The sequence below is a fragment of the Ornithorhynchus anatinus genome, chromosome 17, assembly GCF_004115215.2.
Source record: "Ornithorhynchus anatinus isolate Pmale09 chromosome 17, mOrnAna1.pri.v4, whole genome shotgun sequence".
NCBI lineage: Eukaryota > Metazoa > Chordata > Mammalia > Monotremata > Ornithorhynchidae > Ornithorhynchus > Ornithorhynchus anatinus.
Window position 1 is genome coordinate 16,322,334 of NC_041744.1, and position 107,228 is coordinate 16,429,561.

At 46.7% G+C, this 107,228-nt stretch overlaps 3 protein-coding genes and 1 long non-coding RNA gene across 5 annotated transcripts; all 4 read left to right on the forward strand.

Moving 5' to 3' along the window:
• Positions 1-5,315: 5,315 nt before the first annotated feature.
• On the forward strand, positions 5,316-15,242 carry LOC114817919. Its single transcript, XR_005660988.1, has 4 exons — positions 5,316-5,426; positions 9,604-9,795; positions 12,320-12,426; positions 13,796-15,242. It is a non-coding gene; the product is annotated as an uncharacterized LOC114817919 (long non-coding RNA).
• A 7,191-nt stretch (positions 15,243-22,433) lies between these two features.
• Positions 22,434-36,783, forward strand: LOC103165624 (C-type lectin domain family 12 member B-like). The gene is made up of 6 exons (XM_029081708.1): positions 22,434-22,921; positions 29,527-29,625; positions 30,620-30,796; positions 32,182-32,330; positions 33,584-33,690; positions 35,017-36,783. Exons 1-6 carry the CDS (start codon positions 22,831-22,833, stop codon positions 35,156-35,158), a joined length of 765 nt encoding a protein of 254 aa, XP_028937541.1. The 5' UTR covers positions 22,434-22,830; the 3' UTR covers positions 35,159-36,783.
• A 2,381-nt stretch (positions 36,784-39,164) lies between these two features.
• Positions 39,165-65,934, forward strand: LOC103165307 (C-type lectin domain family 1 member B-like). 2 transcript variants are annotated; one of them, XM_039914582.1, is made up of 7 exons: positions 39,167-39,245; positions 53,045-53,182; positions 53,754-53,858; positions 58,534-58,671; positions 60,139-60,290; positions 61,163-61,269; positions 64,143-65,933. In XM_039914582.1, the coding sequence occupies exons 2-7, from the start codon at positions 53,110-53,112 to the stop codon at positions 64,288-64,290; spliced, it is 723 nt and encodes a 240-aa protein (XP_039770516.1). In that variant the 5' UTR covers positions 39,167-39,245; positions 53,045-53,109; the 3' UTR covers positions 64,291-65,933. The 2 variants fall into 2 exon arrangements, with proteins under 2 accessions (XP_039770517.1, XP_039770516.1); XM_039914583.1 differs by lacking the exon at positions 58,534-58,671 and having other exon boundaries at positions 39,165-39,245; positions 64,143-65,934.
• A 5,958-nt stretch (positions 65,935-71,892) lies between these two features.
• LOC114817972 (C-type lectin domain family 12 member B-like) lies at positions 71,893-94,650 on the forward strand. Its single transcript, XM_029082810.2, has 6 exons — positions 71,893-72,059; positions 84,184-84,291; positions 85,411-85,524; positions 87,805-87,956; positions 91,416-91,516; positions 94,042-94,650. Exons 1-6 carry the CDS (start codon positions 71,945-71,947, stop codon positions 94,187-94,189), a joined length of 738 nt encoding a protein of 245 aa, XP_028938643.1. The 5' UTR covers positions 71,893-71,944; the 3' UTR covers positions 94,190-94,650.
• Positions 94,651-107,228: the final 12,578 nt, after the last annotated feature.

Consider the following 107,228-nt stretch of genomic DNA (forward strand, 5'->3'; position numbering starts at 1 on the left):
ATCAGTGTGGTAAGGTAATAATAATAGTAATAATGATGGTATTTGTTAAGTGCTTACTATATGCCAAGCACTGTTGTAAGCACGGGGGTAGATACAAGGTAATCAGGTTGTCCCACGTGGGGCTCACAGTCTTCATCCACATTTTACAGATGAGGTAACTGAAGCCCAGAGAACTTAAGTTACTTGCCCAAAGTCACACATCTGACAGATGGCAGAGCAGGGATTAGAACTCACCACCCCCGACTCCAGAGCCCATGCTCTTTCCACTAAGCCTTGCTTGCTTCTCAAGTAGGAGCAAGAGACTTGATGAAGTGCCTTAAACCTGATAGTACGGAGTTTCAGTTTGTTTAGCCTGTGGTTGAACAACCACTGGAGGGACTTGAGGGGTGGGGAGTCATATGTAGTCTGCTTTTTGGCAAAATAATCCAGGCAGCAGGGTTGACTGAAGAGGGAAGATGCAAGAGGTAGGGCGATACAAGCTGAGGAACAAAGTAGCTGGCGGAGTGTGGAGGCCAGGGGAGGATGGGCTGTGAGGGAGCGTGAGGGGGTGGGGATTCAGAGAGCTGCAGAGGGAGGCCTAGGACGGAGGTGATGGAGTGGGACAGCTGGAGGAGATGGAGAAAATTTTCAATGCCTCAGGATACTATGTTGGGGTCAGGATCTGGGGATGGTGAACTCACTCACTGACATAACAAAGAATTTTCTTTCAGGACTGAAATATTCCCTAGGAGGAATTATAGAGACAGGAAATGTGCTTTTACCTAAAGAGATCACTTTCTTCTGGATCATTGCCATACAAGTCTCCCTATATGTGAAAAGGCAGCTGGTCCTGTGAAGATGGAGCTGGAGATTGAAGCATCCAACATGAAGCTGGGGGCAGGCTGAACTGGAGAGAAATGTAGGGCCAGGAAGTCTCTGTGGGTTCCCGAAGGCCCAGATGCAGGACAGAGATGGTGGTGATGGGGGCCTCTCTGGTTCTTTCTTCTCAAAGATCAAACTGTCACTGTTAAGATACACACCCCTGCCCCGCAACTGGCGATTCCCTGCCATTCTCCCATAGCCCCTCATTTCTCCTTGACCCAGGTCTCACCTTCTAGCCTTCCTGCCCACTCCATTCCCAGGTCCTTTTCCATCGGCTGGCTTTACCAACCCTGCCCACCACACACACACAAGCAAATACAAAAAAACACACAAACTTCCTGATGGTCCAGGCTTTTCACCTTCTTAGGACACATTCCTGGAAAGTCACTTGCCCACTCCTTAAGACCCTTCCCTGAGGGAAGATTATTTTCTATAGGACACCAATCACCTATGCGCTCCATCAGCTGTAATGCCAGTGATCGTGAAAGAAGGAATCAGTCAAGGGGAAAGGAGCTAGGAAAGATATTTACAAATTATGACATGAAGTGAGATGTAGACCCTGTAAGGTCCCCAGAAAACAAAACATTATGGGAAATACTGTTCCTCAGAGAGTGGAGTTTCCTCAGACTGAACTACCAAGGAAGGACTGCGGATGGCGAGACCACAGAGCATCTGCTAGAGGAATTGAAGCAGGACTTCTGGGGATTGGGAAGCCAAGGGAATGGATAAAAGAATGACCACAACATAATGGATAATGTGATTCTCTCAAGATCTGACCTGAGGTTCCAATATGCAACTGCTGCTGCTGTTGAAATCTCTGTAACTAGCAAGTCCTGGTTGTCGGTTCATGACCAGGGTGATGTGGCAAGAGCACGGGCTTGGGAGTCAGAGGACATGGGTTCTAATCCCAGGTCTGCCACTTGTCTGCTGTGTGACCCTGGGCAAGTCACTTCACTTCCCAGGGCCTCAGTTATCTCATCTGTAACATGGGAATTAAGACTGTGAACACCACGTGGGACAACTTTATTACCTTGTATCCACCCCAGCGCTTAGAATGGTGCTTGGCATATAAGTAGCGTGGCTCAGTGGAAAGAGCACGGACTTGGGAGTCAGAGGTCATGAGTTCGAATCCCAGCTCTGGCAGTTGTCAGCTGTGTGACTATGGGCAAGTCACTTCACTTCTCTGTGCCTCAGTTACCTCATCTGTAAAATGGGGACTAACTGTGAGCCTCACATGGGACAACCTGATTACCCTGTATCTACCCCAGCCCTTAGAACAGTGCTCAGCACATAGTAAGTGCTTAACAAATACCAACATTATTATTATTATTATTAAATGCTTAACAAATACCATTATTATTATTATAGGTCAAAACCGACAGGATTTAGTTAATAATGTTAGTATTATTAAGTGCTTACTATGTGCAGAGCACTGTTCTAAGCACTGGGGTAGATACAGGGTCATCAGGTTGTCCCACATGAGGCTCACAGTTAATCCCCATTTTACAGATGAGGTAACTGAGGCACCGAGAAGTGAAGTGACTTGCCCACATTCACACAGCTGCCAAGTGGCAGAGCTGGGTTTCGAACCCATGACCTCTTACTCCAAAGCCCGGGCTCTTTCCACTAAGCCACGCTGCTTCTCTAAGTTATGGATTGAATATGTGTGAGGAGAGAGGAATCAAGGATAACCCCAAGGTTACGGGCTTGCGAGACAGGAAGGGTGGTGGTGATGGGAAAGACAGGGGAAGGTCAGGGTTTGGGTGGGAAGATAAAGAGTTCTGTTTTTCACATGTTAAGTTTGAGATGACAGTGAGAGAAACAAGCAGAGATGTCTGGAAGGCAAGAGGAAATGAGAGACTGCAGAGAGTTTTCAGTGGATCTGTCAGTGATGGGGGAGATGTAGCTCGGGTGCTAGAGGAGGGAATTTCTGGCACTGAGTGCAAGTAACCTCCACAGCCCTTACCCAAGCACTCTCCTAGAGCTTTCCCTCATCACAGGACTGGGACTCAGGAGACCTGAGTTTTAATTCTCACTCCACCATTCATTCATTCATTCAATAGTATTTATTGAGCGCTTACTATGTGCAGAGCACTGTACTAAGCGCTTGGAATGTACAAATTGGTAACAGATAGAGACAGTCCCTGCCCTTTGACGGGCTTACAGTCTAATCGGGGGAGACGGACAGACAAGAACAATAGCAATAAATAGAATCGAGGGGATGAACATCTCATTAAAACAACAGCAAATAAATAGAATCTAGGCGATGTACATTTCACTAACAAAATAAATATATACAGTTGAGCAGATGAGTACAGTGCTGAGGGGATGGGAAGGGAGAGGGGGAGGAGCAGAGGGAAATGGGGGAAAAGAGGGTTTAGCTGCGGAGAGGTGAAGGGGGACGGTAGAAGGAGTAGTGGGAGAAGGGGAGCTCAGTCTGGGAAGGCCTCTTGGAGGAGGTGCGCTGCAAGTAGGGTTTTGAAGAGGGGAAGAGAATTAGTTTGGCGGAGGTGAGGAGGGAGGGCATTCCAGGACCTCGGGAGGGTGTGGCCCAAGGGTTGATGGCGGGATAGGCATGAATGGGGGACAGTGAGGAGGTGGGCGGCAGAGGAGCGGAGCGTGTGGGGTGGGCAGTGGAAAGAGAGAAGGGAGGAGGGGTAGGAGGGGTCAAGGTGATGGAGAGCCTTGAAGCCTAGAGAAATAAGTTTATGTTTTGCGCAGAGGTTGATAGGCAACCACTGGAGGTTTTTAAGAAGGGGAGTGACATGCCCAGAGTGTTTCTGCAGGGAGATGAGCCGGGCAGCGGAGTGAAGAATAGACTGGAGCGGGGCGAGAGAGGAGGAAGGGAGATCAGAGAGAAGGCTGACACAGTAGTCTAGCCGGGATATTACGAGAGCCCGTAACAGTAAGGCAGCCGTTTGGGTGGAGAGGAAAGGGCGGATCTTGGTGATATTATAAGGTGAGACCGGCAGGTTTTGGTAACAGATCAGATGTGTGGGCTGAACGAGAGAGCCGAGTCAGAGATGGCACGGAGGTTGAGGGCTTGAGAGACGGGAAGGATGGTCGTACCATCCATGGTGATAGGGAAGTCAGGGAGAGGACCGGGCTTGGGAGGGAAGATGAGGGGCTCAGTTTTGGTCATGTTGAGTTTTAGGTGGTGGGCAGACATCCAGGTGGAGACGTCCTGGAGGCAGGAGGAGATGCGAGCCTGAAGGGAGGGGGAGAGGACGGGGCAGAGATGTAGATCTGTGTGTCGTCTGCGTAGAGATGATAGTTGAAGCTGTGAGAGAGGATGAGTTCATCGAGGGAGTGAGTGTAGATGGAAAACAGAAGAGGGCCAAGAACTGACCCTTGAGGAACTCCAACAGTTAGAGGATGGGAGGGGGAGGAACCTGCGAAGGAGACCGAGAATGACGGACCAGAGAGATAAGAGGAGAACCAGGAGAGGACGGAGTCCGTGAAGCCAAGGTGAGATAAGGTGTGGAGGAGAAGGGGATGGTCGACAGTGTCAAAGGTCGTTTCATTGACCGCAACATACCTTAGCCCTCTAACTGCACTTAACACCTCCCATTGCCCTTTGGGGACTATCAGCTGCCGGCCCCTTCTCCAGACCTCATAAAACCCAGATATTTTGAGGAAGTGAGAGAAAGGGGAAATGTCACAATTTGACCTTGTTGCTCCTTACTAACCAATGGTCTGCTCGGACTGGCAAGTATCATGATGCAAGACTCTTATCTTATATAATAGCTAGTTGACTCGATCTCTTCTATTTTTCTATCAAAACATGACAGGGAAGATCTCTCAGACGCACCCTGATCTCAGCAGAGAACTGAGCAGAGCAGCCACCATGCAGGACGAGGACAGGTACAACGTGCTAAACATCCCACGGAGACCCTTCTCCCAGGGACCTGCACCCACAGACAAAGGTATCTAATCCACCCCACCCCACCCCACCACCCCCTGGGCTATGCTCTTGGAAGGGGTTTAAAGCTCACGGTTCTAGTGATTGAAACCAAGGGACTGGGTTGGCAGCAGAAAGCTTCAAATTATCATGCCGCGTGGGAGTCTCCAAGAAAAGTGGCCCAGTCCAATGCCCCCAGATGCCTCCAGACACTGGTCTGCTGTCCTTATCCAGGGCAATTTTGCCCACTCTAATGAGACAGCTCCAGAAAGAATTCAATGTTATCCTGGATACTTCCTGCTCCCCTGTTTGGATTGGGTGGGAAGCAACCCACAGTGTCAAGGGCATTGGATATGGGCATTAGGACATTAAGATACTTGAACAGAACTGAGAAATGACACACGTGATTCTAGAGAGAAAAAGTCTAGGAGGAAAAGGGCAAAGGAGAAGGGTTTGTCTGTGTTTCGGGCTGCTGCTCTTGACAACTTGGCTGCATCTTGGATGCTCCACTGAAAATCTCCACTGAGCCAAGAGGACACATCCTTTTTCTTCCCAGCATCCTCAAGTTCCTCTGCTCACTCCCACATATGGCGCCTGCTGTCTCTGTTGGTGCTCATTCTTTGCCTCCTGAAGCTGATCGGATTAGCGTTGTTCGGGATCAGATGTAAGTACCCACTCTGACGCTGGCACTCTGCGGGGACAAGCATCTCTCTGGCTCCCGATGCCCGGGGTTCCAGAGTTCACCCTTCCTCTGGTGACCTCAGTCATCAGAGAGCACATGGGCAGCTTCTCTGCTCAGGGAAAAGCCCCCCCAAAAAGGTGTCCCCTCCTCTCACTGCACAGACGAGAACATCAACTGGGGCAGAGATTCAATCATATATGGTTAACGGTCTTAACGCTTAACGGTCTTAACGCTTAACGGTCTTTTTCTGCCTGTGGCCTCCTCCCAAAACTCTTCCAGTGTCTTGGACGGTTGCCACCTGCTTCCACCAGTTGAATCAGACATGGTCATGTTGTCCAATCTCCTGGCTTTGGGCAGGACCTCAGTGAACCTTCCTAGTCATCGGGGAAAGTTTCTCATATGGTGCCTGGATTTCCATCCTTCCGCATGCTCATCCTTTGATCAATGCCTCAGGTGCTATTTCTTCCTTCCCAGAGAGAATCCTGACTCCTGTTTTCATTCTTTCATTTCATCCTTGGCTTCCTCAGCCTCTCCCTCTTCTCTGATCTCTCCCTACTTTCTATAAACATGTCTGGGCATCTCCAGTTCTGGAGACACTCACTCGACCCCACAGTCCAATCTCTTCCCTTGCTGTGTCCATTGTAATTCCAGCAAAAAGCTTCTTCAGGTCCATGTGATCTGGCTTTGACCCTCTCTTGATCCTTTGATTACCGTTGTAACCTACAACCTCTCCTGGTCTGATCCACTGGCCTCTTCTTTGTTCTCTCTCTTCTAAATCTCAAAAACCTTGTCCCTGTCACCCACTTTATCTACCAAATATCACTTTGTTGGATAGGATCCCACCTATGTTGTTGACCATGTTTACTGTTCCTTCTTTTCTTCCCCTTCCTAAGAGTTGCTTATTTCCTTCTGGCTTCAGATATATATTCTCAGCCCTAATGATTGTGGTCTTTGTTCAGCACTTGCCATGTATCAAACACTGTGCTGTACTAACAACTAGGATGGGTTCAAGGTCAGATACAGTCCCTATCCTAGATGAAGCTTACAGTGCACCCAGTAAGGAGAATAGGTCTTGGATCCCCATTTCACAGATGAGGAAACTGAGGCAGAGGAGTATATGTCCTGAGGTCTCCCACCTGGTAGGAGGCAGAGTTGGGATTAGAAGCCAGCTCCTTTTTAGACATTCTAAGGTTCCATTTGCTACTAAGGTTTTAATTCTCACCTATATGCAAATAAATTTGGAATTATCAGACCATATGGTCGAGGGACAGTTTCAGAATCGCTACTTTCAGCACAGCTCCACCACCCTGCGGTTGGAAGCGTTTGTGATTGGGGGCTAGGCACCATGTCAAGCAATGCATAAACGTATTCCTCCGGAGGGGAAGTTCAATTCACCATGTAGAATAAATTGTGCCTGGATCAGTGTTTCATACCCTGGTCTCTCCCTCTTGCCATTATAGTCCTCAGACCTGTTCCCACGTGACGGGTGACATGCCCAGAGAAATGAAGTGACTTGCTCAAGATCACATAGGAGACACTCTCCCAAGCACTTAGTAGAGTGCTCTGCACACAGTAAACACTCAATAAATGCAATCGATTTTTTTTTGATGAAATCTTCCACAGACTCTCACCAATTTAATAGATCTAAACTTCTCGCTCCTTGTATTCTTCGTGACTTTGGTGTCCTACTGCTATTTTCAAGTGAAAAGAGAAAAGCAATGTCATTATCTTTCATTCAATAGTATTTATTTATTCATTCAATAGTATTTATTGAGCACTTACTATGAGCACTTAGCACTGTACTAAGCGCTTGGAATGAACAAGTCGGCAACAGAATGAACAAGTCGGCAACAGACTTGTTATCTTGACAGGCATTGGCATGCACCAACGTGTAACATAGCTGTGGCACTCTCAGTACTCTGAGGGTAGGGATAGCTAGAGAAGCAGCATGGCTTAGTGGCAAGAGGCTGGGCTTGGGAGTCAGAGGTCTTGGGTTCTATTCCCGCCTCCACCACTTGTCAGCTGTGTGACTTTGGGCAAGTCACTTAACTCCTCTGGGCCTCCTCTGGGTCTCAGTTACCTCATCTGTAAAATGGGGATTAAGACTGTGAGCCCCACGTAGGGCAACTTGATTAACCTGTATCTACCCAATGCTTAGAACAGTGCATGGCACTTAGTAAGCCCTTATCAATAACCACAATTATTATTATTATCATAGGTACCAACTCTCTTGTACTGTCCCAAGAACTTAGCATAGTGCTCTGCACACAGTAATTACTCCAGAAATATCATGTTTAGATGAACTGTATTCACTGGCTCTCATTCCTACTTGAATGTAATTCATTCATTCAGTCATAGTTATCGAGCCTTACTGTGTGCAGAGCACTGTACTAAGTGCTTAGAAAGTACAATTCGGCAACAGATAGAGACACTTGCTACTCAACAATGGGCTCACAGTCTAGAAGGGAGAGAATGTAATGAGAACTCCATATCATGGCTTCTTAGAACCTCAACATCCAGGGCCATCTATCCTTAATTCAATAATAAACTGCTCTCCTTCAGTCTGTTGCCCTACAGTCTGACCTATGTCCTCAACTTCAGTGGAGAAAATGGACCATAACCCTCACACAATTCCAGGGATCCTCACCCTCGTAGCCTTCTCTGACTAATGTCAGCTGCTTTCACGCAAATTCCCTCCTGCTCCCTCTGACCATTTTGTTAGTATCTCTGTGCATGTTTAGCCAGATAGCCTGACACTCAAATAAATCAGAGGAGAACAGGCGGAAAAAGAATGTACTGTTCTTAAGTATGACAGGGATTATGGTCACCAATGACGTCAGAGGACAAGGAAGTGCTGAAGAAGCTATTAGGGATAAGTAGAGCTTGCTCAGGGCCATCTACCTGGAGGTCATTAGACCTCAGAAGGGCTTTTAATAAAGGGAGAGCTGTTTTCTGCTGGCTATTTGGAGTGCCCAACTTAGGCAGGAAGGTATGGATGAATGGTTGACGGTAAGAGGAACAACAGTCCATTTTAGTGAGTAGGTTTACTGGACAGGATCAAATTACGTGAGCTGGGAGGGAGTAAGAGAAGAGAGGGGATCAATGGATGCGACAGAGTTGCCAGAGTGCTTTAAATCTGATGGTTTGGAGGGTTTGCTCGATGAGAAGAGGAAGGAGTAACCACTGCCGGTTTGGGGGAAGTGGGGAGAGGAGAGCAAAAGGACAAGCAGAAAAGTGATTGAGGCAACAGAATGAACGGAGGGGAGAGACAGAGGCACCAAAGTCAGTGAGGGTGTTGATACAGGAGTCAAGTAACGTGACATAAACAATGAACTATATGCTTGAGTGGCTAGTCTAAAAGTCATCACCCTACTCTTGAGAAATTGACAATCTAACAGGCAAAAAAGGCAGTCATAAAGCGTTTACAGGCAGGGGGAGCAACTCCTAAGGAAAACATGTGGATAATAGAAATGAAAGAACAAGTAAGTTCCCAAAGATTGTAAATCAAAAGAAAATGAAGAGCCAACAGTGCCATTTGCCTCCGGGGGAGGTTTAAATGCCCTGCGGAATTCATCCTTTTGAAGGTGAATTTTCCACAGAGATTTGACGGTGGGGAGGGCAGTGGTATGGCAGATTTGAAGGAGGTGGAGTATTGCAGATGGAGAGATTGAGAACCGTTCCACACTAATTCATGCTTTGAGGGTGGTGGTGGAGTCTCCTTCTAGAGGAGTCTCTTTCTCCAGCGTCTGTTAAAGGCAGCTCGTGGAGGGCATGGTTCTTGCCTCCATTAACTGTATTGCAAGCTTCCTGGGCTCTACACAAAGGAAGGTTTACTGTACAGGATCGAATTACGTGAGCTGGGAGGGAGTAAGAGAAGATAGGGGATAAATGGCTGGGAAAGAGTTGCCAGAGTACTTTAAATCTGATGGTGTGGAGTGTTTGCTTGATGAGAGAGATAGAGAATCAAGCCTATTAAACAGCAGTGATTAATTGATGGGTTAGTGAGGGATGGATCTGGGTGCCCTGGTCTGAAGTCAGGCTTGTGGCTGCTCTGAGGTCTCACGGTCTTGAGAGGATGGGGCTACGTGATTCCATTTGGGCTGAGACCCTGCTAGCATGAGAAGGAGGGAAACTGATCATCCATCTCTGCGAACTACAGTTTTCCAAGCACAGAGTCAAGAAAATGGAGAAGCAACATCGCCCAACGACAAGCCAGGCAACCCACATGCAGATAGGAGTTGGAGCTGTTCCAAACAGCTGGAACATCTCTCGTCCCAGAACTCCAACCTGTCTGCTGCTTTGCGGGAAATGTCTACAAAACTTTGCCAAGGAATCACCAGGAACCAGCCAGGTAACCACATCCATGAGTTCCATTGTCAGCTCAGGCCCCTGCCTGGATTTCATTGACACAGGAATATAGAATTTAGTATGCAGGGACCAGCAAGGAGACAGTGGTGACTCTGAAATGAAATAATGGAGGATGCTATGGGCCAAGACCCTAACTTTATCAGGAAACAATTCCTCAGAGGCCTGAACTGAGGGGAGACTCAGTGAGCAGAATGTTCTCCTCTGTGTCTCCCATGCCCTGCAATGCAATCCATCTGGGGTCGTCACAGTGTAGGACCGAAAGGCAAGGCAGGTCTAGTCCCCAGCTCTGTTCCGTGGTTTTGGGGAGTCTTTAGGTGCCCCAGGGCTCACTCCCACTGCAGGATGCCAGTGGAAAAATCCATGCCCCCAATAGGCAAGCTGGAAAGGGCCTGGTCTTCTCCACCTACCTCCACCCACTAAGAAAACTGAGCTACACATTCCCAGGGAGACAGGGATGAGATTGTTGCTGTAAATTCCAGGGAAATTGTACTGAGCCGCTGTGAGTTTGCTCTTTGGGCTTGTTCCCCAGAACAATGGGAGGGGTGTGGGGCAGGGAGGGGAAAGAATGAGGAGGGGAAAGAATGAGGAGGGCAGTTCTGTGAGACCAGATCTGTGATCAACTACACATATCATATCTTCCCCAGGGCATAGTACAGTATGAGGCACAAAGTTTCTCCCCCTCTAGACTGTGAGCTTGTTATGGTCTGGGAATATGACCATTTATTCTGACACTGTATTCTCCCAAGCGCTTAGTACAGTGCTCTGCACACAGTAAGTCCTCAACAAATACAATTGAATGAACGACTGAAAGTAAGCACTTTACACCTATCACAATAACTTTTCGTGAGGTAATGACTGGTTAATTGAGTGACTGATTCACAGGAAGTGAGTGTGGGATTTGTTCTGAGATGGGGGACCATGTGCATCTCTGTTAAATGTCTCAGCATCTAGGAAGGACTGGAGGGATGGAAGAATGAGGAAACAGAGGCAGCAAGGCTCCCTGGGCTCCCCAACATGAGTTTGAGGGATAGCGGAGGTCAGAGAGGAGTGTTAAGGGGACTCCACACTTGTACAGGCCCGACATTGCACTGTGACCTCAATCCCCAATTCCAGATGTACTCGATGATTTTGTAGAGTACAACTACGAGCCCTATCCGGAGAGGTGGATTTGCGCCAGGGACAACTGCTATTACTTATCGATGGTTACAAAAAAGTGGGGTGAGAGCAGGAAGTCTTGTGAAGCTCTAAACTCCACCCTGGTGAAGATCGACAACAAGGAAGAGTTGGTGAGGGACATGTGTGTGTGTGTGTTGATGGGGTTGGGGGGAGTGGGTCTGTCTCCCTGTTCAGAGATGTTTCTCCTCCCTCATGCACTGGGGACAGAGCCAGTCACCCATGCCCTGACTGTAGCCCTGAGGCACCCCAATAATGAGCTCTTGCTCCCTCCTGCAGGGCCAAGTGTCCTGGGGTAAAGCCCCTGGTGTGATGGTCCCAGTCTGTTCATTCCTCTTAGTCTCAAGGGGAAAGAGAGAGAGACAGAGAAAGAGAAACTCCCCATAGGTCTTGGCCATCTCAGAGGATCCCAGTGCCCCCGCAGCACTGGAAGTGAGACACTTCCTACTTGCAAATGTGCCCCCTGCAAAGGGGAGCAGGCAGAGAGTCAGTGTCCCCACAGACAGAGCATAAATGTCAGGGGCAGCAGGTTCTTGGTCAGGGAGAGGGACTGTGGAGGAGGACACAAGCCATTGGATAATAGAATGACCAATTTGGGAAGATGATAAGGATGGCCGGGAGAGACTGGGGAGGTTTCTGGATGGGGGGAAGGAAGATTCTTCTGCTGCACAGGAGACCTGCCCAGAGCTCAGAGATGCTCCGTGAAAGGGGGGATGAGAAGAGGGAAGGGTGATGATGATGGTGATCATTTAGGTAGGGCACTGAGGGGTGCCCATCTGGGGAAGCCAGTATCATTAGGGGGTCAGAAGACTCTTGGTCCAGGTGCCCTGGGTAGAGAGTCTCATAGGTGGCACACGAAGAGCTCAGCCCTGACTCCCACTGAAGGGTGTTGGCAGTTCCAGTGTTTCTCTTGCCATCACACATCACCACTGGTCAGAAAAACCTTAGCCTCACCCAGTCTACAGCCATCCACACAGCAGCCCGACCTGTGCCATCCTCTGAGACGGGACAGTGGAAGAGAGTGGGAGTAGAAGTAGGGTCAGGGTAAGGGGTTGGAGATGGAGGGAAGCATTTATAGCACCTCCCTCTCCGTTTCTCAGCCTACTCCCCCAGGGAGCCCCCACCCAAAATGCCCCAGCCACAGCCCATGATCATATCTCTGACGTGAGGCAGGCTGAATGTGAAATTGGTCCCTGGCCTTTAGGATGTTTCGAGCATCGGTCACTTTTCTAATGATTCCCACTTTATGTCCAGGGGACTTTATGTCCGAGACTCCCTTCTGAAACACCAGGGTCTTCTGGCAGACGTAACCCATGGTGTCTCTCTTCCTGCAGGACTTTGTATCATCCAACCTACAATTTTGCCACTGGGTGGGTTTATTGCGAAAAAAAGACAGCAACCAGTGGAAGTGGGTGGATGGCTCAACTCTCTCTCCTGAACTGTGAGTATCTCTCTCTGTGGAGACGTTCTGGGGGATTTTGTTGAAATCTGTCCTGTGGAGTGCCGGAAATTGGCATGATTTCCTAGGGCAAAGGAAACAAACTGTGCCCTGCAGCTGGGGAGGAGCCGGCAGCATTGAGGCCTAGTGAGAAGTAGCTGGGCCTAGTGAGTCACCATGGCCTAGTGGATAGAGCACTGGTCTTGGAGTCAGAAGGACCTAGGGTCTATCTTCTTCCACTAGTCTGCTGAGTGACCCTGGGCAAGCCACTTAAATTCTCTGAGCCTCAGTTTACCTCATATATATACATGGGGATGAAGATTGAACCACATGTGGCCTATCGGCTGGGTCTGAAGTGATAACTTGGGAAGTAGCATGGCTTAGTGGAAAGAGCATGGGCTTTGGAGTCAGAGGTCATGGGTTCTAATCCCGGCTCTGCCACTTGTCAGCTGTGTGACTTTAGGCAAATCACTTCACTTCTCTGTGCCTCAATTACCTCATCTGTGAAATGGGGATTAAGACTGTGAGCCCCAAGTGGGACAACCTGATTACTTTGTGTCTACCTCAGCACTTAGTGCATGGCACATAGTCAGTGCTTAACAAATACTATCATTATTATTATTATTATCTGCCCTTGTGCTTACTACAATTCCTGGCACATAATAAGCACTCAACAAGTAGCATAAAAAAGTAGTAGCACTGACTTTGATCAGTATCTGAATCTGTAAAAATGGCAATGATGAGACACGCCTCTTCCTTCTTCCCAGGGAAAGAGTGAAGGCAAAATTCTAACGTTCTTGAGGAAAGAGAGTGTGGTTATCAGCCACTGCATTGCATTCACTCAGATGCATACTACAATGTTCTGCACACAGTATATGTTCAATAAATACCACTGTTTGGCTTAATCGTGAGATAACTGAGGAGAGAGCACATGGGGAAGGAAAGTAGAAGGTGAACTCCACATCGGCATCAGGGAAGGGGCTGGAGCTGCATCTGGGGGGCCTCTCCTAATAGACTGTGCAGAAATTAGCGGGTCCTGGGATGGCCAGTTCTGCCCTTGTATCACAGTGGGTGGGTGGGGTCAGAGGCTCCAGGGTCTGCTCCGCCAGTCCGGCTCTTGGGGAGAAGAGGGAGAGATGGGCTGAGGAATGGACTAGCTGGGGGAGTGTGGGGCCATGGAGGTGGGGGTGTGTTGAGGGAGAGTCGGGGAATGGGAGTTCAAAGGAACAGGCTGCAGAGGGAAGTTCAGGAAGGAGGGGACAGGGGTGAGACTGTTGGATGAGAACGAAGAAAATCTTCACCATTCTAGGCCCCGGGGTCAGCATCTGGGAATAGTGGACTCACTGACCTCACACGGAATTTTCACTTTCAGGAAATTATTTTTCTCACCTGATGAGACTGAAGGCAGGATGTGTGCTTATAACTTGGGAAATCTCATTTGTTCAACATTTTGCAAGAATACTTATCACTTCATCTGTGAGAAGGCAGCTAGTCTGGTGAGACCGGAGCTGCAAATTTAGGCATCGAATAAGAAACCGAGGAGAGGCTGAGATGAGAGTACTGAAGACTTGGAAGATCTCTCTGGACACCTGAGGGCCAGGCTGCAGGGCAGAGGCTGTGTTGCTGGGGGCCTTGCTGGTTTTGTACTCTCCCAAGCTGAATTGTCACTTCTAAGACCCCTCCTGATTGGTGGGTCCAGGCCAGGCCCCTGTAGACCCCAACTTCTCCCTATTCCAGGTCTCATCTTTCAGCTTTATTGCCTAATACACACATAGGGACTTGTTCAACTCCAGACTTTTCGCTCCCTGCCTAACACCCACACAAACACACACACACGCACAGAGGCAAATACTGAAAACCACCCAGGCACATAAACATCCTGATCGTCTAGGCTTCTTCTCATCTTTTTAGACATGTTCTCAGTAAGTCACCTTTCCACTCCTTAGGACCCTGCCCAGAAGGAAGGCTATTTTCTAAAAAATGTCAATGACTCTCCTGTTGATATCAGTTGGAACCCAGCCAATTGCAGGGAAAAGAATGAGTCAAGGAGGGAGGAGCTAGAAAATTGCAGACCACAGGACATCTGCTAGGGAAAGTGGAGCAGAGCTTCCTGAGATTGGGAAGCCAAGGAAATAGATAAAAGAATGACTGCATGATGATGAATAATGCAGTTTTCTCAAGATCTGATTTAAGGACTCCAGTATGCAGTCTCTATAACTAGCAAGTTCTGGTTGTCAATTCATGAGCAAAATGAGTTCCAAAGTCACTGCTATTAGAGGAATGAGTGGCTTTGGATGGACTGGACTTCACAGAGAAGAGGCTCGGCATTCATTCTTCGGCCCTAAATCCAGATGTCAGACCTTCAGGGGGCAGGACTAGTTGTGGAAGCTTCCCATGTCTTTGCGGGAACCAGATTTAAAGGATGTTAGATGAGAGCAAGAAGCCCCTGGGCTCCAGTGGGGGTCATCAGAGGGAGCGCCACGTCACCCCCAGGAATGGGCTCTGTTAAAATTCTGGTCAATTGGAGTGCAGTGGAGCTGGGAGGAATCCCTCAAAAAGTGATCAGTACATCACATACACCAAAGCCCATTCCAATAACAGACACACACAAGCACACACTGTTCATGAAGATAAGAAGTAATCCCAGTCTTCAGGTTAACCTGACTTGCAGTGGACTAAACTGGTAATCAGTGAGTCTCACAGTGACAGTGGGATCTCATTCACCAGTCACTGGAGACTAGGCTAGATCACAGGGCAACAGAAATAATTCTGCATGCTAAGGAAAGGACTCTGACATCCATGCACCTCACTCAGTGTGAATGCAGTAAATAAAAATAATATTAATGTTAATAAAAATTTTAAAAGATTATGCTGTGTTCAGGAGCTGGCGACTGTGCTGCTTTTCTAGGGAGAAGGAGGGAAATATGGAAACGGTCCATTGACGGGGCCAGTGGAGATCACGCAGTCACTTGCAGTGACCCGGCAGTGGAATGATGGGGAGGAGAGGTTTCAGTGGATCTACCACTGGTGGGGGAGATCGAGCTTGGGAGCTGGAGGAGAGATTTCCCGACACTGAGTGTAGCCTGGGAAAACGCTGTCTCCACAGCCCTTACCTCAGCACTCTCCTAGATCCCTCCCTCTTCATAGGACTTCTCTGTGTTTCTCTCTCTTAAAGTGTCAAAGGGGAATTAAATCTCTGCTCTCCATCCCACTAAACTGTGTCCCATAGGGGACAGGTACTAGATCAGACCTAATTATTCTGTATCTACCTTGGTCTTAGAACGATGTTTAGCACATAATAAATTCTTAATAACTCCATGTTCAAAATGATCATAATAAGCATCATCATTAGGACCTTTACAACACACCATTAATTTTTAGAAGTAACATAGGTGAGGCACACTGAGTATCCAGATGGAGGAGATCATGGCTCCCAACTGTCTTGCACCCTCCAGAGGGCTTAGTACAGTGCTCTGCAACATAATTACTCCAGAAATATCACCGATACATGGAGTAGGTTGACTGGTTTCAATTGTTACTTGAATGCAATGAGAACTCCTCATCATGGGTTTGTAGACTTTCAACATCCGGGGGATCTATCCTCCCCTCAATAAACTGCTCTCCTTCAATTGGTTCATCGACAGTCTGACCTCCCCTGCAGTGGAGAAAGCGGGCCTTGAACCTCACATGATTCCAGCGTTTCTCACCCTTCTCTAATGCCAGCTTATGTCACTATGTTAGTATCTCTGTGCATGTTTAGCCAGAGAGCCTGACACTTGAATACTTCAGAGGGGAGTGGGCGGTAGTAGAATGTATGGAGATCTGTTCTTAAGTATGACAGGGGTTGTGATCACCTGTGGCCTCCGACGGCATGGAAATGCTGAAGAAGCAATTAGGGGTAAGAAGTGGGAAGAACTAGAGCTTGCTCTGGACCATCTTCTTGGAGGTCTTTAGACCTCAGAAGGGCTTTAAACATGGGGAGAGCTGCTTTCTGTTGGATACTAGGAGTTACAAACTGAGTCAGGAGGATGTGGGTGAGAGGTTGATGGTGAGAGAAATGACCTGCTCCCTTTACTCTACTCCCCTTCCCTGCCCCTCAGCACTGTGTATATATGTATTTATTTATTATTATAATTCTATTTATTTTTATTTATGAAGTGCATATGCTATTTATTTGCATTGATGCCCGTTTACTTGTTTTGATATCAGTCTCCCCCTTTCTAGACTGTGAGCCCATTGTGGGCAGGAAGTGTCTCTATTTGCTGCTTGATTGTACTTCCCAAGTGCTCTGAACCCAGTAAGTAAGGGTTCAGTAAATACGATTGGATGAATGGATGAATGACCATTAGTCCTAATGAGTAGGTTTAATAGAGAGGAATGAATTACGTGAGCTGGGAGGGAGTAGGAGAAGAGAGAGGATAAAGGAATGGCAAAGAGTTGACAGAGTGCTTTAAATCTGGTAATGAGAAATGTCTGCTAGATGAGGAGAGGAAGGAGTATCCATTGCCAGTGTTGGAGAAGCTGGGAGAGTTGAGGAAAAGGACACTTTAAAAAAATGATTGAGGCAACAGAATGAAGTGCGAACTGCCGACGATGGGAGAAAGTGGAGGCAGGGAAGTCAGTGAGGGTGCTGATGCGGGAGTCAAGGACTGGGACATTAGCAGTGAACTATGTATTTGAGAGCGTCCACTAAAAGTTAAAGTGATGACCCCACTCTCGAGAAACTGATATTCAAATAGGCTAAAAAGGCAGACATAAAAAGCGTACATGCGGGGGGGGGGACAATTGCTAATGATAAAGGATGTGGGTAATTGAGATGAATGAACAAGTAAGTTTCCGGCATATGTAAATCAATCAGGCCTGAAGAGGCAACAATCTGTTGGCAAAGCACCAGAGGAAGTGGAAATGGACTGGGGAGTTCATCCTGATGGAGATGAATTTTCTGGAAGGATTTGAAGGTGGTGAGGGCAGTGGTCTGGCAGAACTGAAGGAGCAGGAGTGTTGAGATGGAGATGGAGAGATTGAGAGCTGTTCCATACTAATACATGCTTTGGGCCGGGGGTGTGGAGGAGTCTCTTTCTCTTGGGTTTGTTAAAGGCAGCTTCTTGAGGGCAGGGGTCTTGTCTCTATTAACTGTATAGCACGCTTCCCGGGGATTGCACTCAGTGCAAGCTCAGTAAAGAGCAGAGATTGATTGATGGGTCAGTGAGGGATGGATTTCAGTGCTCTGTTCTGGAATCAGGCTTGTGGGTGCTTTGAGGTACCCTGGTCTTGCCGGGGTGGGATTGCACAATTCAGTTTGAGCTGAGGCCGCTTTAGCACGTGAAAGAGGGAAACTGATCATCTGTCTCTGTGAACTGCAGTTTTCCCGGCACAGAGTCAGGAAAATGGAGAAACACCATTGGCCAGTGACAAGCTAGGAGACCTACATCCAGACACTGGCGGGAACTGTTCCAAACAACAGGAATTTCTCTGGTCCCAAAACTCTAACCTGTCAGCTGACCTGTGGGAAATGGCCACAATACTCCTTCTGTCACTGAGGTCCATGCTCAATCTTTTGGGCCATGCTGCCTCTCATTTGATTGATTGATGAGGGGATGGACAATGGCCAGATAAGACAATTTTTCAGGCCAGGTTGGGAGGAGCTTCTGAGAAGGAAAAGGGGAAGTGAGAGTGAATGGAGGCAGCTATGGGGCAGAAGACACCTGGGCAAGGACCATGGACTTGAAAGACAGCAAAAAAACAGCTCAGAACTTCCAGAGGGAAGTGAGAATAAGTAAGGTTTTTTGTCTTACGCTGTCGAGTCACCTCCTACTCATAGTGACGCCATGTACACATCTGTCCCAGACCACCCCACTTTCATCTGCAATTGTTCTGGTAATGTAGCCACAGAGTGTTCATGGTTAAAAACATGGAAGTGGTTTACCTTTGCCCTCTTCCGCGCAGGAAACTTGAGTCTCCACCCTCGAGTCTCTCCCACGCCGCTGCTGCCCTGCACAGATGAGTTTTGATTCGTAGCACATTGCCTTCCACTTGACAGCCACCGCCCCAATTAGGAATGGAATGGATATGCCCCTTCTTGACCCTCCCTCCCATAGTCGAGACTGGTAGAGTACTGGTGGAAACTCTCCAGGGGCGACCCTGAAAGGTAAGTAAGGTTAGAGGCTCAGAATCATTTAATCATTTGGATTTACTGAGCATTTGTTGTGTGTAGAGCACGTGTGAGAGTATACTAGAATTAGTAGACAAAATCCCTGTCCTCAAAGGGCTAACAATTCTGTTCAGTGCAGCTGGTTTAGGTTCACCAGGGTTGTTGGCCTACTGATTGAGTGTTTGAGTGATTGATTGAGCTGAGTCAATCAATCACTCTTATTTATTCCACACTCATCCTGAACAGAGCTCTAAACATTTGGGATAATACACTAAAGACAGAAGACATGATCCCTGTCCTCAGAGACCTTTATAATCTAATGGGGGAGACAGGTACTAAAATAGATTACAGGTGAGGAGAAGCCACAGATGTTAAAGTTCATTCATTAATTGAATCATATTTATTGAGTGCTTACTATATGCAGAGCACTCTACTAAGCGCTTAGGAAGTACAATTTGGCAACAGATAGAGACAATCCCTACCCAACAACGGGCTCACAGTCTAGAAGGGGCAGATAGATGACACAAAACAAAACAAGTAGACAGGCATCAGTACGATCAAAATAGATCAATAGAACTATAGATAAATGCACATCATTAATAAAATAGAGCAATAAATATGTACAAATATATACATGTGCTGTAGGGAGGGGAAGGGGGTAGAACAGAGGGAGAATGAGGAGGGGAGGAGGAGCAGAGGGGAAGGGAGGGCTCAGTCTGGGAAGGCCTCCTGGAGGAGGTGAGCTCTCAGTAGAGCTTTGAAGAGGGGAAGAGAGTTAGTTTGGCAGATGTGAGGGGGGAGGGCATTCCAGGTCAGAGGTAGGTCGTGGGCTGGGGATCGACGGCGGGACAGGCGGGAACGAGGCACAGTGAGGAGGTTAGTGGCAGAGGAGCGGAGCATGCAGGCTGGGTTGTAGAAGGAGAGAAGGGAGGTGAGGTAGGAGGGGGTAAGGTGATGGAGAGCTTAGAAGCCAGATCTATACATAAATGCTTTGGTGGTGGGGAGAGAGTACATAAGTCCTTACATGACACAGAAATGCTGAAATGGCAATAGGCAGGAAAATTGGGTAGGGTAGTGAGGGATTTATCAGGGAAGACTTTGTGGAGGAGATGTAATTTCAGAAAGATTTTGCAAGTGGGGAGAACATTGGTGGGCCAGAGGTGAATGGGGAGGGAGGACAGTCCATATTTTTCTGAAGTGAAGTTTAGTACATTGCACCCCAGCTAAGTGGTTGCCTAAAATAGCGTGGGGGAAAGACACAGTCCCAGAGGCCTGTGGGGTGGGGTTGTTCTGCCTTCATTTCCTCTACCTCCTCTCCTCCAATCAGCCACTTCCTCTGAGGAAGCTGGAGCCACAATCAGGACTCCTTCCCCAAACCTGTGGTAAAGTTGTTCAACTCTATAAGGGATTTTAATAAATTCATACCGAGGGACAGTGGGAAAGAGAATTAAGGGTATGTTTTCTTTAATTCTAATCTCTCTGTTCACTTCCATAGGCACCTCTTACTCTAAAAATTTCCAAGTGATTTTCATCGGAAAGCATATGCAAGCTAGGTTTTAGAGTGCTGAATTGTTTTGATGGAAAGCATGTTTCCCATGCATCTTCCTATATACGTGTGTGCGCGTTTGTTTGCATGAGACAGAGAAAGAGAGATGGGGGGAGAGAGGCATTGGGAATAGAAAATGCAGAGAGAAACAATAAATAGAGGAAACTGGCCTATGAAGCAACGGACCACCTAAACACAAAATTCAATGAAGACAGAATATTGAGAGTGAGGACAAAGGAGGGACTCCAGAAGGCAGGACTAGAATGGATATCTTAGTCAGGAAGAAGAGCAATTTAATGGAAGCCAAACTATGCAAATACAGGAAGGGCAGCAGAAGAGAAAATGTTGCCAACGTGTAAGTTTGGAGAAATGGAAGAGGCAGAAACATTTAAAGCATTAAATGAGTTGAGGTGAAAGATTAACCAAGGTGGGTAAAGAGAATGCAGAAATCCATGCTGGGGAAGCAGCATGGCCTAGTGAATAGAACACTGGGCTAGGAGTCTGGAGGACCTGGGTTCTAATCCCAGATCTGCCACCTGTCTGCTGTGTGACCTTGGACAAATCACTTCACCTATATGTGCCTCAGTTACCTTATCTGTAAAATGGGGATTAAGACTGCGAGCTCCATTTGGAACATGGACTGTGTCCAACCTGATTACCTTGCATCTACCTTACGCTTAGAACAGTGCCTGGCCTATAGTAAGCACTTAACAGATACCATAAAAATGCTATTAAAACCACAGTTTATGTCGCAATTACTTAGACTATGGAATTTTTTTCTTTAAGCTCTTCCCTTACTCAACTTCCTACTCTCTTGGGTCACTCATATCAGAGTTCACCTCCCTTTCCCTTGTTTCAAACATGAAACTTAATATCTTCGATACTAACATACATCTATTACTGCTCCTGCTACAATCCCTATTACCATTTCTATTATTAACACTGTTCCTATTATTAATAACGATCATAATAATAATGGTATTTGTTAAGTCCTTACTGTGTGCCAAACACTGTTCTAAGTGCTGGGGTAGACGCAAAGTTATCAGGTTGTCCCACGTGGGGCTCACAGTCTTAATCCCCATTTTCCAGGTGAGGTAACTGAGGCCCAGAGAAGTTAAGTGACTTGCCCAAAGTCACACAGCTGACAAGTGGCAGAGCCGGGATTAGAACCCACAACCTCTGACTCCCAAGGCCGTGCTCTTTCCACTAAGCCATCCTGTCTACTACTCCTACTAGTATTCTTTCCTTATGTCTATCACCAATCCACCCGTCATTTCATTTCTTAGATTTAATGGCCCTTGAGACTCAGAAAGATGTTTCAATTCCCATCCGGTTACTCTTTCCTAGTGAAGTTAATAAATACATATATAGGTGTCCTTCATATTGGAAGAAGACCCCACTGGAGGTGAAGTTCACCTTTGAGTCTATGTGTGGCCAAAAAGGCCAATTCCAGATCCACAAAAAGGTTTCATTACGCTTACGTTTCAAGCTCCTGTTGCTGTTTGCTCTTTTGCCTCTTTCCTTGTCTTTCCACAAGCAGCTTTTGCTCAGAAAGCCACTCTACACTGGCTTCTTGATAAACATGTGCCATGCTGGTCTGTATTCAGCCACTGATTCCCATTTTTCAGTGGGATGCAGCACTGTTTGTGGTTTCGTTTTACTTTATCCTTAAAGATGAGTGGATGAATATGGTTTCGTTATTGATTCTGTATCGAGCAGCGGGGCTTCAGTGGGGGCGGAGATGAAGGTCGAAGGGAAGGGAAGAGATGAGGAAGAGACATAGAGAAGAAAGAAGGGGGAAGAGAGACAATGAGAGACAGACACATACACAGACACACTCACGTACACTTACATTCTCACACAACTGCACAATTGATTTTCCTTTAGTGCAGACAAGAGGAGGAGAAGCAGCAGCGAGGCAGAGGGGGGAAACCGGGCTCCAGGGCCTAAAATGTTGCTGGGATTGTTTCTGGGACCATTATTGCTGTTATACCCCTCCCCCAGGTTTCTGGTCCGAGGGCACCAGAGGCATCATCCGCCCCTTCCAGCCAGAGTCAGGCCCTGGCTGCCCAAAGGCAGAGAGAATTGCTCTTTCAAGCGCAGCTTCCATTCCCTGCTTCCCTGCTGTGGCCATCAGCTAACCCCTGGGCTGCCCAGACCTCACTGGGTGCTGCAGACTTTGAGGAAGTGACTGGTGCATTTCTGAGCTTTGGGCTAGAGGAACCTGAACCAACCACAGGCAGCTGGTCGAGTTTGGGTGTGAGTCATGATCAACGGGGTCTACTGGGGTCCCCTGGGTCTAGAAACAGAGTAAACAGAGCAGGGAGAGTTTCAGAGTCACTTATGTTCCAGCTCACTTCTCCAGACTCTCTAGGATCAGGCCGGTCTCCCTGAGGACTCGGATCAGGTGGCCTGAGGAGAAGGAGAAGAAGAGGGGAAAGCAGAAGAAGAGAAGGAGCACTGAACCACCTCAGACGGGGAACTGAGGAAAGAGAAATTAGAGAGACAAAGGCAATCACAGGTCTCGTATCACAGGGACGCATTCTCTCCTGGACCAGTCTCGGCACGAGGGTGTTGCTGTCTTCACCGATGCTCGACAGACTAGAATAGCAAAATAAGGCTGTACGAGCTTCCCACTAGATCTTTCTCAGCAACGGTTCTGCTCACCCTCTCAGGCACAGGCTGAGGGTGTGTCTTCCCCTGTCCAGGGATGGCCAACGAAGTGACCTACGCCGACCTAAAGTTTCGGGATTCCCCCGTGGCCCAGAGGATCCAGGAGTTTGACAACATCCAAGAAATAGGTATTGGCTCTCCCAGGGTGGGGGAGGGCTCAGGGATGGGGATCATGAGTTAAAAGGAGAGAAGAGAGGGAGCTCCCCCTCAGCCTGTAGAGCTGTGGACTGGGGATCTGAGGTTGGGTCCTTGCCTCTCTTTCGAGCTCCTCCTCTCCCCAGGGGAAGCTGTGTCCTTCTCAGAAAGGGACATCAGTCTATCAGTGGGATTTATTGAGCATTTGCTGTAGAGCACTGTATTAAGCGCTCGGGAAAGTATAATACAATAGAGTTGATAATTACGACCCCTGCCCACAAGGAAGGGCAGAGAAGCAGCGAGGCTTAGTGGAAAGAGCACAGGCTTGGGAGTCAGAGAAGGTGGGTTCTAATCCCGGCTCTGCCACTTGCCTGCTTGGTGGCCTTGGGCAAGTTGCTTAACTTCTCTATGCCTCAGTTACTTCATCTGTAAAGTGGGGATTAAGACTGCAAGTCCAGCATGGGACAATCTGATTAGCTTGTATCTACCCCAGAGCTTAGAACAGTGCTTGGCACATAGTAAGCGCTTAGCAAGTACCATAATTATTATTATCATTATTTAAGGAGCTTACTGTCTTCATGGGGGGGAGCAGACATTAAAATAAACTATATATAGGGGAAAAAGTAGAGGACAAGGAAATGCACTCAAGTATAGTGAAGCAGGGTGAGCATCAAAGTTTTAAAGGGGTACACAGCCAAGGGCATAGGTGAAGCAGAGGGGAAAGGGGTGGGGGAGATGAGAGCTTAGCCAGGGAAGTCCTCTTGAAAGAGATGCTATCTTAGAAGAATTTTGAAGCTGGGGAGAGTGGTGGACTGTCAAACGTGGGAAGACCTGGGTGGACATGATGGAGGGTTGGTCTAGAAGGTTCCTGAACCTCAGAAAATGTTGACGAGGTAGGTGTGGATGTGTGGGTCCCATGTTGTGTCCCTCCTGAAGCTCCACACTGTTCTAGGCTCTGGGATAGATCCAAGTCAATTAGGTTGGAAACAGCTCCTGTCCCTCATGAGGCTCACAGTCTAAATGGAAGGGAGAAGAGGAGAACTGAGGCAGAGAAAAGGTAAGTGATTTGCCCAAGGTTACAGAGCAAACAAGGGTCAGGGCAGGGTGCCTTTACTCAGAGAATCAGGGCAGGTGCTTTTCCCCAGAGACTCGGTTCAGGGTGCCTTTTCCTCAGAAAGTCAAAGCAGGGTGCCTTTTCTCAGACAGATGGTCCATTTTCTTCTCTTGGCTACATGAGGTGACACCAGGATAGAAAAAAGCACCGCGTACTAACTGTTCCTAAGATTGGCATTAGTTCCAACAGCACTGCAAGCCTTCTGTGAGTGAAGCACACTAAAAAGAGTGTCTACTGCCTTCAAAGTACTGTACTGGACACCTGATCAGTGAGAGCACTGTAGTTGACTGTCTTTGACAGTGAGCCCCTTGTGGGTCAGGGTCTGAATCCAACCTAACAATTTTTTATCTACCCAAGCACTTAGAGCAGACTTGACACATAGTAAATGCTTATTAATAATAATACTAATAATAAACAGGTTGAAGGTCATACTATGAAGTAGGATTCCTGAAGGTAAGAATAACGTCTTTTAAGTCTTTTAGACTCTCACAAGCACTTGATATCAACCAATCAAAAGTATTTAAAGAACACTTTATGTCTACATGACTGTGATAAGCATTTTTCATAGTATCTGTTAAGCACTTACTCTGTGTTAAACACTGTTCTAAGCTCTGGGATAGATACAAGTCAATTAGGTTGGAAACAGCTCCCGTCCTACATGAGGCTCACAGTCTAAACGGGAGAGAGAAGAGGAGAAGTGAGGCAGAGAAAAGATATATGATTTGCCCAAGGTTACAGAGCAAACTGGCACAGCTAAGATGAGGCCCGAGATCCTCTGACTCGGGCCCATGATCTTTCTACTAGGCTATACTGTTTCTCCTTAGGAGAGTGCAGTGAAAAAGAAAGTAGGTCCCTGTATGTAGGAGCTTATAGTAAAGAGGGGGAGGCAGACACTGAAATAAATTACACCTAGGGGAAATAATTTCAGATGGGGGAAATTCTCTAAGCTTAGTTTCTCTGCATAGGGTAAGTGAGCAATAAATAGTATTGACTGAAGACGAGATGGAATCCCTGCCCCAGAACATACAAAGTAATAAGGAGCCGGTCAGTGGGAACCGATGAAAGGAATCGAGAGAAACTAAAGAAGAGAATGGGGGTGAAAGAATCAAGTGGTACGGCATTCAGAGATTCTGCAGCTGACAGCCATCGTCTCTGTGAAAACAAATCAGGTCTAAAAATAATCCTCATCAACTAGTAATAACTTCTCTTTAAAAAGTCTCCTCCGTCACCTCCTTTCCTTCTTTATCACCTCTTCTCTATTTTGGTCACAGACTCCTGAGTTGATGTCAGCTGCAGTTTTGATCCTAGAATGGCCAAGCGTGATCCGGAGAGTTTGTGAATTTACTAAGAGGAAGTTGAGGATTGATCATAGAGAAGAGAGGATAAAAATGAATACAATTTCCAAGTTCTTGTCTCTTAAAATAATAATGGCAGTGAATACAACAAATAATAATGATGATGATATTACCTTGCCATAGGACAGCACTTTTATTTTTCTGAAGAACTTCCCCATCAATCGGTTCATTTTACACTCACGACATCAGCATCAGGTAAAGATAGGAAGAGGTAGGAATTGTTATCCCTGTTTTACCGGTAAGAAAACGGAGGCCCAGAGAGGTTAGGATTCACCTAGCTTGCCAAAATCAGTGCCACAAATGAAGAAGAGAAGCAGTGTGGCCTAGTGGAAAGAGCACAGGCCTGGAGGTCAGAGGTCTTGGGTTTTAATGCTAACTCTGCCACTTTTTTATATTTACATTAACATCCATCTCCTCTTCTAAACTGTAATCTTGTGGGTGGGGAGAATGTCCACTAACTCTGTAGTATTGCACTATCCCAAGTGCTTACTATGCTGTTCTGCACATATTAAGCGCTCGATGAAACCACTGATTGATTGACTGATTGCAGTGTAATCTTGGGCAAGGCCTTTTCACTTCTCTGTGCCTCTGTTGCCTCAGCTGTAAAATGGAGATTAAGACTGTGAGCCCTATGTAGGACATGGACTCGGTCCAGCCTGATTAGCTGGTAATAATAATAATGATGTTGGTATTTATTAAGTGTTATGTGCCAAGCACTGTTTTAAGCGCTGTGGTAGATGCAAGGTCATCAGGTTGTACCACGTGGGGTTCACAGTCGTAATCCCCCTTTTGCAGATTAGGTAACTGAGGCCCAGAGAAGTAAAGCAATTTGCCCAAAGTCACACAGCTGACAGTGGAGCCAAGATTAGAACCCATGACTTCTGACTCCCAAGCCCATGCTCTTTCCACTAAGCCACACTCCCTAATGCTTTTTACAGTGCCTGGAACAAAGTGAACACTTAATACCAATATCTTTGCAAAAAGAACCTCATTAAAAAATATTAGGTGTGTCTGTGTGTGTGTATGTGAGCATGCACAATTGTCTGTGTTTGCTATAGGTTCAATTTTTCTTAGGATTTTGGAATTCCTGGGTAAATTGGTTCTTCTTTGGCAGGATGAAAGATGAGGTTTTATGTGAGATATATGTCTATTTGGATGGGGTTTAGCCCACAGTTCTGATTTATGCTGACTGTAATAGAGAGAGGGTTTGACAGACCACCTTCAATGGCGATCTTACCACAAGTGAGCATGGCTCAGTGGAAAGAGACCGGGCTTGGGAGTCAGAGGTCATGGGTTAGAATCCCCACTCTGCCACTTGTCAGCTGTGTGACCATGGGCAGGTCACTTAACTTCTCTGTGCCTCAGTTACCTCATCTGTAAAATGGAGATTAAGACTGTGAACCTCATGTGGGACAACCTGATTACCCTGTATCTACCCCAACGCTTAGAACAGTGCTCTGCACATAGTAAATGCTTAACAAATACCAACATTATTAAGTGAGGCAGTTTAAGGATTTCCAAGAACTAGTCAAAGCTGTCAAATCTATCTGGGAGTGGTCAGAGCAAGCTCTGTGTTGATGCTATCGTATGCTTTTGCAAGGTTATTCAAACAGTACAGAAATCTTGGCCTTGCTTTCTGTACTTTTGTTTCTGTGGTTCTGCAAGTATCATATCTGTTTTTGTGTTTGGGCCTGGATAATTAAATTGGTGCTACTAATAATAACCATAACAATAATGATAATAATCATTTTAATGGAACTTACTAAGCACTTACTATGTGTCAAGCACTGTAATAAGTGCTTGGGTAAATACAAGATAATCAAGTCAGTCACGGTCCCAGACCCAAATGGGGCTGACAGGCTAAGAGGGAGAAAAGGTACCTAATGCCCATTTTTCAGATGAAGAAACTGAGGCACAGAGAAATTAAGGGATTTGCCTATGATCACACAGTAATAATAGTGATAATTATGGTATTTGTTAAGCGCTTACTATGTACCAAGCACAGTAGACACATGGTGGAACTGATTCAAAGGATCCGTAACTTCCTGAAGATTGTAGTTGGATTGGTGGTTTTGAATTCCTCTGGTATTTTATTAGTGTTCCACATTTATCATCTTCAAGAAGAAATGTGAAAGAGCTGACTCTGGACTCTATCACTTACTCTGCCAATCTCCATTGCTGGCAAATTCCTTACTTAGTTAATCTCAGGAATGGACACTAAATATGATCATGAGCAGAATCCCAGTGGAATAGGTTGTTTTCCTCTAAGGAAATGCGAAGGGAGAGGAGAATTCTCTTATTTTCTTCCTTCTCCTTGATACCAGATTGTCTCAATATTTCAACATTGGAGAGATTTCTCTTTTGACAGTAAACAAAAGATTTAAAATGAGACAACACAGGTTTTGCAAGTGGCAGGGATAGGGAACTCCTGTTGTTGAAGATGAGGGAGATTTCTATGGGTGACTTGTCCTCATGTTTCTCACCACTGACCTCTTGCTCATGCCCTCCCTTTTGTGTGGAAATCCTTTTCCATTTCACATCCGGCTGACTCCTGCTCTCCCGATCTTGAAAGCCCTTCTGAACTCATACCTGTTTCAGGAGGACTTTGCTGATTAATCTCATCTCCCCATCCTCTTTCTCCCCCTACTGTCAATTCAGGACAACTTCTGTTTCCTCTGAGCACTGCGGTTACTTAACGAGCAGGGATGGTGTTTTCCAGTTCTGTCGTATTGTATTTTTCCAAGCATTTAATACAGTGTTCACAATAAATACCACTTTACTTGGACGATTAGCACTTATGAGCCAATTAAACGCTATTACTTGCCTTTACCTGTAATTGATTTTAGTGATAGTCTCCCCGGGGTAGATTGTAAGCTCCAAGAAGGCAGGAATTACATCTATCAACTCTCTTGTCCTAGCCCAAGTGCTTAATAGAGTGCTCTGCACATAATAAGTAACATCGATTGATTGACTGTAGATTGTAAACTCATTGTGGACAGACAATTCATCTGTTATACTGTACTCTCCTAAGTGCTCAGTATAGCACGCTACGCACAGGAAGTGCTCAATAAATAGGATTGATTGATTGTTGGGGGGAAGGAATGATGACCAGCAGTTTGAGACAGAAGTAGGTTCTAGCCAACAAAATGAGGGAGGAAAGTAGGCATAGTTGGAGGATGTCCGCTATGGGAAATATAGAAATGAGGGAAAGAGAGAGGCAGAAGTTTGGGGGGGTCACATTATTAACACTCAGTCATCCATCCATCCATTCAGTCGTATTTATTGAGTGCTTACTGGATGTGGAGCACCTTACTAAGCACTTGGGATACAACAATACAACAATAAACAGACACATTCCTGCCCACAAGTTTACAGGCCCAGGTTAGATGACTCAGTCTTCACTCTGGTGAGGTGGAAAGAAGGACTCTTTGCGACAAGCTCTCCTTTTGAATTTGTCCCCTGAGATGGGAGGGAGATGATATAAACAGGAATCAATAAATGAATGGTATTTGTTGAGTGCTTACTATGCGCAGAGCACTGTACTAAGCATTTGGGAGAGGGAATTCCACCGTGAATTAATTCAATTGTATTTACTGAGCACTTACTGGGTGCAGAACACTGTACTAAGCACTTGGGTGAGTACGACGCAACAATAAACAAACTCATTCACCGCCCACAAAGAGCTTATGGTCTAGAGGGGGAAACAGACATTAACATACATACATAAATTACAGTTATGTATGAAAGTACACTGGGGCTGGGACAGGGGATGAATAAAGGAAGCAAGTCAGGCTGAAGCGGAAGAGGGAGGGCTTAGTCAGGGAAAGTCTCTAGGAAGAGATGTATCTCGAATCAGGATTTGAAGGTGGGTAGACTCACTGTCTGTTGGATATTAAGAGGGAGGGCAATCCAGATCAGAGGCAGGACGTGGATGAAAAGTTGGCAACGATATAAATGAGATGGAGGTACAGTGAGAAAGATAACATTAGAGGAGCTAAGAGTGTGGGTTGAGATGTAGTAGGAGAGTAGCAGAGTTAGCAGTCACATTCGCTTCCCATAACAAGCTCTCACTGTAGAGGGAGCCCCAGGATGCATGTATCCACCCTCTGTCCATGTTGGTTCTCCACAGAGCACCCTGCCCCGTCTCCTGCATGGCGCTGGTCTGCGCTGGGTCTGCTCACCCTCTGCGTGCTGCTGCTGCTTGGACTGGCCTCCTTGGGGATCCTGTGTAAGTACCCACAGGGGTCACTGGGAGGGGCTAGCGGGGAGGCTCATGATTTTAAGGTTTTCTCGGTTGGATTGGCACCATCCCCTCGGGCTTGTGGTGGGACCTATCTTGCCCCGGGGAAGCAGATCCAGAATTGCTGAATCCAGATCCTTGGGAACGAAGCAATCGTCCAAAACCCAATCAGAATTTCCTGGAGACTCCAAACTTGGGAGACTAGCTTTATTACCAAGACAACTCGTTACCAGCCTTGAGTTGACTGGGAGGCCTAGGGGCTTGAGAAGGAGAAGACAGAGAAGCTATATAAACAACATGGCTCAGTGGAAAGAGCCTGGACTTGGGAGTCAGAGGGCATGGGTTCTAATCCCGGCTCCACCACTTGTCAGCTGTGTGACTTTGGGCAAGTCACTTAACTTCTCTGGGCCTCAGTCACCTCATCTGGAAAATGGGGATGAAGACTGTGAGCCCCATGTGGGACAACCTGATCACCTTGTATCCTCCAGCGCTTAGAACAGTGCTTTGCACATAGTAAGTGCTTAACAAATAGCATCATCATTATTATTATTATAAGAGAAGGGAAGGACCCTAATTGAGACCATTACCGGAATGTAAGGTCCTCACCTCATGAAGGAAGGAATCATTAACTCCTGACCTCTACCTCTCCCTTCCCCTTAACTCCTTCAGTAGGGCTCAGCCCCTGGGATATTAATTAGTCAAAAATCAGATATAATAACTGTTCAAAAGACCTGCATTGCTCAGAAGAGGAGCCCTGTAACTGGGGCACGGCTGCTGTTGGACCCAGACCCTGTGGGGGTTTATAAGAGAAAAGTTGGGACTCTGATTGGGACTCAGGAGACTGGGGCTCTGGAGGCCTGCCTGGTCCAAAGCCCCACCTAGAAGCCACGGGCCACTGATTTTCAGTCTGCAGCTTCCCCAGTGGCCTCCCCGGAACTGTCGGTGGGCGATGCGGTGACTCCGCCTTTTCTGTGGACTGGAGTTTTCCAGGCAAAGAAGAATATAGAGCAGTTGACTGGGGTGGAGAAAAACCTGTCGCTTCAGCTGGACATCAGTGCAAATATCTCTAAGGAGAAGGACTTGATCCAGTCCAATCATTCATTTGCCCTGAAGAAGGTGGCCACCAAACTCTGCAGAGAACTGACCAGTATCAAGCAAGGTAACCAGACTTGTGAGTTCCTCTGTCTGTTCAGACATTCTCCACGCCAGTCTGCACCTCCTTGGGTTTTTCACTGGTCACAGTTATTCCCCTTCCCTGGTAATACAGCCACCTCTCTGGAGGATCATGATAGCTTTTGGTTACCCTGACGCCCAAGTGGAGATTATAGAGGTTATGGAAGGACACAGACGCATTGAATTGAAAATGCAGGGACCAGCAAGGAAATGAAGGTGATTCCTAAAGTACTGAGGGACACCATGGTCCAGTCCTTAACTCCATCAAGAAACAGTTCCTTGAAGGCTTGAGTTGATTGATGAGAGACTCAGAGAGAAGAGGGATGTGCTCCGTGTCTCCGAGGCCATGCTCCACAGTCCACGTAAGGCTTTCACGATGCACAGTGGAAAGCACGTGGACCTAGGAGTCAGAAGGGCCTGAGTTCTAATCTCAGCTCCCCTACTTGTCTGCTGTGTGACTTTGGGCAAGTCACGAAACTTCTCTATGCCTCAGTTCCCTCATCTGTAAAATGGGGATTAAGATGGTGCGCTGGTAATGAGTGGCTCAGGGACTGATCAGCTCGTCTTGACCCCAGTTCTTAATATTGTGCTTGGCGCATAGTAAGTGCTTAATAAATACCATTAAAAAGAAAAAGAAGAATTGAGGGGCTGGGTCCAGTCCCCTGCTCTGATCTGCAGTTTCAGGGAGTCTGTAGCTGCCCCAGGGCTTACTCCCATTACAGGGCACCAGAGGAAAAAACCATGCCACCAGTCAGCAGGCAGAAAGGGCCCCAGTGTCTCCTCCATCTCCCCACACTCGGCGAGAAAACCAAACTAAACAATCCTGGGGAAACAGGGATGAGCAAGTCTTCAGGAAGGTTATACTGAGCTGCTGGGGGTTTATTCTTAGCTTGCTCCCCTGGACACTGGGAGGGGCATTGGGCAGGGAAGGGAATGAGAGAACGAGGAGGGCAGATCTCCCATAGACCCGGATCCCACTGTGAGACAGGGACTGTGTTCAATCTGCACATGTCGTATCTGCCCCAGTGCTTAATACAGTGTGTGACACAAAGTGAGACCTACGTATCACAATAACTTTTCTGGGCATTAATGATTGGTTGATTGAGTGATTGATTGACAGCAAGTGAGTGTGTGATTTTCTATGAGATGGAGGACAAATGTGCATCTCTGAATTGACTCAGTCTAGGAAGGACTGGAGGGAGGGAAGAATGGGGAAACAGAGGCAGCAAGGACCTCTGGGCTCCCCATCAGAGGTGTGAGGGATAGTGGAGGCCAGAGAGGAGCGTTAGGGGACTCCACACTTGTATAGGCCCCACACTGAACTGTGACCTCGATCCCCAGCTCCAGACAGCCTTAGTAATCTTGTTTCAGACCACGCCTGCAAGCCCTGTCCAGAGAATTGGCACTGGCACAGGGACAGCTGCTACTGGAAAACTTCTGTACTCAACTTGGATGAGAGCAGGAAGGTATGTGCTGAAAGAAACTCCAGCCTAGTGAAGATCGAAAACAAGGAAGAATTGGTGAGAACATATGTGGGCGTGTTCTGGTGGGAGCGGGGAGATGGGATGTCTATCTCCCTGTCCAGAGCCAGTTCTCCTCTCTCATACTCTGGGAATGGATGAGAGGCCAGGGGTGGATCCCCGGGCCCGGAATGCAGGTGAGAGACACCCAACACTGGATTCCAGCTCCCTTCTGCAGGGCCAGCAAGTGTCTTGGAGTGAAGTCCCTGGTGTGATGGACCTGGGGCCTGTTCACTCCTCTTTGTCTGGGGAGGAAAGATGCAGGGGAATGTGTGTGTGTCGGAGGGTGGGGGGAAGAGAGAGAGAGAGAATGGGAGACTCCCAGAAGCTTCGGCCCATCCCAGAGGATCCCAGCACCCCCTGTAGCACTGGGCATGAGATCCTGCCTGTGAATGTTTCCCCTGCAAAGACGGAACAGACAGAAAGTGAGTGTCCCCACAGACTGAGTGGAAACAGTCAGGGGCAGCCAGGTTCTTGGCCAGGAAGAGGGAATTTGGAGGTGAACACAAGCTGGGGGATAATGGAACGGCCGGATGGGGAAGAGGATGAAAAAGACAGTAGTCGGGGACTGGAGAGGTTTCTGAAAGGGCGGAAGGAAGACTCTTCTTCTGCACAGGAGACCTGCCCAGAGCTTGGGAGATGCTCGGTGAACAGGGGCTTGGAGATAATGATGATGGTGATGAAGATTATTCAGGGAGGGAGCTGAGTGGTGTCCAGAAGTGGGGGTCAGAAGACTCTTGGTTCAAATGCCCAGGAAAGGGAGTGACGCACAGAGCACTCAGCCCTGGCTCCCACTTAGGTGTGTTGGTCAGTGCCAGTTTTTCTCCCGCCTCTCCAAATCACCCCTGGTCAGAAGAACCTCAGGCTCGACCAGTCTACCGCTATCTCACAGTGTGGTCCCACCGGTACCGTGCTCCTCTGTGGGAGAATGGGAGAGTCCGGTGGTGGAATTGGGACCAAGATAGGGGGATGGAGATGGAGAGAAACATGTTTAGCACTTCCCCAGTGCTCTGTCTGATCCCCCAGGAAGCCCCCACTCAAAATGCCCCAGCCACAGTTCATGATCACGACTATGACTTGAGCTAGGCTGAACTTGAAATTGACCCCTGGCCCCTGGGAGGTTTCAAACATCTATCACCTTCCTGATGATTCTTGCGCCGGGTCCAGGGTCGGGGCAGTCTCTGCCTGAGACTCCCAGAAGGGAGTCAGCAGTGTCTGCTGACAGGCATAACCCATAGTGTCTCTTGCTGCAGGTCTATGTAGCATCCAAGCTAAAAGCATACCACTGGTTGGGTTTAACCCGAAACATAAGCAGCGACCAGTGGGTGTGGGAAGACGGCTCAACTCTCTCTCCTGATCTGTGAGTATCTCGCTCTGTGGAAATGTGCCGGGGTGCTTTTGTTGAATTCTGCCCTGTGGAGCAGCTGGAAACCATGAGGGTTTCCTAGGGCAAAGAAAACAAGCTGTTTCCTGCAACTGGGAAGGAGCTGGAAGTAGTGAGACCTACTGAGAAGTAGCTTGGCCCAGTGAGATGCACCATGACCTAGTGGATAGACCACCGGCCTGGGAGTCAGGAGGACTTGGGTTCTAATTCAGATTCTGCCACTAGTCTGCTGCATGATCCTGGACAAGCCACTTCAGTGCACTGTGCTTCGGCTACCTCATCTGTAAAATTGGGGATTAAGGCTGTGAACCCCACGTGTGCCATGGATTGGTCCAGCCTGATTCGCTTGTATCTACCCAAGTGCTACTGCATTAAAAAAAAAAGTAGATGCCCTGAATTTGACCTGTGTCCCAATCTGTAAAATGGCAATAATGAGACTTGCCCCTGCCTTCCTCCCAGGGATAGAGAAAAGACAAAACCTTAAGGTCCTTGAGGAAAGACATGGTGTTTACCAGCATCTACATTGCACTCAGGTGCTTATCACAGTGGTTTGCACACAACAGATGTTCAGTGAATATTGGTTTAGTAACTGAGATAACTGAGGAGAGAGTTCTTAGGGAAGGAAAATAGATGAATTCCACCTTGGCACTAGGGAAGGGGCTGGTCCTGGGGCCCCTCAGCTGTGTGGCAGGAATTGCAGGTCCTGGGACGGCCAGTTCTGACCTCAGAACACAGTGGGTGAAAGGAATCAAGTGTATTCCCCTTCTCCTCCTCCAGCTCCACCCCCCAGGGAGCAGAGGAAGAGACAGGCTGAGGAACAGAGTAGTTAATAGTAATGATAATGTTGGTATTTGTTAAGCACTTATTATGTGCACAGCACTGTTCTAAGCGCTGGGGGAGATACAGGGTAATCAGGTTGTCCCACGAGGGGCTCACAGCCTTCATCCCCATTTTACAGATGAGGGAACTGAGGCACAGAGAAGTTAAGTGACTTGCCCAAGGTTACACAGCTGACAAATGGCAGAGCCGGGAGTCGAACCCAGAACCTCTGACTCCGAAGCCCAGGCTCTTTCCACTGAGCCACGCTGGGGTGTGTGGGGGCCATGGAGAGGATGGGCTATGCGGGAGAGTCAGGGAATAGAGGTTTAGAGGAGAAAACTTCAGAGGGAGGTCCGGGATGGAGGAGATTGGGGTGAGTCAGTCGAAGGAGAAAGAAAATCTTCACTATCTCAGGAGACAGCGCTGGGGTCAGTATCTGGAGGTGGTGAACTCACTGACGTAACGTGGAATTTTCTCTTTCAGTATTGAAATATTCCCAGAGAGGAATCAAAGAAACTGGAAGTGTGCTTTTGCCTATCTTCATAAATTTCTTCTGGATAATTGTAATGGAAATCATCCCTCTATCTGTGAAAAGGCAGCTGGTCCTGTGAAGATGAGCTGGTGAATTATGCAGTGCTTATGAAACCGGAGGCAAGCTGAGCTGGACCCAGAAGATCTCTGTGGGCATCTGAGGGCCAGGATGCAGAACAGAGAAGGTGGTGCTGGGAGTCTTGCTGGCTTTGTCCTCTCTCAGCCAGAACTTTCACTGTTAAGACACTTCCTGATTGGTGGTTCCTTGCCTTTTTTTTCCAAAACATCTCATTTCTCCGTGTCCCAGGTTTCACCTTCCAAACCTTCCTGCCCACTCCACTTGTGAGGCCTTATCCAACTGCTGGATTTCTCCTCCCTCCCGACATACACACACCATGCACACACTCAGGCAAATACAAAAAAAAAACCCCACACAAACACACAAGCATTCTGATGGTCCAGTCTTCTCACCTTCTTAGGGCACATTCCCGGAAAGTCACCTGTCTATTCCTTAGGACCCTTCCCTGAGGGAAGCCTATATTCCATCCGTGGGACACCATTTACTCTCACTTTCCATCAGCTGTAATAACTAATTGCAAAGGAAAGATTTAGTCAAGGAGACAAGAGGTATTTAATTTAATCATTATGACAGGAAGTGAGATGCAGACATAAACATGGTTCCCAAAAAGGACAGAACTGTAAGAAATACCATTTATCTGAGGGTGGAGTTTCCTCAGCCTGACCTAGCAAGGAAGGACTATCGATGGTGGGATCACAGGGCATCTGCCAAGGGAAGTGGAGCAGGGTTTCAGAGGATTGGTAAAGATGATGGATAACATGATTTTCTCCAAATCTGATTTAAGGTTCTAGTATGCAATTGCTGCTACTGTTGAAATCCCTGTAACTAGCAAGTTCTGGTCATCAGTTCATGACCAAAGTGAGTTCCAAAGTCATTGCTATTAGAGGAATGTGCTACTTTGAATGGACTGGCCATCCAAGAGAGAAGGCTTAACCTTTGCCATTTGACCCCAGATCCAGCTTCCAGACCTTGGGGGAGCAGGACTAGTTGTGGAAGCCCAATTGCTTCCCAAACCGTTGGAGGGACCAGATTTAAAGTATGTTGGATGGGGGCAGGAAGCCCCCGGACAACTGTGGGGGTTGTCAGTGGGAGCCACAAGCCCCCCACCCCCAGAAACAGCTCTGATAAAGTACTGGCCAATTGGAGAGCTCTACTCTAGCTGAGAAGAAGCTCTCCAAAAGAGATCGGTACGTCATGAACGTCAAAACCCACTCCAACTCACACACACATACACACACACACACACACTCTTCATGAAGGAAAGAAGAAGAAATCCCCCTCTTCAGGTTCTAGTTAACTAGCAACGTGTTGACTTGCAATGGACTACATTGCCCATAGGTGGGTCTGATACTGAGTAGACAATGGGATCCCATTGACCAGTCATTGGGGGTCCCAGTGGGGCCAGAAACTGACCCTGGGTTCCCATCTCATCGTCCAATCTCTGCCTAGAACCGATGGTCACCACTCAGCCCAACTACCTTGTTGCTGTCCCAGAGTAAAACAAATCAGAAGCACGGGAGGGGCACAAACCTGAAGTCTAGGGTAGATCATAGTTCAACAGAAATAATCCTGCCCGCTATGGAAGTAACTCTGACAATGGTGCACCTTAGTGTAAATAAAAATTTCTGATGTGTCCAGGAGCTGGCGACTGTGCTGTTGGTGTGGGGAGGAGGAGGGAAATATGGAAACTCCTTACATAAACTCTTCACCATTGGCTTTAAAGCAGTCCATTACCTCGCCCCCTCCTACCTCACCATGCTTCTCTCCTTCTACAACCCAGCCCACATACTTAGCTCCTCCGTTGCTAACTTTCTCACTGTGCCCCTATCACACATTTCTCGCTGCTGACCCCTGGCCCACGTCCTACCTCTGGCCTGGAACGCCCTCCCTCCTCAAATCTGCCAGGCAATTAGTCTCCTCCCCTTCAAAGCCTCATTGAAGGAGTATCTCTTCCAAGAGGCCTTCCCAGAGTAAAACTCACTTTTTCTCATCTCCCACTCCCTTCTACGTTGCCCTAACTTGCTCCCTTTGCTCTTCCTCTCCCAGCCCCACAGCACTTATCTAGATATTTGTAATTTTATTCATTTGTATTGATGTCTGTCTCCCCCGACTAGACTGTGAGCTAGTTGTGGGTAAGGATTGTCATTCTTTATTGTTTTTTGTACTTTCCCTAGCACTTAGTACAGGGCTTTACACACAGTAAGCGCTTAATAAATACAACTGAATGCACGAATGAACGATAGAGGGAAAAAAAATTCCCTGCCACAAGGAGTTTAACAATCAACCTGAGGAATTTGTATTCTGACTAGCTGGTCAGTGAATGTCTCCCAGGTTTTTACACACTTGAATGGAAGTACCCACTATAAAGGAATTCTCCATTGCAAAACATTATTTTTATTCATTGTAAAACATACATTTTTATATTTGAGTGGAAATTGTCATTTGAGAGAATGTCAGTGTTCTGTTGTTATGCCTGTCCCGCCTCCCTTACAAATTTGGTAGCCCTGGTTCTTGCTCCATAAATAGAAATACACTTTGGGAGTGTAAATTATGATTTTTTTTAAGCTTTATTTTGTGCCATGCTTCATCAGTTTGGACATCTCCTGAATTTTTTTTGGCTTAATTTTAGTTTGCTCATGCAAAGTGCATACAGTTGTCTTTTTTTGGCTCTCTGTGAAAGTGATGTCCCCTGATAATTTCCATTTCTCGAAGCAAATATTTAAAATGGAATGATGTTTCTTTTTTTGCCTGTGAATGTCATAAAATGATTACATTAATGAAGAGTATAAATTAATGCAACAGCAGCAGCTGGTGATCTTGGTAAGTGAGTCTTATCTAGCCTGCCTCGTGAAATACAAATCAATTTAAGGAGCAGTGGTGATAGTATTTATCAAGCACTTGCTGGGTTCAGAGCACTGTTCTAGGCACTGGGAAAGAGTACCCGGGTGGGAATTGGACACAGACCTTTTCCCTTGAGGGGTTCACAGTCTATGAACATGCAAGACAAGAGGGAGCATGCCAAGGGTGAGGAGATCCAATCTCCAATAAACCAAGTCTCTGTTTGCATCATCACTAAAGGAGAGATAATAATGCTGGTATTTGTTAAGCGCTTACTATGTGCAGACCACTGTTCTAAGTGCTGGGGTAGATACAGGGTATATATGGGTTCAGTGTGGAGTGAAGATGGTCCCACTCCAGTCCATACTTCACTCTGCTGCCCTGATCATTTTTCTACAGAAACATTCTGGAAATGTCAACCTGCTCCTCAAAAAACTCCAGTGGTTGCCCATCCAACTTCACATCAAACAAAAATTTCTCACCACTGACTTTATAGCAGTCCAACACCTTGCCCCCCGCTACCTCACCTCACTACTCTCCTTCTGCAACCCAGCCAACACACTTCGCTCCTCTAATGCTAGCCTTCTCAGTGTGCCTCAGTCTCACTTATCTCGCCACTGACCCCTCACCTATGTCCTGTATCTGGCCTGGAATGCCCTCCCTCCTCAAATCTGACAATAACTCTCCCCCGCTTCAAAGCCTCATTGAAGACACATCTCTTACAGGAGGCCTACCCTGATTAAGCCACGCCTTTCCTCTTCTCCCACTCCTTTCTGCATCATCCTGCCTTGCTCCTGTTTTTTTTCCCCCCATCCCAGCCCCATTCTAGCCTGTAAGTTCATTGTGGGCAGGAAATGTATCTGTTTATTGTTATTCTGTACTCTCCCAAGTGCTTAGTAGGGTGTCCTGCACACACTAATTCCTCAGTAAATACAACTGAATGAATGAATGAACAAAATCAATCAAGAAAGGATGTTTCCTTTGCAGGAGAAGCTTTTGAGAGGATTATGATACTTAAAGAAATACTGAAAACTGGGAAAAACACAGAAAACCCCTTAGCACCACCCCCGGCCCCAAGATGATTTGTTTATGAAGTAATGTTGATCCCACAGTGACCTTTTCAGTTGATTTTGTCCAGGGGTCAGTTTCACTAGCAGTGACGCCTTCTTTCAGAGAAGCAGAGTAGCCTAGAGCAGCACGGCTTAAGTACAAACAGCCCAGGCTTGGGATACAGGAAGAAGACACCTCAACGCTCTCCTGACCTGTGAGTATATATGTCCTGAGATATGTCATGGGGGGTTAACCTGAGTTCTGCTTTGTGGAGCACCTAGAATTTCTCAGGATTTCAGTGGACAAAGGGAGGCAAGCCGGGTGCCCTGCAGCTGGGGAGGAGCTGGAAGCAGAACTGTTCTGAGTTTTATCTGCTGTTCCCATCCCCCAGAGAAACTGAATCATCCACCAACTGTCATCAGGAAAATGCTCTATCGGCTCTCCTCGCTGACTTCTTGACTTCTCTGTCTTCCCTCTCCAGTCTATATATAACCATGCTGCCTGGATTCTTTTTCACAAAAATCATAGCCTACATGTCTCCCCGCTCTTCAAAAGCCTCCAATGGTGCCCCAACTACATTGGAATCAAAGAGGAACTTAATACTATCAACTGTGAAGCACTCCATATTTTCTGTCCCTCCTGCCTTTCCTCACTGATTTCCTACTACAACCCAGCCAGTACACTTCACTACTCTACTGCCCACTTACTATATCTTGATATCAACTCTTTCCTCACCTCTTCTCTCTAGCCTGGAACCGCCTTCTCTTTCATACCCTACAAAATACTACTCTTTCTGTCTTCAAAGCCATCCTGAAATCATATCTTCTCTTAAGAGAACATATCTGACTAAGCCCTCATTTCCCCTTCTCTCCGCTCTCTCTCCTCTCTCGCAATGCTCTTTAATCTGTATCCATTTGCTACTCAACACAAATCTAATAGAATGGATTTACATACACACCTTTTTACCTTTTCCATAATTGAAATTTATTTCAATATCAGTCTCTCCCACTATGCTGTAAGCTTCCTGTGGGCAGGGACCATGTCTACCAAGACTATTGTACTGAACCCCCCAAACACTTAGTACAGTGTGCTGTACCCCGGAAATGCTCAATAAATACCACTGATTGGTTGACTGACTGATCGATGAACTTAGGCCACGATGGTCCAGTGGAAAAATAGACTGTTTTAGAAGAAGAGTTTCAGGGTCTGAATCTGAGAAATGGTAATAACAGCCCCTTCCTTCCTTCTAGGGATGTAATGAGGACAAAATTCTTGTCAAGAGCTTATCGCAGGGGAATCGTCTCCCCTTTAGTTTCAGGCGCTCGACCTACGAGCCATTCTTGGGCAATTTGCCTCACCCTTAGTTTCAGGCGCTCAATGTGCGAGCCCTTCCCTGGCAATTTGTCTCCCCCTAATGTCAGGCGCTCAGTGAAAAGTTCAAAAGTGAAACCAAGCCACCACTGCGTACGGCGGAAAACTTTATTCCGAACTTAACCTACTAAAAACAGGAGTAGACGTGTACACCGGCCCCCCGACCCCCCCCCCCCACACACATACAGAATAGCTACCTATCTAACTTCCCCAAGCCCATGCACTGAAGGAGTCAAGGAGTCTGGCCAACCGCAGCACGTCCTCACGGTTCAAGTCTTAGGGCTCTCGCCATGGCCGCAGTACGTGTTTCAGAGCATGGCTTAGTTGTTTTTTTTTTGCCGCGGTCATACAGTATGTGTCTTGACTTGGGTGGTTTCGCTGCGACCTGAGGAACCAGTTCTTTCCCACATTTATCCGTTGTTTTCATGTGTGTTGGGGAGACTGCAGTGGGAAATGCTCAGGATTTTTTGCTGTTTTTCTGCTCATTACTAGCTTAAGCTGGGGAGAAGGTGACTCTCCCTCCGCCCCTGCCCAACACACTTACTTTTACCCCATCCGGCAACCTTTCTCCTGCCCAGAAGAACAATTTACCTGAAACTCCACTGCACAACAATTCTGTTTTTTCTCAGACTCTCCTCTTTATTTCAGGCCTTCCTCAAACTTCTTGGAAAAATAATTCATTTTCTCCTAAGCAATTCAAGTTCTCCTCAGACTTCTCAGCAAGATAATTCAGTTTCTCTTCCAATTCCTCCTTTGCCCTTGTGGCTCACAGGGTCATAGAATAGTCTCTTGGGAAAAGGTTTCTGTGTTACAACATGGAGTCACACTTGCTCACCACAATTTTAAGATCCTTGAAGGCAGATTTTTTTTAATTTAATTTTTTTTTTTTTTTTTACAAACAACTGCACTGTATTCTCCCAGATGCTCACTGAAGTAGATGTTCAATAAATACCATTGATTGATTGACAAGGTGAGACTCCTGAGGGGAGACCATTTGGGATGAGAAAGTAGAATATCAATTGCAAATTAGCACCAAGGAAGGGGATGTGCCTGGGGACCCTTGGCTAACAGACTGTGGCAGAAAGTGGCAGGTACCGGGATGGCCAATTCTGACCTTGTAACACAGAGGGTGGGAGGGATCAGATGTCTTCATCTAATTTTCCCTTAGCCCGAAATCTCCAGGGCAGTAGAAGAGAAAGTTTGAGGAACAGAGTGGCTGGGGGAGGGGAGGGTCAGGGAGAGGGTGGGCTGTGAGGGAGAGTGGGGGGATGTGGGTTCAGAGGAGCAGGCTGCAGAGAGGGCCTCAAGAAAGAGGGGGTGGAGTGAGGCTCTCAGTGGAGATGGAGAAAATTTTCACCAACCCAGGAGACCTGGGGATGGTGAACTCACTCACTGATGGAACAGGAAATTTTCTCTTGCAGGATTGAAACATTGCCAGGGAAGTCTAATTCATTTAGGAAGTGTGTTTATACCTATCATAAAGCATTTCATCTGGGTTATTGCAGTAGTAGTTATCCTTATATGTGTTAGAAGGTAGCTGATCCTGTGAAGATAGAGCTGGCGATTTACGCATTGAATACAAAACCAGGGGCAGGCTGAGCTGGTGACCAAATAAGGCCTAGAAGATCTTCTGATGGTCCAGGCTTCTTACCGTCTTAGGACACGTTCCTGGAAAGTCATCTGTCTACTCCTTAGGATCCTTCCCTGAGGGAAGACTATTTTCTAGAGGAAACCAATCACTCAGGCTCTCCATCAGCTGTAATACAGCTAATTGCAAAGTAAGGAATTAGTCAAGGAGAGTAGGAGCTAGACAAGGTATTTAATCATTATGGCAAGAAGTGAGAGGCAGACCTTATTTGGCTTCCAGAAAGCAAAGAAGTGTGGGAAATGCTGTTCGTTGGAGGGTGGAGTTTCTTCAGGCTGAACTACCAAGGAAGAATTGTGGATGGTATGACCACTGGGAATCTGTTAGGGGAAATGGATTAGGGCTTCAGGGGACTGGGAAGCCAAAGGCTTAGGAGAAAGAAGAACTGCAAGATGATGGATAATGTAGGTTTCCCAGGATCTGATTTATGGTTCCGTTATACAATTTCTGCGGCTATTAAAATCTCTGTAACTAGCAGATGCTTGTTGTCGGTTTAAGACCAGAGCCTGAATGAGTTCCAAAGTCATTAATACTAGAGGAACAGTCTTTTTGGGTGGATTGGACATCACAAAGAGGAAGCCTGGCATTTGCCCTCATACCTCAAATCCAGGTGCCAGAACTTTAGGGAGCAGGACTACTTGTGGAAGACCAGTTGCTTCCCAAATCGTTGGAGGGATGAGATTCAAAGGACACTGCATGGGGGCAGGAAGCCCCTGGGGATCAGTGGGGTTCAGCGTGGGGAGTGCCAAGTCCCCCACAGCTATGACTCTGATAAATTACTGGCCAATTGGAGCCCAGTGCTCCAGTAAGGAGGAATCCCTCAAAAAGTGATCAGTACATCACAAGCACCAAAATCCACTCCCATTAACACTCCCCCAAACACACACACACACTTCATGGAGGAAAGAAATAGGAAGAGAAGCCACTCTTCAGATTATAGTTCAACAGGCCAGTGTTGACTTGCAATGTACTAGATTGGAAATCCATGAAATGGGATCCCATTGACCAGTCACTGGAGCTCCCGAAGGGTCCAGAATCTGATCTGGGGTCCCATCCTATTGTCCATTCTTCACCCAGTCCTGGGGTCACTGCTCACCTCAGTGACCTTGTGGCTTCTCAGAAGCACGAGAGCGACATGACCCTAAAATCTAGAAGTCGAGTCCCAAGAGGCCCACTCTTTACCCGGGGTTATATTAGAAGGTTTGTGTCTTGGGGCCACCGAGAAAACGATCATCACAACTTAGAAACTAGGTACCTTAATATACTGCATGCAATCAACAGAAAATCAAAGATTCAGCTAAAGCAAAAAGGCAACTGTACCCCACTTAACCTAGGCATGGAGTTTTCCTACTGCGATGTGATCAATCTCGTCCATTGTTCAAGTCCTTAGCAAGCCAGCCTGGCCTAGGTGTCCCTGGCCTATGAGGTCCCTGGAGTCTGGGCTCTCCCAGCCTTCCCTTTTGAGGACAGTGAGCAGCCACATAAGTCTCATTTTCCCCTCCTCTTATATTATTCTCATGGACCATAACATCAAGCTTCTTCCAGGTATGCCCTAATGTATTACTACCAAATAGTTTGCTCAGTTTTAGCATTTTGGAATGACAGTGCATTTTCCTTTCTGGCTTAATTGCTAAGTTGGGGGCCACTCCACCTTGGCAGGATGTGATAAGCAGATGGCTGGGGGTTGTGATTGTTGAGAGAATTAGTGTAGGAAGTAGATGTTAAATGAGTTGGTATAAAGAAGGGCGTCCAGGGGTTGAGTTAACGTTAAGGCCGGGGTCTTTAGCTTAGCAGATTTCCCTTCACCACTCCACCTGACCACAGCAGCAACATGGCCCTGGCTCACTTCCAGTATTCAGGTTGTGAGTAGCGTGGTGGGGGCTACAAACCTGACATCCCTTAGAGGCAAATTACAGAGTATTGGGTGAATCAATAGTCCTAAAATTACAAGGAATGAAGCAATAAGTATTATCTTTGGTGTTTGCTTGGAGCTTATCTGTCTCTCTCTGACTGTGATCACAGGAAGCGATACACTAAACGACAATGTTTAACTTTTTTTATGCAAGATGCACCTGAATTTATCACTAAGCTAGGTGATTGTCAACAGAGATAATCCTGTGTGCTAGGGAAATGACTATGACATTTGTGCACCTCAGTGTGAATATAGTAAAATAGAAAAATAATAACGATAATGAAATTAAATCAATTAAAATTTTCTTTCAGGTCCAGGAGCTGGTGATTGTGCTGTTTGTGTGGGGAGGAGGAGGGAAACGTGGAAATAGTCCATTGGTGGGGGCCAGTGGAGATTTTGTAGTCACTGGCAGTGATTCAGGAGTGGAATGATGGGGAGGGGAGGTTTCACTGGGTCTGTCACTGGTGGAAGAAATGGAGCTTGGGAGTTGGAGGAAGGAATTCCTGGCACTGAGTGTATCCTGGGAAAAGGTCATCTGTCTCCACGACCTTTACCTGAGTACTCCCTTAGATCCTTCCCTCTTCATTCCCCTCTAGGTAACTGGATAGAACATAGACCTGGAACTCAGGAGACCTGAGTTTTAATTCTGACTTCACCACTTGCCTGCTCTGTTAGACTGGGCAAGTCATTCGACTTCTCTGTGCTTCTCTCTCTCAGTCTGTCCAGTGGGAATTAAATCCCTGCTTTCCATCCCACTAGATCCCATGGGGGACAGACACTATAACTGATCTAATCATTCTCTATCTACTTTGGATTTAGGATGGCATTTAGCACAAGGCAAAAGTTTAACAAATACCACAATGTACAAAATGATTATAATTGTTATCATTATTATCACGGGCTTTAAGACACTCTATTAATTATTTTTATTGAGCTACAAGAGCCCAGCTCCCACTCTCTAGTTTTCCATGCTTAATTACTGACTGTTCCTCAGCTTCGAAAATTCCATCTCTGACATTAGCAGTGTCTGGGTGGTTGCCGCCCGGCTCCACCAGTTGAATCAGGAAAGGTCATGTTGTCCATCCTCCTGGCTCTGAGCAGGTCCTCACTGAACCATTATACTCATCAGGGAAACTTTCCCATGTGGTGGCCAGATTTCAGTCCTTCTGCATGCTCACCCTTTGACCTATTCCTCAGGCGTTATCTCTTACTTCCCAGTGAAAATCCCTTCTCCTCTCTTCATTCCTTGGCTTCCATAGCCTCTCCCTCTTCTCAAACCCTTTCCCACTTTCTGTAAATCTGTCTGGACATCCTCCGTTCTGGAGATGTTCTCTCTTAACCCCACAGTCCAATCTCATCCCTTGCAGTCTCCATTGCAATTTCAGCAAAAACTTTCTGAGTTTCATATGATCTGGCTTTGACCCTCTCCTGATCCTCTAATTGCTGCTTTAACCTACAACCGTCTTCTGACCTATTCAACTGGCCCCTTATTTGTTCTCTCTCTTCTAAATCTCAAAAACCTTGTCTCTGTCAACTACTTCATCTACCTAAATATCACTTTGTTGGGTAGGATCCCACCTGTGTTGACGACCACTCCAATCTTCCCTTTCCTACCTGTTGATTTTTTTTCTCTGGCTTCAGGCACATAGTCTCAGCCCAAATGACTGTGGTATTTGTTAAGCACGTACTATTTAGCAAGCACTGTACTGTCCTAACCACTGTAGGAAGTTCAAGGTCAGACACAGCCCCTAACCCACATGGGCTCAAACTGCAAACAGTAAGGAGAACAGATACTGACTCGCCATTTTACATATGAAGAAGTTGAGGCACAGAGGAGCATCTGGCCCAACGTCTTCCAGCAGATAGGTGACTAAGTTGGGAATAGGAGTCAGCTGTCCTTCATACAAGTCCAAGACTCCATTTGCTCCTAGGGTTTTAGCTCTCATCTACAAGCAAATGAATTTGGGGTTAAAGTCTCCTCAGCCTCTCATCTATTTAACAGGCCTAAATTTCCTGCCCTTTGAATTCTTTGCCACTTTAGTGTTCTATGACCATTTAAAATGGAACAGAGAAAATCAGTGTCATCATCCAGGAGGGCACTGGCATGCACCAATATTCAACAGAGATTTCAGAGGAACGAGTAACATAGCTCTGGCACACTGAGTACCCCGAAGGCAGGGATCGTGGCTACTGTCTTGTACCCCCCCAAGGACTTAGTACTGTGCTCTGCACAGAGTAATTCCTCCAGAAATATCACGTTTAGATGGACTACATTCACTGGCTTCAGTTGTTACTTGAATGTAATGAGAAATCCTCATCATGGTTTTTAGTCTTTCCATATGCAGGAGGATCTACTCTCCTGTCACTTAGCTGCTCTTTTTCAGTCCATTCATTCATTGTCTGACCCAAGACCTCCAGTGCAATGTAGAAAGTGGGCCATAACCCTCACACAATTCTGATGGTCCCCATGGACGCAGTCTTCTGTGACAAATGCCAGCTTCCATCATTCAAAAATCCCTCCAACTCCCAGAGGTCCTTTTGTTCGTATTGCTGTGCGTGTTTGGCAGGGCAGTCTGACACTCGAATGAATGAGAGAGGAATGGGAGGTAATAGAATGTACAGTGATTTATTCTTCAGTATAGGGATCCCAGTATGACAGGGATTATGGTCAACTGTGTCTTCAGATGGCATGGAAGTGCTGAAGAAGTGATTAGCGATAAGAAACGGGAAGAACTAGAGATGGTTCGGGACCATCTTCTTAGAGGTCATTACATCTCAGAAGAGCTCTGAACATGGGAAGAGCTGTTTTTGATTGGATATTAGGGTTCCCGGTGGAGGCAGTAGGGTATGGATGAGGAGTCAATGGTGTGAAAAATGACCATCCATCCTAGAGAGTAGGTTTACTGGATCGGAACGAATTATGTGAGCTGGGTGGAAGTAGGGGAAGAGAAAGGATGAATGATCAGTACAGAATTAACTGAGAGCTTTAAATCTGATGGTGTGAACTGTTTGCTTTAAGAAGAGAGGAAGGAGCAACCACTGCAGGTTTTTGGGAAATGGAAAGAAGTGAGGAACAGGACACTTTAGAAAAATGATTGAGGCAAAGGAATGAAGTGTGGACTGCAGAGGGGAGAGACTGGAGGCAGAGAAGTAAGTGAGGGTGCTGATGTGGGAGTCAATTATTGATACAAGAGCAATGAGCTATGTGCTTGAGAAAATACACTATAAGTTAAAGTCAGAACCTCAATCTCGAGTTTGTTGTAGAAGACTCCAGGAAGGTTATACTGAGCCGCTGTGGGTTTGTTCTGGGCTATCTCTGGCGGGATGATGGGAGGGGCATGGGTCAGGGAGGGGAGAGAGAGAATGAGGAGGGCAGATAGACTTAGACTGGGAGCCCTATGTGAGACAGGGGTTGTGCTCAATCTGCACATATATCTTCCCCAGGGCATAGTACAATGTCTGGCACAAAGTAAGCACTTAAGACACAGCACAGTGATTTTTCATGAGATAATGATTGGCTGATTGAGTGAGTGACTAAAAGGAAGTGAGTGAGCGGTTTGCTATGAGATGGAGGATAGATAGATTTCTGTGAAATGGCTTAGAATCTAGGAAAGAGGGGGGAGGGAAGAATGAGGAAACAGAGGCAGCAGGGTACCCTGAGCTCCCCAACACAGGTGTGACAGACAACATAGGTCACTGAGGAGAGTTAGAAGAACTCCACACTTGTTTAAGTCTCACACTGAGCTGTGACCGTGATCCCCATCTCCAGGCAGACTGGGCGATCTTGTATCAGAGCTTACCTGCAGGCCCTTTCTGGAGAGGTGGTATTTGCACAGGGACAGCTGTTACGGGATTTCAAAGGATAAAAAAAACCTGGGCTGAGAGCAGGGATTTCTGTGCCACTCAAACCTCCAACCTGCTGAAGATCGACAACAAGAAATAGTGAGTGAGGCTGTGTGTGTGTGTGTGTTATTTAGTTGGGGAGTATCAGTCTCCCTTTCCAGAACCATTTCTAGTCTCTCACACTCTGGGGGCAAATCAGAGATCAAAAGTGGGTGAGGACACTGTATGTGTGTGTGTGTGTGTGTGTGTGTGTTGTCGGGAAGGGTGTGTCTCCCTTTCCAGAGTCATTTTTTCTTGTTCACACTTCGGTGATGGAGTAGTGATGAAGAGTGGGTAAGGACACTCTGTGTGTGTGTGTCTGTGCTGCTGAGGTTGGAGGAGAGGTGGTTTTTGTCTCCCTGTCCAGAGCTATTTCTCCTTTCTCACGCTCCGGGGACGGACTAGAGATCAAGAGTGGTTGAGGACACTGTGTATGGGTGTATACTGCTGGAGAGGGAGGAAAGGGGCTGTCTGTCCAGAGCCATTTCTCCTTTCTCATGCTTTGGGGATGGAGCAGAGGCCACGAATGGGAGAGGAGAGGTTTGTGTGGGTGTGAGGGCAGGGCAGTGTCTGTCTCCCTGTTCAGAGACTTTCTCCTCCCTCACGCTCTGGGGATGGAGCAGAGACCAGCACTGGCCATCCATGCCATGGAGAGACACCCAATGCTGGGCTTCCATTCACTCCTGCAGGGCCGCCAATGTTGTGGGGCAAAGCCCCTGGTGCAACAGGCCTGGAACCCGTTCACTTTCCTTGGGCTGTTGAGGAGTGGTGGGGGCAAAAGAGGGTGAGAGACAGAGAGAAAGAGAGAGACAGACAGAGAAAGACTCCATGCCGCTTCAGCCCAGAGGACTCCGGTGCCCTTGGGAAATACTATTTATCGGAGAGTTTCCTCAGGCTAAACTACCAAGGAAGGACTGTGGATGGCGAGACCACAGGGCATTTGCTAGGGGAAGGGGAGCAGAGTTTCAGGGGATTGGGGAGCCCAGGGTTTAGATAAAAGAATGACTGCAAGATCATGGAAAATGTGGTTTTCTCAAGATCTCATTTAAGGTTCCAGTATGCAATTGCTGCTGCTGTTGAAATCTATGCAATCTAGTAAGTGCTTGTTGTTGATTCATGACCAAAGTGAGTTCCAAAGTCATAGCTCATATATATATATGAATAAATATATATGAATAAAAATAAATAAATTGTATTTATTAAGTGCTTATTATGTGCAAAGCACTGTTCTAAGCGCTGGGAGGATACAAGGCTATCAGGTCATCCCACGTGGGGCTCACAGCTTTTAACCCACATTTTACAGATGAGGTAACTGAGGCACAGAAAAGTTAAGTGACTTGCCCATAATCACACAGCTGACAAGCATTGGAGCTGGAATTTGAACCCATGACCTCTGACTCCCAAGTCTGGGCTTTTCCACTGAGCCATGCTGCTTCTTTCTGTTAGTGGAAGGAGTGTGCTACTTTGGGTAGACTGGACATCACAGAGAGGAGGTTTGGCATCTGTCCTTTAGCCCCAAATCTATCTATGAGACATTCAGGGATCAGGAAAAGCCCAGTTGCTTCCCAAGCCTTTGTAGGGAACAGATTTAAAGGTTGTTGGACAGAAGCAAGAAGGCCCCGGGGGACCTGTGGGTATCATCAGGGGAGAACTCCAGGTGCCCCCTCCCGCCAGCAACAACGCTGATAAAGTTCTGGCCAATCGGAGTCTGCTGCTCCAACTGGGAGGAATCCCTCAAAATGTGATTGGTACATCGCAAACACCAAAAACCTCTTCCACTAACAAACTCTTCGTGAAGGAAAGAACTAAAAAGAAATTCCACTCTTCAGGTCCTAGTTAACCAACACAATGTCCACTTGTGATTGACTACATTGACACTCTGACACTGAGCAGACAATGGGATCCCATTGACCAGGCACTGGGGGTCCTAGTGGGACCTGAATCTACCTTGGGTCCCGTCCCATTGTCAATTCTCTGCCAATCCTGGTGGTCACTTCCCAGCTCAACAATAGTGGTGTCACCAACTGCGCATCAGAAGCAAGGGAGCGACACTACTGTGAAATCTAGGCTAGGTCAGAGGCCAACAGAGGCAATCCTGCATCCTTGGGAAATGACTATGACATTGGTGCACCTTAGGGTGAATACAAATTTCTGGTGTGACTGTGCTGTTTGTGTGGGGAGGAGGAGAGAAATGTGGAACCGGCCCACTGGTGGGGGCCAGTGGAGATCATAGAACCACTGGCAGTGAGTCAGGAGTAGAAAGATGGAGAGAAGTGATCAGTCAATTGTATTTCTAAAAACTTACTAATATATTAAATGCTTGGGAGAATAGAAAATAAAAATATAGCAGGCACATTTCCCGCCACAATGAGCTTACAGATTAGAGGGGGAGGTGGATTTTCATTCAAATAAATTAAATTACAGCAATGTAAAAATCATGCTGTGGAGCTGGAAGGGGGGATGAATACAGGGAGCAAGTCAAGGTGTTACAGGAGGAAGTGGGGGAAGAGAAAGGGGGAATGAATACAGGGAGAAAGTCAAGGTGTACAGGAGGAAGTGGGGGAAGAGGTAAGAAGGGCTTTGTCGGGGAAGGCCTTTTGTAGAAATGCCTTGAAAAAGCCTTTGAAATTGCAGCGGGTAATTGTGTGTCAGATATCAAGAGGGAGGGCGTTCCAGGTGTGAGGCAGGATGTAGGCAATAACTCAGAGATAGAGGAGATCGAGGTACAGTGAGAAAGTTGGCATTAGAGGAGTGAAGTTTGTGTGCTGGGTTGTTGTAGGAGAGTAGCAAAGTGAGAAAGGAGTGGTGAAGCAGTTTGAAGGAAAAGCCGATGGTAAGGAGCTGCTGTCTGATGCGGAGGTGGATGGGCAACTACTGGACGTTCTTGGGGAGAGGGGAAACATGGCCTGAACTTTCTGTAGAACAGTGCAGGGTGAAGTATGGATTGGAGTGGGGAGAGATAGGCAGCAGAAAGGTCAGCAAAGAGATGGATGTGTAATCAAGATGGAATAGGATAACCGCTTGGATTAACCTGGTAGCAGTTAGATGGAGAGGAAAAGGGTGGATTTTAGTGGTGCTGTAAGGATCGAAACAACAGGATTTAGTTATGGATCGAATATGTGGGTTGAATGAGAAGGAGTCAGGGACAACCATAAAGTTATGGGCTTGTGAGACAGGAAGGGTGGTAGTGATGGGAAAGTCAAAGGAAGGACAGGGTTTGAGTGTGAAGATCAAGATTTCTGGTTTTCAGATGTTACGTTTGAGGTGAGAGTGGGACATCCAAGCAGGGATGTCTGAAAGGCAAGAGGAAATGCGAGACTGCAGAGAAGTTTCAGTGGATCTGTCACTGATAAGGGAGATGGTGTTTGGAAGCTGGAGGAGGGAATTTCTGGCACTGAGTGTAGCCTGGGAAAAGGCTCCACGGCTCTTACCTGAGCACTCTCCTAGATGCTTCCCTCTTCATAGGACTCAGGAGACTTGAGTTTTAATTCTCACTCCACCATTTGTCTGTTCTGTAACTGTTCTGTTACACCGGTCAAGTCCCTCAAAGTTTCTGTGTTTCTCACTTCTAATCTGTCAAAGGGGAATTAAATCCCTGCTCTCCATCTCACTAGACCATGTGTCCCATGGGGGTCAGTTGCCATACCTGATCCAATTATCCTCCATCTTATTTGGTTGGTTGCTACAGGCTCTTGTTATATCCCGGCTAGACTACTGTCTCAGCCTTCTCTCTGATCTCCCTTCCTCCTCTCTTGCCTCGCTCCAGTCTATTCTTCACTCCGCTGCCCGGCTCATCTTCCTGCAGAAACGATCTGGGCATTTCACTCCCCTTCTTAAACACCTCCAGTGGTTGCCTATCAACCTCCGCTCCAAACAAAAACTCTTCACTCTAGGCTTCAAGGCTCTACATCACCTTGCCCCTTCCTACCTCTCCTCCCTTCTCTCTTTCTACTGCCCACCCCGCACACTCCACTCCTCTGCCGCCCACCTCCTCACCGTCCCTCGGTCTCTCCTATCCCGCCGATGACCCCTGGGCCACGTCCTCCCACGGTCCCGGAATGCCCTCCCTCCTCACTTCTGCCAAACTAATTCTCTTCCCCTCTTCAAAACCCTACTTAAAACTCACTTCCTCCAAGAGGCCTTCCCAGACTGAGCTCCCTTTCTCCCTCTACTCCCTCTACCACCTCCCCTTCACCTCTCCGCAGTTTAACCCTCTTTTCCCCCCATTTCCCTCTGCTCCTCCCCCTCTCCCTTCCCATCCCCTCAGCACTGCACCCGTCTGCTCAACTGTATATATTTTCATTACCCTATTTATTTTGTTAATGAAATGTACATCGCCTTGATTCTATTTAGTTGCCATTGTTTTTATGAGATGTTCTTCCCCTTGACTCTATTTATTGCCATTGTTCTTGTCTGTCTGTCTCCCCCGATTAGATTGTAAGCCTGTCAAACGGCAGGGACTATCTGTTGCCGACTTGTTCATTCCAAGCGCTTAGTACAGTGCACTGCACATAGTAAGTGCTCAATAAATACTATTGAATGAATGAATGAATTTGGTTTTAGGAGGGTGTTTAGCAAATAGTAAATGCTTAACAAATACCTGTGTTCAAAATGATCATCATTATCTTCATTATTGAGATATTTATGACACTCCATTAGGGGTTTTAAGAAACTCCATTAATTATTTCCCTCTTTTCTATTACCCTAGGACAGATGAGCTCCCACACTCCTAGTCTTTCCAAGATCATCTTTAAGTATTCCTCATTCCGGACAAACCCATCTCTGACCTTCAACTCATGACCTTATTCCTGCCTGGCACTCCTTTCCCTTTCAAATATGCCAGCCCATTGCTCTACCCATCTTCAAAGGCCTTCTGAATTTCCACTTCCTCCTCCAGGAAATCTTCCCCAATTACTTTTTCTTCTTCTTTTGTCAAGTCATTCCAATGATCATTTCACCATCCATATCCCACCTTAGCCTTCCCACTGCACTTTCCACCTCCCATTGCCTTTTGGTGCCTTTCGGCTGCCTCCAGAGCTGAAAACCCAGATATTTTGAGGAAGTGAGGGAAAGGGGAAATGTCACAACTTGATCTTGTTACAGATCCTTTCTAACCAATGGTCTCCTCAGATTGGAAAGTATGATGCAAGACTCTTATCTTATATAATAGCTAGTTGACTATTTCTTCCATTTCTCTATCAAGGCACAACAGGGAAGGTCCCTCCGACCCACCCTGACCTCGGCGGGGAACTGAGCAGAGCAGCTGCTATGCAGAACACAGAGGGGGACACCAAACCAAACATCCCAAGGAGACCTTCCTCCAAGGGATTTGGGAACAAAGGTATCTAATTCCCCCCACCCCAGCCCTTGGGCTATGCTTTTGGAATGGGAGCAGAGCTCATGGCTCAAGCAGTCGCATAGAGAAACCAGGAGATGGGTGGAGAAACCAGGCAGACAGACTTCCATTGAGCACTAAGTCAGTGCATCCAAAAGGTTCAGGTGACTGTGCTGTTTGGGAGCCTCCAGGAAAGGTGGCCCAGTCTGATAGCCTCACTTACCCCCCAGGGGCTGGTCAGCTATTGCTGTCCGGAGCAATTTTGCCCACTCCAACGAGAAAGCTCTGGGATGAATCCACTGTACTCTTGGATTGTCCCTGCTCCCACATTTGGATTGGGTAGGAAGCAACCCACAGTGACAGGGGCATCGGATCTGGGCATTAAGACATAAAGATGTTTGAACAGACCTGCGAAATGACACGAATGGTCTCAGAGAGGAAAAGCCATGGAGGAAGAAGTCAGAGGAGAAAGGTTTGTCTGTGTTTAGGGCTTGTTCTCTTGACAACTTGACTGTCCCTGGGATGAACCTCCCACTACCTTCACTGATCCATGACGACATATCCTTTCTCTTCCCAGTATTCTCAGATGTTCCTGTTCACTCGGTGTGGCGTCTGCTGTCTCTGCTGCTGCTCATTCTTTGCCTCATACAGCTTATCGGATTGGTGGGATTCGGGATCAGGTGTAAGTACCTACCCTGACGCTGGGACAAGCAACTCTCTGTCTCCCGATGTCTGGGGTTCCTGAGTTCACCCTTCCCCTGGGGGTCTCAGTCATTAGACAGCAGGTGGGCAGCTTTTTTCCTCAGAGAAAAGGCCCCCAGAAGAGGTTCTCTCAGACCATTACCTCTTACTGTTCAGGTGGGAATGTGGACTGGGGCAGGGATGCAATCACATGGGGAGTGAGGGCTGGGAAAATGGGATTTACATTTCTTTCTTGGCAGTTCAGTGGGGTGTCTGGTGGTGGAAGGTATCAGAAGGACCCCAGTGGTCCCTTCCATTGCTGATCAGCCTTTTCCAGCTGTCGGCCTCTTCCTGAAACCCTTCCAGTATACTGAATGACAGATGTGCAACATGAGCTAGATGATTGTCGCTTGTTTCTGCCAGTTGAAACAGGCAAGGTGATGTCCATCTACCTGGCTTTGGGCAGGACCTCACTGAACCATTCTACATATCAGGGAAACTTTCCCAAATGGTGCCTGGATTTCCATCCTTCTGCATACTCCTCCTTTGCCCCAGGGCCCATATCCTTTATCTTCCTTCCCAATGAGAATCCCTGTTCCTCTCTTCATTCCTTGACTTTCTCATCCTCTCCCTCTTCTCTAACACATTTCCATCTTCTGTAAACCTGACTGGGCATCTCTTGTGCTGTCTCCATTGCAATTCCAGCAACAACTTCCTCAGTTTCTTGGGATGTGGTTTTGGACTCTCCCCTGATTGCTACTCTAAATAATAATCTTCTCCTGTCCTAAATCCACTGGCCCCTTATTTTTTCTCTCTCTCTTAAATCTCAAACTAAAGCTCAAAAGCTCAAACTAAATCTCAAATTAAAGCTCAAAAGGGAGCTCCCTTTTCCTCAGCTCCCCCCACCTTCCGCGTCATCTCGACTCACTCCCTTTGCCCTTTTCCCCGCCCCACAGTACATATATATATATATATATATAATAATTATAATATATAATATATAATAATATATAATATATAATAATTATATAATAATAATAGAATAAATAATTCTATTTATTTATATTGATGTCTCTACTTGTTTTGATGTGTATATATCTATAATTCTATTCATTTACATTGATGCCCATTTACTTGTTTCGATGTCTGTCTCACCCCTTCTAGACTGAAAGCCCGGTGTGATCAGGGATTGACTCTATTGCTGAATTGTACTTTCCAAGCATTCAGTACAGTGCTCTGCACACAGTAAGCACTCAAAAAATACCACTGAATGAATTTACTAAATCTACCCCATTATCACTTTGTTGTGTAGGATTCTGCCTATGTTGACCACCTCTACTATTCTTTTCTTCCCATTACTCCCAGTTGTCTCTTTCTAATAATAATAATGTTAATAATAATGTTGGTATTTGTTAAGCGCTTACTATGTGCCGAGCACTGGGGTAGACATTGGGGAATCAGGTTGTCCCACGTGGGGCTCACAGTCTTAATCCCCATTTTACAGATGAAGGAACTGAGGCACAGAGAAGTTAAGTGACTTGCCCACAGTCACACAGCCGACAAGTGGCAGAGCTGGGATTCGAACTCATGAGCCCTGACTCCAAAGCCCGTGCTCTTTCCACTGAACCACACTGCTTCTGATGTTATTTGTTAAGCGCTTACTATGTGCCAAGCACTGTTCTAAATGCTGAGCTGACATCAGCCACATATTCTCAGCCATAATGATTGTGGTAATTTGTTAAATCACCTACTTGGTACCAAACACTGTACATACTAATCACTGGGGCAGGTTCAATTTTAGGCACAGTCCCTATCCACATAGTTCCAAGTAGCAAGGAGAACAGATACTGAATCCCCATTTACAGATGAGAAAATCGAGGCACAGAGGAGCGTGTGACCCAAACTCACCCAGCAGGTAGGTGGTAGAGTTGGGATTAGAAACCAGCTCTCCTTCATACATTCTAAGGTTCCATTTGCTTCTAGAATGGTTTTCCTCTCTACAAGCAAGAAAATGGGGGATTATTGGACCATGCTGTTAGGGGTGGGACAGTGCCAGAAGTCATGGTTTCCAGCGCAGTTCCACCACCATGCGACCCAGAGGGGATGCAGGGGGTCAGGTTAAGTTGGGTATGGATGGTGAGAGCCAGGGGTGGAATGGCCCAAAGGCCACTGGGACACTCATCATCTCAAGGTCAAATGCTGTCTCCTGACTGCCTGATCCCACAAAACGAAACTCCAAAGTGTGGGCGGGACACTGCCCACACAACCGAAACTGCCAGATAGACATTCCAGGCCAACATAGAAACCAACCAAATAAGGCATTGCTGGGGGGGAGAGGCACAGGGACAGAGATGAAGAACAGACAAGCAGAAACCTGAAGCCCAAATGGTCTGGAAGCACAGGGGATAAATACCTGTAGCGTTCATAGTCCTGGGCAGTAGGTCGAGACTCTCGGCAGCTGGCTGCTGGTCACCTCCGCCAGGAACGTGGGGTGCCCGCTTTGTCCGCACCAAGTGAGGAGCCGTGGGACAGGTGAGTGTCCCACTAAAATGCTCATGGGGCTAACAGCTGGGGCACTTTGCCACAAGAGTGTAATGCATAAGTGGATTCCTCCAGAAAGGAAAGTGTCTGTGGGTTGAAGGAAGGTGCTCTGTTACATGTAACACATTAGTGGATTCTCCCCTAGAGGGAAGTTCGATTTGCCGAGTAAGAATAACTAAAATAAGCTTATTCCTCCCAGAAGGGAAGTTCAGTTAGTCATGTAGAATAAACTCTTCTTGGCTCAGCCTCTCTCACAACCAGTCTCTCCATCTCACCATACAGATCCTCAAACTCATTCCTGCCCAATGGGTGACAGGCGCAGAAAAGTGAAGTGACTTGCCCGAGGTCACGCAGCAAGTTCTCCCCCAAGTGCTTACTGCAGTACACTGCACACAGTAAAGGTTCAATAAATACCATGATCCTGTTGTATCCTCTTCCAACCACTTAGGACAGTGACCTGAACATAGTAAGTGCCCATTATATATGATTGATTATTAAGGCCTCCAGAGATTCTCAATTTAACAGGCCTAAATATCCTCTTCTTCGAATCTTTGCCACTTTGGTGCTTGATGGCTTTTAACGGTGAAGAGAGAAAACTGGTGTCATCATAACTGGCCCTGGTATGCATCAGTGTGCAGAAAAGATGGCAGAGGAAGGAGTAACATAGCTGTGGCACACTGAGTACCCCAAAGGCAGGGATCATGGCAACCAACTGACTTGTGCTCTCCCGAGCACTTAATACGGTGCTCCCCATACAATAATTACTCCAGAAATATCACATTTAAATGGAGCAGATTATCTGGCTTCAATTATTACTTGAATGTAACGAGAATTCCTCATCATGGGGTTGTAGACCCTCGACATCCAGGGGGATCTATCTTCCCTTCAATTAACTGCTCTCCTTAAGTCTATTCATCTACAGTCTAACCTATGACCTTTACTACAGTGGAAAAATGGACCATAACCCTCGCGCAATTCCGGCGGTCCTCACAGATGCCGCCTTCTCTAATGCCAGCTTGTCACTCAAAATCCCTCTAGCACCCACTGGTCCTTTTGGTAGTATCCCTGTGCATGTTTAGCCGGACAGCCTGACACTCAAATAATTCAGAGGAGAACGGGTGGTAATGGAAAGTGTGAAGATCTGTTCTTAAATATGACAGAGATTGTGGTCACCTGTGGCCTCAGATGGCATGGAAGTGCTGAAGAAGCAATTAGGGATAAGGAGTGGGAAGATCTAAGACTTGCTCAGGACCCTCTTCTTGGAGGTCACTAGAACTCAGAAGGGCTTTGAACATGGAGACAGCTGTTTTCTGTTGGATATTAGGAATTCTGAACTGGGGCAGGTGGGTGTAGGGGAAAGGTTGATGGTGAGAGAAATGACAGTCAGTCCTTACGAGTAGGTTTACTGGAGAGGGACAAACTACATGAGCTGGGAGGGAGTAGGAGAAGAGAGGGGATGAATGACTGGCAAGGAGTTGATGACTGCTTTGAATCTGAAGGTGTGGAGTGTTAGCTTGATGATGAGAGGAAGGAGTAACCACTGCAGGGTTGAGAGAAGTGAAGAGAGGTGAGCAAAAGTTTGCTTTAGCAAAATGATTAATGAGTGATGAGAAGACTCATCAGACTGCGGATGTTGGAGTCAAATACTGGGACATGAGCAGTGAACTAAGTGCTTGACAGTGTATGCTAAAACAAAGTCATAACTTTACTCTTGAAAAATTAATCTAACAGGTGAAAAAGGCAGACATAAAAAGTAATGCACATAGTAGGTGGGAGCAATTCCTAATCAGAAGGATGTGGGTAATTGAAACAAATGAACAAGTAAGTTTCCAGTGTATGTCAACCAATAGGAACCACAGAGGCAAAATCGCCAGTTGGTAAAGTTGGAGAGGTGGTGGAAACGACTTGGGGAATTCATCCTGGTAAAGGTGAATTTTCAGGAGGGATTTGAAGGTGGTGAGGGCAGTGGTCTGGCAGATCAGGAGGAAGAGGAGTTTTGAATTGGAGACGGAGAGATTGAGAGCTGCTCCACACTAATTCATGCTTTGAGGAGGGTGGTGGAGGAGTCTCTTTCCCTGGGGTCTGTTAAAGGCAGCTTGATGATGGGGGTCATATCTCTATTAACTGTTTTACAGACTCCTTCCTATTTCGAGGCATCTGCAGGAGCTGTTTCAAACAGAAAGAATTTCTCTTGTCCCAAAACTCCAAACTGTCGGCTGACCTGAGGGAAGTAACCACAAAATTCTGCCGAAAACTGATGGAGAATAAGACAGGTAATCATATCTGTGAGCTCCTCTGTCAGCTCAGACCCCTGCCTGGATCTCACTGACAGAGGAACATAGAGTTAAAGATTTAGGGACCAGCAAGGGAATAGAGGTGAGTCAGAAATTAAAGAATGAAGGATGCCACAGTCGAGACCCCTAACTACATCAGGAAAATGTTCCTCGGAGGCCTGCGGTGAAGGGACATTCCAAGGGCAGAGCACTCTCCTCAGTGTCTCCTGGGTCCTGCTCCACAATCCATCTGGGGCCGCCACAGTGCAGGGCCAAGGGGCGGTGCATTTCCAGTCCCCTGCTCTGTCCCGCAGTTTCAGGGAGTCCGAATGTGCCCCAGGGCTCACTCCTACTGCAGGGCACCAGAAAAGCAAGCTGTGCTCCCAGTCAACAGGCCGGAAAGGACCCCGAAGAAACAGCGTGGCTTAGTGGCAACAACCTGGGCTTGTGAGTCAGAGGTCATGGGTTTGAATCCCGCATCTGCCGCCTGTCAGCTGTGTGACTATGGGCAAGTCACTTAACTTCTCTGTGCCTCAATTACCTCATCTGTAAAATGGGGCCACCTGGGACAACCTGAATATCTTGTATGTACTTCAGCGCTTAGAACAGTGCTTGAAACATAGTAAGCTCTTAACAAATACCAACATTATTTGAGAAGCAGCGTGGCTTAGTGGCAAGAGCCCGGGCTTGGGAGTAGGAGGTCGTGGATTCTAATTCTGGCTCCGCCACTGGTCAGCTGGGTGACTTTGGGAAAGTCACTTCGCTTCTCTGGGATTCAGTTCTCTCATCTATAAGACTGTGAGCCCCACAGGGGTCAACCTGATGACCTTGTATCTACCCCAGTGCTCAGAACAGTGCTTGACACATAGTAAGCGCTTAACAAATACCATAATTATCATTATCTGCCTCCCTGAACCCTCAGAGGAAACTGAACACATTCCCACGGAGAAAGGGATGAGCTTGTTGAAGAAGAGTCCAGGGAGATTATACTGAGCCGCTGTGGGTTTGCTATGGGTTTGCACTCCTAGATAATAGGAGGGGCCTGGGGCAGGGAGGGGAAAGAGAGAACAAGGAGGGAAGTTCTCCCTTAGTCAGGGAGCCTTATGTGAGAGAGGGACTGTGTTCAATCTGAACATTTCATATCTTTCCCAAGGCTTAGTACAGTGTGTGGCACAAAGTAGGTACTAAATACATAGCATAGTAACTTTTCTTTGAGATAATTAGTTGATTGGGTGATTGACTGACAGCAAGTTACTGTGCAGTTTGCTATGAGATGGAGGATCCAGAAAGGGTTGGAGGCAGGGAAGAACGAAGAAACAGAGGCAGCGAAGGGGTCCCAAACACAGGTGTGAAGTGTGACAGTGGAGATCAGAGGGGAACACTGGGGGGCCCTGCCCTTTTTCAGGCTCAACTCTGAGCAGTGACCTTGATCCCCAGCTCCAGACAGACATGGTAATCTTGTTTCAGATCACCCCTGCAAGCCCTGTCCAGAGCACTGGTATTGGCATGGGAACAACTGCTATAAGATAATGATGGAAAACCTAACCTGGAGTGAGAGCAGAGAGGCCTGTGCTTTCCAAAACTCCAGCCTGGTGAAAATCGACAACAAGGAAGAGTGGGTGAGGAAGTGTGTGTGTGTTTGTGTGTTTATATGAGTGTTTGTGGGGGGGGGGGTTGTTGGGAAGTGTCTATACTCTGTCCAGAGCCATTTCTCCTCTCTCACATTCTGGGGATGGGGTGGGTGAGGACACCATGTGTCTGTGTTGCAAGGGTGGGAAGAGAGGGAGGTGTCTGCCTCTCTGTCCAGAGCCATTTCTCCTTTCTTATGCTCTGGGGACAAAGCAGAGATAAAAAAATGGATGAGGACGTGTTTGTGCGTGGTTGTGTTGGCCGGGGCAGGGGAAGGGGGTGGTCTGTCCCCCTGTTGAGAGCCCTTTCTCTTCCCTCAAGCTCTGGGAACAGAACGGAGACCAGTGCTGGTCGCCCAGGCCCTGGCTGTGGATGAGACACACACAGAGCTCTCAGCTTTGGCTCCCTCTGAGGGCTGTCAAACAGTTGGCAGTGTTTCACCTGACACTCATCACTGGTCAGAAAAGCCTCAGCTGCAACCAGTCTATGGCCATCCACACAGAGGCCCTAGCCCTGCCGCCCTCCGTGATGGGAGAATGGAGAGGGCGGAGGTGGAAGTGGGGCCAGGACGAGAGGATGGAGATGGAGGGAAGAATTTACCGCACCCCCTCATTTCTCAGCCAGCTCCCCCAAGGAGCCTCCACCCAAAATGCCCCAGCCCCAGTTTATTCTCACCTTTCTGACCCGAAGCAGGCTAACATGAAATTGGCCCCTGGGCCCTGGGAAGTTTCGAGCATCAATCACCTCCCTGGTGATTCCTGTGCTGTGTCCAGCAGCCCTGGACACAGCTGTGCCCGACACTCCCAGGAGGGAGTCACTGAGGTCTGCTGGCAAACATAACCCTCGGTATCTCTTCCTGCAGTACTTTGTAACAGCCAAGATAGAACGTTACCACTGGGTGGGTTTATCCCGAAACGCAAGAGACCTCCCATTGAAGTGGGAAGATGGCTCAGAAGTCAATTCTGAAGTGTGAGTATGTGTCTCTGTGGGTTTTTGTTGAATTCTGCCCTGTGAAGCCCTCAGAAGCTGGAAGAGTTTTGTAGGGCAAAGGAAGCAAGCTGTGCCCTGCAGCTGGGGAGGAGGAGGAAGGAGACTCTAGTGACAAACAGCTTGGCCTAGGGAGATGCACCAAGGACCAGTGGATAGACCACCGGCCTGGCAGTCAGAAAGTCCTAGGTTCTAACCCTGCTTCTGTCACTAGCCTGCTGTGTGACCCCAGGCAAGCCACTTATCTTCTCTTTGCCTCAGTTACCTCATCTGTAAAATGGGGATTAAGACTGTGAACCCCAGGTAGGACATGGATTCAGTCTGACGTGATCATTTCGTATCTACCCCAGAGTTTACTATATTGCCTGGAACATAGTAAGCACTTAACAAGTACCATTGATAGAAAAAGTAGATACTCATTTGATCCAGTGTCCCAATCAGGAAAATGGCAATAGTAAGACATGACCCTGCCTTCTTCCCAGGCATAGAGTGAGGACAAAATTCTAAGGTCCTTGAGGAAAGAGAGGGTATTTACCAGCAACTACATTGTCCTCACTCAGATGCTTAGTACTGTGCTCTGCACACTGTAGATGTTCAATAAATACCTTTAGTAATAAAAATAATGGTGTTGGTTTAGCATTATTCAATAGTATTTATCGAGCACTTACTAAGTGCAGAGCACTGTACTAAGCACTTGGAATGTTCATACAGCAACAGACAGAGACAATCCCTGCCCAATGACGGGCTCACTGTCTAATCGGGGGAGACAGACAGCAGAGCAAAACAGAACAAAACAAAAACAAGACATTATCACGGGGCTGTACACCTCATTAACAAAATAAATAGGGTAATAAATAATGTATACAAATGAGCACAGTGCTGAGAGGAGGGGAAGGGGGAAGGAGGAGGAGCAGAGGGTGGAGGGGGAGCAGAGGGAAAGGAGGGCCTCAATCTGGGAAGGCCTCTTGGAGGAGGTAAGTTCTAAGTAGGGCTTTGAAGAGGGGAAGAAAGTTAGTTTGGTGGAGGTGAGGAGGGAGGGCATTCCAGGACAGCAGGAGGACGTGGGCCAGGGGTCGATGGCGGGATAGGAGAGAACGGGGGATGGTGAGGAGGTGAGCGGCAGAGAAGTGGAGCGTGCGGGGTGGGTAGTAGAAAGAGAGAAGGGAGGAGAGGTAGGAGAGGGCAAGGTGATGGAGAGCTCTGAAGCCAAGGGTGAGGAGTTTTTGTTTTGTGCGGAGGTTGATAGGCAACCACTGGAGGTTTTTGAGGAGGGGAGTGACATGCCCAGAGCATTTCCGCAGGAAGATGAGCCGGGCAGTGGAATGAAGAATAGACTGGAGTGGAGAGAGACAGGAGGAAGGGAGATCTGAGAGAAGGCTGGCACAATAAGCCAGCTGGGATATTATGAGAGCTTGTACCAGCACGATAGCCATTTGGATCGAGAGGAAAGGGCAGATCTTGGCGATATTGTAAAGCCAGATTGGAGGGGGTCCAGGAGAGAATGGGAGTTAAGGAATTCTAAGCAGTGATTGTAGACGACTCGTTGTAGGATTTTGGAAAAGAAGGGTAGTAGGGAGATAGGGCGATAACTGGAAGGGGAAGTGGGGTCGAGAGAGGGTTTTTGTAGGATGGGGGAGATGTGGGCATGTTTGAAGGCAGAAGGGAAGGAGCCTTTGGAGATTGACTGGTTAAAAATAGAAGTTAAGGAGGGGAGGAGGATAGGGGCGATGTTTTTTAAAAGGTGAGCGGGAATGGGGTCCGAGGCGCAGGTGGAGGGGGTGGCACTTGCGAGGAGGGAGGAGATCTCCTCTGAGGATACTGGAAGGAAGGATGGAGAAGTAGAGGAGAGGGTTGGTGGGGAAGGGGGGGGGGGGTGACTTTGGGGAGCTCAGACCTGATTGTGTTGATTTTTGTGATGAAGTAGGTGGCCAGGTCATTGGGGGTGAGAGATGGGGGAGGGGGAGAAACAGGGGGCCTAAGGAGAGAGTTAAAGGTCCGGAACAATTGGCGGGGGTGACGGGCATGGGTGTCGATGAGGGAGGAGAAGAAGTTTTGCCTGGAGGAGGAGAGGGCAGAGTTAAGGCAGGAAAGGATGTGTGGGGTGAGAGAGCTGAGTCGAGGATGACACCAAGGTTGCGGGCCTGTGAGACACCAAGCACTGTTCTAAGCACTGGGGTAGATAGAAGGTAATCAAGTTGGGCAGAGTCTCTGTCCTACATGGGACTCACACTCTCAATCTCCATTTTACAGATGAGGTGACTGTGGCACAGAGAAGTTGAATGATTTGCCCAAGGTCACAGAGCAGACAAGTGGCGGAGTTAGGATTAGAACCCACAATTACCAAGCCTGTGTTCTTGCCACTAGGCAGTGCTGCGTCTCATTGTTTGCTTGAGTGAGATAAATGAGGAACGAGCCCTTGGGGAGGGAAAACAGAAGGCGAATTCTACATCGGCATCAGGGAAGGCTGGGCCTGGGGCCCCTCTGCAGATAGTCTGTGGCCGAAATTAGCAGGTCTTGCGATGGTCAGTTCTGACCTTGCAAGCTCATGGATTGAGGGGTCATGGAGATCCTCTATTGCTCCTACAGACCGGGGCCCATGGAGCAGAGGGAGAGAAAGGCTGAGGAACAGAGTAGCTGGGGGAGTGTGGGCATCGAGGAGAGGGTGGGCTGTGAGGGAGAATGGGGGAGGGAGGATGGAGGTTCGGAGGAGCAGGCTGCAGAGGGGGTGCCAAGAATGAGGGGTCAAGGGTCAGGCCAGAGGAGACGGAGAAAATCTTCACCATCCCAGGCCCTGGGGTCAGTATCTGGGAATGGTGAACTCACTCATTGACATAACACGGAATTTTCTCTTTCAGGCTTTTGTTGCTCTCAGACGGTAAGACTGAAGGCAAGCTATGCGCTGTTGTATATAGAAACGACTTAAATCTGGATATCTGCAAAAAGATGTATCCCTTTATCTGTGAAAGAGCAGCTGATCCTGTGAAGAAGGAACTGTTGACTTAATGCATCGAATATAGATGTGGAGGCAGTCTGAGCTGAAGAGCAATGACGGCCCAGATCATCTCTGTGGGAGCCCAAGGGCCACGATGCAGGACAGACACAGGGGGGGCTGGAGGCCTCGGTGGCTGTGTCCTCTACCAGTCTGAACTGTCACTGCTAAGATCCCTCCTGATTGGTGGTTCCCTGCCATTTTCCCGTAGCACCTCATTTCTCCCTGTTCCAGGTCTCGCCTTTCAGCCTTCCTGCCCGCTCCATTTCCAGGGCCTTGTCCATCTTCTGGGTTTTCCCTCCCCGGCTGACACACACACACACACACACTCCTCCACACACAAACACACAAGCAAATTCAAAAAAATACCAAAACACATAGCTTCCTTCTCACACCCTAGTACCGCTTTTGCACCATTCCACCTCCTCATCCCTTTCTTTCCCTTCTTTTGAAGCTCATATCATTCGCCTCTACCAGCCAATCCGGAGTCTAGTAATGGTCATCTCCCATCCCTCAGGCCCCATCTCCAATTTCCTTCAACATTTTGATCTTGTTCTCACATTCCTTCTCTTTCCCTATCCTTACATTGTTCCATGATCTCCCTAAAATCTCCCCTGCCTCTCCCCAGCCCTTCTTCCTTCCCCTCCATTCTCCAACTCTCCCATCTGTATATGGGAAATGGGGGGATGGGGGGCAGCTCACCTCTGACCCAGAGCACAAACCTGAGGAGGGGGAGGGTAGCATCTCTTTCTCCCTCTCTAGACTGTAAACTCATTTCAAGAAGAGACTGTGACTGTTTATTGTTGTATTCTACTCACCCAAATGCTTAGTACATAGTAAGGGTTCAATAAATATGACTGAAGGAATGGAAGGGAGTTGGAAGGATGGGCCACACCAGGGTGTTGGACTCAAATGGATCCATTTTCTGATGAAAATGATGATGATGGGCCAAGTCCTGTATCAAATACTGGGGTCGATAAAATATAAGCTCACTGGACGCAGTCCCCGTCCCACTTGGGACTGACAGCCTAAGGCCCGGAGTTCATTAGTACAGACCCCAAGCCACTCCTCCCCCATCTCCCATATGCCAGCGATGCCGGTGGTGTTGGGGACTGGGTTGGAGCAGCTGTATTTCATCTGAAGGTAAGCGAGACTGGTTATGTGAACAGAACTGAGCTCGTTGTCTGGGTCCTCCAGCAGATGGCCCCTCTCTGCCAAGGGACCAACCATACCCAAGTTGCTTGGCCTGCTTACATTTTATCCCCTGCAGTTGGCGTGACCACCCTCCAGAGGGCAAAGCAATCTTGGTTACTCCCATCTCCACCCACGCAATCTACCTCAACAGCCTTCAAGTGTTACATGTACTTGGCATGATCATCCCAATGAGTTTCTCACCTCCTAAAACTCCTCACCTTTGCCCTTGAGAATGTTCAGTGGGCACGGTGAGGGCACATGTCAGATAGCAGGTGGTCACATCTCCGCAGTGTTCCTTGTCCATTGCCAGTTGGCACCAGCCCATCTCTCAGTTTTGTCTCCAGGTGTCCCTAGTACGTTTTGCCCAATCCCATCATCATCATCATCATAATGGTATTTGTTAAGTGCTTACTATGGGTCAAGCACTGTTCTAAGCGCTGGGTTGGATACAAGATAATCAGCCTGGATATAACCCCTGTCCCACATGGGACTCACAGTCTTCATCCCCACTTTACAGAGGGGGGAATAGAGGCATAGAGAAAAGAAGTAAAGTGACGTGAAGGCCCAAGGACACACAACAGATAAATAGAGGAGCTGGGATTAGAACCCAGGTCCTTCTGACTCCCAGACCCAGTTTCTATCCACTGAGACATGTTGCTTCGCCAAAACGCCTATGCCCCTGTAGACTGTAGCTTCTCTGGGGGCAGGGATTATGTTTACCAACTATATGGTATTATAATTTCCCAAACACTTAGTACCATGCTCTGTCCACAGTAAGTGCCCAATAAATACCTACAGTTGATCATTGTGGTATGTCTCATGTTTTCAGTGCCTGGTTCTGCTTTTTGTTGTTGTTGTTTTCATTTTCATTGGTATTTGTTAAGTGCTTACTATGTACCAGGCTTTGTACTAAGCACTGTAGTAGACAGAAGATAAACAGGTTGAACACAGTCCCTGCCCCTCATAAGGCTCACAGTCTAATTACATATTTTACAAATGAGCTGAAGCACAGAGAAGTTAAATCCAAGGTTACACAACACATGACTGGTGGAGCAGGGAGTAGCACCCCCAGGTCCTCTGATTCCCAAATTTGGAATCAGATTTTCCATTAGGCTACACAGCTTCTCCAGGAAAGATGAAATCCATCAGTACAAAACCATATCAAGGACAGTTTAGAGTCCATTAAATCTCGTGGCAAAGGAGACTTGTAGGAGATAAGGGCATTCAGAAACCAGTCACAAACACAGCTTCCCAAACTTGTAAAATATTTAGATGCTGCAGGGTTCTGCCATTTAAATTTCCCCTACCCCTCCTCACTGCCCCAAATACACAGGGCACACCAGGAGTCTTCCTTCCACCAGTCTTCCCCTCTAAGACCACAAACTCATTCTGGGCAGGGAACATCTCTGCTGATTCTGTTGTATTGTACTCTCCTGAGCACTTAGTACAGCACTCTGCATGTAGCAAGTGCTCAATAAATACCGCAGATTGATTGATTTGAAGAAAGCAGGGGGTTGGGGGACAAGTGAAAGAGGCTCCGTCTATCCACCTGCATCAATTTATCCGGACTTTCGATGCAAGATTAGTGTGATTGAAAGAACAGTACGTGGAGATTATGAATGAGTTGCTAATTAGAGTTCCTGGCCATTGGTATCAATTGGGTTTAAGTAAAAATTGCCCTCCTTTTGAGTGATCCTCCCTTTGGCAAGCCTGTGAAACCCTATTTCCCAATGTGATTTCAACACTAAATCTGCTGTTTCATGGAAATCGTCAGCTTCAAGCTTAATCATCGCTGGTCTGAAAAACTCTTTCAAAATCTATTTGCTGATGCTGTTGATTATTCTCAAGGCCTCAGTACTAAGCTTCTGTCTTGAGGAATAATAAGAATAATAATAATTGTGGTACTGTGTTAAGCACTGAATTTAGCACTAGATAGAAACAAGATAATCAGGTTGAACACAGTACCTTCCCACATGGGGCTCATGGTCCAAGAAAAATACAACTGTTTTCCAAACTCGTGTCAGAAACTCGTAGTTAATTTTGCAGAGATAAGGTTTCAGTGGCACAGTGAGGCTACTCCCGTAGTCCTGTAGCTATTCTTATTCTAGTACATGGCCCGATCAGATTGTACTATTACAGGAATAATTCAAACAGGGCCGTTTCTTGTAATCTGTAGCACCCTATCAGGATGAGTAATTGTCAGCTGTTAAATTTTCTTGCTATCTGTGACTGACAGAAGATTGTAATCCTCTTGAGTGGAGGGAATCATGTCGACCAATTCGTACATTACTCTTCCAAGTGCTCTGCTCACTCTAAGTGCTCAATAAATAAAACTGAGCAGAGAAATGGAGGTGAGGTGTGGTTATCAGCCAGTATCATTCTATATTTTAGTTTATCCCACCTGGCTTCCGTCCCCTTCACTCCAGAGAAGCCACCCACTCAAAGGTCACCAATGATATCCTTTCTTGACAAATCAAATGACCTTTATCCATCCTAATCCTCCTCGACCCCTCAGCGGCTTTCGACACGGGTGACCACCTCCTTCTCCTGGAAACATTATCCAACCTCAGCTTCACTGACACTGTCCTCTCCTGGTTCTCCTACTATCTCTCTGGTCTCTTACTCGCAGTCTCTCTTGCGGTTGCCTCCTCTGCCTCCCACCCCCTAACTGTGGGTGTCTCTCAAGGTTTAGTCCTGGGTCCCTTGCTATTCTCCATCTATACCCACTCCCTTGGAAGACTCATTCACTCACATGGCTTCTACCACCCTTGAGGATGATCCCCAAATCTCCATCTCCAGTCCTGATCTCTCTCCCTCTCTGCAATCTCCCATTTCCTCCTGCCTTCAAGACATCTTTCCTCGGGTGTCTTTCCATCACTTTAAACTTAATACGGCTAAGGCAGAACTTACCTTCCCACCTGTCCTCCCTCTGACTCCTCTCTCTCATTCAACCCACATATTCACCACATCTCCAAATCCTGTCGGTTCCATCGCTCAAATCAGACCTTTGCTCTCCAAACAAACCATTACCACATTAATCCAATTATTCTTCCTATCCCATTTTGATTACTGGGTATCAGCCTCCTTGCTGACCTCCCTGCCTCTTGCCTCTCCCTACTCCAGTCCATATTTCATTCTGCTAGCCAGATCTACACAAAAATTCAGGCTATGTTACCCTTCTTCTCAAGAACCTCTGGTGGTTGGCTCACCCACGTCCGCATCAAACAGAAACTCCTGATCCTAGGATTTAAAGCAATCAATCACCTTGCCCCCTCCGACTTCATCTAGCTACTCTCCTACTACAATCCAGCCCACACACTTTGCTCCATTAAAGTCGACCATTTCATTGTACCTCGAACTCGTCCATCTAGCATTATACTGATATTATTAGGGGCATTATAGTGCCGTGACACATACTAAGTGCCTAACAAACCCCACAATTATCATTATTCTGACTCCCCCAAGCACTTAGAAAAGTGCTCTGCTCATAGAAAGTGCTTAATAAATTCCACTGATTATTACGAATAGTAGTATTTGTAATTACTGGTCACATTAATGCTAATAGCTTTAATCGCAGAATTATCAGTACTAGTATTTTTAGTGTCTTTTTGTAGTAGGAATTGTTACTGTTACTTGCATTAGTATTGTATTTACAAACCGCTGTGTGTCAAGCGCTTTTCGACCCACTGGGGTAGATACAAGTTAATCAGGTAGGACACAATTCATGGGTCTTAATCCCCATTTTACATATGAGGTAACTGAGGCACAGAGAAGGTAGGTGACTTGCCCAAGGTCACACAACAGACAAGCATCTGCTGTGGTCCAACACTTACTGGAATACACTTATTGCAGGATTAGACACTGGTCCTACGACAAAAGACTAAAGAGATCAGAGGCATTTATGTTACAGAAGAGAAGGTTAAGGATGACTCAATGATTGTCTTGAGGGTGATATTTCTTAAGTGCTTCCTGTGTGTCAAGCATTGTACTAAGAGCTGGGACAGGCATAAGATAATCAGGTTGTACACAGTCCCCATCCTTCCTGTATTTTTAGAGCACAGTTCTGGGAGTCAGAAGACCTGAGTTCTAATTCCGGCTCCTCCATGAGTCTGCTGTGTGACCTTGGGTAAATCAGTTAACTTCTCTGGGCCTTGGTTACCTCATTCTGGGGATTCAGACTTTGAGCTCCATGTAGGACATGCTCGGTGTCCAACCTGATTAGCTTCTATCTACCCCAGAGCTTACTACAGTACCTGGCACATAGTAAGCACTTAACAAATAACATTAAAATAATAAAATAATCATGGTACTTAAGTGCTAAGTGGCAAGCACTTCATTAGACACAAGTTAAGCAGATTGGACTTAGTCCCTGTCCCATACGAGGCTCAAAGTTTAAGTAGGAGGAAGTAGTATTTGATTCCAATTTTATAGATGAGGTACCTGAGACCCAGATAATAATAATAACAATTATGGTATTTGTTACTACTATGTGCCAAGCAGTTTTCTAAACACTGGGGTAGATTCAACGAAATAAGATTGTCCCATGTGGGGCTAACAGTCTTAATCCTCATTTTACAGATAAGGTAACTGAGGCACGGAGAAGTGAAGTGACTTGCCCAAGGTCACTCAGCAGACAAGTGACAGAGCCAGGATTAGAACCCACGACCTCTGATTCCCAAGCCCGGGCCCTTGCCATTAGGCCATACACAAGTGACATACCCAAGGTCACTCAGACATGTGGCAGAGTCAGGATTAGAACCCAGATCCTCTACCAAGCCCGTGCTCTTTCTAATAGGCTGCACTTCTTCTCTGCAACCCTTCCTCCCTGCCCCACCCGCTTTCACACACTGAATGTTTGTTTCTAACAAGCCCATGCTCTCTTTGGGGGATCTTCCTCTCGTTGGGGTTCATTCATTCATTCATATTTCTTGAGCGCTTACTATGTGCAGAGCACTGTACTAGGACTTCAAGGTTCAAGACCTGGGCCTCGGTTTTAGTCACAGAGTTGATGCCACACAGTGCCTGGCTCTCCCCAAGAGCATATTCACTAAATCCTGATGGTCCCACCTTCACAACATCTCTAAAATTCACCTTTTCCTCTCCATCCAAATTGCTTTCACCTTAATACAGTCATTCATCCTATCCTGCCTGGACGACTGCATCAGCCTCCTTGCTGATCTCCCGGCCTCGTGCATCTCCCCACTCCACTTTGCTGCCCAGATCTTTTTTATACAAAAACATTCAGGCCATGTTTCCCCTCACTCCTCAAAAACCTCAAGTGTTTGCCCATCCACCTTCATATCAAACAAAACTCCTCACCAGTGGCTTTAAAGCACTCCATCACTTTACTTCCACCTACCTCACCTTGCTTCTCTTCTACTATAACCCAGCCTACACACTTGATTCCTCCGATGCTAACCTTCTCACTGTGCCTTCATCTTGCCTATCTGGCAGCCTACCCCTCGCCCACATCCTGCCTCTGGCCCGGACCGCCCTCCCTCTTCAAATCTGACACAGGATGACTCTCCCCCACTTCAAAGCCTTATTGAAGGCACATCTCCACCAGGAGACCTTCCCTGATCAAGCCCGCTCTTTCCTCTTCTCCAACTCCCTCCTACATTACCCTGACTTGCTCCCTTTGTTCTTCCCTCTTCCCAATCCCAAAGCACTTATGTACATATCTGTAATTTATTTCTTTATATTCATGTCTGTATCACCCCTCTAGACTGTAAACTCGTCGTGGCCAGGGAATGTGAGAAGCCGAGGGGCTCTGTGAGAAGAGCCTGGGCTTGGGAGTCATAGTTCATTGGTTCTAATCCTGGCTCCACCATTTATCAGCTGTGTGGCCTTGGGCAAGTTACTTCACTTCTCTGTGCCTTAGTTATCACGTCTGTAAAGTGGGGATTAAGAATGTGAGCCCCACAGGGGACAACCTGATTGCCTTGTATCTACTCCAGTGCTTAGAACAGTGCTTGGCAAATATTAAGCGCTTAAGAAATACAATTATTATTATTATTATAATTATTGCTGTTGATGTACTCTCCCAAGTGCTTAGTATAGTGCTCTGCACACAGTAAGCGCTCAATAAATAAGACTGAATGAATGAATTTATTAGGCACCCTTTGTTTGGGGAAAAAAGTGTCATGGGTGAGAGTTGGGCAGTCTCCTTCCCTCGATCTCCTGGACTAGCTCTCTGTTCTCCTCTCCTACAATCCCTTCCTGAACTGCTGTGCTCTTTCACCCCCATTCTCCGGCTTTGTAGCCTCAACGCTCATGGAATCAGATGGTCCACTGTGAACAGAGTTGCTTAATCTGTCTCCAAGAAATAGGGAAGATGAGGGATGGAACATACTGGCAATGACGAGGAAGTTACTAAGAGCTCAAGAGGACATTCTCTCCATCTCGCACTCGGCGTTTCCACTGCCTCCTGAACCGTTCTGCAGGCGAGCGTAGCTGAGCAGTGATCTTCATGTCATGTCCCACCTTCTCTCACCCAAGATGAAGGAGGAAGTGACATACACAGAACTGAGCTTCCATAAGACAGATGATGTGGAGAAGGTACTGCAGATGGATTTGACTGAAAAACCAGGTACAGAATTCAGCATATTGCTAGCAGAGGTGGTTTTGAGAGTTTCAAAGGGGGCTTGGGCAAAGAGAGTAGAAAAACACTTTCTGGAGTTTAGAAATCTGCACACACAAGGCTGATTTCTCCAAGGAAGCCTTCTGATATGATGCAATTGCTCTCATAACCAATATTCCCATTATAGTTATTATTATTGTTAGTATTATTATCACTGTTATGCTTATTACATGCCAAGAACTTGTATTAAGCACTGGGTTAGATACAGTCCAATCCAGTCAAACACTTTCACCCTCCCACATGGAGCTCATAGTTTTAAGAGGAAAGAAGAACAGGCATTTAATCACCATTTTGCAGGTGAGAAAACAGGCACAGAGACAGTGACTTGCCCAAGTTCAGTTTCACTTTCCACTGGCACGGTATCAAATAAGAGGAAATAGTGTGCCATTTACCTTGAAGAGATGTCCGTGAGCAACGGAGTTGGTGAAAGTGGGAGAGACTCACTTCAGAACACTGAGTTTGATAACATTCCCTAAAAATTAATCCAAAGGGTCTGCAATTGTTGTTCTCCATTTTAATAGCTCTTTCAGCGTCACTGGGGCATTTTTGGAAAAAGGTTAAATTCATTCATTCAGTAGTATTTATTGAGAGCCTACTATGTGCAGAGCACTGTACTAAACGCTTGGAATGTACAAATCGGCAACACATAGAGATAGTCCCTGCCCTTTGACGGGCTTACAGTCTAACTGGGGGAGACAGACAGACAAAAGCAATAGCAATAAATAGAATCAAGGGGATGAACATCTTACTGAAACAATAGCAATAAATAGAATCAAGGTGATGTACATTGCATTAACAAAATAAATAGGGTAATGAAAATATACACAATTGAGTGAACGAGCACAGTGCTGGTGGGGGGGTGGAGGAGCAGAGGGAAAGGGGGCGAAAAGAGGGCTTAGCTGAGGGGAGGTGAAGGGGGGGTAGAGGGGCAGCAGAGGGAGCAGAGGGAAAAGGGGAAGCTCAGTCTGGGAAGGCCTCTTGGAGGAGGTGAGCTCTCAGTAGGGTTTTGAAGAGGGGAAGAGAATTAGTTTGGCGGTGGTGAGGAGGGAGGGCATACCAGGACAGCGGGAGGACGAGGCCCAGGGGTCGACGGTGGAATAGGCGAGAACGGAGGACGGTGAGGAAGTGGGCAGCAGAGGAGTGGAGAGTATGGCATGGGCAGTGCAAAGAGAGAAGGGAGGAGAGGTAGGAGGGGCCAAGGTGATGGAGAGTCTTGAAGCCTTGAGTGAGAACAAGATATATTAAATAAGATGGTATATTTCCCTTTAACTTCAGTTTAGGGCCTGGGGGAGGAGCTCTAAATCTCCTCACACTGCAATTTCTTCTACACTGGGATGAAGTTAGGGCCTTTCCATATTTGCTAAATTCTTTATCCTCAGATTGTAGCCAATATTTTACTGCAATGTGTGTTTTTGTGTGTATATATGTGCTGGGAGGAGGAGGAATGGGGGGGAAAGCCAAAAAACATGGCTTCTGGGACCATCAGTGGTGAAGGTTTGACTGGAAGAATTAATCAGTCAATTAAACAGTGGTATTTATTGAGCACTTACTATGTGCAGAACACCGTACTAAGTGCCTGGGGCAGCACAATAAAACAGAATTAGTAGACAAGTTTACAGTCTAGTGGGGGAGACAGACTTTAATATGAATAAATAATTCATAATAAATAAATGATATGCACAAAAGTGTTGCGGGGTTGAGGGTGGGATGAATATCAAATGTCTAAAGGTCATAGATGCAAGTGCATAGATGATGAGGCAGAAGGGAAAGTAAGCCAGGGAAAAGAAACCTTAATTGCAGAAGACTTCTTGGAGGAGATGTGACCTTAATAATGCTTTGAAGATGGAATGTGGTTGGGTGTATGTGGAGGGGGAGGAAGCTCCAGGCTAGGGGGAGGATGTGTAAAAGGGGTTGACATCGAGATTGATGAGATTGGGACACAGTGAGTAAGCTGGTCCTAGAAGAATGGAGTGTGCGGGCTGGACTGGAGTAGGAGATTGGTGAGGTGAGGTAGGATGGAGTAAGCAAATTGAGTGCTTTAAAGCCAAGGACTTTGATATGGAGGCAAATGGTCAGCTACTTGAGGTTCTTGAGAAGAGGGGAGACATAGCCAGAATGTTTTTGTTGAAAAATGATCCATGCAGCAGAGTGAAGTATGGACTGGAGTAGGGAGAGATGGGAGGCAGGGAGGTCGGCAAGGAGGCGGACGTAGTAGTCAAGGCAGGATGGATAAATGCTTGAATCAGCATGTGATAGTTTGGATAGAGAGGAAAGAGAGGATTTTAGCAATGTTGAGAAGATAGAACCGGCAGGATTTGGTGACAGATGTGGGTGGAAGAAGCCACCTGGAGCATCTTGTATTGTGGACAGGCTCAGCAGCAATCCTGAAAATAGCTGGTGAGGGGGAAGATCCAGGTTTCATAGCAAAAGTTATAAATTGGGGATTAATTTCTATAGCAAAACTGCATGCATTACTTTTACCCAAATTACCCAGAATTTTGTAGGCAATTCTGCAGGAGCAGTAGCTACATGTACTTTCTATTGTAAAAAAATTCATATAGCCATAAAAATACAGAGAAAGGTATAGTACTTAGAGCAATATGCATTGAGTTATAGGTGCTAAGTCTTCCTTGAGTACCATGGGCTGAAATGGATGCACATCTGATGGATATAGTCTGCTAGATTTTAAGCTCAGAGGGTAGGGATCATCTCTATTACTCTACTGCATTCTCTGGACAGGCTCACTGTAATCTACTCCAAAAGCAGACATAATTCATCTTGGGAAACTTCAGTTCCAGGGCAGGCTGGGAAGCTGAAACCTGAAGAAAAGTGATCGGACCGTGTAGGATTAACAAGCCAAATAAAAGCAGTTTCCTTCTTCTGCTCAGGGAATGTGTCAGGAAGCAGCTAGTAACCATTTCCCAATAAGACATTAGGGATGCACTCAATGTCTGAAAGACGGCATCTTGGATTCTTGGGCCAGGCCACAGCTACCATGAGTGATCAAGCACTGGATTGATCTTCCAAATCACATAACTGGGGGTACTAATGCTCTATAGGGTATTGGCAAACTATCAAGAAGGCTAGAAAAGGGAGCTTCTAGAAAATCAAGGAACCATCAAGGCTCTCAATACTAACACTAGTGCCGTCCTTTGGAAACCAGGCATTCCAGCTACAAGCGATAACAAGTGAGAAGCAGTGTGGTTCAGAGGACAGAGCACTGACCTGGTTGTCAGAAGAACCTGGGTTCCGATTCCAGCTGACACCTGTCTGTGTGACCTTGGGCAAATCACTTAACTTATCCGTGCCTCCGTTACGTCATCTGTAAAATGAGACCCTTACGTAGAACAGAAACTCTGTCTAACCTGATTCATTTGTGTTTACCCCAGTGCTTAGTTTCTGGCACTTGGTCTTAACAAATGCCATTAAAAGAACGTGAGCACTTTTAGGGACACTATATACTAAGCAGTCACCAAGACTGTGGGTACATTCATTCATTCAATAGTATTTATTGAGCGCTTACTATGTGCAGAGCATTGTACAATTCGGCAACAGATAGAGACAATCCCTGCCCAATGACGGGCTTACAGCCAAGAGTCAACATAAGACTGGTTTGATGAAAGCAACTCAGGTTAAAAGTTATTTGCAGCAAAACAGGAAGTGAATCAACATATTGCTGCTCCTAAGAACCACCACAAAACACATGTCTGCCAAAACCTACAAAAGGATATTCAGATCAATTTAGGGAATATGAGTAACCGGTGTTGAAAGAATGCCTGGGTTATGGTCACTTGCTGTACCCACATCCTCCTTCACCCTCTACAGTTTGGTTTGTATCCACTTCACTCCACTGAGACAGCTCTCCAAGAACTCATATGGCTTCCTCCATGGCAAATGGACCATTCTATCTTAATTGTCCCTGACCTCTGGCCATGCTCTCCTCCTGGAACCAAAATAGAATCTTTGTTTTGTTGACAGTTCTCTCCTGATTTTCCTGGTACCTCTTTAGCTGCTCTTTTTGCTGGTGCCTCAGAGCTCCTTTATAGTCCCCTTCTTATCTCACTTTTCCCTCACTCCTTTGGAAAGTCAAGGCTTCACCTCAACCCTCTGTGAAAATTACTCAGATCTATCTACCTGATCCCGACAACTCTCCCCATGTCAACAACTTCAGGTTTCCCCTTGTTTGCAAGATACCTTGTTAGCATGTCAAACTCAGTGTGTCAAAAACTGAACTCATCTTCCCTTCCAAATACTCTCTTCCATCTTACTTTCCCCAGTCAGCACTGCCATCCTCCCTAATTCCAAACTCTGTAAACTTGGTGTTACACTAGGTTCCTCATTCTTTCCAACACATAGTCCATATTTTGGAAAACCCTATTTTCTCCCCCAACCCCACTCCCAGAAGCTATTCCTTCCTTTTTTTTTCAAAATGGTATTTAAGTGCTTACTATGTGCTAGGAACCATGCTAAGCACTGGGGTAGATACCAGCTAATCAGGTTGAACGCAATACCTGTCCCACAGGTGGCTCACCGTCTTAACTGCCATTTTACAGATGAGGTAAATGAGTCTCAGAGAGGTTAAGTGCTGTGCCCAAGGTCACAGAGAAGAAAGCGGAGGAGCTCCAATTAGAACCCAGGTTCTTGACTCTCTCAGGCCCATGTTCTATCCACTATCTAAGAGTTCACTACCCTTTGGCCAATCACTTGTCCTACCCCTTTTTATCTAGAGAATCAGTTATCACTTGTCTTGTCTCCAGCATTTCCTCCTCCTGTCAACACTTTGCTCTGCTGCCTGCATCGTTTTTTTAAGATGATTCTCTGCACATCTCTCCACTCCTTAAACCCCAGTGATTACTCATTCATCTTTATATTCAGTGGAAACTCCAGGCCACCGATTGCTACTCTATTCCATTCTTTTCCTTCTCCTTCCTTGCCTCACTGTACCTTGTTTTTGACTCTTTCCTCCTGCCTGAGGCTTCCTCCCTCCTCAAATCTGTCTAAAACACAGCTCTCCTGGGCTTCTGAGTCCTTCTGAAATCCCACCTTCTCCAAGAGGTTTTCCCAGCTAGATTTTCTTCTCTTTTTTTTATGGTATCTGTAAAATCCTTATGATGTGCCCAGGACTGTACTAAGCACTGGGGCAGATTAAAACTAATCATATTGTCAGATTGGACATAGTTCCTGCCCCACATAGGGTTCACGTTCTGAATCCCCATTTTACAGGTAAGGTAACTGAGGCACAGAGAATAATAATAATAGTAATACGGTTGGTTCTTGTTTAGCGCTTACTATGTGCCAAGCATTGTTCTAAGCCCTGGATTAACCCAATTACCTAGATACAAGGTAATTGGGTTGTCCCACGTGGGGTTCACGGTCTTAATCTCTACTTTACAGATGAGGTAACTGAGGCAGAGAAGTGAAGTCATTTGCCCAAGATCACACAGCAGACAAGTGACAGGGGTGGGATTGGTCCTTCTGACTCCCAGGCCCATACTTTGCCAGGCCATGCTGCTTATCTCTAAGTCATATGCTATTATCTCAGCATTTGTGCCACCTTAACACTTTTGCTCTCAACTTCTTACCATATAATAATGTTGGTACTTATTAAGCGCTTACTATGTGCAGAGCACTGTTCTAAGCACTGGGGTAGATACAGGGTAATCAGTTAATCACCATTTTACAGATCAGGTTACTGAGGCACAGAGAAGTTAATTGACTTGCCCACAGTCACACAGCTGACAAGTGGCAGAGTTGGGAGTCAAACCCATGACCTCTGAATCCGAAGCCCAGGCTCTTTCCACTGAGCCACGCTGCTTCCAAATAAAAATGTTATTTTACATAATCTACTACACAAAGGATCCCTCCAATTTTTAAATAATTATGCCTGTCTTCCCTGCAGACCACACCTTCTACCTCTATTGTAATCTCCTTACCCTTAGCTCCATGGCCTACATACATCAGGCACTATGTAAATACTGTAAAAATCTATCCTATGCTGCCCTGCTCAAAGATATAAGAGGAGATTAGCAAGCTGGCCACAGAACAGTTCTGATCCTAGTGGAAACTCTTGGAGTACAAGAGAGTAAGAACACTTCAGAAGGGCTAGAGATTATGGCTCAAAAACTGATAGACTCTGGTTCTAGAAGAACAGGCAGATACAAGAGGATGCACAAATAATGAGGAGTCACTGTGCAGACTGCACTGTGATCCACAAGTAAAACTGAAAAAATGGAAGCGATACTAGTCCACAATTGGGAAATCCTATACAAAACCAAAAGATTCTATTGACAAAACAGAACTCAAAAAGAGTGATTACATTTTGCTAGCTAGGCAATATATTAATATGATTGTAATTAAACTATTAGTATATATTAACATAGTAAGTACTTAATGCCACAATTATTGTTATTTCATTGTCTAAAGATGCACAGAAATAGGTAGAATATAATTGAAAAAAGGTCAACATGCCTTTCAAAACAAGGCAAGGCAGAGTGTGGTGGCAATGGGGCTTCAAGCTTAATAATAATCACCATTATCATTATTTTATTTATTTCTTGCTTACTATATGTCAAACATTGTAGTAGGGTAGATAAAATATCATCAGGACCCATTTGGGGGTCAAAGTCTAAGTAGAAGAGAGTCAGAGGACCTGGATTTTAGTCCATTTGACTGCTGTATGACCTTGGGCAAGTCACTTAACTTTTGGTGCCTCAGTCACCTCATCAGAAAATTGGGGAATAAAACTGAGTCCTATGTGGAACATGGACTGTGCCCAACCTGATTAGATTTTATCTACCCCAACACTTTATACAGTCCGTGACGCACTTAAATACCAGTGCTTAAATACCAGTTTTAGTAAAAACCGAGGTATTGAATCCCCATCTTGCAGATGAGGGAACTGAAGCACAGAGAAATAAAATGACTGGCCCAAGGTTGCAGACAAATAAATGGAGGAGTTGGGATTAGAACCAGGTTCTCTGACTACCAGATCAATGCTCTTTTCACTAGGCCATGCTATTCCTTATTAAGTTGACATGAAGTAGGAAGTGCTGGTACAGTGGTGCAGTGTCCAACCTCCTGTTTGGTGGGGAGATATGGCCTAGCAGAACAAGCCTATGGCTACAACCAGGAGTCCCAGCTTCTAGTTCCAGCTTTCCTACTGGCCTGTGATGTACCTGGGCCAGTCACTTAACCTTGCCTAGCCTCAGTTTCTTCTGTAAAAATGAGGGTACGATGTTCAGCTCTCCCTGCTTCTTAGATTGTAAGCCCCATGTGGGACAGGGCTTGGATCCAGTTTGATTCTCTGATATCTACTCCAGTATGAAGCTCAGGGCTTAAAGGACATCGTCATCTAGAAGACACACTCATCTCCCAGAATGTTTTCATCAGTCTCATCTATGAACCCCACTCAACATCAAAAGACAGGTCAAGATTGCCAACCTCGAGGTCTTAAACTTCAGCTGGATCATCAACTCTGAGGGATGTTCCTGAACCACAGCACTGCTGATTGTGACATGCGAAGAGAGTGGATGATAGCAGGATACTGGGGGGAGAGGCCGTGACCTGTAAGAGTCCCTCCCACACTGCCTTCCCCACCTTGAGGGGGATGACCAAAGGTCACATCTGGGGGATTCGTATGCCTTTTTATGGTATTTGTAAGTACCTATTATGTGCCAGGTATCATTCTAAGAGATGGGGCAGATACACAAGTAATCAGTTGGTACACAGTCCATGTTCCATAAGGGGCTCACAGTTCTAATCCCCATTTTGCAGAGGGGGTAACTGAGGCACAGAGAAGTTAAGTGATTTGTCCAAGGTCCCACAGTGCCCAAGTGGTGGAACCAGGAGCTAGGATTAGAAGCCAAGTCCTTTTGAGTGCCGGGGTTTAGTCAGAGGAGGCCTCTCGAAGGAGATGTGCTTTCAGTACGGCTTTGAAGGTTGTGGGGAGGTGGGGCAAGAGTAATTGTCTGTTGGATATGAGAAGGAAGAGTGTGAAGTGAGGCAGGAATTGAGTGAGAGGTTGGTGGTGAGATAGATGGGATCGAGGTTCAGAGAGAAAGTTGGTATTAGAGGAGTACAGTGCTCTGCATGTAGTACTCAATAAATGCTATTGAATGAGTGAAGTGTGCATGCTGGGTTGCAGTAGGAGAGTAGTGAGGTGACATGGGAGGTGGCCTAGCGATTGACTCCTTTAAAGTCAATGGTGAGGAGTTTCTGTCTGATGCAGAGCTGGATGGATAATCCCTGCAGTTTTTTGAGGAGTGGGGAAACATGGACTGAATGGTTTTTGCAGAAAATGATCTGGGCAGCAGAGTGAAGTATGGACTGGAATCCACAGACTTCGCCTAAGTCAAGATTAAGCAATTTAACAACAAAAAGATTTAGGCAATAGAGGTATTCCTGTCCCTGACCCAGCCACTACTCCTTGCCATTACTGAGACCTGGCTTTCCTCTGGTGACACAGTTTCCTCTGCTGCTGTCTCTACAGGGGGCCTATTCTTCTCCTTCTTTCCCAGACTCACTGGGAATGAGAATGATATTTGTTAAGTGCTTACTATGTGCCAGGAGGTATTAGCTTCCTTCTCGCTAACCCAGTGCTGCTTTCACACCATTCTACTTCCTCCATCCCTCTCTTTCCCTTTCTCTGAAGCCCATATCATCCTCCTCTACCACCCATTCCAGATACTAGTAATGGGCATCTACCTCCCCCCCCAGACCCTGCCTCCAAATTTTTGAACGATTTTGATCCCTATCTCATGTTCCTTCGCTCTCCATCCCTACAGTGATTCTTGGGAACTTCGATACCTACGTAGATGTTCCTGACGACACTTCCGCTATCCACTTTCTGTCACTCCTCCACTCCACTGACCTCCTGCTCTATTCCAGCTTGCCCACTCACCAACTTGGACACACACTTGATCTCATCATCATGAGTCACTGTACAATCTCTACTTTCACCAATTTTGAAATTCCTCTTTCTGACCACAACCTCACCTGCCTTCTCTCCATCACAACTCCACCCCGTAAATCTGCATTGTTCCCCCACAGAGATAGCCAATCTTTTGATCCCATCCAATCTTCTCAAGTCATCATCCCTATTAATTCTCCATACTCCAGCTATTTTCCCTTGATGACCAAATTGACACCCTCAAAACTACCCTCTCTACTCAACTAGTTTGATTCCTTATCCCTTCATCAATCTCGGGCCACTAACCCACAGCCCTTTATCATTTCCAGAGTCTGCTTCCTTCACTCCTGCGCATCAGCTGCAGAGCGCTGCTGATGGAAATCCAGATATCAAGCCAATCTCATCCACCTTAAGTTAATGTGTGCTTTAATTCTGCTCTGTTCTCTGCCCGAGAAAAATTATTTCTCCATCCTTGACACCCATATCCACTTTCCTGGCAAGTTGTTCCAGACATTTAACTCTCTCCTCAAACCAGGTGCTCCCCTGCCTCCCTCGTCCCTTACCCCTAATGATCTGGCCACCCACTTTATGATGAAAATTGAAACCATCAGACATACCCTCCCTAAAATCGCCCATGCTCCTCTCCAGTCCCTCCCTCCTCCTGCCCCTTCAACTCTCACCACCAGTTTTTCTCAAGAGATCTCCTGCCTTCTCTCAAAATGCTCTCCCTCTACCTGCTCATGTGATCCTTTCATTTTGCACCTTATCAGAGCAATGTCCACTCTCTTCTTTCCTTCCTGACTGTGATCTTCAACTGTTTGCTCTCCACTGGCTTTTTCCCCACAGTTTTCAAACATGCTCATGTTTCACATCTCAGAAAAAATCCTCCCTACCAGCCTCCCTCCAGTTATCTCTCCTCTCCCTCCTACCATTCCTCTTTGGAGCCCGAGAGGGTATTGCCTTCACCTCCTGTCTCATATTCCTCTCCTCAACCCCCTCCAATCTGGTTTTTGCCCCCATCACAGAAACCACTCTCTCAAAGATCACAAATGATCTCCTTCTTGCTAAATCTAACAGCCTCTATTCCATCCTAATCTTCCTCAACCTCTCAGCTGCTTTTAACACTGCCTGCCACCCTCTTCTCCTGGAAACGTTATCCAACCTTGGCCTCAGTGACATTATCCTTCCCTGGTTTTCCTCCTATCTCTCTGGACACTCATTCTCAATCTCTTTTATGGGCTACCCCTCTGCCTCCTACCCATTAAATATGGGAATCCCACAAGACTCAGTTCTGGGTCCCCTTCTATCCACCATCTACAACTACTTCCTTGGAGAACTCATTCGATCCCATAGCATCTCTATGGGGATGATTCACAAATCTTTATCACCAGCCCTGATCTCTCTCTCAACTGTCTCACATTTCCTCCTGCCTTCAAAACATCTTTATGTGAATGTTCCGAAGAGACCTCAAACATGTCCTAAACAGAACTTCTATCTTCCCACTCAAATCCTGTTCTCCCCTCTTATTTTCCCATCCCTGTAGCTGCCTACAACTATTCGCAATCTACAGCTATCCACAATCCTTTCTGTCTCACAAGCCTGTAACCTCAGCATTATCCACGACTCATCTAATTCAACACGCATATTCAATCGATAAATCCTTTCAGTTCAAGCTTCATAACACTGTTAAAATCTGCTCTTTAATCTCCATCCAAACTGTTACCAATCAATCCAAGCACTTAACCTATCCCACCTTGATTTTTGTATCAACCTCCTTGCTGACCTCCATGCCTCCTGTCTCTCCTCACTCCAGTCCATATTTCATTCTGCTGCCCAGATCATTTTTCTACAAAAACATTCATTCCATGTTTCCCTACTTCTCAAGAATCTTCACCGGTTGCCCATCCACCTCCATATCGAACAGAAACTCCTTACCATCAGCTCTCAAAGGTTCAAACAACTTTCCCTCTCCTTCCTTACCTCCCTGCTTTCCTACTACAACCCTGCCTGCCCACTACATTTCTCTAATGGCAACCTGCTCACTGTACCTCAATCTCATCTATTTCAGTTCTGACCTCTTACCCCATCCTGCCTCTGGCCTGGAATGCCCTCCCTCTTCATATCCAACACTCATTCTCCCCAACTTCAAAACCTTATTGAAGACACAACTTCTCCAAGAGTCTTTCCCTAAGATAAGGAGTTCTGTTTTGGACATGTTAAGTTTGTGTTGTCAGTGGGACATCCAACTGAAGATGTCCTGAGCCACCTTGCACTAGGCTTTTTCCCTTTATTCACAACTCCCTTAGTTCCACAGCATTTACGTACATATCTGTAATTACACTTAGCACTTAGGAGATTACAATACAACAGAGTTGGTAGATACAGCTCCTGTCCACAATGAGCTCACAGTCTAGAGGGGGAGACAGACACTAATATAAATGAATTACAGATATGTACCTAAGTGCTGTGGGACTGAGAAAGAGGTGAATAAAGGGAGTTAATCAGGGTGAATGCAGAAGGCAGTGGGAAAAGAGGGAATGTGGGCTTAGGAAAAACCTCCTGGAGGAGATGTGCCTTTGAAGGAAAACTTTGAAGGAGGGAGAGTAATTGTTGGATTTGAGGAGGGAGGATGTTACAGGCCAGAGCCAAGACATAGGTGAGGGGTGGGAGGTGAGATAGGCAAGATCAAGACACAGTGAGAAGGTTAGCATTAGATAAGAGAAGTATAAAGACTGGGTCGTAGTAGGAGAGTAGCGAGGTGAGGTAGGAGGGGATGGAGTGCTTTAAAGGCAAGGGTGAAGAGTTTTTGTTTGATGCAGAAGTGGATGGGCAACGGCTGAAGTTTTTTGAGAAGCAGGGTGATGTGTCCTGAAGGTTTTTGTAGAAATGATCTGGGCAGCAGAGTGAAGTATGGACCGGAGTGGGGAGAGACAGGAGGCAGGGAGATCACCAAAGGGGTTTAATGGGATTCAGCTGATCAGTTGTCCCTCTCCACTGCTGCCCCATAACCAGCTCACTGCCACAACTCGAAAACAGTTCAAGGGACTCCTGAGGAAATTGGCCAATCTTTAGATGTTTTGCTGTTTGGACGGGTGGAGTCGAGCTGGGCGGGTTGGACATGGAAAATACTGCTCATTCGGAGTTCTGCCTTTCGGTTCTCCACAGAACAACCTGCTCCCCGGTCTTTGAGGAGTCGTGTTCCCCTGGGTCAGCTGCCAATGTGTCTGCTGCTGCTGCTGCTGCTGAGCGGATTGATAGTCCTGGGGATCCTTTGTAAGTTCTTGGACTGACTGTGGTTCTTTTTTTCTGCCAAGGGATGGTGGGGCTCAAGTAGGTGGAAACCTCGAGATTGTTTATTGTGTTTATTGCCCCATCCCATGACATTTAAGACTTCTGCTACCAGATGGGGTGGGAAGGACTTGGCTCCAACGAGCCAGTCCTGTCCCCTGAAGTCTATTTGCCAAAAGCAAGCATTTCCTCTTAGCTATGCACCTGCAGCAGCACTCTGTCTGAAGCCCACGCATCCACGGCACTACAAGTCATGAACAGACAGCCTGGGTGCCATAGGACCTGGATTCTAATCCTGGCTCTGCCACTGGCCTGCTGAATGACCTTGGGCAAGTCACTTAAATTCTCCATGCCTCAGTTTTCTCATCTCTAAAATTGGGTTTCAATAGATCCTTTCCTTCCTATATAGAGTGTGAGTCCAGTGAGGGACAGGAATTGTGCCTGATATGATTGTCTTGTATTATCTTTAGTGCTTAGTACAGTGCTTGGCACATAGGTAGTAATTAACAAATATCATCATTATAACTATTACTTATTTAAAGATTTAATTCAGTTGAGTTTTAAATCAAATCTGGGATTTAAACAGTTCTCTCTGAAGTAAATCTTTTCCTAAGGAGTAACTCCCTTCAGGATCCTTGCCCTTCCCTGTGTTTTTTCTGGGGTCCACCCTTTCAACTGGACTCTGGGTCAGTTTCCCTTGCTGATCATAGCCCTCTCAGGACCTTGCAGCTTCAAATTCGTTATCTAGTCCCAAGGTCTCCATCACAACCCTTTGAACACTCCCCCCAGACTGAATCAAAATAATGGGGTATGGGGGAGAACCCCTCCTTTTCTCAAAAACTTCCCCGCAATTAGCCATGATCCAATTGATATCACCAGATAAGTGACTGCAGCCATATGTAGATGAGCTTTCTCTTTGGAAGGCTACCAGGGGAGCAATTTCCTGCTCCAGAAACTTCTGAGCTTCCCCCCTACTCCATCTCTAGGAATGGGGTAAGCCTTTCTCTCCCACTGGGCTTGTGAGATCACAAGGATGGCCAACAAAAGTGGCATGAAGGAGGGCTTTGAAGGACAAATGTGATTGATTCTGATGCCAAACTCAAGTTTCCCAGGAGCAGGCTGAGAGGAAAAGCCTCCACTCGAGGAACACAAATCTCACCCAGAGTCTTCAGCGCATGACCACCGAGTTATGTCGCCAACTTGTCGCCGGAAACAAAGGTAAATCTATTCCTGAACCTGAACTCTGAGCATCCGTCTGGGGCACAGTCCCAGGATCAGGTGACCTGCCTCCTCAAGCCCTGCTTGCCCCTCCAGGGTTGGGCTTAAACCAGGGTGATTTCTGTCCTGTGTGGGGTGATCCACTGCAAGAGAGTCCATAGTTCCAGCTCTGAATTCTCAGGGATTATTAGGAGAACTACATCATGGAAACCACCCCTTAGGTCAACTGAATGACCAAGTGAGGCAGGTTCTGGGACCATGAATGGCAGTGTCAGGAGCCAATCAGGCTGTGAGTGACTCAAATTCTTCCAAATTCTTCCTTCCTTCCCTGGGGCAGGGGAAGATATATAACTTCCATAGGCAGGACTGGATTAAAGGCAGGGGCTCTCAGAGCTTCAGACCAGGGTCTCGGGTTTTCAAAGGCCTCGGCCAACCCCATAAAATGGCGATCCTCTTGACTAAGGCATGGCTTTTGTTACACATGCGTTATGTGACAGGAACTGTACTAAGCGCTGGAGCAGATATAATGTAATCGGGACAGACACAGTCCATGTCCCACATGGGGGTTACAAACAAGGTAATTGAGGCACAGAGAAGTTAGGCAACTCGTCCAAAATCCCACAACAGGCAATTGCTGGAGTTGGGATTAGAACCCAGGTCCTTCTGATTTCCAGAACCATGCTTTATCACTCAGCCACTCTGCTTCCCTGCCGATATAATCACTGACCGTACCAATACATTCACTGCTTGGGGCACAATGAAAATAGTGTTCTTAAAAGGGCCAGTACAAGTCAGGCTGTGCCAGTGTGCCTGGCTTTTACAGGGGATGCTGCCCTTCATTAGTAGGCAGTAAGGAAGCATGAGAGAGGAGCCTGCATTTCTCCAGGATTTCAACCCAGGTGGATCCTAAATGTCTTTAAGGTCCTGGCAGCCTCAGCCTCCTCTCCTCAGTCTATTCCTGTTGCAGCCTTTGGGGGAGAGGAGGAGTAATGAGTAACACAAAAGGGGACAAATCATCACCTTCCCCCTTAGCTCTTCAACTCTGGGTACCCAGGAGGAATCTTGTTGGTTTTTTAAGTTGGGAGAGATGACTCAGATGATGGGGAATGCAGCTGTGGGAAAAAACAAGTCATAGGGTCAGGTGAGCAGAGGGAGTGGGGAAAGAGAGGCGCATCAAGGAATACTACTTGGTAATAGTCGGGGTCCTAAAATAATGATCATGATAATTCTTATTTAATGATAATAATATTGTTATTTGTTAAGTGCTTCCTATGAGCCAAACACTGTACAGATTACTGGGGAAAATACAAGGTAGGTAATCAGGCCCCACACGGGGCTCACAGTCTTAAATACCAGAAAGTACTCCCTTCCCACCCTCCTCCTTCCCATTTCCCATAAAGACAAAAGGCCTCCTGCCCCCAGCTGCAGAAGCCACACACGGCTTTCCTTTTCTCTTATCAATTTCTTATTTATTCATATTACTGTCTGCTTCCTACTGTAGACTGTAGCTTGTTCATTCATTCACTTGTATTTATTGAGCCCTTATTGTATGCAGAGCACCGTCCTAAGCACTTGGGAAAGTACAATATAACAATAAAGAGCGTCAATCTCTGCCCACAATGAGTTCACAGTCTATGGAGGGGAAGTAGCCAATTTAGGGGAGCCCCCGACTGGTGTGGAAGACACATAGGGGTCAGAGGGATGCACGATCTGGTTCTTCCCTCCCATTAGCATCTCCCTTCCTCCCCACCGCCACCCCGCAATCCAACTCCTGCATACAAACCCAGGGAAGCTTCTCCAACTTTGGGTGGGAGCTCAGACGACTCTGGCCTGGGCCTCCCCGGCCATGGACCTTCACAGGGGCCTGAGTCATGCTCACCACAAGTAGCCAGGGTCCAGAAAAGTGAACCAAGTGTGTGATGGTCCTGGTCCACCCCCTCCCCGGCTGCAGCCGCAGCCCTGCTGGCCCTCCCGGTGTCCTGGTCCAGATTGTGTCCGCTAATTCCACTGTTTTGCGCTCTCCCAAATGTTAATTACAGTGCTATACACATAATATGTGCTCAATTAATATGATTGATGGATCTCTGTCACCACTGGGTTGTTGTGCTACTGTGACATCAAGGGTCACTCAAAAGAGGGACCCCACTAGCTCGTTCAGCTCCTCCCCCAAATTTCAGCAACGTGGATCTGGGTGAATAGGTAGACCCATGGGGCGGGACAACTGGCTTAGTCTCTCCTGGCCTCTCCCTTATAGATATTTCACTGTATTTCTTTTCACAGAATCAAACTGTTTCCCCTGTCAAAAGAGATGGCAATGGTTTGGAGCCAGCTGTTATAGAAAATTTGAGAAGTGGGTTACCTGGTCAGAAGGAAAGAAGCTTTGTCACAGTAAGAACTCCACGCTGGTGAAGATAGACAGCCAGGAAGAGCTGGTAAAGGATCAAATAATTTCTCCTTCCTATTACGGTGCCTATATTTTACTTCTATTTTCCTTCTCCAGATACTTAGTATAGTGCTCAGTACATGGTTGGACTTGATAAATGCCAAAAATTGACACGAATTGTCCCAGGGATTGGACAGAGAGAAACAGAGGAATGTCAATTTGGGGCCTGGCCAGATTGTCGCAAGGGAACGGTGACCTTCAGCTACCAGGCTGGCCCCCATCTTGGGATCTAGGAGGAGAGAGGATGGATGGGAGGGAAGGAAAGGGGAAAGGAGAAACCAAGGACCTTATGATTTTTCCTAAATTTCAAGTATCTTCATGTGATTTTTCCATTATTTGAACTGTCTCCTTGGGAGCTACCCCATGGAGTAGTGCTCTTAAAGCAAATATCCTCAAAATATTGAAAATAAGCCTCCTCTGCCCGGAAAAATTATTGTTCCATTCTTATTGACACCCATGCCCATCACCCTAACCAGTTGTTCCAGATGTTTAACTCTTTCCTCAAACTCTCTATCTCCTCACCTCCCCCATCCCTTGTCCCCGTGACCAGGCCACTTACTCTATTGAGAAAATTGGCCCTATTAGGGGAGATCTCCCTAAAAGCTCTCCTGCTCTCCCCAAATCCCTCCCCCCAGTCCCTTCTTCAATTCTTTCATCTTTCTGAGCTCGGAAAGCCCCTACTCCATCCTAATCCTCCTCAACCTCTCAGCTACTTTCAAAAAACTCTCCAACACTCCCTTCTCCTGGAAACATGATCCAACCTCGGCTTCACTAACGCTGTCCTCTTCTGTCTCTCCTCCCAGCTCTTGGGCCACTTATAACAATAATATTAATAATAATGTTATTTGTCAAACAATGTTCTAAGCACTGCAGTAGATACAAACTAATCTGGTTGGACACAATCCCTGTCATTAATTTATTCAATCATATTTATTGCGTACCTACTGTGTGCAGAGCACTATACTAAGCGCTTCCCACATGAGGCTTACAGTCTTAATCCCTATTTTGCAGATTAGGTAACTGAAGCACAGAGAAGTGAAGTGATCCGTCCGAGGTATACAAGTGACAGAGCCAGGACTGGAACCCAGGTCCTTCTGATTCCCAGGCCCAAGCTCTCTTCTTAGTCTGTTTCTCGAGCTCTACCTCTGCCTTCTACTGCTTAACTCTGTGTGTTCCTCAAGGTTCAGTTCTGGTTCCCCTTCTATTCTCCACCTACACCCGCTCCCTTGGAGCTCCATTCTCTCACATGGCTTTAAATATCACCTCAGTGTGGAAGATACCCAAATCTCCATCTCCATCCATGAATCCCTCTCCTTTTCTGCAGTTTCCCATCTTCCTCGGGCCTTCGAGCCATTTCTACTTGAATGTCCTCCCATCAACTCAAGCCTAGCGTCACTAAAACAGAACTTACCTTCACACCTAAACCCTGTTCTCCCCCAACTTTCCCATCACTGCAGACAGCACCATCATTCTTCATCTTTCACAAGCCCATGACATTGGTATTATCCTCTCTCTCATTTAACCCACATATTCAATTCATCATTAAATCCTGTCGGTCCTACCTTCACAACATCACTAAAATCCACTGTTTTCTCTCTATTCAAACTCCTGCCACATTAATCCACTCACTTATCCTATCCCATCTTGATGACTGGTTCAGACTCCTTGCTGACCTCCCACTATCCTTTTTCTCTCCACTCTGGTCAGTACATCGTTCTGTTGCCTGGATCATTTTTCTGCAGAAACGTTCAAGATAATAATAATAATGTTGGTATTTGTTAAGCGCTTACTATGTGCAGAGCACTGTTCTAAGCACTGAGGTAGACATAGGGGAATCAGGTTGTCCCATGTGGGGCTCACAGCCTTAATCCCCATTTTACAGATGAGGTAACTGAGGCACAGAGAAGTTAAGTGACTTGGCCACAGTCACACAGCTGACAAGTGGCAGACCTGGGATTCGAACTCATGACCTCTGACTCCAAAGCCCGTGCTTTTTCCACTGAGCCATGCTGCTTCTCACTGAGACACTCTATGTCACCCCAGTCCTCAAAAGACTCCATGGGTTGCCCATCCACCTCTCTCACCAAACAGAAGCTCCTCACTTGGCTCAGTGGAAAGAGCCCGGGCTTGGAAGTCAGAAGTCGTGGGTTCCAATCCTGGCTCCGCTATTTATCAGCTGGGTGACTTTGGGCAAGTCATTTCACTTCTCTGTAACTCAGTCAACTCATCTGTAAAATGGGAATGAAGACTGAGAGCCCCACGTGGTACAACCTGATTACCTTGTATCTACCCCAGCGCTTAGAAAAGTGCTTGGCACATAGTAAGCGCTTAACAAATACTATCATTATTATTTAAAACACTCAATCACCTTGCCCCCTCCCACCTTCACTACTCACACATTTCACTCTTCTACTGCTAACCTTCTTCTTCTACCTCGATCTCATCTATCTACCTCTGACCTTTCATCTACGTCCAGTCTCTGGCCTGGAACGCACTCCCTCCTCAAATCTGACAGACAATTACTGTCCCCCACTTCAAAGCTTCATTGAAGATCCATCTCTTCCATAAGGACTTCCATGACTAAGGCCTCCTTTCCTCTTCTCCCACTCCCTTCTTCCCTGACTTGCTCCCTTTATTCATCCCCCTCCCAGGCCCACAGCATTTATGTACATATCTGTAATTCATTTGTACTGTCTCCCCCTCTAGAATGTAAGCTCTTTGCAGGCAGGGAATGTGTCCATTGTATTGTACAATCCCAAGCATTTAATACAGTGCACATAATAAGCACTCAGTAAATAAGATTGATTGATTGGCTAGTCGGTCCCTCCTCCCCATCTCCCTCCCCCCCATTGGTCTGCAGAGGTGGGCAGAGTGGAGAGGCCTGGATCAGGACAGTGTTGTAGGAGTCTTTCTGTCTCCTACTATACACCCAGATGCCCTCCAGAGGGGGCACAGCTGGGATGCTTGTCATTTCCAGGGGAATATTCGCTAGCCTCAGTCCAAGAGCAGGTCATTGGTCAAGGGAGGGTCTGGAGGAAGGGGGTGGTGAGATGGTAGACAGGAAAGCTCATCGGGGCGGAGAATGTGTCTACCAACTTGGTTGTATTGTACTCTCCCAACCACTTAGTACATTGCTCCACACACAGAAAATGCTCAATAAATAGCATGGATTGATTCAGTGTGGGGTTGTGGTAAGGGGATATTGCCGGTGGGTGAGACAGCTGTGGGAAAACTCCAGGGGAAAGGGTGGGGCCCAGATAGGCTCCTGATCCCACAAATTATGAATGGCTGATGTAGTTGGGAGACAGCGGGGTCCCCAGCTCCCGGTGCCCGACTGAGACCCAGGGTGATCGGCCACCCAAGAAGGCAGCTGGGCCTGGGTGGGGAGGCAGGAAGGTTTCGTGGAATGGTTTTAGAGGAGAAAGGTAATCCTTTATATTCCCTGCAGAACTTCATATCACAATATAACCATGTGTGGCTGGGAATGTCATTCAACACGTCCAGAAGGAGCTGGCTGTGGGAGGATGGCTCAGCTCTCCGCGATGGCCTGTGAGTCCCTGGTTCTTTGGAAAGCCTTGGTACCCTGGGGGCTGGCTGTCAATTCTCCCACTGTGCAAATGGATGGGGTGCCCATCTCCTTTCCCCTGTTCCTGTCCAGTCTCCCCAAACAGATCAGACTGCCGCCGAGGTTCTAGGCCCTTCGGCCGTGCTTGGGGAGGGAGAGATGATCATGATCAAATTGGCTGATAGCCAGTTCTTCCATCTTTGTGGGCTCAGAGTTGAGCCCTGGGCTGTCTACCCCACCTCCCCTCCCCGTCACAAACTATACTGACAAAGCATATTCGGGATGGCGTTTTTAATGCTATTTGTTCAATACTTACTGTGTGCCAGGCACTGGTGGTAGATACAAGGTAATCAGGTTGGACACAGTCTAAATTCCCATTTTACAGGTGAGGGAACTGAGGCCCGAAGACGTGAAGTGACTTGCCCAAGGTCACAAAGCAGATAAGCGGGGGAGCCGGGATAGACTCTACCTTCTGAGAGCTGCAATAGTTGACGAACTAATCCTGGGGACACCCAAGGCCAAGGCTAGACAGATCCACTGGGCAGAGGGAGGCAGTGGGCTATTTATTCAGCCTTCTATTTACCTTGCTGGAGCCTGTTATTTCTCTCTTATATCCCTTTAGTCTCTCTCTATCATCTCAGTGACTGCCCACTTCTCGTTGCTTCTGTGGTCCGTCACTTTTCCCTCATCTGAATGTTTCCAACTCTTTTGGTGTCAAACTCTTGATATTCAATATTCACCCCACCCTCAGTCCCACAGCGTCTATGTACACACAATTTATTTTAATCTCTATGCCCCCTGCCTATGAGCTTCTTCTGGGCAGAGAACAAGTCTAATAGTAATAATTGTGAGAAGCAGTGGGGTTCAGTGGAAAGAGCACAGACTTGGGAGTCATATCCCAGCTTTGCCGCTTGTGAACTGTGTGACTTTGGGCAAGTCACTTAACTTCTCTGTGCCTCAGGGACCTCATCTGTAAAATGGGGATGAAGACTGTGAGCCCCACATGGGACAACGTGATCACCTTGTATTGCCCCCAGCACTTAGAACAGTGCTTTGCACATAGTAAGCACTTAGCAAATAATAATGATAATGGTATTTGTTGGCATGTATCAAGTGCTGGTGGGGAATACAAGCAAATTTGGATGGACACAGTCCCTGTCCCACATCGGACTCACAGTCTTAACCCCATTTTACAGATGAGGTAACTGAGGCACGGAGAAGTGAAGTGCCTTGTCCAAGGTCACAAAGTAGACAGGTGGGAGAGCTGGGATTAGAACCCATGACCTCCTGACTCCCAAGTCCGTGCTCTATCTACCAGACCTTCTTTACCAACTCTGTTATAGTCTCCCAAGTGCTTAATATGGGGTTCTCCATACAGTAAACACTCAAATACCACTGATTGACCCCTGCACTCTCTTTACTGGCCCTACTCCTGTGGGGCTGGGAAAGACAAGAAAAGCGACGTTCTTTCCCATTGACAGTGATGCACCTCCTCCTCTGCCCGTCTTCTGGTAATGTTCACTCTCTTGGACCTCCTTCACAGAGAGGGAACATGGTGCTAGATGATATCTACATCTGCTCACATGCCCACATAGCTGGGAGCTCCTGGGAAGCCATGGGAGAGGCCAGAATGGTCCCTGACAGTGGTGATGGAGTGGACGGTGTCAGGTTTGTGGATTCCTAAGTTAGGGGGCAGCCACCACCCAGTTGAGAAATTTCTTTGAAAATCCAGGCTGTGACTACGTTGCTCAATGGGGCCCTTGTGGGTTGTCGTGAGCTGTGGCTGAGGCGTGGCCTGCTGGAAAAAGATCATGCCTGGGAGTCAAAGATTTTAATTCTAGCTCCACCACTTGTCTATGGTCTGACCTGGGGCTAGTCACTTAACTTCTCTGGGTCTCAGTTTCCACAGGAAAATGGAGATTAAATCTTTCTCCCTCCTACCTAGACCCAGAGCCCCCTAGGGGACCGGGACTTTGTCCAACCTGGTTATCTTGCATAGAGCAGTCCTTGACACATAATAAGTGCTTAACCAATAAGATAGATGGCATTATTGTTCTCTGTGTCTTAGTTTCCTCATCTGTAAAGTAGGGATTCAATACCTGTTCCCCCTTCCCCTTAGACTTTGCGCACCATGGGTGATAGGAACTGTGCTCGACCCAATTACCTTGAATCTACCCCAGTGCTTAGTACAATGCCTGGCACAGAGTAAGCACTTAATTAGCACTTCAGCGTTAGCCTGTCCAGCCCCGTCCTAACAGGAGGAGGGAAAGAGAGTGTGGTCGCAGATGCAAAGGCTTGACTAAAGGAAGGCAAACCTGCCCGTGTCAAATGTAATTGTTCACCAACACCTCCTGTCCCCTCTTCTCACCTTTTGGCAAAGACTCAAGGCACAATGGGTGATGGGTGATCCAGTCCCGTGGCTTCTATCATGGTGCCATGAATTTCCCCTACTTATCCTCTGTCCCCAAGGCACTCGCCACTGATTCTCATTGTATGACTTCATTTGCAGGATCCAGAATATGGAATCACCTTCAGACTACAGGACAAATTACTGTGCTTCTCAAACTTCCTATGTTTCCTATAAATCGTGCCTTGAAAGCAGTTATATTTTATGTGAGATGGTAGCAGGTCCAGTGAGAGCTGAATCATTGTATTGATCCTCCCAAGAGCTGGGGATCAGTGACACGGGTGGCTCAGCACGGCTATAAAGTTCACTCTGAATTGATGACTCAAGGATCATGGTGCTGGACTAAAGGGAAGGGATCCTCACTGGAGAATGGCAGTGAGCAAATGAATGAGACTTCAGCTCCCTTCTCAGGAAGACCACGCTCACGCACCTTCACTTCTAACATAATTTACATAGACATTTCCCCTGACCCTTTCGCTGGCTCCGATTGGATCGTCTTTCAACTGCGACACTATAATTGATATAAACGTGCAATAAAAACTGGATTAAATAAATGAGAGAATTTGCAACTATTGAGTTAAATCACCACAACACAGTGGTTGTGCAAAGTCACCACATCCTGGCTCATCGATGTGAAATGGAATCAATGCATCAACAGCACGTACTGAGTGTGTACTCTGCGCAGGACACTGTACTAAGCTCTTGGGAGAATACGAGAGAGTTGAGAGTAAGTCATTCAGTCAGTCGTATTTTTTGAGCACTTACTGAGTGCGGGACACAGTACATTAAATGCTTGGGAGACTACAAGCCATTTGAATCTCAAATTCTTGTTTGTCACCAGAACTACAGATAGAATGAAGAAAGAAATCATGATTTTGCAATGACCGCCCCATACCTGTCACATGGCTCTGCTATGTTCACATTCCATCATTCTCTCCAGGCTATTCACACTCTATTTATTCCCCTTATTGGGGACTAGATGATAATTTCAATCTCTGTTCTGATTATCTTAAACTTTCTCTGTAAATGGTTATGTCTTCATGGATCCATTCTGCCACAAAAATAACATTTATTAATCACTTATTATCTGATAAGCACTGTACCAAGCACTGGGGCAGATATAAGATAATCGGGTCCCACAGTCTAAATAGGAGGGAGAACAGGTATTGACTCCCGATTTTACAGATGAGGAAACCGAGGCACAGAGAAGTTCACTGACTTGCCCAAGGTCACACAGCATGTAAATGGAAGAGCTGGGATTACAACCTAATGTAATCCCAGCCCTCTGCTCTTTCCACTAGGCCACACTGCAAGTGCACAGGTGATGCAGAAAGGAGGGAGACTAGGGTGGGGAGATGAGATTAGTCGGGGAAGGTTTTTGGAGGCAATGTCATTTTAGTAAGACTCTGAAGAAGGAAGAAGCGGTGCTGTGTAGTATATGAAATTGGAGGGAGTTCCAGGAAGAGGGAGAGAGTGAGTGAGTAAAGGGTCAACTGCAGAAGGTTCCATTCAGCCCATTTAGAATCTGAGGTTCTGAGGCATGGGTCTCCCCGGGCTTGTGGAAGGAGGGGGGAAGCAAAGCCAGAGGAAAATGAAACCACAGTTTCTGGAAGTTCTGGAGAACTTGTTTCTCTGAAAGATCTGGAACCCGTTCTTTACGGGGACTGTAAGACCCTCTAGACTTTCAAAGAAGAAAGTAATCACGATTTTGCCATGACCACCCCATACCCGTTACATGGTTCTGCTATGTTCTACATTCCATCATTCTCTCCAGGCTGCTCACACTCTATTTATTCCCCCTGTGAGCTTACTGTGAGCAGGGAATGTTTCTGTTATATTGTTTTGTTGTAATCTTCCAAGCACTCCAAACTGTAAGCTCATTGCGGGCAGGGAATGCGTCTTTATTGCTATAATTGTGTTCGGTAAAATTCTCCACACAGGGTAAGAGCTCAGTAAATACAACTGACTAATTTAGTACAGTGCTCTGCCCACAATAGGCACTTAATATATAAGATTGGTTGATTAGAGATGTGTGACTGCAGGGGTGTCACCCACATCCTCCTCGAAATTGGGATCTGTGGGACGGCTCCTCCTCTCCTCAGCTGCTCTGACAGGACCTGCCGCCAGGGACAGGCTTGACCAATGTGACATTTACACCACCAGGAATGTGTTTGTTTATGGTACTTATGGAATTAGTTTATGATATTAGCTCCTTGTGGGCAAGGGATATGTCTGTTTATTGCTATATTGTACACTGCCAAGCATTCCCAAGCTCAATAAATACCACTGACTGAATGAGTTGTGTGCTTACTATGCGCCAGGCACTGTAGTAAGCACTGGGGGGGAGACAAGCTAATCAGGTTAGACACGATCCGTGTCCCATATGGGGCTCACATCTTAATCCCCATTTTACAGATGCGGGAACTGAAGCATAGAGAAGTTAAGTGACTTGCCCAAGATCACACAGGAAGTTTGGAATTAGAACCCAGGTCCTTCTGATTCCCCTGCCTGTGCTGTATTCACTAGGCCATGCTACACACTGGAGATGGCCAGGCCAATGTCAGGGAGCAGCCTGACAACATTTCCTGTCAGTGGTAAAGACTGATAGGAAGGAGGTTGGCCTAGTGAATAAGACCACGGGCCTGGGAGTCAGAAGGACCTGGGTTCTAATCCCAGCTCCACCATTTGTCTGCTGTGTGAAATTGGGAAAGTCACTTAGCTTCTCTGTGTCTCAGTTACCTCATCTGTAAAATTAGGATTAATAATAATAATGGTGGTATTTGTTAAGCGCTTACTATGTGCCGAGCACTGTTCTAAGCGCTGGGGTTCTAAGCACAAGGGAATCAGGTTGTCCCACGTGGGGCTCACAGTCTTAATCCCCATTTTACAGATGAGGGAACTGAGGCACGGAGAAGTTAAGTGACTTGCCCACAGTCACACAGCTGACAAGTGGAGGAGCTGGGATTGGAACTCACGACCTCTGACTCCAAAGCCCGTGCTCTTTCCACTGAGCCACGCTGCTTCTCTATTAAGACAATGAGGTCTTTGGGGGGCAAGCCCTGTGTCAAACTTGATTAACTCGAATCTGCTCCAGTGCTTAGAACAGTTCTGGACATATAGTAAGCACTTAAATACCATCATTTTTTCACAGCTGTCTCTGTTACTGGTATTGCCCCTCTGACTCACACACTCACAAAAGCATCATCTCATTTTCCAGATGAAAGACAATGATATATATATAGATATATATTTGTATATATTAAAAAAACACACCCTGTTATTTCTTTCCAACTGTGCCTGTTAACAGTTCCCCAACTTTGAGATCCTCTAGTCGGTCGGCGGCAGTGTCTGAATTCATGTCCTACTGATTAGCTCAGTGTTTAGTTTCATGCTTTGGCATAAGTATATATAGCAAATAAGATGAAAAGCAGGTACCATAATAATAAAGACACAGACCTAGCTGAATGCTTTTTCACAGAAAGAAAAATGCCTCAGAGGAGCACCAGATTTCCTGGAAACTGCTTTAGTGATCTGTCAATTTTTTTGTGGTATTTGTTAGGTGGTCACTGTGTGCCAGGCATTGGGTTATATACATAAGATAATGGGGTTGGACAAAGTCCCTGTCCCACATAGGGCTCCCAGTCTCAATAATCATTTTTTAGATGAGGTAACTGAGGCACAGAGAAGTGAAGTGACTTGCCCAAGGTCACACAGACAAGTGGCAAAACTGGGATTAGAACCCAGGTCCTTCTGACTCCCAGGGCCATACTCTATCCACTAAGCCATGCTGTCTTGCTTCCTGCCAGTACCTGTGATCCTTTGCTCTGGAAGAGCAGAGGATAAAGAAATCTTGTGATGCTCTTTCATCATTTCCTTCTGACTGGTGGCGGCCTGGGCAGGAGTCAGCACTTTAATCATGCGGTCTCACACCAGTTCTTTTTTCTCAGACTACTTTTTTGAAATGGCCCAAAAGCAGAGGCTCTGATGGAGCAACCTCCAGAGCTCTCATAGGCCTGAAAACCACTTGGGAGAAGTTGTCATGAAGAGCTAAGAGGGATAAACCAGGTTGAACATCATAGACAAAAATGTAGTCCTTTCTCAGTGCTCATTTATGTGTTTTTACTCCACCTTAAATTTCAGCCTAAATAGCACCTGGATTTACTAAGAATGGCTTGGACCACTATCAGCAATCAGGAAATCAACTGATAGTATTTACTGAGTGGTTTGTTTGTGCAGAGCACTGTATTCACTTATTCATTCAATCATATATTTTAAGCACCGAGTGCAAAGCACTATTCTAAGCACTTGGGCGAGTACAACAATAAACTGACACATTCCCCGCCCACAACGAATTAACATTCTAGAAAGGGAGGCAGATATTTATATAAATTAAAAAATAAATTACAGATATATACATAAATCATGGTGCTGGGAGGGATGGTGAATGTAGGGAGCAAGTCAGGGCAACACAGAGGGAATGGAAGAAGAGGAGAGGAGGACTGAGTTAGGGAAAGCCTCTTGGAGATGTGTCTTAAGAAGGATTTGAAACTGGCGAGAACAATTATTTATCTGATATGAGGAAGGAGGGCGTTCCAGACCAGAGGCAGGATGTGGGCAAGAGGTCAGGGGCAAGATAAACGAGACTGAGATATAGTGAGAAGGTGAGCATTAGAGGAACAAAGTATTTAGGCTGTGTGTTGTAGGAGGAGAGTAACAAGGGGAAGTAGGAGGGGGCAGAGCGATTGAGTGCTTTGAAGCCAAAGGTGAGGAGCTTTTATTTGATGTGGAGGTAGATGGGCAGCCACTGGAGTTTCTTGAGCAGTGGGGAAATATGATCTGAACATTTCTGTAGGAAAAAGAGCTGGGCAGCAGAATGGAGTATGGACTGGAGTGGAGAGAGACAGGAGGCAGGGAGGTCAGCAAGGAGGCTGTTACAATAATCAAGGAGGGATAGGATAAGTGCTTGCATAACATGATAGCAATTTGGATGGAGAAGGGGTGGATTTTAGCTATGTTGTAAAGGTAGACTGACATAGGTATGGCTTGAATGAGAGAGAGGAGCGCTTGCTGTGTGCTGAGCACTGGACTAAGCGCTTGGGATGGACAATTCAGCCACAGAGACCATCCCTGCCCAGTGACGGGCTCAAATGTTGGTATTTGTTGGGCACTTGCTGTGTGCCAAGCACTGTTCTCAGCGCTGGGGTAGATACAGGGTCATCAGTTTGTCCCACGTAGGGCTCACAGTCTTCATCCCCATTTTGCAGATGAGGGGACTGAGGCACAGAGAGGTAGAGAAGCAGCTTGGCTCAGTGGAAAGAGCCTGGGCTTGGGAGTCAGAAGTCATGGGTTCGAATTCCGGCTCTGCCACTTGGCAGCTGTGTGACTGTGGGCAAGTCACTTCAGTTCTCTGTGACTCAGTTACCTCATCTGTGAAATGGGGGTGAAGATTGGGAGTCTCATGTGGGACAACCTGATTACCCTGTATGCCCCAGCACTTGGAACAGTGCTCTGCACGTAGTAGGCGCTTAACAAATACCAACATTATTATTAAGTGACTTGTCCAAGGTCACGCAGCTGGCAAGCGGCAGAGCCAGGATTAGAACCCATGACCACTGACTCCCAAGCCCATGCTCTTTCCACTGAGCCACGCTGCTTCTCTACACTTCTTCTACACTGTGAGCCCATTGTTGGGTAGGGATGGTCTTGGTCTGTAGCCAAATTGTACATTCCAAGTGCTTAGGACAGTGCTCCGCACGCAGTGAGCGCTCAGTGAATACAATTGAATGAAGGAATAATAGCCACAATGCCTGTGGTCTTTGTTAAGCGCTTAATGCCACTCTGCTAAACGCTGGGGTGGATACAAGCAAACAGAGTCAGATGCAGCCCCTGTCCTACCTGGGGCTCACAACTGTAATCCCCGTTTTACAGATGAAGTAACCGAGGCACAGAGGAAGGGAAGGACTTTCCCAGGGTCACCCAGTGGACAAGGGGCGGAGCCCAGGATTAGAACTCAGGTCCTTCTGACTCCCAGGTCCGCGCTCTGGCCACTAGGCCACACTGCTTCCCCAGTTACACGATCCCGTTCTAAAAGCATTCTTTGGCCTGGCTCCTGCTGTGATGATAGTATTTATTAAGCGGTTTTTTGTTTGGTGGGTTTTAAAATGGTGTTTTTTTAAAGATTTACCCTGTAGCAGGCACTGTACTAAACACAGGGATACATAGAAACTGATTAGTTGAACGCAGTCCATGTCCCACATGGGGCCTACGGTCTTGATCCCCATTTTACAGATGAGGAAACTGAGGCCCAGAGAGGGGAAGTGACTTGCCCGGGGTCACCCAGCAGACAAGTGGCGGAGTCGGGATTAGAACCCGGGTCCTCTGGCTCCCGCACCTCTGCTCTTCCTAGTAGGCCACGCGGTGTGCACTGTACTAAGCACTGGGAGGAGAAAAAAAAATCCATGTGTGGGTGGGAATTAGTCACAGACTCTGACTCAACTGTATATATTTTCATTACCCTATTTATTTTGTTAATGAGATGTTCATCCCCTTGATTCTATTTATTGCTATTGTGCTTGTCTGTCCGTCTCCCCCGATTAGACTGTAAGCCCGTCAATGGGCAGGGACTGTCTCTGTTACCGATTTGTACATTCCAAGCACTTAGTACAGTGGTCTGCACATAGTTAGCACTCAATAAATACTACTGAATGAATAAATACTATTGAATGAGTCAAGGGTCACACCAAGGTTATGGGCTTGTGAGACAAGAAGGATACCCCAGTCTTCATCTTTAGATCTTTCTCCCTCTCTGCAGTCTTGCATTTCCTCCTGCCTTCAGGACACCTTTTCTTGGATATTTCCCTGTCACCTCAAGCTTAACATGTCCAAAACAGAACTCCTTATCTTCTCATCCAAACCCAGCACCACCATACTTCCTGTTTCACAAGTTCAAAACGTTGCCACTATCCATGATTCCTCTCTCATTCTACCCACTTATTTAGTCTATCACTAAATCCTGTCAGTCCCACGTTCACATCGCTGAAATCCACTCTTTCCTCTTCATCCAAACTGCTACTGTGTTAATACAAATCACTTATCTTATCCCACCTGGATTACTGCATCAGATTCCTTGCTGACTTCGCAACCTCCTGCCCCTCCCCACTCCAGGCCATACTTCTCTGCGCTGCCCGGATCATTTTTCTCCAAAAACATTTAGGAAAACTCCAGTGGTTTCTCATCCACCTCCGCATTAGATAAAAACTCCTCATCATTGACTTTAAAACACTCCATCACCTTGCCCCCTCCAAGCTCACATCACTACTCTCCTACTACCACCCAGCCTATACACTTCACTCCTTTAATGCTAAACTTTTTACTGGGCCTTCATCTCGCCTATCTTGCCCCTGATCGCTAGCCCACATTCTACCTCTGGCCTGAAACAAACTCCCTCCTCAAATTCGACAATTACTCTCCCTCCTTCAAAGCCTTATTGAAGGTTCACCTCCTCCAAGATGCCTTCCATAAGCCCCCTTTCCCTCTTTTCCCATTCCCTTCTGTGTTACCCTGACTTGCTCCTTTTGTTTTTGCTCCCTCCTAGGCCATTGCACTTATGTACATATCTGTAATTTATTTATATTAATATCTGTCTCCCCCACTCGAATGTAAACTGGGTGTGAGCAGGGAATGTGTCTGTTTATTGCTATATTTTATTCTTTCAAGTGCTTAGTACTGTGCTCTGCACACAGTGAGTGCTCAATAAATGCAACCAAATGAATGAATAAATGGTACCGTCTCCTGTGATGGGAAAGTGAGCGAGAACATAGGGTTTGAATGGGAAGGTAAGAAGTTCAGTTTTAGCCATATTGAGTTTGAAGTGACAGAAGGACATCGAAGTAGAGATGTCTTGAAGGCAGGAGAAAACATGCAACTGCAGAGAGGAAGCGAGATCAGGGCTGGAGGTGTTGAGTTGGCTATCATCAGCATAGAGGTGGTAGTTGAAGCCATATGAGTGAATGAGTTCTCCCAGGGAGTGAGTGTAGATGGAGAATAGAAGTGTACTGCACTGGTGCTTGGGAGATTAGAATAGCATAAGTAGACATGATCCTTGCCCACATAGAGCTAACAATCTAGCAGGGGAGATTGACATTAAAAAAAAATTACAAATAGGGAAAAAGACGGAGCAGTGGGGAGAGACGTTTTTGGTGACTACCTAAGGATTTAGGGGATGAAGACTCAAGTACATAATTGACACAGCAGAGGAGCGGAGGAGGGATTATTCAGAGAAGGCTTCCTATAAATTTGATTTTAGAAGGGTGCAGAATGGAGAGAGCAGTGATCTGTTGGACGTACTTAATTCAGTGCTTCACACAGTAGGTGCTCAATAAAACAAAATTGCTTGATTGATTGATAGACCATCTAAAGGAGGAGGGACTTCCAGCAGGAAGGAGGAAGTAAGCAAGAGTTAGACAATGACGGAGATGTGAATGAGGCACAATGAATAAATTGCCTCTCTAATATCCCCGTACTGGACCAGGAAGATTTTTGAAGATCCCTGGCTAGTGAATCCCAAATCTTGTACCATTTCATTTACTGCCTTCACCCTGGTGTCCCCCAAACAGGCTTTATCCTCAAAGTCATGTGGTCCAGTGGAAGGAACATGAGCCTGGGAGTCAGAGAACCTGGGGTCTAATCCCGGCTTCAGTGGAAAGAGCACGGGCTTTGGAGTCAGAGGTCATGAGTTCGAATACCGGCTCCGCCATTTGTCAGCTGTGTGACTGTGGGCAAGTCACTTAACTTCTCTGTGGCTCAGTTACCTCATCTGTAAAATGGGGATTAAGACTGTGAGCACCACGTGGGACAACCTGATTCCCTTGTGTCTACCCCAGCGCTTAGAACAGTGCTTAGCGCATAGTAAGCGCATAACAAATACCAACATTATTATTATTATTGCCTGCTGTGACCTTGGGCAAGACACTTAACTTCTCTGTTCCTAAATTTCCTCAACTGTAAAATGGAGACACAATCCCTCCTACTTAAACTGAGCTCCACGTGGGACAGGAACTGTGTCCAATTTGATTAACTTGTATGTGTTTAGAACAGTGCTTCACACATAGTAAGAACTTAAACAATGCAGTAATGACGATGATGGTGGTGGTGGTGATAATAATAATAATGACAATAAGAAGAAGAATTAATTGGAGGCCTAGCCCCCCATCCCCCTTTCCAGGGTTGGCTACAGGAAGCTCTGGGAGAAAGGATCTTCTCCAAAACTTTCAAAGTGCCCAAGCACTGTGCCTGAATAAATCATTTAAAATAACCAAACCTGAAAGAGGATCATCTTGTTCTTTTCCAAGGGTATCTTTTAATCAGCAGCCTAGTCTGGTAGAAAGGGTGTTGTGACACCTGGTTCTTGTCTTATCTACCGGGTGACCTTGAGCAACTCATTTAACCTTTCCATGCCTCGGTTTCTTCATCTGTAAAATGGGGATAAAGTACCTGTTCTCCCCCTACCTTAGACCGTGAGGTCTATGTGGGATAGGGACTGTGTCCCATCTGATTATCTTGCATATTCTCAGGCACTTATCCCGATGCTTGATACATCGTTAGTGTTTAAGAAATACCTCTATTATTATTATTGCTGTTGTTGTCATCAGCACTTAGAAGAGTGCTTTGCTCATAGGAAGCCCTGAACAAATGCCATCATTATTCCATGCTGAACTATTCAATTTTCTGCCAGCTTCTCTTCTTACTGTCTGCTGACACCAGGTGGATGTTGCCAATTTCCTGTCTAATTCTGCCTAGTTCACCCTCTCCATCTGGTTCCTTCCCCCTTCTATCATCAGCCAGCGTCTGCAGTTCAATCGATGGTATTTACTGAGCGCTTACTGTGTGCAGAGCACTATATTAAGCATTTGGGAAGAGTACAAATAACAATAAACAGACACATTCCCAGTCCACAACTAGCTTACTAAATGCTGAGGTAGATCCAGTACATTCAGATTACAGTCTCTGCCCACCCAGATCTCACAGTCTATGTAAGAGGGAGACAGAGAGTGTGGTACAGCCCAGAGGTGGGCTTGGGAGGACCAAGGAGGGCCAGCAGGGAATTGCTGGGAGGAGAGTCACTGAGTAAGGAGGACCTCTATGCCTTCTGTCCCTCCTTATTTAAGTCCATATTTCACTCTGCTGCTTGGGTCATTTTTCCTCAATGTGGAATTACCTCTGAATCAACAGAAACTCCTTTAAAGCACTCAGTCATCTTGCCTCTGATTTCCTTCTACAACCTAGCCCATACACTTCCCTCCTCTGATAATGATGTTATTTGTTAAGTGGGACAAATCGGCAACAGATAGGGACAACCCTTACCCAGCAATGGGCTCACAGTCTAGAAGGGGGAGACAGACAAGAAAACAAAACAAGTAGACAGGATTCCCCAGTCTGGACCAGTTCTGAATCTCATACACAGCCTGAGACCCTTGGGGTTCTAATCTTAGGTCTGCTGTGAGACCTTGGGAAAGTCATTTAACTGCTCTGTGCCCCAGTTACCTCATCTGTAAAATGGGGATGAAATCCTATGACCGCTTTCTTAGACCGTGAGCCCCATGTGGGGCAGTGACTGTGACATCCTGCTTAACTTGAATCTACCCCAACATTTAGTAAAGTGCTTGGCACAAAGTTAAGAGCTTGACAAATAATATCATTATGACTATTATTGTTACTGAGTACTTAGCGTCTACTAAACGTTTGGGAGATTACAATGGAGGAAGAAGACACGATCCCTGCTCCCAATCTGTATACTTGTCCTAGTCAGGCATAGAGGATGTATTAACTTGATTAGAGGGTTTCAAACATGTGCAGTGAAAGCTCTGTGAGCTGAGAGAACACACATTATCAATTTAGGAGGCTTTAGAGCATGTGCACGGAAAGCTCTGTGGGCTCAGAACACATGCGTTGGCATCTTAGGGGCTCAGAGACTGTGCAGTAAAAGTTTAGGGGACGACTCAGGGTAAATGAATTAACATCTTTAAGAGTTCAGAGCATGTGCATGCCCAAATCGTCTGACGACATAATCCAGGACTACTGGGACAAAACCTCTGCCACCCCTTTTTTCCCAGTTCAATACATGATGCCCAGAAGAGAGGGCCCCAGAACTTTGCCAGGCAAGAAGCAACGTCTCCCTGTTTAGGGAGGACATTTAAAAAACAACTCTCTTTCTCTGTTCATATTGGTGTTTAGCTTCGCCTGCCAGTGTTACCAGGAAGCCTTGGCTGTTTAGCTCCTCCCTATCACCAAGCCCTCCTTTAGGAGCACACGAGCAACGCGGAGTTTTCTTTCTGTGGACAGTTAATGGCGGCAGGGAGGCCTCTAGTTATTCTAGCTATTCGGCCAAAACAACTCCTATTTGCAGGTGTTGGTGGAAAGCTATTTAAAGTAGATGTGTTTAACAATCTCTGTACAGAGACAGTGACAAATAGCTCTGGCTTCCTTATCTCTGCAGCCAGACACCTCTCCATCTCAACAAACTTTCAGAAGCTTATCAGCCCAAACACCTTCTTTATAGACTTCCTTAGTCCTAACCGCTGCTAAGAGCTAAGAATCAAATGCTTAGTACAATGCTCTGCACACAGTAAGAGCTCAGTAAATACTATCGACTTCCACTGTAGACACTAGATTTTAAGCTCCTTGGGGAAGAGATATCTATCTCCTCTATTGTACTCTTTCAAGAGCTTAGGACAGGGTTCTGCATAGAGTAAGCATCTAATAAATACGACTGGCAGATGGATGGATTGAGGTGCTGTTGTTATTTTCCATCTCCCTCCTGCAGGACTTACAGCTGGGAAAAGACCGGCAGAGCATTTTGCAACCTTCAGCGGTCAGGTCCAAGGGTCCGGGACTAGCTGACTCAACCCCAGATTCTTGCCATTTCTTTGAGGGGGTTTCCCAATTTGAGTCACCACTATATGGTGCAGCTCTGGGGTGCACTTGCTTGGAACCACGAAAGTCTCCCAAACCACCCATGCATTGCTATGGGCTTTAGGAGCTTGGATATGTTCAATAGGAAGACAAGTTCAGAAGTAACTGGAAACATGGCAGAGGCCAGCTTCACACGCTTTGACCGAAGAACCCGTTCTTGCCATCACAGTTCAATACCTTAAACTGTACATCTATCCTTTTGGCACCAACAAAACATGATCGGCTGTTAGATGTTAATCACTGAGGGCTGGTGTGGCTGATAAGGCCAACGTGTGACTGATTAGCTATCCCTTCTGCAGCATATGTAGGTTCAGGTCACTTCTTCCTATGCTGTGGATGTTGTCAGAGTGAGAGGCAACATGGCCTAATGTACAGAGGTCACTAGGGTCTGGGTTCTAATCATGGCTATGTGACCTTGGATAAGTCACTTGCCTTCTCTATGCCTCAGTTATCTCATCTGTAAAATAGGGATTAAGACTGAGATTCCCTATGTGGGACCCGGACTGTGTCCAACCAGATTAGATTGTATCTATGCCAGTCCTTAGTACAGGGACTTGGCATATAGTAAATTTTTAACAAATGCCCTTAAAAAAAAAAGTGCCTGGCTCATTTTCATTCTTCCCTCTTGGGGTTGCAGTCTCCCCAGAGCCTGTGTTCCAAGACAGTCTCTCCATTTATGATGTAAGCCAGACAGGCTGATGAGTGGAGCTGATGTTTTTTTTTTTGTCTTACTGGCCACTAAAGTCACCACTGACAGCCCTCAACAATTTGGGCAAGAGGTTCTGACAGCATAAGCATTACACTGGGCCCAGAATGATGGTGTCATGAGCCCCTAATTCTCTGTAGTTATCACCCCATCTGCCTACCATTCCTCTCCAAAATCCTTGAGCGAGTTGTCTACACCTGCTGCCTCAAATTCCTCTCCTCCAATTCCCTCCTTGACCCCCTCCAAACTGACTTCTTTAACTCCACAGAAACCACCCTCACAAAGGTCACCAATGATCTCCTTCTTGCCAAATCCAACGGCCTCTTCTCGAGAGCCTCCGTGCCGGTTCATACCACCCAGGACCATCCTGGACCAGGGGGACCTCAGTGACAGTAGAAGACAAACTTCTCCTCTGATCAGTAAGGGTACTGTGAAAAGCTTTTTACTTAGTTTTACCAATGTGCAAGAGAATAACACGTACACACTTACTTCACTCCATCAAGGGCCCAATACCATTCTGGGGTCGAAGGAGTCCATTCTGCAAATGTGCCTCCTTTCTGCTTCCAAGTGCTGTTCTCCTGCTGCTTTAAGTACTTCCCTCTGGCCTCCTCTA

Excerpts from the sequence above, each read along its gene's own strand:
- LOC114817972 (XM_029082810.2), top strand. The coding sequence starts at position 71,945 with ATGTCCCACCTTCTCTCACCCAAGATGAAGGAGGAAGTGACATACACA. Across the intron at positions 84,292-85,410 it reads GATAGTCCTGGGGATCCTTT|TTTCCCAGGAGCAGGCTGAG; the intron begins GTAAGTTCTTGG and ends GCCAAACTCAAG. Across the intron at positions 85,525-87,804 it reads ACTTGTCGCCGGAAACAAAG|AATCAAACTGTTTCCCCTGT; the intron begins GTAAATCTATTC and ends TTCTTTTCACAG.
- LOC103165307 (XM_039914582.1), top strand. The coding sequence starts at position 53,110 with ATGCAGAACACAGAGGGGGACACCAAACCAAACATCCCAAGGAGACCT. Across the intron at positions 53,183-53,753 it reads CAAGGGATTTGGGAACAAAG|TATTCTCAGATGTTCCTGTT; the intron begins GTATCTAATTCC and ends TTCTCTTCCCAG. Across the intron at positions 53,859-58,533 it reads GGTGGGATTCGGGATCAGGT|ACTCCTTCCTATTTCGAGGC; the intron begins GTAAGTACCTAC and ends ACTGTTTTACAG.
- LOC103165624 (XM_029081708.1), top strand. The coding sequence starts at position 22,831 with ATGGCCAACGAAGTGACCTACGCCGACCTAAAGTTTCGGGATTCCCCC. Across the intron at positions 29,626-30,619 it reads GGCCTCCTTGGGGATCCTGT|TTTTCCAGGCAAAGAAGAAT; the intron begins GTAAGTACCCAC and ends TGTGGACTGGAG. Across the intron at positions 30,797-32,181 it reads ACTGACCAGTATCAAGCAAG|ACCACGCCTGCAAGCCCTGT; the intron begins GTAACCAGACTT and ends ATCTTGTTTCAG.